The following is a 101,359-nucleotide window of genomic DNA, read 5'->3' as shown; positions in this document are numbered from 1 at the left end:
TTTTTTTTTTTTTTTTTTTTTTTTTTTTTTTTTTTTTTTTTTTTTTTTTTTTTTCTCGGAGTTGGGGACCGAACCCAGTCCTTGCCCTTGCTAGGCAAGTGCTCTACCACTGAGCCAAATCCCCAACCCCAAGAGGATTTCTGAGTCAGTTTTCTCCTGTCAAAATGTGAGTTTAGGGGATCAAACTCAGATTATCAGGCTTCGCCGTGAACACGTTTATCAGCTGAGCTCTCCTACTAACCCTCTTCATTTTATGCGATTGAAGGCCATAGCCTAGAGAATGTTTCCACCCATAGTGGATGGATCTTTCCAACTCAATTAAACTAGTCAAGATATTCCCCCACGGGCAAAAAGCCTGTCTCCGAGTTGATTATAGATTTCATTAAAGCTCTAATTGAGATTAACCATCACACTTTTAACCCTCACAAGTCTAGAAGGGGTTCACTGTGATGAAGAGTCAATTAACTCTGAATTCTTTTCAGAGGAACTTCCCAGGCCTTCCATCAGTGCCTGGCCCAGCTCTGTGGTCAAGTGCAGGAGTAACGTCACTCTCCGATGCGGGACTCATTTCCAGAATGTTACAGTCACTCTGGGGAGGTTGCAGAACTCTCAGTACCAGCAACAGAAGAAGTCACTGGGAAAGGAAGCTGAGTTCCACCTCACTAACCTGCAGCCTGAAGATGCCGGGGGCTATTTCTGTACTTACAGAACAGCAGCCTCCCACACGTGGTCAGGACAGAGTCAGCACTTACAGTTGGTGGTCACAGGTGAGCAGAGCACCCTCAAACCTGCTCCTTGTATGTTTTAAAATTACAGTTACCTGCTTATCATGCGTGTACGTGCGTACACATGCATGCCACAAGCATGTGTGAAGAGGTCAGAGGAGAAAATGTGGTGCCGGATTCTCTCCTTCCTGTGTGGTCTGAGGGGATTAAACTCTGGTTGTTATACTTAGCAGCAAACACCTTCACCACTGAGCCTTGAAGTTTTTAAAAATCTTTTTTGTTGGTGCTCCACACGCCTGCCGTGGAGGCAGGGTCTCCTTACACAATGTTGCTTGCAGCGTACTCCAGGCTGACCCCAGCCATAGGGTTCTTCAGTCTCCGCCTCCCGCCTACAGTAGGAGTATGGGATTACAAAACTCATTTCTTTCATTTTTAGTTGTTTTATTTATTTACATTCCAAATGTTACTCCCTGTTTAGCCACCCCCCAAGAGTTCTTCACCCCTCCCTTTTTGCCTCTGAGAGGGTACTCCCCCCCACCCTTGTCACCCTCTCCCAGTTCCTTCCCACGGTCCCACTTTCCTGGGGCTTCAAGTTGCTACAAGATTAGGTACATCCTCTCCCACAATCCTCTGCTACATATGTGCTGTGGGCCACAGACGAGCGCCTGTATGCTCTTTGGTTGGTGGTTCAGTCTCTAGGAGCTCCCAGTGGTCCAGGTTAGTTGACACTGTTGGTCTTCCTATGGGATTGCAAACCCCTTTAGTTCCTTCAGTCCTTCCCCTAATTCTCCCATAGGGGTCCCCGTCCTCAATCCAATGGTTGGCTGTGAGAATCTGCATCTGTTTCAGTCAGGTGCTGGTAGGGCTTCTCAGGGGATAGCCATGCTAGGCTCCTGTCTTCTGCCATCCTCCTGATTGAATTTATCCTGATGTCCAGCAGTTTCTGCCCTCTAGCTGAACAAGATGAGTCTTTGCAGAACTCGAGTTCTTAATACTTAGTCCTTTATCCACCAAGTCATCTCCCAGCCTTACTTCTTGAGTTTTATAATAATAACAAATATAATTATGTTTTTATTCTTATAATTATATAAACATATATTTGTAACTAACTGTATTTATATCTTCATATTCTTAGTTTTATAATTAGAATTGTTATAATTAATAAATAGATATAATTGATTATATTGATAACTGAAGAAGAAGAAGAAGAAGAAGAAGAAGAAGAAGAAGAAGAAGAAGAAGAAGAAGAAGAAGAAGAAGAAGAAGACGACAACAAAGTTGGTGTTAGCCAGGCTGTCTTTTAACCCACTATGTAGTCAAGAATGGTCTTGGGGGTTGGGGGTAGAGCGCTTGCCTAGCAAGCGCAAGGCCCTGGGTTTGGTCCCCAGCTCCGCAAAAGAAAGAAAAAAAGAAAAAAGAATGGTCTTGAACTCCTGATGCTCTTGTTTCTGCCTTCTGCTGGGATTACAGATCTTCCCAATACCTTGCCCCCTCTTCTAATTAAATTTTTATTATTGTACATTTCTTCTACACGGTGATAGGGCTAATGACATTTTCCTCCAAGTATATAATTGTTTGGCTTTATCGGCCCCTTACTACCTCTGCCCCAATATACACCCTCTTCCCAAATGGTCAGTTTAGTTTCATTTGTGGACACGTTCCATATTCTGTAATAGGACTTGGCTGGAGACTCAGGAAGCAATAAAAGGTGCCGAAGTCCCCTCAGCAGGGACTAGGAAGTGGGACTGAGTGTGGAAATGAGGTCTGTCTGATGATTCCCAAACAGGCCTTGATGCTGTTACTGTTGATGAATGTCTCATAAGTGAATTAAAAATCTGATGTACAGTAAGGTCAGTAGATCAGGAGAGGAATATATGATGTGCCAGAGGACACAGCAGAAACAGAAACTTATCACTGGGGTTTTAGAGCTAAATACGAACACTAGAAGTTCTAATGGCCGTGAGTTAAAATCTATTATGGCTATAACATGCGACTGATGAGCACATGATTGGAGCACCAGTGATTACAGGACTCAGGAAGAGGACAACAGAGGTGAAACCTCAAAAAGGAAATCATAGGTGGTGAAAGTTCACGATTAGCAGGCCATAGCTGCGTGGCAAATAATCACAAATTTGGAAGCTCAAAACATCTATGTTTTTTTAGACAGGATCTCAGGTAGATCAGGCTGGCCTCAAACTCCTAATATAATCAAGGATAACCTTGATCTTCTAATCCATCTGCCTCTACCTCTCAAGAGTGGAGATCATAGGTATGGACAACCTCATCCAGATAAGTGGTGCTGGGGGATCAAACCCAGGGCTTTGTGCACAGCAGGCAAATAATCAGCAACTGAACAGCATACTTAGCCCCAATGGACATCCATTTATTTGTCTTACAGTTTGTGTGGGTCCAGAGGGCAAATGCAGTCTAGTTAAGTTTTCAGCTTTGAGTCGCACAAGGCTGCAATCCAGTTTTCATTCAGGGCTGAGTTTTCATGTGGAAGCTGGATTGGTATAGACTCTTCTCTTTGGTGCTTATTTGGTGGCGGTTCTTCAATAATAGCATACTGTCATTGGGATGACACTCCAATATTCTGCTGTATTTTCGTACTTGTTGGTAAGAAGCAAGGTCTGACTATCTGCTCTCAAAGATGGAGGTGTACACACCTGACTACCAGAAGGAGCTGAGGCTCTTGAGGCTACTTGGAGTCTGTCCATCACAGTCTGGGGGGAACGAGAAACATTCAACCAAAATTACATCTGAAGATGAGCCTTTGGGAGAGAGAACAGGAAAGGCCACTTATCACAGAGTGTTCTGGAATAGAGAAATGATGTAGAAAGGAGGACAGGAAAGAGAAAGAGTAGAATAGAAGATGTTGGAAGATGACCTAGAGCTTAGGCCCTTTCCTAGTTTCATTCCTATTGCTGTGATAATCCCTGACCAAAACAAAACAAAACAAGCAAACAACAACAAAACCCAACACTTTACGGAAGAGCTTACTTGGCTTACAACTTTAGATTACAGCCTATCCTTAAAGGAAATCAAGGCAGGAAGTTAAGACAGCTAGTCACAGCCCCAGCCAAGAACTCAATTCCACAGTCAAGAGCAGAGAGAGAATGAACGCACACAAGGCTACTGCTCAGTTCATTTTCTCTACTCTTATACAATTCAGGACCCAAATGTAGGGAATGGTACCACCCACTTTAGGCTGGCTTGATCTTCCCATATCAGTGACCATAAGAGTCTATCTCCCACCCCATGCTCACAGGCCAACATGGCCTAGAGCAATGGTTCTCAACCTTCCTACTGCACTGACCCTTTAAAACAGTCCCTCATGTTATGATGACCTCCCAACCATAAAATTATTTTTGTCGCTACTTCATAACCATAATTTTGCTACTGTTAGGAATTGTATTGTAAATATGTTTCAAGGTAGATGTTTGCCAAAGTGGTCTGGACCCACGGGTTGAGAACTGCTGTTCTAGCCAGCCCTTCATTTCTCTCTTCCCAGGTTATCCTACACTGTGTCAAATGCCAATTAAAACTAATCATCACAGGTGTTTAAACCGACTGTGGACTTTGTCCAACAGAAAAGGACTCCACTGGTAGCACTGGAACATGAAAATGGAGTGATTTGTTTATATGTGAAGAAATAAAGTTTCATCGTTTCATAGATATGAGAAACAAAGTTATAAAAACAAGGTTTTGAGAAATACATCTGGTGGTCAGGATGCCTATGACAAACTTGTGACCTTTCTGAGAGATACATCTTACATCATGATGCCCAATGATATGATAAGTTTTGGTGATCAAGATTCTGACTAAGCTAATTAAGACAAAACAAAGAAAAACAACTGTTCTCAGAAAGACCCCCCTACCCCTCCCTGTGGTGAATTCCAAGAACAACTGCAAGATGTCATCCTGACCCTGCCTGACCACCCAGTTCACCCCCTCCCTCTAAGGGACATGCCAACTTAGCCCTTTCCCAGTGATTCACCAAGGCCAGGAGTAGGACTAGATGAGGAAAGTGACCAACTGAGCCAAGAACAGCCCCTTGAGCAAGCCAGCCAATACCTGACCAGATCCTTTGTCCTGTGTACCACCAATGAGAATAGGCCAGCTAACTCTGTTGCTGAAGTTTGCCCTCTGCAACGAATAAAAGTTGTGTGCTTTTTGGGTTCGGGGTTGCCTCTCCCTGCATGGATGAGCAACCCCATGTATGTGGATTAAAAACCTTGTATCCTCATGCTATTGCAGCGGTCACTTTGTCAATCTGTGCTCTGTGGGTTGCGCTCCTGAGGTAAGGCCACTGTGGGGTCTTACAACATATGTCTTAAGGGTTCAGGATTTTGGCAAGTAGATTTGGAGGGGACACAAGACGATATTAGTTACTGTGTTTTAGAGAGTGGAGTGCTTTCTCTTTTACTTAAAATCTACTTAATTGACAAAGATTGTACCCTAGATGCACACTGTGTAATGATTATTACAAATGGAATGCATCCCTCAACACCCATACTGTGCATCAGACTCCCACAAACTGATCGCATTATGAATGAAAATTTCCCATCTTTCTGTACTGTACATTCTGGAGAGTGATCTCTGATAGTTGTGTTTTCTGTCTTGAATGAGTGAGTTCATTAAATAATAAATAAGGAGAAGAAGAGGGCAATGAGGAAGATGGAGGGAGGGAAGGAGGATGGGAGGGGGTGGAGAATATTGGATACTCAAAAACATGGTGATGCTGTCTTTAATCACAACATTCAGAGGCAGGTGGATCTTTGTGAGTTTCAGGCCAAGCTAGGGGTACATGGTAAGACTCTGTCTCAAAAAAAAAAAAAAAAAACTCGATATAAAACCTGATACCAAAACATTCAGTGATAAGCCTAGAAGCAGAGAGTTGTCAAGTACAACTGATTATAACTTTCACTGACCCTGCTTCAGCTGATCCGACCCTTGTCCAAAAGATCCCAGACCGCCTAAACAGTGCCACCTGCTTGGTAACTGGGCTTTCTGGCTTTGGCTTTTGTTTTGTTTTTTTTTAGAGCAGGTTTCACTACACACTGAGGCTAGCCTGGAACTATATAGCGAGACTGGGCGTGAACTCAAAATGCTCCCACTTGTGACTGGAATGCTGGGATGCTGGGCATGTGCCGCTGCACCGAGCGTGTCTGGAGCCTCTTAGCCATTCTGTTCAACCGTATCAGTGCGTTTGGGGGAAGCTACAGATTCTGTGACCTGGTTTTTAATAAACGATCATGTTTATGGCTGGGTGTGAGATGCTTCCTTGGAACTTCCCACGTGTGAGACTCTGCTCAGCCTTCCAGCTCTTCTGACATGTGCTCTCAGGGTCATCTCTTGACGCAGCTACCATTGCTGTCTCCACCATGCAGATGGAGTGGGAGGAGGAAATTGCCCCAGACCATCAGACAGCAAACTCATCTTCCTGACCACCTTCAGTTGCCTCTGCATCTCTCTTCTCTTTGTCTGCATCTTCTTTATCTACAGATGCACTCAGCAAGGTGAGTTAAGAGGAGTTATCCATGCCTGGGAGGGAGAGGCAAGAGAAAGATTCAAATAAGATATGGATGTGGTGGTGCCCACCTTTAATCTCAGCACTCGGGAGGCAGAGGCAGGTGGATCTCTGAGTTTAAGGCCAGCCTGGTCCACACAATAAGTTCTTGGTCAGCCAAGGCTACATAGTGACTCTCTCTCTCTCTCTCTCTCTCTCTCTCACACACACACACACACACACACACACACACACACACACACGAGTATACCTATAAATATGTATGTAAATATATGTACATTCTTCTAATTCTTCTTCCTGGTATGTTTTACAGGTTCATCACATGAAGAACCCCCCAAGAGGTAGATGAACGCACAGTCCTTGGCAAGCCTCACACCCCCATTTCCTCAGCCCTACCTCCCTATAGCCTGTTTCTGCCTCCCTTCCCCCAAGTCTTTACCCTCTCCCTCAAGCCTTTCTAACCTATAATTCCATGTTCCATTCATATCTTTCTTCTATCTCCCACTGCCCTTCCCTTCATCCCTCTCTCAAAACTAACTATTCTAATTTACCAAGGCAGGAGAAGGAGGAAGAGGAAGAGGAGGAAGAGGAGGAGGAGGAGGAGGAGAAAGAAGTTATAGGTAAGTGATAAGATACCAGAGAATCATGACATGATATGATGGCTGCCTGTAACTTCAGTTCCAGGGGATCTGATGATTTCTTCTGGCTTCCACAGACTGCTACATACACACACTCAGGCACATACACACACAAACATATATAATATTACACACACACACACGCACACACACACACACACACACACACACTGAAATCTGAACATTTGGAACCTTTGCAGCCCCACAGGCAGAGGGCGAGGGGGTCGCTTTGTCTAATGTCAGCATGAGATAGGTAAACTACCTCTGAGTTTATTATGTGTATGCTGTCAGCTAGAGACCACGATGTGATTGTTTAAATGCATCATTGTAAGGTTTCTCCGGGCTTCTCTGTTTCAGTGACACTGAATGATCACACGTGTAAGCACGAACATGAAACCAGCTGTGGTGAGTGACATCTGGAATCCAACACTCAGGCTGAAGCAGAAGACTGAATTTGAATTTGAGGTCAACCTGAACTGCATAAGGAGAGCATACCAATACACACACGTGTGCACGCACGCGCACACACACACACAGAGATATACACACAGACACAGACACATAGACAGAGTCACAGGTATACACACACAGAAACATACACATACACAGAGAAACAGAGACACACATACATAATATACATAGATACATACATACAGAGATACAAGCTGACATATAGAGACACAGATACATACACAGACATATACAGAAACACACACATATATTTACACATAATTGATATACACACAGAGAGACACATACACAGAGACACTGATACACACAGAGAGAGAGAGAGAGAGAGAGAGAGAGAGAGAGAGAGAGAGACATAGAGATACTGATACACCCAGACAGACACACAGAGACACATATACACACACACAATCTTTGCTCCCAAAGTTTCTGTCGCTCTCGGGTTTGCAAGGCATTGTTTGAATATAGGAAGGCATGAAAGTGTGAACATTTGGATCGTCTATATAAATATCCTTAGCTCATGATCAGATTTGGGATAATTTTCTCTTTGTATGATTTTTGGTGTTTGGGTTTGTTTTTGGTTTTTTTTTTATCTTTGTTGCCTTTTCCTTTCTTGAGATAGAGTGTCACTATGTAGCCCCAGCTGGCCTGGAGTTGATCTCGTAGACTAGGCTGGCCTTGAACTCTCAGAGATCTACCTGCCAAATACTACGATTTTTTTAAAAAAGGCATGTACTATTTTGCTTGGCCCTATTTTAATTCTTTAATTTCAAAATAATTCAATCATAATGAAAAAGTAAATAATAAAAATTGAAATACATAGCCTGACATTGTCTAAACAGTGACATTTTGCTTCCTCTTCCTCCTCTTCCTCTTCTTCCTCTTCTTCCTCTTCTTCCTCTTCCTCCTCCTCCTCCTTCTTCTTCCCCTTCTCTTCCTCCTTCTCCTACTCTTTTTAGTTTTAAAATTTTTTCTTTTTTTTGCAGTATTGAGATTTGAACTCAAGGCTTCACATGTTAGGCAAGCACTCTCCCACTGAAATATATCCTCCATCCACATCTACCCTTAATTTATTTTCCTTCTCCTCACTCTCCCAGGCACCCATAGGCAAACTCTGTGTAAGGCAGTCTATACCTCTCCCACATTTGTTTGTTTTCTTTTTCTGTTCAAGACAGGGTCTCAAGCAGCCCAGGCTACTCTAAAACCAGCCTGATCTTCCTGCCTCCGTCTCCCAAGTGCTAGTACTATAGGCCTGGCTTCATTCCTGTGTATTTTTCCATATTTTTATTAAGTAGACATACTTTTATTAAATAGTCAATGTATGGTAATATTTATGCTATTAAATACATGCATAAATACATACAAAGTCACTTTTTTTTAAACCTTTGCAGTATTTGGTGCATTTGAAACTTTAAGGCGCTTTTAAATTTACTATTATTACTCTTATTTCATGTGTGTGAGTGGGTACATACCTGTGGAGGTCAGAGGATAACTTGTAGAAGTTGGTTCTCTCCTTCCACCGTGTGGGTTCCAGGGATCAAAACTTAATAATCAGGCTTGTCTGCAAGCACTTTTATCCACTGAGCCATCTCCTGGCCCCATCTGAAATGATTTTGCTGTTGTTGTTTTCAAGATAAAGTTTGCTCTGTGTAAGTCTGACTATTGTAGAATTCTCTCTGTAAACCAGGCTGCCTTCAAACTCAGAGATCCCCCTGCCTCTACCTCCCGAGTGCTGGGATTAAAGTGGTAGCCACCAGGTCAGCCTTGGTATTGCTTTAATCTAAGCTGTTGATTCGAGTTTGGGTCTGAGTAGGAGTTCTGATGTTTCTATATGTTAACTTATATTTTAGGTGTACCCTCCTTGACAATTAGCTTAGTTTAGCCTTTTGGATAGAAGTGACAAAAGGAAACATCAAAGTAAAAAACCTTGAAGGAAGGAAGGAAGGAAGGAAAGAAGGAAGGAAGGAAGGTAGGTTATGTAAGCAAACTGAAGTAAAAACTGAGCTGTAGAGACATCCTCAGATGCCTACATCCACATAATGAAAACCATTTCAGCTTCCCTTCCTTTGCCTCTCATCTCCATTTCTATTTTTGTGTTATTATTATTCAGACCAGCTGTTCCTGTGAGTCTATGACTGATAATGACAATTCCAGGCTTACAGACTCACAGACTTTTAGCCAAGGAGAAAGGGGAGGGGTTGGGGGATCTTATTTCCTGGATCTGTTAGGGGAAAAAAAAATTATTGACTCCCTTCAGAAGAGGCTAGAAAACTAACTCATTGAAGTGTTGAATATGGGAGTTTAAAAAAAAAATCAAACATTGAGATTCAGCTGGTAGAGTGCTTGCCTAGCATACCCAAGCCTTGGATTCCATCTCCAATACCACATACACTGAATGTGGTTGTGCAAAGCTGCTATCTCAGCACTCAGGACGTGGGGAAAGGGGGATCCACAAGTTCAGGGTCATCTCTGGTTTCTTACTGAGTTCCAAGCCAACATGGGGCACATGGCATTGCACTGCAAAAGGAGAGAGACTGGAGACGTAGCTCTGCAGTTAAGAGTGCAGAGAACTTGGACTCCCAGCACTTACAATGGTAGGATCCAGTTCCAGGTGCTAGGATGCCTTCTTCCAGTCTCTTTGGACAACTTAACTGATGGGCACACACAAACACACCTGCATACACAGAACAATACTTTTAAAATAAGGCATAAAACCAATCATTTATTGCCTGCTTTATTTTTAGCTTATAACCAGTGCTAAGCAATAGTTATAAGAAAAATTGTTATCTGATTACATTACATTAATGAATTCTTAAGAACACAGTCCAAAGCCTACCTCTGACTAGAGCAAGCCCACATCATCAAGAATAATAACAGATGCCCTGTTTCAGTGTCTACCTTTCCGAAACATCAACGTGGGATTTGAGGCTTGGGAAGATCCAGAGGAAAGGTGGAAGGAATATGATGAGGTAGTCATCATTCTCACTTTCACAGTGGTGAATGAAAGACCCCAAAGTTTTCATAATCAAAAATATTTCTATGTCCACAGGGCAGTGGTGGCACACTCCTTTAATCCCAACACCCTGGAGGCAGAGGCAGGCAGATCTCTGAGTTCAAGGCAGCTTGGTCTACAGAGTGAGTTCCAGAACAGCCAAGGCTACACAGAGAAACCCTGTCTTAAAAAAAAAAAAATTATCTTTCCAAAATCATGAAGACTCTGATCTAAATCCCAGATTTGTGAAGTCCTAGAGCCTTAGAAGACAGACGTTTTTCTGAAAAGGAGCAAGCAACAGTAATTTCAGGTTTGTGGCTATAATATTTCAGCATCCATAACGGATATAAAAACAAGCATGGGTGACTATATTCAAATAAAGCTTTATATACCAAAACGAGTAGAGAGCCATAGCCTGCCAGCTCTCATTCTAGGCCAATGCACTGTGTGAGTCTGAAAGGATTACCAGAATTCGAGAGACAGAATGATGTGTCCTAGGATATCAAGAAAGACTTCTTTTGTGAACCTCAAGGCGGGATGGCTTCTCAGGACCTTCTCATATTTGATAAACTGGGGCTCATCTATCTAATAGTGGGTGTGGTATGTCCCGTAAGAAGGCTAAAGCCCACGATGCTTCGGAAAGAGACTGAGCAAGCTCTGCAACTTGGTTTTGCTCATGCTTTCCCCATTGCGGACTGAGTCATTGCCACTTTAAATGCAGAGGTGGAAGCCAAATGAACGTGCTGTCCTATGCACAGACCCACAGGAACTGCTCCACGCAGTCAACACGGGCAAGCCTACGGTCTTCTACAGAACCACTCGCATATCAGAACCATAGAGCAAAACTACAGTCACACAAGCACAGGACACACACACACACACACACACACACACCCCTTATTGCCTATATTCCCCAACTCAAGGGTTCTGAAATCAGAGGTAATGATTTTTAGCTAAGTCTGAATGCCTAGGCTGTAAGCCCTAGACCATCCCCCTCTCCATGCCTGTACCTGATTACAGTCTAGGGCATGAAAGACAAGGAGCGAATATTTCATGTCATCCAGATTGCTATAGCACAGCACTATAGACTGCAAGACTTATCAATAACAGATGCTCATACTCTGGAGGCTGCAGTCCAAAATGGAGGTCTGACGGATCCATTGTCTGCTGAGGGCTCAGTTGCTTCATAAATGGCTTCTCTGTGCTGATACTTTTTTAGTGGGGGTGGAGCAGGGCCCATGGGACACCTTATAATGTAAAAGGTGTGAAAGGTGCTTACCGCCAAGCCTAATGAGTTATAGCCTCAGGGAGTACAGGTTAAAAGGAGAAAACGTTTAACTTCCGCAACTTGTCCTCTGAGCTTTACATGTGCAGTTACAGGCACACGCTCATATGCATGTGCGCACACACACGAATAAACAAACAAGCAAACAAATGTCATTTTAAAACAATATAAGTGAACCAGTGAGACTGAAGAGACGGCTCAGTGGTCAAGAGCACTTGCTCTTGCAGACAGAAGACCAGAACTTGGTTTCTAACACCCCCATCTGAGGGCTCATAACTCCAGTTCTGATGTCCTATTCCGGCCCCCATGCATATCTACACTCACGTGCGTGCACGCACACAAACACACACACATGAAACATAAACAGAAAATATTCATAATCAAAAATATTTCTATGTCCACAGGGCAGTGGTGGCACACTCCTTTAATCCCAACACTCTGGAGGCAGAGGCAGGCAGATCTCTGAGTTTGGAGGTCAGCTTGGTGTACAGAGTGAGTTCCAGAACAGCCAAGGCTACACAGAGAAACCCTGTCTTAAAAAAAAAAATCTTTCCAAAATCGTGTGTGTGTGTGTGTGTGTGTGTGTGTGTGTGTATGTGTGTGTGTGTGTGTGCAGGTCTTGTACATCCTTTTGGTCAACTTTATCTCTAAGTAACCTTAGATGTTTTTATTTCTAAGTGCTAGTATAAATGGCATTCATTTGGACATTTCAATTATTTCTTCAAGGGATAGAGCATATGAATCAGTCACTGTCATTAGGGTTACTTACAGGAGTATGGATGAGAGGTAATTACAACAGAATGGACAGTTTACCAGAGGCTATGGTGGGATAACATTATTGTGCACCATGTAAAGATTGTCTTTGTATTCAAAGATTTCTGATTTCTGTGCTAACAGAGTTTTGAATGCAGATCGGACTTTGATACTCTTACTGTTCATATGGCTGCACCACATCTTGTAAACACTCCCTCCAACAGCTTCTAATTGGTTTAATAAAAAGCTAAACAGACAATAGAGGGTAGTCAGAACTTTCGGGGAGAGAGAGAATTCTGGGAAAGCGTCAGGTGCTGGAGGATTCATCAGCCAGACTCAGAGGAAGAAGTAGGTGCCAGTACCCAGAACATAGATTAATATAAATGGGTCAATTTAAGGTATAAGATCTAGTTGGGAACAAGCATAAACAAAGGACTTAAGCATTTATAATGAATAAAGTATCCATGTCATTATCTAGGAGCTGGCAAGCCAAGAAAGTCATGCTATGAGGCTACAGTACTGAAGAAAATGTCTATGGGCAACAGTCAGCTCCCTGTAGAGCCTCAGGGAGGGCTGTTCAGCTCTCTCTACTTTGTAGGTCTTGGGAATTAAACACAGGTTGTCAGGCTTGGCAGCAGACACTGAACCTGCTGATACACACACACACACACACACACACACACACACAGATGAGATCTGGAACTCATGACAATCCTCTTGCCTCAGCTTCCCAAAGCTGGGACTACAGAGACGAGCTAGCACCCCTGGCTTCACACCTGTGTCCTTGCAATGTGAAAGAGGTAGCAAGACTCTGGGGCCTCTGATAAGGGTGCTGATCCCGTTGCTTCCCAGGGGTCCCATCTCATGTTGGGAATTGCATTTGCTGTGATAAAATGCCATGACTAAAAACAACGTGGGGGGAAAGGGTTTATTTTGTCTTATTCCTCCATGTTACAGTCCATCACTGGGGGGAATCAGGTCAGGATTTCAAGCAGGAACCTGGAGGCAGGAGCTGAAGCAAGGACCACTAAGGAATGCTACTTACTCTCTTGCTCAGCAGGGTTTCTTTCTTTCATTTTTAAAAAAAGATTTATTTACTCTATGCATGAGAGTACACTGTTGCTGTCTTCAGACACACCAGAAGAGGGCATCAGATCCCACTACAGATGGTTGTGAGCCACCATGTTGTTGCTGGGAATTGGACTCAGGACCTCTGGACGAGCATTCAGTGCTCTTAACCGCTGAGACATTTCTCCAGCTCCCCCCACCCCCTTTTTTAAAGAGTTATTTACTGTATGCATGTGAGTACACTGATGTTTTCTTGTAGACTCAGGACCACCTGTGCAGGGTGGCACCATCCCACATCAACTATCAGTCAAGGAAATGCCCTACAAACATGCTCACAGGCCAGTCTGATGGAGACAATTCATTCCTCTACTGAAGTTTTCCCTTCCCAGGTGACTCCAACCTGCATTAAGCTGACAAAACGCATACATTTGGGATGCAGTACCCTCATGGCCCATGCATGAGTTTCAGAAATATGGCTCTTAAAGGAACCTCTTCCATCCATCCAGGCCTCTCTTCTTACCTCACAGCCTCCCTATGACAGAGGGCCCAAGTTTCCACAGGGGTAGCAGGTGGTGAGGGAAGAGCATCCGCAGTCCTCTCCTTACAGTCAGTCGTGCTCTTTAAAACTTGGGAGCCCTCAGAACCATCTGTCCCCGCCATGTGGAGGAAGCTGGTCTTTAACAAGAAATAAGAAAGATGATTCAAAACATCCAGGAACCGGGGGTGAGTGGTGATGCCTTCAGCTTCGTTTTCGTGATTCTAATTGCTTCCAAACTCAGCATCCCTCTGTTTTCTGAAGCTCCCTCAGTCTATTAATCTCTCTGTCTTTTATCTCTGTCTCTCTGTCTCCTCTCTCTCTCTCTCTCTCTCTCTCTCTCTCTCTCTCTCTCTCTCTCTTGTGTGCTTTGGTGCACATGTGGGTGAGGGTGCTTGTGCAAGTCTAGAAGTCAACCTTGGGTGCTGTCCCTCAGGGGTCATCAACTTTGTTTTTTTGAGACAGCGTCTCTCACTTGGCCTGGAGCTTATTGTTTAGGCAAGGCTTGCTGACCAATAAGCCTCAGGCATCTTCCTGTCTCCGCTTCTGCAACACTGGGTGTGTTAGGGTTTTGCTGCAATGAACAGACACCATGACCAAGGCAACTCTTATAAGGACAGCATTTAATTGGGGCTGGCTTACAGGTTCAGAGGTTCATTATCATCAAGGCAGGAGCATAGCAGCATCTAGGCAGGCATGGCACTAGAGATGGAGCTGAAAGTTCTACATCTTGTTCTGGAGAGAACCAAGAGAAGACTGGCATCCTTAGGTAGCTAGGAGGAAGCTCTCAAAGCCCACAACCACAGTGACACACTTCCTCCAACAAGGCCACATCTCCAAATAGTGCCACGCCCTGGGCCAAGCATACTCAAACCACCACACTGGTATTACATGACATGTTATCATCATGTCTAGTTTTTCCTCCTGCATTCTGGGGGAAAAAATCAGGTCCTGAGGCTGAAAAGATGGCTCAGTGATAAAGAGTATCTGTTATTCTTGCTGAAGACTCCAGTTTGATTCTTAGCACCTACGTGTTGGTTCAAGTACCGTCTGTACTCTCAGTATCAGGATACCCAATATCCCGATATCCAGGAGACCTTCTTGGGCACTAAGCATACATGTGCATGTGGTGTACATTCATATATGTAGGTAAGGTACTCTTACATATACGATAAAGTATTTTTAAAAATTATAAAGACAAAAAAAAAATTGCCAGGCCCTCCTTGTGTTACTGATTGAGCTGCCTTGCTCACCCCAGTCTATATTCTTGACTCAAACAAAAAGAGAAAGAAAGGTCCTTGCAAATCCATGTTTACTGTAATACAAGCCACAGCAGCCAAAGCATGGAATCAGTCTAGTTGTCCATCTAGATGGACAATGGATAAAGAAAATCTGGAATATACACATAAGAGAATTCTGTATCTTTCAGGAAAATGAACTGGGGATCACCGTGTTAAGTGAAATTAAAAAGACTCTCACAGCCAAGTCTCAGTTATTTTCTCTCAAATGTGGAATCAGGAGGTAAGAGGAGGACACAGAGTTAGAGGGAGGGTGACTAGGGATAGAAAAGGAGGGCACTGGCATATGCTGGCTTCTAGCTTGCTGAGAAAGTGCAAGCCCTTCGGTAAAGGGGAGACCCTGCCTTAAAGTAGTAAGCGGTGTTCTACTTCCCTTTCCTTTTTTATATACAGTTTATGTCTTAGTCAGGGTTTTTATTCCTGCACAAAACATCATAACCAAGAAATAAGTTGGGGAGGAAAGGGTTTATTCAGCTTACACTTCCACATTACTGTTCATCACCAAAGGAAGTCAGGAAAGGAACTCACACAGGGTAGGAACTTGGAGGCAGAAGAAGATGCAGAAGCCATGGAGGATGCTGCTTACTGGCTTGCTATGCTTGTTCAAAGTGCTCTTCGTGAGATTTAACCAGAGAACAAAGTCTATGATGGGTGAATCTGAGACTTCTTTTATCAGAGAATAGTCTCTCGGCCACATACTAAAATTCTTCTCTGAAACCTCTAGAACAGTTCACAGTTCAAATGACCCCCAGAAACAAAGTCTGCCTTATTCCTACTAGGATGGCCCATTAAGCGCCACTTAAAGCATTCTACTACTTTCCGAATTCAAAATCCTAAAAATCCTTATTTCTTCCAAACAAAAGCATGGTCAGGCCTATTACAGCAATATCCCAACACCAACTTCCATCTTCGGGTTTTACTGCTGTGAACAGACACCGTGACCAAGACAACTCTTATAAGAACAACATTTAATTGGGGCTGCTTACGGGTGCAGAGGTTCAGTCCATTATCATCAAGGCGGGAACATGGCAGCATCTAAGCAGGCATGGTGCAGTTGGAGCTGAGAGTTCTACATCTTCATCTGAAGGCTGCTAGCAGAATACTAGCTTCTGGGCAGCTAGGATGAGGGTCTTATAGACCACACCCAGTGTCACACCTACTCCAACAAGGCCACACCTTCTAATAGTGGTACTCCCTAGGCCAAGCATATGCAAACCATAACAATTTATTTATTTTTATTTTATGTACATAGTGTTTGATCTGTATCTCAGATCCCTGGAACGGGAGTTAAAAACAGTTGTGAGCTGCCATGTGGGTGCTGGGAATTGAACTGGGGTCCTCTTTAAGAGCAACCAGTGCTCTTAACTGTGGGACATCTCCCCAGCATCCATCTACTTCCCTTTCTGCTGCTGTGATGAAATGTGCTGGCTAAAAGCAACGTGGCTTACACTTCTGGATCACAGTCCATCACCGAGGGAAGTGAAGACAAAAGTTCGAGGCAGGAACCTGAAGGCAGGCGTGTTTGATTTGATGCAGTCAAGGAATTCACTCTGCAGCCAAGGAAGTACAGCAAAAATCACGGATGGTTCCTCTTGCCAGCTCACCAGCCGACCAGTTTTCACTTAGCCAGCTTTCCCATACAGCACAGGCTCATCTTGCCTAGGGAGGGTACCACCTAGAGTGGGCTAGGTGAACCTACATTGATTAGCACAAGACACTTCCTTGTGGAAATGCCCAAGGGCCGATAAGGTCTAGGCGGTCCCTCAATTGAGATATTCTTTTCAGATGGCTCTAGACTGTGTTAAGGTGACAGTTAAAACTAACTGGGACCACCAAAGTGACAAAGGAAGCCACCTGATACCCTCTTCTGACCTCTGCACAGGCACATAGGTGAGTTCACCTGCACACACATACATGCACACCCACACACAAGTACATGCACAAATGTATGCTTGCACATGCATACAATAGGCATGCACGCACACGCACACGCGCACACACACACACACACACACACACAAATCTATCTTACATATATAAAAAATAATGTTAAGAGAAGAAAGAAAGACCTATGAGGCCACAGTGGGAAGGCTGCCATCTGCCAGCCAAGGGCAGCAGCTTTTGTAATTTCATTGTTCTTGAACAACAACAACAAAAACTTCCTTGGAGAACTAGTGACATTTGATCCCCAACTTTCAGCCTCCAGACTGTGAGAAAAACGAATTTGTCCTGTTTTGTTTTATCATCTGCTCTATCCCCGAGGGACATACTGGAGAAGAAGCTGAGAATTATTATGGGACTAAAACTCTTCTGTTTGCAGTTTTGGATAAAAGGTTGGGCTGAGTGAAGATGGATAATTTCCTTTCTCATTGTGATCTCCAGCGAGGTTCCTGTCAGTGGTGAGGCCAGCTGTCCCTGACTTCACAAGAATGTTCTATGGGGGTGAGGGCTGAGGGGCTCTCAATATGTTGGCATCTGTGTTCTTAAAAGAGTAGGGAAGGATTTCTCAGGACACATAGCAGTTGTGGCTGCCTGCACACACACACACACACACACACACACACACACACATGCACACACACACACACACACACACACACACGTTAATGGGGGGTGGATTTGTTCATGATACATTGCATACGTTGAGAAGAGTTGGTCACCCTAGCTGTGGGCACAGAGGTTGTCAAGATGTAGGCAGGCCAAACAATACATCATCCAGTCGGTAAATGGGCCAATGGAAGGAACACGCAGTTCTCAAGAGAAGAAAAAAGCGAAGAGCCAAGAAATACACGAAAAGCATTCCACATCTTTAGTCATCAGGGAAATGCAAATCAAGGCTACATTGAGATTCCATTTCACCCCACTCAACATGGCTGTCATCCAGGAAATCAAAGACGAAATGCTGGAGAAAAGGAGCTGAAATGGACCCTTTATTCATCGCTGCTAGGACTGTAAGCTGATGCAGCCAGTATGGAAATGGGGATAGAGGTTCCTCAAAAAGTAAAAAAGAGACAGAACTAGCCTATGTATTCTGGGACACACGCAAAGGACCCTAAGTCAGTACAACACAGAGACACTAGCAGGTACATGCTTGTTGCAATACTGTTCACAACAGCCAAGATTTGAAACCAACAGTGTTCATCAACCAAGGAATGAATAGAGAAGACACGGTACAAATGCACAGGAGACGAGAACAAGAGACTTGGTAGTACTTAGCCCTAAGAGGGAGATCTATATCCCATCCCATCCTCACAGAGCTCGGAGCTAATAGAGAAAGAGAGGGCAGAGCCTGCATAGTGGTGCACACCTTTGAACCTGGAGGCAGAAGCTAGTGGAACTCTATGAGGTCAAGGCTAGACTGGTTTACACAGTAAATTCCAGGACAGACAACCAGAGCTATGTAAAGAGATAGCGTCTCAAAAAAGAAAACAGAATGCAGGCAGATTGAGGGGTCAGAGGTGGTGAATGGTTATGAGACAGTTCTGTGGACACAGCAGGGAAGCTAGCTGCATATATAAACTCAGAGAAGTTATGGCAGGGTGCACAAGACCTGTGCAAGCTCAAAGTGCCACGCCCTTGCTGAAGAGCTCTTGATAGCTTCTGGGAGAGGAGAGAACCAGTTTTGCTCCGGGGTGTGGCCCCTGGTGGGTTGATCACGATCCGAGGGATGGTCCTACGTCTGAGTATTTAGGCAGCGATGAATTTAAAAAGACGGATTGAAATCGAGTAGGCAGGGAAGGCGGTGGATCTGGGAGGAGTTGAGGGTAGGTGGTAAATACGATCAAAATACATTCTGTGAAATTTTCAAGGAATTAATTAAAATACTATTTTAAAGGGCTGAGGGATGGCTCAGCAGTTAAGAACATTTGCTAGTCCTCCAGAGAACCTGAGTTAGGTTGTCAGAACCTGTACGGAGGTTGGGTGTGTCCACAAGCACCCATAACATCGGCTCCAGGGGATCTGACATGCTCTTGTGCACACGATGAAAAAAAAAAAAAAAAAAAAACCCTTTAAAATACTATCTCAAAATTTAATAAACACGCAAGATAGTTTCATTTAGACTTAAAGAAAAATTGTGTCCTTTTCGGGAAAATAATGGATGGAGCTGGAGATCGGCCAGACTCAGAAAAAAAGATACTGTGTGCTTTCTCTCATGTGCAGAATCTAGATTCACATACACGGAAGTTAAAAAGAGGGGAGGACAAGAAAGAGTCACGGCAGACGGTGACTGTGAACAAGCCACAGTGATAGACACAAATAGGATGCCAAGCTCAGGGCTGGGCTGTATGTAGCACAGCTGGCATCACTCATGAAACCCACGCTCCAGGCCCAAGCACATCTGGATATAGTGGTGTGGGCCTGTCATCCCAGCACTGAGGAGGTGAGGCAAGAGGACCAGAGGTTCAAGGCCATCTTTGGTTACACAGCCAAAAAAAAGGGGGGGCAGCATGGACCCTATCTTTAAGAAAAGAAGAGAAAGAGGAAGGAAGGAAGGAAGGAAGGAAGGAAGGAAGAAAGAAAGAAAGAAAGAAAGAAAGAAAGAAAGGAAGAAAGGAAGAGAGAGAGGGAGGGAGGGAGGGAGGGAGGGAGGGAGGGAGGGAGGAAGGAAGGGAGAGAAAAGAAATCATACTGATACCATCCCATACTGCACACCTCATTTACAAGATGGGATTGGACTAGAAGCTTCTTCCCTGCTGGTTAGACCTCATCTTTCCCAGAAAGCGCTTGGTCTTCAGAGTGATCGGGGAGAATCGCCTTGAACAGCGCATTATTCAGCCGGAGACCCTGTGTGAACACTACCGAACAGCCAAGCATGATGTGCCGTGGTAATGGCAAGTCTGCACTGCGCTTTAATTGCTTTCTGATGGGACCTGAGGCCCGCCACACAGGAGGGCATCCATGTCTGGTACTATAAACACAGCCAAACACCAGTGGCTGGCTGGGTGCTGCCACCTGTAATTTCAGTACCCAGGAGGCAGAGGTAGGTGGGACTCTGTGAGTTTGAGGACAGCCTGGTCTACATTGGGAGCTCCAGGCCAGCCACGGCTACATAGTGAGACCCTGTCTTGAAGCTAAACAAAAAAAAAAAATAAAATAAATAAATAAAACATGGCTCCTCATCCACTTTCCTCTTCCAGTGCTGGGATTTTGTCTGGCTTGAGGCTGTGCGGCAGGTCTTGTGTATGTTGTCAAGGTCTGGGAGTCCATTTGTGTGTCAGGGTTTGGTTTTTTTTTTCCCCTGTCTGGAAGACACTGTGTTAGAGTCAAACAGCACCCTTGGCTTTTGTAGTCTTTCTCCCCTTCTTCCAAATAGGTCCCTGAGCCTTGAGGGATTTGATGAAGTCATCCCATTTAGGCCTGAACGTTCCGAGGTCTCTCACATCAGTACCTTGCAGCTACAAACCTTTCATCCTACAGTGGTTACCTGCCTGTAAGACATACTGGTGCAATCATGACACAGGTATTATGAGAGTAATCAACCACTTTTTAAAAAAAAATTGTATTGAAGGCCCACTCCATGAGACGGTACCCATGTCTGACACTGCTAGCCTGTCATTGCAGAAGACCTGGGCTTGGTTTCCAGCACCAACATTAAGAGGCTCACGGTGGCCTGTAATTCCAGTTTCAGGGGATCTGACACCTCTTGGCCTCTGTGCATATTCATACACCCAGGTGCATGCATGTGGGGACACACACACACACACACACACACACACACACACACACACTACATACCTTTTTAAGTTAATAAAGACATGGGTGAGATCATTCTGTTAATTTCCCTATGGTCCACTCCCTTAGGTACAAATCTTTTTGTTTGGTTGCTTTTGATGCTGTGTGTAGTTCCAGATGTTCTGGAACTCTCTATGTAGAACAGGCTGGCCTCAAACTCACAGAGGTCTGTCCTTCCAAATGCTGAGATTAAAAGCATGGACCACCATGCCCAGCAACTTTGATCTAAATCTTTGCCTGTGACTTAGTGCGACATAGAAGGTTTGGCTAATGACCTTTGTAGGCATCTTAGGTCATGAAGACTTCCAGTCACTGTTTTATATTAGTCAGACGTAAGAGAGAGAGAAAAAAATAGTGTCAGCTCAGTAATTGAAATGCTTTGGCAGGTTTCCTGCAGCTGCAGCGTTAGAACACTCAGCTATTTCTTTATTCCCCACCTGGACCTTCTAATCCTCTCCTGCTCTCTCACAAGGATGCAAGCTTCTCATCTGCAGCTACTGTATTAGAAATGCATCTCCTCCTGTCAGTCACCTAAGGACACCTGAAACCTCAAGGGAGCTTTCTGTGTATTTCCAGGTTCTCTCTGTGATCCCACTACACGCCTCCAGGTGGCGCTCATGCAAAAGTTATACGAAACGGGGGTTCATCTCTCTCTCCCTGTTCTGTGTCCATTCCCCTCCTCCCCGTACCCCATCTCAGTAAGCTGGCCTCAGGTTCTTTATGGAGTTGAGGGTGTTCTTGAACTTCTAATCCTCCTGCTTCCTCCATTTCTTGAGCGATGGAATTCCGGGCTTGCTACTACACTCAGTTTATGTGGTACCGGCTTTGTGTATGCTAAGCAACCGCTCTACTGGGTTACCTCCCAGCCCTCCCCCTTTCTTCCTCCTCCTCCTCTTCCTCTTCCTCTTCTTCCTGTTTGTTTTTCCCCCTCCCCCTTCTCTTCCTGCCTCGACCTCTCTGATAGCTAGTGGCCTGCACCACCAGTGTCAGAGAATGTCCACTACTAATTAAACCCATTTTATCAGAGGTTTTTGTGGGCTACTGGTTTCCTTCACCAGGCCCCCGGACCCAGACCAGACCATAACAGCATCCCTTGTTCTAAGGGCCACATCATCTAACGGAACTTTACAGTGTTTACTTCAAAAAACGAGAAAGTTTCCTGTCGTGGTAAGGTTGATACCGCCTTAACTGGATGATGAGGCTAGTGAACTCCTTGCGGTTTTTCTCTCCGTCTTCACACTTCCGCTGCCTGCAAAGCTCACCTCCCTCTGACCTGCCTCTGAGCGCCTTGCCTTTCTGTTTTATGGGCAAGGGGCTGCTTGATGGCAGACCAGGGATAAAAGCCAGCGACCTCTTTCTGCTAAATCCATTACTTTGCCTTTTTAATTCCACTAAGGAACACAGGCAAACAAACCATTTGTTGTTGTGATCTGGCCTTTGAACACCACAAACAAATCAAAACCCAGGAAGTGCCTGCTTACACCTGGCCGGCCACCTAAACTTGTGAAGTCATCAGAAATTGAGAACTGTGATGTTGGCTCACAGACGCTGGGAAGAGGCAGATCAGAAACAGAAAAGGTTTCCTACCCCCAGTACCCAGGCTCTTGGGTGTGTCTTACTCTTTCTCTGATCACCTCTTTCACTGCTGGGCTTAAATCTGTATAAAATCCCCTTTTAATAGATGTCAATGTTGTTTCTTAAATGAATGAATTAATGAATGAATGAATGAATGAATGAATGAGGTGGGCAGTTCCTAAAGATAGCCTCTAGCCCCCAGTGCATATGTAAACATATACATACATGCCAGCTTATACACACACACACACACACACACACACACACACCACATACATTTAAAGTCATTAAAGCAAGAGCGGTGTTTATCCCCTCACCTGACTGAAGGCCAGAATGTGGGTCATCTCAGTGTGGATTGGCTCAGGAGCTGTGTGATGTCCTGAAAACTGCAGTCAATCAATCGCTTGCATTTATTTCTCCCTTGCCCTGGAATTCTCCACATTTTTTTTGTAATCAGCCCAGTATATACACAAAACCAGAAACTGAGTCTCTAAGCTGCCTTTTATTCAGGATCGTAGGTCGAGCCTTAAAGGTCTGCTTTTCGTGCCATCTTTAACTCGCGGCTTCTACAGGGAAGGGAAATCAAGGCAGCCGGTCATTCCAAAGTTTCCTCTTGCCCCTCTGGTCAAGTCTTGTCTCTGAGATATATGGACTTGGTGCTTTTTTCCTTATCCTTGCCTCTCTGTAGCAGGGGGAGGGTTCACAAACATCAAGGTCCTGAGGCTTTGGGTGACATCTGGATTGAAGGTTAACTCAGAGCAAACAGAGGGGGAAACCAGGGATCCCTCCTGGGGCTCTTTGTCACATTAACAAGAGAATTTAAGAAGCTAGGCAGTGAGTGGTGGTGTGCACTTTTAATCCCAGCTCCCGAGAGGCAGAGGCAGGCCTATCTGTGAGTTCAAGGCCAGCCGGATCTACAGAGCCTGTTTCAGGACAGCCAGAGCTACACAGAGAAACCCTGGAGCAGAAGTGAGGCGGAGGTGGGGGGACCCACGATAAGACAAGAGCTGCTTTTCTCACTTCACACTTCCACTTCCGCTGCCTGCAAAGCTCACCTCCCTCTGACCTGCCTCCCTTTTGCAGCCCAACTGAAATGCTAGGTCTTCACCGGCTTGGCCAGGAGATTTTCCTACTCTAACAAAACCAATGGAGCTCTCCTTCTCTGTCTTCCTCCCCCTCTCCCCTCCCTCTTCCTGTGTGTGTGTTCTTGAGTATGCAGCCAGCGTTCCATTGTCACTGTGACCAGCACCTGCCTGTTAGCCAAGTCCTGATACCAACAGCAGCCTCCGGCTCTCGCTCTCATCCCGGCTTTACAACGACTCACAAGCCCCCCGAGGGTCTGCTAGTCTGCAATATGTGCCCCAGATCTCTGTACTTCTCACTTCTCCAAGTGCGGTTGTTAGAGTCAGACATCAAAGGGGCAGCTGCTCCCCTGCTGCCTGCTGGCGACTCAGAGAAAAAGCTTCTCTGAAGAAGCAACACCCTGAACTCTGCCTCTTAAGCCCAAACTCTCCTCAAAGGCAACTCATCACCACCACCACCCCCGAATTCTGCTATATGTCTGCCCACGGGGTTAATAATTTAATAAACTTAATAAAAAGATGACTCATCTCAGTGTCCCCCACACGCCAAACTTCAAGACTTTGCACCGCCCTGCTCTCAACCCCTACTCCCCGCTTCTTGGAACATCCATTCTACTCTCTGCTACCATGAGTTTGACTTTTTTAGATTCTACATTTGGGTGACATCATGTGGTGTTTCTTTTTCTGTGCCTGCTTCATTTCCCATAACACAACACCATCCAGGGAGCATCTGTGTTGTCGAAGTGACAGGGTTTCCTTCTTTTTAAAAGCTGAATTATATTTCACTGTACAACATAGTGGCTGCGGTTATGATAACAACACCATATTGTACCCTTGAAAATCACTAGCAGCGCTGGGGCAGGAGACTGCACATCTGTAATCTGAGCACTTGAGAGGAGGAGGCAGGAGAATTATAAATTCAGGCCAGCCCAGGGTGGCGTAAGGAAGCGTTTAAGCATGAGCATTCCTCTTACAGAGGACGGATGGATGGAGCTCAGTTCCCAGCACCCAATCAGGGAGTTCACTTCCACCTGTACTGTAACTCTAACTAGGGGATCCCACCTCAGAGCTTATGCCATCCGAGGACACTGTATTCAAATGCTTTAACGTCTGTTAAACACATGCATGCACAATTTTAAGAACCACCCAGGGAACTTTGAAGGGACTTTGGCTAGCTCAAGTGTGGTGAGCATAGTTCTGGCAGACCTTGCTCTTCTCTCTGCCCACTCCCTCTGCTTTGCTAAAAACCATTTGATTACATTCCTCAAGCTAGCCCCCAAGGTCTATTCCAGTTTTTTTTTTTTTCTTTCTCTTTTTTTATTTTTGGCCACGTCCTCCTCCTGAGGCTGACTACCAAGGTCCAGCTATCAAAGTATTGAAGTGCAGCGATCACAAGCCCGCTTTGATTCACCTAATTAACATGCTCAATCAAACAACACCACCTCAACCCAGCCTGTTGAAACACAGCCCTCCCTCTTTTCTTTTCTTAAATTTACACTGCAAGGCTGTTTGCTGCTGTCTTTCCGTCTGAGTCAGAAAGCAGCCACTTAAACTTTTCTTCCCTGCTTAATAAAGAACCTCTCTGAAAACAGGTGTTTGGGTGTGGTGTATGCCTAACCTGCGGTTGGAAAGAGAATCCCCGCGGTGCAGAGGTGGGGTGTCCCTCAAACTTAGTGGAACATAGGGAGGAGAGCTGTGTTTGAACAGACTAGGCTGAGCCCGGTATCATTCATTCATATATATCCCCAGACAGGCAGGGTTTCTTTTTGTAGCCTTGGTTGTCCTGGAACTGAAAGATCCCACGCAGAGAGACCCTTTCTAAAGTCTCAGGAAATCGCGGACCCCAGACACAGAGAGACCATTTTGGATGTAATAAGCAAAGGCGAGGTTTATTACGGAGATCTATTACGGGGATCTCTGGGTCGACACGTATCCTGCGCAGGAGACAGAGGGGTCGACCCCGAGCTTCCAAACTCAGGGGTTTATATAGGGGAGGTTAGGGGCATTCTTGAGGTTACACATGATTGGTCAATTCAAATGGTGCACAGTTACTTTCGGCGCAAAATTACATCAGCAAGGAGTACGTGCTCTCTAGCAGCTCGGCAGGCAGGTAGGGTGGCTCATCTCACTCAGGGGGGTGGCTACAGATGGTCAACGTCCTTGGGGCTGATAGCTGGTTTGGCAAGTCCTATCTCTGGCTCTCCCTCAGGCACGTCCGGCCCTGCACATCCGGACTCTGACAATGAGTAACCTTTTTAAAACTCTAGTTCTACAGAACTAGTGCTTTTTAGACCAGGCTGGCCTTGAACTCACAAAGATCTGCCTGCCTCTGCCTCCATAGTACTGGAATCAAAGCTGTGTGCCACCACTGCTTGGCATTAAAATACAATTTTTAAGGGAAGAGTCATTTTTAGTTTATGGTGAGCATTTTGTCTGAATGCGTGTAAGTGCAACAATGAGTATGGTATTCATAGAAGCCAAAAGCAGATGTCAGATCCCTTGGAACTGGAGCTACAGCTGGTTATGAACTGTCATGTGTGTGCTGGGAATTGTACCTGGGTACTCTGCAAGGACAGCAAGTGCTAATGTGTGTGTGTGTGTGTGTGTGTGTGTGTGTGTGTGTGTGTGTGTGTGTGTGTGTGTATTTTAAGCCTAGCAATGTAGGCCAGTGTGGTAGAGTACCTGTTTAGCATGAATGAGCTCAGCCTTGGAATCATCCCAGCCCAGAACGGCCCCAATGAGCAAAGAAGCTTCCAGATGATTCTAGATAACTCCAGCATCTGAGGCTCTAAACACCTTGAAGCAAGGCAGACGCCATCCACCGTGACATCTGCCCAAATCCCTAATTTACAGAATCTGTATTGATATAAAGGATAGTTGTTGGGAACGAGGTAGTTGTGTGTACGTCCATAAATGACCAGAAGAGAGACTCTGCATCAAAAAGAAACAACAGGCTCAATTAGAAGGGAGGAAGTGGCGATAGCCATTACACCACTCTGAAGCTCCTGCTGTAGGTCTGGGTCGCCGCCGCCTATCCTGCCGCTAGGTGGCGCCAACGATCGTTTTCAGCAAAAGCGGGGTCCCAGAGTCATCCATTGCCTTCTCAGGCAACCCAGCTACAAGGGGCCTTAAAGCTAGTATCAAAAACACATTTCCTTGCAGAAATGCAGCTTTGCTTTGCATCTCTCCGCGCCAGTACTCTCTGAACGCCAAGCCTTGTCTCCAAACCCAGAAAGAACAGGAAGCATGGCGTCCTTTTAACCTTTCGCAACTCTGGATCTGTAGCCTTTACTGGAAGGGGAAATGTGAGGTTCTTACTCTATTTCACTCTAGTGTTCTGTGGAATAGTCTTGTTTTATCCTTTGGGAAAGGATGTAGCTACTAAGGGAGACCCCAAACTTGAAAACTAGGTATGATAACACACACCTGCAATTCCAGTACACGGGAGGTGGAGGCAGTAGGATCAGAAAGTCAAGATCAGGCCAGCAGGATGGCTCGGCTGGCAAAGGCACCTGTCATTATCCTGTCTTTGTTTTGGGCCAACAATATTAAATTGATTTTTTTTTAGAAAAAACATTACTGATTTTGTAATATTCATCTTTCTTTTCTTAGTTCTTCCTTTGGCAGATTTTTTTTTTTTTTTTTTTTTTTTTTTTTTTTTTTTGCCCCAGGCTAGTTTTGAACTAGTTATGTAGCCAAGACCTTAAACTTCTTTTATTTTGAATTTTTATTAAATTTTATTTATTGGAGGCTGAGGGCATCTACCATGGTATTTGTGTGGAAATCAGAGGATAACTTGCAGGAGTTGGTTCTCTCCTGTCGTGTGGGTCATGGAGAGCTGACTGGCTGAGCCACCTTGCTTGCCCAGCCTTGAACCTTCTACCTCCACCTCTCAAGTGCTTGGGTTATAGATATGTACCATATAGATGTGATTATCTATCTATCATCTATCATCTACCTATCATTGATCTATCACCTATCATCTATCTATTGTCTATCTATCATCTATCTATCTATCATCTATTATCTATCTATCAGCTATCTATCTATCAATGATCTATCATCTATTTATTTATCATCTATTGTCTATCATCTACCTATCTATCATCTATCTATCCTATCAACTATTATCTATGTATCATCTATGTATCTTCTATCTAACCTAGCCATCTTTCTATCATCTATACCAATCATCTACCTATCATATATATATATGTGTGTGTGTATATATACCATTTACCTATATATCTATCCTCTATTTATCTATCTAATCTGTCCATCTTTCTATATCTATCATCTGTCCATCTGTTCATCTATATCTATCATTTATCTCTCTATCATCTGTCTTCTATCATCTATTGTCTATCTATCATCTATCTATCCTATCAACTATTATCTATGTATCATCTATCTATCTTCTATCTAATCTAGCCATCTTTCTATCATCTATACCAATAATCTACCTCTCTATCATCTATCTATAAACATAGATATACATATATATCTACCATTTACCTATATATCTATCATCTATTTATCTATCTAACCTGTCCATCTTTCTATCCATCTATATCATCTATCTCTCTATCATCTGTCTTCTGTCAATCATCTATCGTCTATCATCTTATCTATCTACCTATCTTTACATCCATCTACATCTAAAATCTATTTATCATCTAATATCTTTCATTCCATCATCTACCTATTTCTATCTATCCATCTACCAATCACCTATCATCATCTATTCTATTTCAAGACAGTAAGTCGAGATCTTGCTATGTAGTTCTGGCCCAGAACTCACTATGTAGACCAGGCTGGCCCCATGCAGCCCTCTTTCCTCTGCTCCCCAGTGATGGGATTACAGGTGCACACTCCAAGCCCGACTTTAGTCAGCTGATTTTTAATTGACAAATAAAAACCGTATGCTGCGTAACATGACATTTTGAAATACTTGACATTTTGGGAATGACTAAATTGAGCCAATGAGTGTGGAAAACCTCACCTCTTCGTCATTTTCCTGTGAGGAGCACACTTCAAATCTACTCTTCTCAATTTTCGAGAATACAATGCATTGCTCTCCATGGTAGCCAACGTCAGGTTCTTAAAAGCTACTCCCCACTGGGCTTTCCTCAGTGTGAGTCACGGACTGAGTCAGTGAAAGTTCATACTTCAAATTCTAGACCCGAAATAGACCTACCACATGATTCAGCATTTCAAAGTCTGAGTGAAGACCCAAAATAATCGACATGAGGGCTCAGCTATTCCCATTTTTAATTGCATTTATTCAGTGGTGTGTGCACTCACGTGGGTACACGCTTGCCGCGGCCTCTGTGCGGACGGACGTCAGAAGACAACTTAGGGGAATCGGTTCTCTCCTAACAACATGTGGATGCCTGGAACTGAACTCAGGTCATCAGGCTTGACCGCAAGTGACTTTTATCCACTGAGCCATCTTGCTAGTGCTCAAACGCATTCGCGTTCACACTTGAAGCATAATTATTTACAATAACCAAGAGGTTGACGCAACCCAAGCGTCTGTATAGATGAGTAGTGAGACGAAATGTAGCCTGTGTCTGGGGATGTGGCTCCGTGTATAGCGCCCTGGGTCCAGTCCCCAGCGTTGCGTACGCCAGAAATGGTGGCCCACGCTTATCATCCAATCACGTGAGAGACAGTAGCAGGAGGATAAGCAGTTCAGCTGCATGGGGTGTCTGAAGCCATGTGAGATTGTGCCTAAAAACGAAACAAACAAACCAAACTCAAATAGAGTGGAGACGTTAAAGTGTTTATAAATATTGAAAATTGTTTAGCATATGAGGCAGTGATGATGCACGTCTGTATCCCAGCACTTGAGAGGTAGAGGTGGGCAGAGAGAAGTCCACTCAGAGAAGCCCTGTCTCAAATTCCTCCCCTCAAAAAAAGAAGAAAAAGAAGACAGACTGTATCTCAAACTCACAGTCAAAACTTTTAAACATTATATTTCTCTCTCCTTCTCCCCACCCTCCCTCTTTTTCTCTTTCTATTTTACAGGCGAGTGTGCACATGTTTATGCACGTGGAGCATAAGATTGACATGAGGGGTCCTCTCTGTTTCTCTTCTCTTTATTGAGTCAGGGTCTCTCAGTTGAACACAGAGCTCACTGGGGTTAGCTAGACAGGCTGGCCAGCTTGCTCTAGGCACCACCTGTCACATCCTGGAAAGCACTGGCTACACCAGGACCACCCGACAGTTCTTGCTGCTAGGGACTTAACCTCCAGTGCTCGCATTCACACAGTGAGTACTTTACCCACTGAGCTGCCTCCTCAGGTCATTAATCCAGCACTTTAAAATATGGGCGCTGGGACCTGAACTCATATCCTCATGCTACGTGGCCGGCATTTATCTTCTGAGGCATCTCAGGCGGATGCTTGCATCTTTAAGTGAAAATAGAATTCGACATGCCTTCAAAACACTGAAAAAATAGGGAAATAATATGAGCTATTGATTATTATTGAATATATGGGTTATTGCTGGCAAGCCTGCTGACCACCTGAGTTCACCCGGGGCCCATGTGGTGTAAGGTGGAAGCTAGTAGAAGAGAATCAACTCTTATAGCTCATACACACACACCACTCACACACACACACACACACACACACACTAAAATGTGATAATAATTTTATGTGTCTGGATGTTTTTCCTGTGTGTCCGTCTGGGCAATGTGTTTGTCTGTATTCAGTGTCCATGGAGTCCAGATGAGGGCGCTGGGTGCTCTGGAACTGGAATGACAGCTGCTTGTGAGATGCTGTGCAAGTGCTGGGAATGGAACAGTGGTCCTCTGGATGAGCATCCCGTGCTCTTAGTCACTGAGCTGCCTCTCCAGTCCCCAAACGTAATGACAGTTATAATTTTAAAAACACTGATGGGAGAGACCAACGCCTTCCTCTGTCCCCATATCCTGAGGCTTCTCACACCTCACAATTTATCACCTCTTGTTCTCTCCTGCACATGAAATGAGTAACAATGAATCATGTCTGGAACTGATGCTATCAGACTCGGCTAGTCCCTTACTCCTACACCTGGAGAAATAAAGGAAACCGTGCAACTTTGTGAAAGCAAAACCAGGGGCCAGGAGCAGGGCAGGTGAGTCTGCTGCCCCTTGAATTTTTTTTTTTTTTTTTGAGACAGTGTTTCAGTGTATAGGCCTGGTTGTCCCGGACTGGAACTCACTCGGTAGACCATTCTGGCCTTAAACTCAGAGATCTACCCACATCTGCCTCCTGAGTGTTCACATTAAAGGCATGTCTGGCACCAACTCTGAATCTTTTCTTTTTTTTGGAACTGCTTACCTTTATTTTCTGTGCATTGGTGTTTTGCCTGTATGTATGTCTGAAGAGCACTGAGTGCCCTTAACCACTGAGCCATCTCACCAGCCTCTCTGAATCTTTACTATGCAACCACTCTGCATCCATCTTCTCCTTCTCTGGTATCAGTGCAGCAGATGCAGGGAGGCTTTCCGAACCGAATGACCAAACTTCACACGGAACTACAAGATGCCCACCTAAATTACACTTTCAGGGGAAAAAAAAGGTGGGCTATAGCTCAGTTAGGAGAACACTTGTCTAGCATACACAAAGTTCTGGGTTCAGTCCTCAGCACCACATAAACATTGTGTGGTTTGGAAGCCTCTAATCCCAGCATTTTGGAGGTAGAGACCGGAAGACCAGGAGTTCGAGATCATCCTCAACCACATCATGAGTTCAAGCCTAAGCTACATGAGACTCTGCCTCCAAAACAACTGGGCCAGTGGAGTTGCTCAGGGGCTGGAGAAAACTTGCTACCAACCCCAATGACCGGGGTCCAGTCCCCCAAACACACCTGGTGCTGAGAAAGAGCTGCCTGCCCCTAAGTGGCCCCTCCCACCTCACAGGCTCGTCATGGTACATGGACACCACCCCTCCCTCCACCAAAAGAAAATAGTTAAATAAATAAAAATGTAAATTGAAAAAAAACAAGAAAATATTTCAGAAGAACTGCAAATGCATGCGTGTGCCGGTGCGTGTATTTTTAGAATAAGTAAGGGGGAGGGAGGAGGGAGAGTGGAAGAGGAGGGAAGGAGGAAGAGGGTCGGCAGAAGAAGGTTGTGTTTGGAGGATGTGGGGAGCAGGGATGAGGAACTCTCAAGAGTGAAGATCTGAGTGTCCCTCATTCCCTCCTGTCTCCTCTCTGGTCCAGCCCCACACAGGAAATTGGTACTGTGTGTCCTAACACATCTGTTGCCAGGCAACCCACTGCTCCAGCCCCTTACTCTCATCTGGAACTCTGTCTAAACTTGGCCAAAGACAAAACCCTCAAAGGGAAGAGGGAAGATGGAACGGTTAAATGAAAACCGTAACACAAAAATAGCCACCACTTTGTCAAACCGCACTCAGCTCTGTATACCACCATTCAAATGTAATTTCATTGTATTTATAATTTTATGTTTTATTTATAGCATTTAATATGCTAATATATTATATAATATAAAATTATGTTTCATTTATAATATTTTTTCCGAGATGTGGCCTTGGCTGTCCTGGGACTCACTCTGTAGACCAGGCTGGCCTTGAACTCAGAGATCTACCTGCTTCTGCCCCCTGCCTGCTGGGATTAAAGGAATGTGCCACCACTGTCCAGTCAGGCAATATTTATTAGGTATATATGATATGAGAGGTTTCTTTTAAAAAATGTACTCATTAACCCTGCCAACAATCCTCTAGAGCAGATAATATTATTATCCAGAGTTAGGGATAACTGGACACAGACGGAGGACGAAACCGAGACGGAGATTCAACAACTTGAGCGAGATTGCACAGCTAGGAAATGAGGAAGTGGCTGTTGCATGGTGTCAGGTCAGTTCCTCATTTTGCTTCAGCACAAGCTCTAATACTTCTCTTCTTTGCTTTTCAAGTGTTAGACATTCCTCTTCACATTTCCCTGAGGAAGACGCACAAGCCCAGGCACGAGCTTATGTAGCACAGAGACGTCTCACCAGGCCTTCAATTCAGGCCCACGAGCACTAAAAAGGGCACAGTCGACCCAGACAGACACAGATTACAAGATGGAAAAACAAGAGGAGCAGAGGGTACAGATGGCAGGGCAAGAGGGTAAAGTGCTTGCCACACAAGCATGAGGAACTGAGTGCAGTGCCCTGCTCCCACATAAAAATGGTGGCAGGCAATGTTAGGGCACAGTAGTATGTGTTTTTATTCTAGAATGCTGAAGAGGTAGAGAAAGATGGGTTTCGCCAAGCTGGCAAGGCCTAGAAGAAGGAAGTGAAATCATAGGGCATGTCCTTTAGAGCACCATCAGGATCCACCTCGTTGCTTTCTGCTGCCACAGGCTGTGCAGGCCTCCTCTACCACAGCAACAAACCCAAAGTCACAGGGCCTGCTGGCCGTGGGCTGAAACTTGAAATTGTGAGCCAAAATAAAACATCAACCCTTTTAAGTTTTGCACAGTTTTAATTTTTTTTCCCCTCATCCATCCATCCATCTAATCTATTTATATATTTGTCATCTATCTTATCTTTCATCTATATCTATCATCTATTTACCTAATACTCTATCAGCTACCTATCAATTATTTATCTATCTATCCATCTGTCTTAGGGTTTTACTGCTGTGAACAGACACCATGACCAAGGCAACTCTTATAAGAACAACATTTAATTGGGGCTGGCTTACAGGCTCAGAGGTTCAATCCAGTATCATCAAGGCATGACAGCATCCGGGCAGGCACAGTGCAGGAGGAGCTGAGTGTTCTACCTCTTCATCTTAAGGCTACTAGAAGACTGCCTTCCAGGCAGCTAAGAAGGGGGCTTTAAAGCCCACATCCTTAAAGACACACTTCCTCCACCAAGGCCATACCTACTTAACCAAGGCCACACCTACTAATAGTGCCACTCCCTGGGTCAAGCATAGTCAAGCCACCACACCAACTAGATCGATCGATCTATCTATCTATCTATCTATCTATCTATCTATCTATCTATCTATCTATCTATCTATCTTTGTGGTGTTAAGGCTGGAACCCAAAGTCATACACATGTTACATAAACACCTACCATTAACTCACCACCACCAATGCTGCTGCTGCTGCTGCTACTACTACTACTACTACCACTACTACCACTACTACTACTACTACTACTACTACTACTACTACTACTACTACTACTACCACCATGCTCCCAGCCCCTCACTAGTGAATCCTAGGCAAGCACTCCCCTGCTAAGCCACACAACCCTCCTTCCCGTGTACATTAGAGTTCTACTGCTAAGCTCCATGTTTCCTGAGGCAGGGTCTTGCTCTGAAGCCCTGGAAGGCCCTCTTGCCTCAGTCACCCAAGTTCTGAGATGACAGGCGTCCACTACTACACTGGCCTTAAGTTGATCATCTGTCATCAACTATCTTATCACAGTGACAAAAAGTTGCCTACTTCCTGAAAGTCATAGTTGGGGGCTGGGGGAGGGGGGGAACTTGGAGGAAGGTTGCAGGTTCCTTGGTTATCATATCCACAGGGCAGTTCCTTCCTTGTCTTGACCCCAGGTAGGAAGGAGATTTGGGGGCTGGGAGATGGTTCCGTGGGTGCTTGGTGTGTCAGCATGAGGTGATGCCTTAGATTCTCGGCCCCCATTTAAAAGCTGGAGATGGCTGTCGGTGCCTATAACCCTAGCATTGGGGAACAGAGAGAGGCAGGCAGATTCTGGGTGCTTGCTGGCCAGCCAGTCTAGCTTTCAGTTTAGTGCGAGACCTTGTCTTATAGGAAATATGGTAGAGAATGGTGATGAAGATGGGTACCTAATGCTATCTTCTGGCTCAGGCATGCATGTGCTCCAGGTGGAGATTCCACCAGGCATTACCATTTCCCCAAACCCTAGGCTCTCCACCCTGCTAAGTCCCACAGTTACGCAGCTCGCTGGGATTGTCTATGCTGGCACGGCACAAACCCAAAGAGAAAGGGAAATGGTTGGTGATCTTTCTTAGCACTTATCTCAGTTTATAATTACATGGCCATTAGCATGATGGTGGGATTAATATCGGTTTCCATGGGCAGACTGTCGGCTCCTCGGGGGTCTGTCTTCAGTCTCTACTGCATGCCAGGCCCGGAGTGCCGCCTGAGAAACAGTATTAGCTGCAGAGGCAGATGCAGCTATGATCTGGTGCCAGGAGGCCTTCCAGCAGCTTTGCAGGGATTATTACCGCATTTGCTCCTTGAAATGGCCCCGGGGGAAGCCAGTGCTGTCCTGAAGACGACGAAATGATGACTCAGAATTAGCACGTTCCTCCAGCTATGTGGAGGAGCCACACCTTAAAATGGACCTTTTATTTCCTTCCTTTTTAAGATTTTTCTTCGTTTGGCTGGATGGTTTTTTATTTTCGATTTGTTTTGAGACAGATTCGGTCTCGAACTCACAGAGATCCATTTGCATCTGCCTTCCAAGTGCTGGGATTAAAGTGTGCATCACACCCAGCCTCCTTTTATTAAGAGTTTTGTCTCTATTTTTTTTTACCTGTGTGTGTGTGTGTGTGTGTGTGTGTGAGAGAGAGAGAGAGAGAGAGAGAGAGAGAGAGAGAGAGAGAGAGAGAGTGTTACTGAGGAGGGCAGAAGAGGGTGTAGGAGTCCCTGGAGCTGTACAAAATGGGTTCTGTTGCTTTACACAAATATGCTTTAAAGAAAAAAACCTTTTACTATCTTATGTGTGAGAGCATTTTGCCTTGGCTTCACCCGTGGTCGAAAGAGATCAGACACTCTGGAACTGAAGTTACCGATGGTTTTGAGCCACCCAGTAGGTTCTAGGATTCAAACCCAGGTCTTCTGCAAAGCAGCCAGTGCTCTTAACCCACAAATCATCTTTCTAACCCCGTGTACATGCTTTTAACTATAGAGCCATCCCTCCCCCCCCCCAGTGCAGACTTTCCCCCTTTAAAATTAGCACGCAAAGCAATGGGTTTCCTCATAACATACATTTTCATAGATCGTTCTGGTTGGCCCACCCCACCTGGCATTTCGGTGGGGTCTGGGGACTCCAAAGGCTGACCCTCAAGTCAGCAAGTGCTTAGCTGCTAAGCCCGTCTCTCCTGCCCTGCACCAAGTTCTCATTATCCACTCATGATGAGCTCCATTTCCTAGTTAGTGTGAACAAGATTGGCAACAAACAAGGATGTGGACGGATACCGGGGCTTTGCTTATGTGCCCTGAGTGGTATAGCTGGGTAGTTTTATAATGCAATAGTTCTATCTTTAGTTTTTTTTTTTTGTTTTTTTTTTTTGAGATACCTCAAAACTGACTTCCATGGTGTGTACAACAGTGAATAAAGGCTCACTTTCTCCCACATCCTCACCATCATATTTTGTCATTCAGAGTCACCATCCCTTGCCACCACAGACACTCCTCTGCTAGCTAATGAAAGGTCTCTGACTCTCCAGCTCGCCAATCATACTGTCCTTTGCCCATTTCTTTCTTTCTTTTCTTTAAAGAGATTTATTTATTTATTTATTTAATGTACGTGAATACACTGTTGACACAACAGAAGAAGGCATCGGATCCCATTACAGAAGGTTGTGAGCCACCATGTGGTTGCTGGAATTGAACTCAGGACCTCTGGAAGAGCAGTCAGTGCTCTTAATCTCTGAGCCATCTCTCAGCCCCCTTTGCCCATTTCTGACCACCAGCTCAGCCATATTTTTGACTAACTGCCTCAATTAGGTTTGGCTTGGTGTTTTCCTCATAATTACAGCTGGATTATAAGAATCATCCAAAATTTATAGAGAACTCAAGAAGTGGGGGCTGGAGAGAGGGCTCAGTGGTTAAGAGCACTGACTGCTCTTCCAGAGGTCCTGAGTTCAATTCCCAGCAACCACATGGTGGCTCACAACCATCTGTGATGGGATCCAATGCCCTCTTCTGGTGTCTGAAGACAGCTACAGTGTACTCATAGACATAAAATAAATAAGTAAATCTTAAAAATAAAAAAAAAATCATCACAACTAATTATGAATTTATAGACTGCGCAATGAGGGCTTTATTCCTAGGGAGTCTAATGCCTGAGGGGTTTTCTCTTATCATTTTTGAGACAAGGAATCATAAATGGTCCTGGTTGTCCTAGAACTCACAGAGATTTGCTTACTTCTCCTCTGGAGCGCTGAGATTAAAGGTGGATACTACCACAATTGGCATCCCTGTGTTTTGAGCTCACCATTCTTCCGTTTCTCATAATTCTATACTTTGTAGCAGATAGGAGTGTGGTGTGAAGGACCTGAGCTGGAATTCTACCTTCTCCACGCAGTAGCTGTGCCGCTTTGAGAAGGGCCACCGTTAAGTTCTCGGATGGGTTATGTTTCTACTGAGCCCTTGACAGCAGAGCAGCAGGCTTGCGGTTATAAAACACTTGGACCAGTGCCCAGCACACAGTGATGTGTGCACAGGGAACTAAGAGATGACCCCTCGCTTCCTGGTGGCTTTGAGAACATTTTGGATGAGGGAGCAGAAATAATGTTAAGGAGTGCTGTGAGATGCTGTGTTCAGGACATCGTGTGGCCGTCACACTGAAACTCACAGCAGCTAAAGTCGCCTGCCCAAGATCAAGGCAAAAAGAGATCACTCGACATTCCAACAGGAGGCACTAACTGGACTCAGGGGGTTAGCAGGGTGGGGGTGGGGTGTGGAGGTATATGGATATGTGTTGGGGAGCCTTGTGGGAGTGGGTGGGGGTAGATATGATTGACACGAGATGCTTATATGTATTAAATTGTTGCAGAATAAGAGATACTTTTTATTAAAAAAAATAATATAAGGAAATAATCCTTATGTCTCCTTCATGTACCCAGGAAGGTGCAGCTGCTTTCATGACTCTCAAACACTGCCCGAATTCCACCTATCCTCAAAGGCTCCTTCATACAGACCACATATGCATTTGTGCGTGCAGATACAGGCTTGTGTGTGCATTTGTGGAGGCCAGATGTCATCCTCAGGCATCACTGCTCAGACACTGCTCACCTATATTTTTGAGACGGTACCCTTCATATGTGGTCCATGAAGAGTTAAACTACCTGAGGAGTAAGACCTGGGGAGCCTCCCAGCTCCGCCTCCCCAGTGCTGGGAATACGGACTTGGACCACCAGGCCCAGCGTTTGCACATGGGTTCTGGAGTTCCAGCTCTGGTCCTCGTGCTTGCCTGGCGAGCACTTTACTGACTCTCTACCTTCACATGTCTACTAACATTTCATTTGTGTGCATGTGTGCACCTGTCATGATGCATGCGTCCAGGTCAGAGAACATATTTTGTGTGCATGTGTGTGCAACTCAGGGTGCACATGTGGAGGTCAGAGGCCATCTTTCTGAAGCTGGTCCTCTCCTTCCGCCATGTAGGCCCTGGGGATAGAACTGGGGTCCTCAGCCTTAGCAGCAAGTGCCTTTACCCTCTGAGCCATCTTGATGGCCCCTCCTCTTCACAGCTTTCAGTTTCTATTCTAGAAACAACCACATTCCTGGGTGCCAAAGTCTGGATTCACCTGCTGGGGATGTTGTCACAAATCACTGCCAGGTGCTTGGACAACAAACCTGTCGCCTTATGGTTCGGGATGTTGTAAGTATAAAATACAGGTTGAGCATCTCGTTCCTTCCTTCTGAGGCTCGAGGCTGGGAACCACCACGGGGCTTTCTCTTTAGTGTACAGATGGCTGCATTTCCGTGTCCCTCCATGCCGTCTTCCCTCTGTGAGTACCCGTCTCTCCTTTTCACCGGTTGGGCTGAATTAGAGCCAACGGTGGTGACCTTGCGTTGATGTGATTATCTCTGTGACTACGTGAGCCACACACATTCCTGAGGCAGGAAGATCACTCCAAGCGTGCAGCCAGCCTTGGCTACGTCCATTTTAGACAAGGCTGGAATTCAAAGCAGGATCCCGCCTCAAAACGAACAACAAAACCATCTTGGGAGCTGGACGGGGTAGAACATGCCTGTACTCCTAGTACTCAGGGTATCCACCTGGCTACAGAGTGAGACTAGGTCTCAAGTTTTAAAAATAAAATAAAGCAAAAGAGGGACTACTAGGGAATAGGTAGAAGAGTGGGGCCGGGAAGATGGTGGAAAAGTGGTCCAAATATATCTGTATAAAATGTCATATGAGGGATTGGAGACATGGCTCAGCAGTTAAGAAAGCTTGTTATGGGCTGGGGAGATGGCTCAGAGGTTAAGAGCACTGGCTGGTCTTCCAGAGGTCCTGAGTTCAATTGGCAGCAACCGGCTACAAGGTGGCTCACAACCATCTGTAATGGGATCTGATGCTCTCTTCGGGCACACATGTGTAAGTGCAGATAGAGCACTCATATACATAAGATAAATAATACTTTTTTTTAAAAAGAGAATTTGTTACTCTTGCAGAGGACCTGGGTTTGATTCACATTCACGTGGCAGTATTTCAGGGGTTGTGACACCCTCTTCTGACCTCTGATGGCACCAAGCATGCAAAAGGTGCACAGACATGCAGTCAAAATACTCACACATACAATAAAAATCAATAAATCTTAAAAAACATTTGTATGAAACCTAGCTTTTTTATACAGTGAATATGAATGCACTCGTGTGTGTGTGTGTGTGTTACACACACACACACACACACACATACACACACACACACACACACACACACCAAACTGTAACGAAACAAGGTTGCTCTGGGAGTCTGAGAGTCCCTGGTGTGTGTACTTTAGTGAGAAACAAGATTCAAACTGTGGCAATGTCTGTGTTCTGGACCAATCCTTTTTCCAAGTTCCTGTCTGCCACCTGTTGGGGGCATGTGAACAATATCAGGACTGATAGTAGTATGTGGCCAGTGAGTGGAGAGAAGAGGGATTCCCTTCTCCACCCTAGAAAGCATGAGTTCCACCACAGACAGGCTCCAAATCAAGGCTGTCACATCTTCAAACCTTTAATCCCAAGTCTGATGACAGTGAAGTCGGACCCGGGTTCTTCCTTGTTCCATCTGGCAGTTGTAGGACGTCTCTCCATTCCGTGGATCAGCAAGGAATTGGAAAGAAAGCTCCCAAATCCTTCTGGGATCCCAGCCCTTTCACCCATCTCCCATCGGATCCCTAGAAGTTTCCCCAGGGAACTTCCCATCCTACCTCAAGCAACCCAAATTCAACAAAGGTGTGGTGTGGTGTGTGTGTGTGTGTGTGTGTGTGTGTGTGTGTCTGTCTGTCTGTCAGAGTTTAGCATCAGGCATCTTCCTTTGTTGCTTCTGCCTTACTGTTTGAGACAGGGTCTCTCACTGAACCTGACCTCAATAATTGACTAGGCTAGCTGGTCAGTGAGCTCCAAGGTTCCTCTAACCTCTGCCTTCCCAACATTGGAATTATAGACATGGACTACTGTGCTGGCTTTTAAAGTGAGTTCTGGGCGCTCAAACTCCAAGTCCTCAAGCTTGCTCAGCAAGCGATTACTTACTGAGCCATTCCCCACACCCCCAAAAGCATTATTTACAGAGAGAAGATGAGGGACCAAGACATTTTGTGAAATGGGCCCACCAGAGCGGGAAAAACAGTTTCTCTAGAAGAGAGATGAAAAGTCCTGAGGAGAAAGCTGGAAACTGAGGCAGGGTTGGCAGACGCCTTCAGAAAGCAGGCCAGCGCTCTAGGCAGTTGGGCCACCCCGCTTGGGGCACAGTGACCTCCAGGGCCAGGACGGCAGGGTGAGCAGGAGGAAACAGGCTCCCCCCAGCAGCAGGATCAGACCAGCGCCCACACCACAGCCGAGGGACCAGGAATACTCATAGGCCAGGCGTGGAGCTGGAGGGGTCTCAGGGTTGACCCCCTGCAGCAGGGCTCTGACGGAATGCCGGAACACCTCCAGGCTGACAAAGAGCAGCAGGCCTGTGCAGGAAGAAGAGAGAGGCTCTTAGCTCCAGTCCAGGCTTGAGACTGTCACCCTTCCTTCCTTCCTTTATCAACCAAGGAGCTGAGGGTCCTTTCATACTTTACCTCAGCAACTCAAGAGTCATCTTAATTCCACAAATGGGGGGCTGGGAATATTATTATGTCTATACTTAATATGCATACCCCCATTTTCTCTCTCTCTGTATATGTGCATGCCCGTGTGTGTGTGTGCGTGTGCATGTGCGTGTGCGTGTGCGTGTGTGAGCACGAAGGGCATTTCCCAATTTACATATATATATATATATATATATATATATATATATATATATATATATATATATATATGAGGCAGATCCCACAGAGGATCCCCTGGGACTGGAGTTAGATGGCTGTGAGGAATTAAATCAGAGTCCTCTAGAAAAGCAGCCAGCACTCTTAACCACTGAGACATCTCTCCAGCGGTAAACATCAGTATTTTTAAAGGAATTGTTTGCTTCTGGGTTTGAGAAAAAGTCTTGCTATGTAGGCCGGGCTGTTCTCCAACTCACGATTCTCTTGCTTTAACATTCTGGGTGTTAGGATTATAGGTATGTGTCACAATACCTAGCTTTTTATGGGATCTTCTCCAGTCTTCTAAGAGTCACTTCAGAGAAATCCTTAGACACTTCTACCAAACAGAGAATACATACTAGGCACCACTGGCCTGGTGGCTGCCATGTTTCACCTTCTAAAGCAAATACAGGAGGAGGAAAGAGGATTTCAGAATGTGATATGTGGCGGGAAGAAAAAAATTAAAGGGGTGTGTGTGTGTGTGTGTGTGTGTGTGTGTGTGTGTGTGTCTGTGTGTCTGTGTGTCTGTGTGTGTCTGTGTGTGTGTAATCCCCACAGTGGTCAGAAGAGGGCAGCAGATCTTCTGGACTTGGAGTTCCAGGCAGTTAGGAGCAAATGCTTTTAACCATTGGGCGATCTCTCTAGCACCTCCAAAACATTTAAGTAGGGAGCATCAGGAATGATTGTGCATACCTATAATCCCAGTACTAAGGCAGGAGGATTGCCTTAACAAGGCCAACCTGGGGCTAATAAATTCCAGGTCAGTTATAGATATAAGAAAACAAATGACAACAAATGCAGACAAGGATGTGGGGAATGGGGAGCCATGTTCACTGTTGGTGTGAATGTCAAATCTGGTAGCTGCTTTGGAAATCAGCATTCCTGGGTGAGACTTTTTTTAAAAAGTAGGCTGAGCAAGCCAAGGGGAGCAAGCCAGCAAACAGTGTTCCTCCATGGCCATCGGTTCCCGTCTCCTAGTTCCAGCCCCACTTCGGTTCCTGCTTTGACCTTCCTTAGTAATGGACTGTTACTTAGAAGTGTGAGATGAAAGAAAGCTTTCCTCCCCGTGGACGTGGTGTTCACCACAGCAATAGAAACCCTAAGACAACAACATCTATGCTTACGTCATCACTAATGATGCTTGACACCGTCACCATCACAGCTACCACATAGATGTCAAAATCTACCACCATCATCTCTAGAGTCACACCGTTATCATCACCATCGCCATCACAACCTCTCAACACCATGGTTTCCATCCTGACCATCACTACTCCATAACCACCAACACCACCATCATCACTTCTACTGTCATCTCCACCATCTCTATCACCGTCATCTCCACCTACCACCACCATCACAGCATCTTTACCATCCACCCCATCATAATCACAGTCATCACCACCACCACAACATCACTACCACCGATCTACCTAATCACCATCATCACCACCATCACCATCAATTCTATCATAATCACCATCATTTCACCAATCCCGTCATAGTCACCATCATCACCACCTGCCACCATCATCATCATCACCATCAATCCATCATCATCACCACCATCACCACCATCACAATCAATTCTATCATAATCACCATCGCCACTATCACCTACCTCATTACCCACATCATCACTCTCAGCACATAGTTTTTCTAATTACTGCATCTGGCTCGACAATGAAACACTAGGTAATAAAAGGAATTTCCCAATGACATGCCACGATTCAGCACATACCTAGCACCCTAGGTAGAACATAAAACACATGGTCCCCGGTTAAGCATTCATTCTACCCTAGCAGCTCTAACCCTACAAAGACCTCACAGGAACAAAGGTCCTAAAATTCATTGATGCACTTCAGTGAATAAGAGGTCAAGAAAGCTTAGTATCAACCCTTGCCTCTGGGTGGCTACCTGCACAAGACATACAGGAGACTGGTCCACCAACAATCCATCATGGAAGGGGGAGATAGAGACAATTAATGGTTTCTGGCCAAGGGGAGATATATTCCTCAGTGATGTTGAGGCCACCAGCGAGTTGCCTTTGGTTAAGTAAATAGCCCTCAGAGCTGGAGAGATGGCTCAGTGATTAAGAGCACTGACTGCTCTTCCAGAGGTCCTGAGTTCAAATCCCAGCAACCACATGGTGGCTCACAGCCATCTGTAATGGAATCCAATGTCCTCTACTGGTATGTCTGAAGACATCTACAGTAAAATAAATAAATCTTAAAAAAAAATAACCCTTTACCCATGTGGTCAACCCTAATTAAATGCAGCAGGAAACAAAAAGCAGTCATAAATGGGGACTTGTTGGAAAGAAGGGGTTTGGCAGGAGAGGGATAAGAGAGGATACTTGGGGTGGGGATATGAACACAGTATCACATGGATATGTATTTGTGTATATATGCATGACTGTAAATCTGTGAAGAAATTAAAAAAAAAAACACCACTGAATTGCGTGGCTATGAAAAGTCCTTGACTTTCCTGAACCTTAGTACTCTTATCAACAAAATGATAACTCGTAACCTTTGGGGCTGGAGAGGAGGCTTGGTGGTTAAGAGCACTTGTTGCTCATGCAGAGAACTCAGGCTGGGCTCCCAGCATTCACATGGCAGCTCAGAACCATCTGTAACTCCAGTTCCTGGGAATCCAATGCCCTTTTCTGAACTCAGGAATGGACACACATGCAAAAAAAAAAAAAAAAAGCATTCATTCATACAAACAAACAAACAAACAAACAAATAAAGGGTTTGGAGAGATGGTTCAGCCATTAAGTGCACTGGCTGTTCTTCCAGAGAACCAGGGTTCAAATCCCATCATCAACACTCCAAGATCTGATACCCTCATGCAGACACACATGCAGGCAAAACAGCAATACACACAAAATAAAAATTGAAAATAATAAAAAAAAAAAACGATGACCTTTAGCTAGTCCACTCGCTGTAATGCTTTGAGCTAGATGTCGACTAAACTGAAGTCTTTGTTATTAGTGGTGGCTACATTTCACAAGATGTGGCATTGTTTTTTCTTCCGGATCCTCACTTACAAGAATACAACACAGTCCCTGCACACTCCAAGTCTAAAACTCAAAGACTAGAAACCTTCTGTGCTGGTTTGAATAGGTTTGCCCCCGCTCCCCACCCGCTCCCCTGTAGGCTCATGAGTTTGAATGCTTGGCCACAGGGAGTTGCACTTTCAGGAGATGTGGTCTTATCTTGTTAGAGGAAGTGTGTCATTGTGGGGGTGGGCTTTGAAGTCTCCTATGCTCAGGCCCCACCCACTTCAGGACAGTCTCCTCCTGGCTGCCTTCAGATCAAGACGTAGAACTCTTGGCTCCTCCAGCACAATGTCTGCCTGGAGGCTGCCATGCTTCCTGCCACGATGACAATGAATTGAGAGCCTTCGAATTAAATATTTTCTTTGTAAGAGTTGCCTTGGTTATGGTGTCTCTTCACAGCAATAAAACCCTAAGACACCTTCTGAATGGCTTGAGACTCTCATCTTCAGACCTACTCAGCCCATGAGCTTCTTTGACCTCCAGCATGCCATAGCGCTCAAAGTCCTGCCTGGAGCTCCTACTATACAACAGTGTTGGAGATTCCGGGCCAAATTTAAAAGAACACGTGGAAAGAATGCAAATGCCATTGCAACAACAGGCTTAGAATGTTCCTAGCTTTTAGATTTTACATGAACTCGTTCCAACTCCTGGCATGCAACAGTACCTGGAGATCACCCCCTCCCCCTTGAAACAGTCCTTGGCACTCCCATGTCCAAACCTAAATAGTATTTGGAGACAGCCTACTCCTCGGCCAACAACAGGATTTGGAATTCCATCTTTGAGCCTACCACAGCCCTTGAACTGTCCTCTCCTCTACTCCCAGCATAGTGGAGATCCCATTCTCAATGTGTAATGATTCTTGGCGCTCCCAGCTCCAAATCTAAAATAGCATTTAAATCTAAATAAACTTCGCCAGAAAAGTCCTTGGAATTCTTCCACCTTTGAATATACTAGAACCCTTGGGCTTCTCCTCATTCCCAACATGCTTGGAGATTCTACTTCCCTTCATGCAACATTATGTGAAGTTCCCTCTGCTCAACACTCAAATATGTGTGAGGAATCCTAACTTCTGGCATGCAACAGTTGGTAGAGATCCCTGCAACAGTGTGCAGAGATCCACCTCCCAGCATGCGATAGGGTCTTTCCACCTCCAAGCAAACCGTGTGTGGAATCCCACCTCCCAGCATGCAGCAGTGTGTGGAATCCCACCTCCCAGCATGCAGCAGTGTGTGGAATCCCACCTCCCAGCATGCAGCAGTGTGTGGAATCCCACCTCCCAGCATGCAGCAGTGTATAGAGATCCCACCTCCCAGCATGCAATGGCCTTGGCCTCCTCACACTCAGCCCTCACCTGAGAGGCCAAAGCAGACAGCTCCCAAGCGGAGCAGGAACTCTGCACCTTTACTGAGTACCATGATGACACAGAGGCAGCCCAAGGCCATGGCTGTCAGGCCCAGCACAGCTATCACAGCAGCTGCCAGGTTTACCTCTGCAAGGAGGGCCAAGGGAGAGGTAGAGAACATGGGAATAGGAGAATAGACAGCACTCCTTCATAAGAACCAGAACCAGAAGACGGAAGACTTCAAAGTCCTCCTGAGAGTGTGTTACAAGGAAGGAACGAAGACCTGGATGGGTCAGTTAGTTACTTGGCTCAGGCTAGAGAAAAAGGGGACAAGGCCAAGTCAGGGATATTGGGACAACCAGCTGCTACTTATCCTTTGGTCATCACTGTGTTACAGATGATGAAGTTGAGGGAACAGAAATAAAGGTGATTCATTATCTTACAACCATCTCAGTTGTTTTTCTCCCCAACTACTCCCCAGCTGGAAAATCCTGGTAAGGTCCTACACCACTCTGGAAAGTCTCTGGAACATCAGGATTAGAAGTGCCCAGTGTCGTGCTCAGCTCATAGTAGGTGGTCCATACAATTTTACTAAAGGTACACAGTGACCCGACCCAGCTCATATGAGAAAAGAATGTAAAAGGTAAGGGACACTAGTATGCACCAGGACTCATATGTCTAGTGCTCCACTTCATTAAATCCTCATTTAAAAACAAAACAGACAGACAGACAGACAGACAGACAAAAAAGAATAAGAGACATGGAATTATCCCAGTTCTTTTGTGGAGACACTGAAGTGATGGTCCAGAAGCTAGATTTAGGGTAGGAAGGACAAAGTCAGGGGGCTGGAGAGATGGCTCAGTGGTTAAGAGCACCGACTGCTCTTCCAGAGGTCCTGAGTTCAAATCCCAGCAACCACATGGTGGCTCACAACCGTCTGTAATGGGATCTGATGCCCTCTTCTGGTGTGTCTGAAGACAGCTACAGTGTACTCATATACATAAAATAAATAAATCTTGAAGAAGAGGAAGAAGAAGAAGAAGGACGAAGAAGAAGGACGAAGTCCTCAGAGTTGCACTAATGAGTACAGTAGTATCTACCAGACACCATTTTTTTTTTTTTTTTTTTTTTTTTGGTTCTTTTTTTTGAGCTGGGGACCCGAACCCAGGGCCTTATGCTTCCTAGGCAAGCGCTCTACCACTGAGCTAAATCCCCAACCCTACCAGACACCATTTTAAGTTCGCTTAAGTTAAAGTTAAAAATACATTTCCTCTCATTACACCAGCCATCTTCTGTGTACTAGGCTATCACATGGAGGCCATCATACGGATCAGTGTATACATGTAGCATTTTCATTTTTCATGTACCATTTTGTAGGTTCAGACTTATTTGGATTGGGATCTTGCCTCTGTTCTTTTGTGGGAAAAGGAAAGTAATTCTCTCAACCACTTCTGATTTCTTCTCTCCCCTGAATGGTAAAGCTGAAGCCCAAGCCTTGCAGGCTTGTAGCAAGGGCTAGAACTGTGCTAACAAACTTTGGGTGCTGAGCTTAGCACACAGAATGTCTTTATAATGCTCGCAACAGAGAGGAAGTATGATTTGCCTAAGCCACACAGCACAGGCAGAGTTAATGGCCAGTGGGCTAGACACCAGCTCTGATGATCACTGTTCACACTCTTAACCCACCATCACCTCCCAAATATGGGACATCCAGAGAAGCTGAGCCCATCCTGAGCACAGTGCTGTCAGTCACTCCTTCAGAGCAGCCATCCTACCCCCAGCCCTCCCTTGTCACAATCCTTGTCCTCACCTTTCTTGGTGGTTCTCTGGAAGATGTGCGCATTTTCCCCCGTGGTGAAGAATTTGAAGTAGGTGCAGTTTGCTTCTGTGGGGTGCAAGGAGAAAACGGGAAGGTGATGAAGTTTTGTGTAAGATCAAGGCTGGGTATTCCCCAGACACTACAGGAAACTAAAAATAAAGTATTAGTGTGGCTGACCCACAGAGGAGAGGAGAAAAATCAGGCTGGCAAGGTGGTTTGGCGTATCAAGATGCTGATTGCTAAGCCTGATGACCTGGGTTCAATCCTTAGAATCCACACGGTAGAAGACTCCTGTGGATTGTCCTCTGACACACGGGCACGCGCACGCACATGCACATGCACACATGCATGCACACACACGTTATGAGGGGGGAATAAATTAAGTGTACAAAGGTGGGACATGACACTGAGGTACAGATCCACTTGCCATATCACTCAAGTCTGGAGGTTGAGGTTTTTACCTCAAGCCCTTCGGTCTAAGTCTCTGACACAAGGGAACCATTAACCTCTCTGGCCCTCCAATTCTTCCTCTTTAAATGAGTAGATAATCTCTCTCCTGGCTCTTTCTCGGGCATCGGAGGAGCAAGTGGGTTGAAAATAAGTTATCACTTTATTCCACAAAGGACACCAAGATGTGGTACCAGGAGGCTAAGAGACTCAGAAAAGATTCCTCTCCTATGCGACATATACAAAGCCCTCCTGCAGGTTAGCAAGGGGGGAAGAGAAGTAACCCTATTGAAACACAGGCAACGGCTATGAATAGTTATTCACAGGAGGGCAAGTCCGGATAGTTCACAAGTACATGAAGAGAGACTCTGCTGCAGCAGGAGTCAGGGGAACGCAACTTGAACCAGCAGGGAGATGCCACTTCAGATCAATTAGATGGGAAAATATTGAAAGGGCAGTATCAAGCCTTGGAGGGATAAGAGGAAGCAGCTGGGACTGTAAACTGTCACTCGTCTATTTGTGAGGGACTCTGACGTACTTAGAAAATGAAGTACAGGTGTACAGCAGGCAGGGACGGTTCAGTCAGCAGTCGGCTGTGTGTACGACTTAGGCACAGTAAGAATATGTCATCTTGCAGCTGGGGAGAGGGCTCGGTGGTTAAGAGCATGTGCCTCCCCTGCTGTGGACCCAAGTTAGGGTCCTGGTGCCCATGTGAGGTGGCTTAAAACAGCAGCTCGGTACTTCAGAATCTAACGCCCTTTTCTGGACTCTGGATACCTGCACACACAGGCACACATCGTCCCCACACAGTCGCATAATTCAAAAGTAGAAATCAAATAAGCCAAGGCTTTGTCACATAACAGCCATCATAATCTATCTACATGTAGCACGCACTTTGGTTCTCAAGATGAATTGTCCTTAGCATGCATCTCTCAGAACACATCTCTACCACTGACACATGCCTGTGTGTCTATGCCCTGTGACATTCCAAGAAGAAAAAAAACACACATAAGACTGTAAATATGGCTGTTCTCTGTGGCATTGTTTACTGAGCTGAAGTAGGAATTAATCTTGTATTCATCTTTGGGCAATAGACAGTTGAGACAGATACTCTAATGGACATCTTTACAGCATAAAGCCACCACGAACTACGAAAGCATAAAGCAAATGAAAGAGGTTTGGAAATCACAGTATTGAGCAAGAAAAATTACATTGAAAATAGCACAAGATCGCATACCTTTTTTTTTTTTTTCAAATCAAAACATACGTGTATATAAACTCAAACTCTCTCTAAGTATTTCCAAGTCAAAACATTTGTGCATGGATACAATGTCAAACACACTAGAGAACTGAATTAGGAAAGGGTTTTATTGTTTTTGCTTTTTGTTTGTTTGTTTTGAGACAGGGTCTCCCCAAGTATCCCTGGCTATCCTGGGACTGGCCTCAAATTCAGAGAGATCCTCTGGCTTCTGCTTCCCAAGTGGTGGTACTAAAAGTATGTACCACCATGCATAAATTGGGAAATAATTTTTAAAATAGGGAGGTGTGGTGCCAGTAGGGGCTACAATGAGACCTTGTTTTTAAAAAGAAAAAATTTTAAAGACAGCATAAGAAGGACCTTGCAGAAACAGACAATATTCTTTATGTAAACATATGTAAGATTCACTAAATAGCTTTGTTAATTTAGATATGAAAAGGCTTAAATAAATAAGAAATACCAATTTAATAAAGATGGAAAAATGCAAAAAAGAAAAAAGAAAAGAAAAGGCTTAAAGTTAACAAACAGAATGTTCTAACTTCCTAAGACAGGGTTTTACGTATCCTAAGCTGACTTTGAACTTGCTATGAAGCTAAGGATAGCCTTGAACTTCTGACTCTCCTGCCTCCACCTCTCAAGTGCTAGGTCTACAGGTGTGCACTGCCATGTTTGCTTTATGTGGTGCTGGAAGCAGACTCGGGGCAACCACTCTGCCAATTACATACATCCTAGATCCTAAAGTGTATTCTTGCACTGACCTATTTTATTCTGTGTACGGGGAAACTGAGATACCAAGGGGGAGTGCGGAACTACAGAGGGTAGAGAACATTGGGAAGGGAGCGGGACAGTATGGAGAAGCAGGAATGGCTAAATCTATGCCAAGGGGTGGTATGGGGCGTGACAGAGAAGAAGGGTTTGCGGTTTCTAGGCCAGAGCAGCTGCAAGTGTACAGAGCAGTCTGTCCTACGGCACCAAGAAGGAAAGGGCACTTCCTGTGGAAGAAAGATGCTTTTTGCAGCCACTAGTAGGGGATACAGTCTATACCCATGAGAGAACTATGGAGTCCCTTCTGGGGCTGGGTGTGGTGTCTGCCATCTCATTTGGCTGCTAGTAACAGGATTTTATGCCCATGTGCCCCAGAGAATAGGACAAACTCCCTCGAGAAACCACAGGGTGAGTCTCTCTCTGACAGCCGAGGGACATAACAGCTTTCTTTTAATTTTTAAAAGGAGTGATTTTTTTTTGAGACAGTCCAGTCCAGGATAGGTCCTCTGATAACGCAGAATTATGGGGAGCTGGTAATGGCCTTGGAAGAAAGGTGAAGTCCTCTTGTTTCTGAGACAAGGTATTATGTAGCCTAGGCTGGCTGACAACTCACTCTGTAGCAGAGCTGGCTTTGTACTCCTGGTCTTCCTGCTTCTGCCTCCTGAGTGCAAATGTGGTGCCACCATGCTCAGTGGCAAAGCCCTTTCTGACAAGTAGAGGGAACAGAAAGGGAAGGACGCAGTAAGGTGGCAGGGGGCAGTCTCCTCCAAAGAGCGAGGGCCTCTGAGACCTTCTGAAGCACTAGTGACATACAGTACAGTGTAGCTCTAGGAACAGAGTCAGAGCCAAGGGGCTAGCTTGAGGCATAGATTGGGAGTTAAGAGTTCTTGCTCCTTATTTCTCTCCCCTGTATAAGCTGTGCTCCAGTCCCTCACTAGGGAACCCTAGACGGGTGCTCTGAGCCACACTCCCAGACCCTTAATGGGAGTCTCTAGGCAGGTGCTCTACCAGGGAGCCACAGCCCAGCCCCTTTCTGAGGGGTTTTAGGCAGGCGCTCTACTCCTGAGATATGCCCCCCAGCTCTGGCTTTGATTTTTGAGAAAGGATCTCACAGAGTTGCCTAGGCTATCTATGAACTCCCACTGCATCCAAGGCTGTCCTCGAACTCACGACCCTTCTACCTCAGCCTCCTGAGTACCTGTGGTTAGTGAACTGTGCCACCAGGCCCAACTAGCATCATTATCCCATTTTGCAAAGGTTTGGGACCATCTTGATTGAAGTCCCAAACAGTGAGAAACAGCAGAAGGGAACTGTTTAAGATGGCTGATCAGGACGGACAGGTAGGCCAAGCCACAGACATTCCACTTGGCTATCAAAGTCTTAGAACATCCATTTTGTGTTCTGTCATATCTGGAAAAGGAGGTGTTGAGGAATGAGGAAATTCATGCAGAGCCCAGAGAGGGTAAAGGGTATTCCCTGAGGGGTCCTGAGAGAACTGAGTACATGCTGGGGAGCAGCATGGCAGAGATCTCATCAAGCAGATACTGACCAAAGTGGGTTGGACGGGTGTCAGATATTGTCCTTGAATCAAAAGAGGCAAACACATATCCAGTTGCCAGGGGAGTGTAGAATATCCCACTAAGCAAAGAGCATAGCATGTTTTGTCAGAGAGTGAGAGGCACAGCTGAGAGCAAAGGAACCACCATGTGGGGAGACGAAGGTTGTGGAGTGTCTGTAGAGCAAGGAAGAGGGGTTGTAATGTCTGCCCTGACCATGTCGAGGCGAGAGGGACTGGAAATAAACATTTCTAAGGAGGTACAAAGTTCACCCAGAATTGTTAGAGAGACAGAGAGAGGAGAGAGGAGAGAGAGAGAGAGAGAGAGAGAGAGAGAGAGAGAGAGAGAGACCCCTGCTAAGAACTTCATTTGATTGTATCAGAAAACAAGAGGATCAGCACAGATCATTTTTTTTTTACTTCCGGGTGGGCGTAGGGTGGTCTGCTTCCACAGAGGCACACAGAGTGGTAATGTGGGATGTATCCAGGCTTCTAGTTAAGGGCACAGGCTGTCTGTGGGTGCATGACTGTCTGGTGGGGAATTCAGGCAGTTCTAGGGGATACGGGCTGGCGGGGGTGTACTCAGGCTGTTCTGAGGGTACCAGCTGGGTCTGGAAGCACAGGCTGTCTGTCACTAGGGGTACAGGCTGGTCTGGGGCACAGGCCATAGCTGACAAACTTTAAGAAACAAGTTTCTTTAACGGATATGCTAATTAGTTATATGAGCTATGAGCATCTCTCATTCTCCCCATCCCCTTCCTCTCCAGTTTCTGTGAGCACAGGTTGGTTTTGACACAAACATCCTTGGGGATAAGACTTTCTTTTTCCTAGAACAAGGTTTTCCCAGACAAAAGTTTCTTTCTCCCTGACTGTGGGACACAGGCCTGGGCTCAGAACACAGTCTCTCACCTCCTGGCAGCTCAGCTGGGCCACAGGTCTCCCTGCCCGCGGGTACATCCGCCTGCCACAGTCGCTTGATGCACACCTTCCACAGCCCCAAATGGGCGGCCTCACAGACGGCGCTGCCGTTGGTCTTGTACGTATTGAGTTCCACCCAGAACTCGGTGCCCACAGCTAGCACAGCCAGCGTGGCACCCACGATAGCCACCAGCAACCCCAGCTTGATCTTGCCCTCTCGCTCCGGAGTCAAGCCGAGATTCTGCTGTTCTTGGGCACGACGCCGGCCCACAGCCGTCCGACGACGGTCTTCCTCTTGCATGAAGAAGTTAGACCACATCATGATGATGGGATCGGCTGGGGCTCAGGAGAGCTTCAAGGAGTCAGAAAGACCCGTGCAGAGGGGTCTTAAGGGGCAGGGAGCAGGGCCTGCACTTTCAAAGGAAGTAGTGGGCTCAGTGTCAACCAGATTGGGAATGAGAAAAAGCTGAACCCCAAATGGGAGAGTGGAGGCCTCTGCCCCTGAGAAACGAAACTAACTATAGTCTTGGCCTAAGGATGCCGCCAGGGCTTGTGCACATGAAGTTGGCACAGGTGAGGCCTAGGAAAAAAGCTAGGCTACTCTGAAGTTTACGGACCCAAGAGGAAGACTGAAGAACCCAGGGGGAAAACTTGCCCAGTCTCTCTGGGCTGCTGATGGGGTCTCCAGTAAGCCTCAGAGTTTTCCCAAAGAGGGAAGCTGAGGTCTTTCATGTGTTTGAGGAGAGAGTTTAAGTTTCTTCAGGCTCAGACTTTGAGAAAGGAGGAATCAGAACACTTTTGGGCAATACAAGAGTTAGAATTGGGATTTCACAGGTAAAGTTTGATATCTCTCCAAGTCTGAAAGGCAAGGAGAATCCTCCAGTATTCACAGTTAATTTGGGGCCCCAATGGAATTCGAGGGAGTATAGGCAAGCCAGGGACTGCTCAGAAAAGAGTCCAGGTCTCCCACAGTGGCTGAGAATCACAGTAAGGTCCAGAAAAAGAGCCTGGGGGACACTCTGAGGGCCCAGGAGGAAAACCTGTAGTCAGGACAGGGCTTAGATCAAGGCACTGTGGTCCACACTCAGGTTCAGAAAACCAGGGCAAAATAAATACCCTGGGGGACACAGGGCTTGGAAAGGGACTCTCAGTCAGTCTGTCTGCAGTCACTCGGCTCCCCCTCCCCCAGGTTCCCAAGGCCTGCTCGGCCAGGATCGCTCCAGACTCAGCTCGGGGTCCCGCGCTCCCTTTGGGCTTCCCACCCGGGTCTCCCGGGCACGGGTCCCTTGAGCTCTCCTGCCTCTGCGCCGCGACGGCCCCAGCTCCGCGATGCCTCCGAAGCGTCCGGCTTTGCTCGCCACTACCCAGTCAGCCCTCCGGACCTGCTGCGCTCGCTCCCTGCCTCGCCCCATCCGCCCACCCCCTCACCCCACCGGCTATTTTGGGCTCGACCCGTAAATAACACTCGCACCTGTCGCAGGCGCCTGTTGCCATAGGGATCTGGGTATTTTAAGGGGACAAGGGGCGGGGGAGGGAGGCCTCTAGGAAGGAGGGGTTGGGGACCGGGTCTTCAACAGGCTGAACGTACGAAGATTTGTTTCCCCACGGGTCTGAGACCGAGCTGCAAAGTCCATACTCCAAACTCTGGATCTCATAGCCAGCGAAGTACAGAGAACTTGTGTTTCTGTCCTGAGCGGTCCACGCTGGAAGCACCCTAGCTGGATTGCTGGATTCTGAGGTTCAGAGGCTTGGGAAAAAAAACTGGAGGTGGGGGCGGGGTGGACTCAGGTCTGAAGAAGGAGGGCTTGAATATGGGCTTCTGGGCTTGGAGGATGTGGACCTGGTCTGAGTCTGAGGGAGGAGAGCCTGGGTATGTAGTTTCAGGATTTCAGGGAGAAGGGCTGAACTCCTAGATATATGGGAGGAGAGCTTCAGTATAGGTTTCTGGCCCTGAGGGAAGAGGACTAGGGTCTGGACTCCTAGGTCTGAGGGAGGAGGCTGGTGCCTGGACTCCATGTTTGAGAGAGGAGGACTGGAACCTGACCCTTCAGTTTAGACAGGGGAGTGGGAGTGAGGGTGGGGTGGGGGTGGGGTGGAGTGGGGCTCCAGAGTCTGAGAAAGGAGAACTAGGGTTTGTATCCTAGAGTTGTCTTAATCCAATACTCCAAGGCCTGGAAGAGGCCCCGGTGGCCAGAATCCTCCATGTCAATAGATCAGTTTCAGTGTTCAAGTTCTCAGTCCCTCAGAAAGTAGAAAAGACAGACAGACTCTAGGGAATTAGGGGGATTGGGACACATGAAGCAGAGCAACTATCCTTATTGGATTTATTAGACTAGGTGCCCCTCGGGACCTGTCATACAGTTTCAGCTCCCCAAAGGGCACAGACCCAGACAGGGGACAGCCATGTGGCATGGCATGGCAGCAGGGCCTGATTCTTAACCCCTCACTCCCTCTCTCAGCCCTTGTGTGGACCACCCAGGTGGGAACCACCTTTTACCAACTCCTTCCTTCCCCAGGTGGCTCCTCCAGGTGCATCAGGAGCCATGACCAGGCCCCTAGAACACCCATGCCACCTCTGCTGTTTCTGCTCTGGACTTTCTGGTTGGAGCCCATACTGCCATCGGAGGTCACTGCCTGTATGTGACTCTCCTATCAGACTGGGCCAACTGTTCATGTCCTCTCCAGTATCCATTTCAAGGCCGGGTATAGAAGAAGCAGCCTGGGTAACGTGAATGAAGTATGGCTGAATGAATGAGATGGTATACACAGCTCCCTCCCCTAGACTAGGAAAATATGTGGCCTTTCCCTCTTCAATGTCTGTGAAGCCCACCACAACACTTAGCTCTGTTTCTACTTGGCTAAACCTACTTCTCTCCCTCATTCCATGACAAGGTGGACACAGTTCTGAAATGACAGGGGACTGGCATCTCCGAGTCCCCAGAAGACATTCCTGAGCACTGAGTTGTCATTACCGAATGAAGGAAATGTCACTGGATCTGCTTAGGGCTTGATGAGCTCCCAAAGCAAGATACACACTGTCGTCAGCAGGCTCTGGAAGGCGGGCAGCACAGCCTCATTTTGGGAGTCCTCCCGAGCCCCTCTTTGCTGCCTGCTATTGAACTGGTCCCCCCCCTTCCCCTGGCCCCTGGATCTCCCCATATTTCTGAGTCCCATCTGCTTTAGTAGCTGTGGAAATTCCATGTGTATTTGCTGTCTTCTTGTCTGTATGTTTTTCTGTCACTTTCCTTTTTAATTTTAAATGAAGAAAAAAGTATCTATTTTGTGGGGGGTGTAAGGGCATGTGTGTCGTGGTGCATATGTGGAAGTCAGAAGCAACTTGCAGGGATCAGTTCTTTCCTTCTCCTATGTGGGTCCCAGGGTGGAGATTGAACTCGGGTTGTCAAACCTGACAGCAAGTGCTAGCTCACTGACCCTCTTTAAGTTTTTTTTTTTTTTTTTAAATTGCTTTAAGAAAATGTCTCTCTCTGAAGATCAAGCATGCCTTGAACTGTGATGATCCCCCTGCCTCAGCCTCTTTAGTCCTGGGATTACAGGCGTGGGCCACTGCACTCAGCTCTCTATCATTTTCATAGGAAAATAATAGCCGCTTGGATTCTGTCTCCCCCTTCTTCCCACACAGCCCTCCCCCCAATGCTGGATCAAGACTTCTATCTGCAGTCACCTCTGTTGAGCTTGTCACCCCTGCTCACATTAATAAACCTTCTAGTCTCCCAGATCTTTTCCCAGCTCTGAGCAGCACTGGGCACAGATGGTGGACTTCCTCCTTAAAACATTACGTACTTTTCACCCTTCCTCCTTCCTTTTGTGCTAGGGATTGAACCTAGGGCAAAAGTTCAATCCCTGAGCCATACCCCAGCCCCTCGCTGGGAGATTCTAAGCAGGTACTATAGACTGAGCCATACACCCCACCAACACTTTTTTGCCTTGCAAGAGGGTCTGCCCTTCTGCCTACCCCCAAGCCACTCCTTCTCATAGAGAAGTCCCCAAATTTCTGACTGGAGTCATAACTCTATCCACATTACCCTTCAAAGTTCTCCCATTCCATGGCATTAAATGTCTTCTGAATGCTGATGTTACTAAAACTTGTATTTCTAGCCCTGACCTCTTCACCACTCTCATCATAGTCAACCTGATACCCTGACTTGGATTTCCAGAGGCATCACCAACTGGGCATGTGCAGAAAAGAGCCCTTGATCCCTCCCTCCTATCTAAAGTCTTCTATTCAGTATACAACCGTACAACTTCAACTCAGATTCCTAGCTCACACACAGTCTGTAAAATTCCACATTCCCAATGCTGGACACACACACACACACCCTTTTTTTCCCCTTGTTTTTGATAAAGGGTCTCACGAGCTTCGTAATCCTCTTGCCTTCATCTCACAAATACTGATTATAGGCATGAGCCACCATGCCTTTTCTGCAGTGGTGGCGATCCAGACAGGGTCTCCTGCATACTGGGAAAGTACTCTACCCACTGAGCTACGTTCCTAGGTCCTCTAGTCTTGTTTGGGAGAGTCTCGTGTAGCCAAGGATACCCTTGAACTCCTCATCCTCTTGTCTCCATCTCCTGAGTGCTGGATTATAGACATTCACCACTCTCTGCCCAGCCCACTTTCACAGCAATAAGATTCCGTTACTTTTCTTTTTTTTTAAATAAAACTATGACCCCAGCATACTTGAGCTTAAAGCTCACACACACACAAGGTTCCAAGGGCTCATCAGTCTTTTGTTCCCTACTCTTTGGAATTTGTAACTTAATTCACCCTTGTTCATACCCCTCACCTCGGCCAGCTTGAATGGCTCTGACCTGTCACATGGTTACTGTATCCTCCATAGCTTTTGTGGTCAGCTGAGAAAGTGAGGAAGTCTCATTGTACAGCCACGGTGGCCTGGAACTACACATTATTCCTATGTCAGCTTATGGAGGGCTGGGGTGTTTTAGGTATGCACCAGCAACTCCTAACTCCTGCTTTTCTTTTTTGTTTTGTTTTCCTGTGTTTTATTTTCTAAAATATCGCACGAATCCCAGACTCACTTCAAATTTCTTGTGGCCAAAAATGACCTTGAATTTTTGATCCTCCTGCCTCCAGCTCCCAACTGCTGGGTTCCCACATGGGCAGGCGCTACCACACGGAGTTTATGCAGTGGACTGAATCCAGGACCTTGTGAATGCTAAAAGAACAAGCGCTCTGAGGTGTGAGCCACGCCCCCGGGATCCTGCTTAGCCCTCCTTTACAGATCCTAACATTTACTGCTTGCCTCTCCCGCAGAGGCAGAGGTCGCAGAGCTGGCAAACCCTTGTCTGTCTTCTCACCACTTGCTGTGGTTTGAATATGAAATATCCCCCACAGGATGTAAATGTGGTTTTGGACTGTTGGGCTTTGGAGAGGTGATTAGATCCTGAAGGCTCAATCAATGGGTTAATCCTTTCGTGAGTTCATACTGTGGGATTATCAGCGGGTAGAGGTGAAAACAGGGTGGGACTAACTAAGGACGTGACTTGGTGTGCCTTGGAGCTGTCTAGTCCCAAACCTTTCTCTGCTGCCTGTATACCGTGAGGTTAGGAGTCTCTTCGGTTCAGATGATCTAGGACAAACTGTGCTGCTTTTCTTTTCTTCCTTTTTGTTCCAGGGATTGAATCTAGCCCCTCACACATGGTAGGCAACTGCTCTTATCACTGAGCCACGCCCCCAGCCCTTCATTGGGGGAATTCTAGGCAACTGTTCTACCACTGATTTATATCGTCAACCCTCATGTTACTTTTTCTTTGGAAATGTAGTCTCACCAAGCCAGCCTTGACCTCAGTAAGCAGGCGATCCTCCCTCCTCAGCTTCCTGAGGTCGGCACCACCAGAGCTAGGTTAGAAACATTTTCTCTTTTTGTAATGTTACCTGTATGTGTACATGCCCCATGGCTGTGTGAGAGAGGGGTGAGGATGGGAGGGGAGGGAAAGCACATGCACTTGTATGGAGATCATGACAGTGTTGGATCCCCTGCCTCTGGAGTTTTAGGCCACTGGATGTGGCCACTGGGATCTGAACTCTGGTCCACTGACAGAGCTGTAAGCATCCTTAACCACTGAGCCACCTCTCCAGCCCAATTATTTAATATTTAAAAAAAAGATTAGGTGTGGTGGTACACCTTTGATCCCAGTTCTCAGGAAGTAGAGGCAGACCTATGTGAGTTCCAGGTCAGTCTGACCTACACAAGAGATACCCTGTCCCAAAAACAGAAAAAGACAATAGACCATTCCGCCATACCTCACAATCTTACCTGCCTCTTGTCTCTGTGAAGTTTAGGTTTTCTGTTCCTGTTTTGTGTCTTCACATCATCTTACCTTTGATTGACAAGCTTTCCAGCCACTGTTTTGTTTTTTTTTTCTCTCCTCCCCTCTCAGGATTACCTTTGTCTTTGCTGTTTCTGAAGCACACCTGATTTTGATCTCTTCTGCCCTCCCTCCTCACCCCCCCCACCTCACTCTTCCTCCTGCCCACCCCCTACCTCTTTGTTTTGGGTTTGACCTTTGGACTACAGATCCCATCATGCCTGAGAACCCTTCACCCTCCCTGTACCAAGCCCTCCCCACGCCACTAATTTATATTCCTTTCCCCACATCTCAGCATCTCTTCCTGAACTGCCCTCACAGATTTCCTCCACGGTTCCTGACTCAGCCTCTCCACCTTCCAGTTCCCTCCCTCCTCCCGGCAGTGTTGAACGTAAGCTGGCTTCAGTCTCCCTGTATAGCTGAGGATGTCTCAGACTTCGGTCCTCCAGCCTGCACCTCCCAAATGCACTCATCACCATGCCTAGTTTATACAGTGCTAAGGATTGAGCCCAGGGCCTTGTGAATGCTGGACAAACACTCTCCCAGCTAAGCTGCATTCCCAGCGTTCACCCTGCATTTTGTGGTGCCAGCTTGATAGCTGGGGTTAGCCTCAAGTTTACAGCTCCCCTGCCTCAGCCTCACAAATACTAAGATTGTTAAGTATGCACCATTCATGTGGTCTCCTAAAAGCACATTTTTTTTTCATACCCAGGCTCATGCTTTCTTTCTCAGTCTATTTCTGCTGTCCTGCACTGCCACTACTGATACAGTACTAATAATCACTTCTTCCCTCTTGTCCTCTGAGATGGTTTTGCCTCCCTCTTAGAAGCCGTTTGAGGCAGGGCAGATAGAAGAGCATGTTTAACCTCCACCATCACTGGTGTGCAGACCTCGGGAACATTTGCAGAACAAATGAATAGGGTAAGGACCACTCTTTGCCTCCTGTGTCTAGCCTAAAACCCCTACCCTGTTCAGTTCTGCTGTCCTCTCTTACTCACTCGCCTTAGAAGAAAGCCCAGGCCTCTCAGCCTAGAACTCAGGGCACTGCTGAAACTGGTGTGCAGATCCACTACCTCACCCCTCAACTTTGCACTCGGACGGCAGCATCCGAGAGTCGTCGTCTTCCACCCCCTACCCCAGGCGCGTCTTGCTGCTTTGCTTCTCTGGGTTTTTGACTAAGTTGCCTTCATCTCCATCAGCACATACCAGACTGGTCCTTTAAGTCCCGATGTCACATACTCTAGGGTTTTTCCATTCCTCCTGCGGAGTATTTGGCAGTTGTGTCCTCAGGTGACCACTGTGACCCTGAGTGGCCTGGGTTGCATGGTTTTGACACTGAGAGCAGAGCGGTGATCTGTCACCCCAGATCCCAACCCACACACCACATGATGCCAGTAGTTCCTTAGGAGTTGGTGGGTGAGTAGTTGAATTAATGGCCCCAACTGCCTGAGCCTCCTAAACTACCAGTTGCCATACCCAAGACCCAGAGTTTCTATAAGGGCATTTTGCCTCCCAACAATGGACCTTTGCCACTTAACTCTTACCTCAAAGTCTCTGTCTTTATGCGCCATCCCCTCTCTTTTTTTTTCTTCTTTTCTTTTCTTTTCTTTTTTTCGGAGATGGGGACCGAACCTAGGGCCTTGCGCTTGTTAGGCAAGCGCTCTACCACTGAGCTAAATCCCCAACCCCTCGCCCTCCCCTCTTAAAGTCAATTCATGGCCCTTTTTGCTGACCTTATAATGTAAGTCCTCACTTAACTCTTGAACCAGTTTGTCTCCATGCTCTTTTCCCAACCTAACCTGACCCTTCACAGCCTGGAAGTGTCTTTCTCTCCCTTTGTATGTTAAATTTTCTCTCTCACCCCAGATCTGACTGGCTAGTACAAAAACTAATTATCCCCTAAAAAAAAAAAAAAACCAACTACCCCTTCTTGGAACACTTTGTAGCATCTCAGACTCCCATCCCATAAATTGTACCTTCTTTTTTAAAATGCAAAAGTCTCATAGTTGAGGCTGGCCTCAACTTCAATATACAAATATACAGCACAGGATGGCCTTGAACTCTGGACTATCCTTTCGCCTTCCAAGTGCTGGATTCACAGGTGTTTACCACAATGCCTAGTTTATGCAATGCTGGGAGTGTAACCCAGGGCTTGTGATAGGCAAGCACTTTAGAAACTGAACTACAGCCCTAGCGGGCCTCCTCATTTCTAAGAGTCATTTACCGGGTATGTACGTGATTCTGTGATTAATGGTCTCAAGTACAAGATGGGAACTCTCTGAAGACGCCAGAGACCCTATTTTCTTCCCATCTGTGTGTTCAATGGTGGGTACAATGCCTAGAGGTTATACGCGCACACACATAAAATTTCCAAGAATGAATGAACGGATGCGCCTTGCGTTTATGTCCCCTCCTCCCTAGCACCACCTTCGATACCATCACCTGGTACACAATAGGTGCTTAATAAGCCCTTGTCGAAAGATGAGTGAAAAAGTGAACTAAATGTCAGCGCGTCCCTCCCTTGGCCTTTGCCTTCTGCTGGTCTGTCTCTTTATACAGAACATGTGTATATATAGTTGTAGATGTAACTCTATATTCTTGTGTTATGAGCCCCTCTCCAGGAGTTGGGCTGGGCTGGGCTGGGCTGGGCTGGGCTGGGCTGGGCTGGGCTGGGAGTCCCTCCCTCCCCTCCCCCCGCCCCGCCCCCACATGCACACAGCAAAACATTTAAAAAGAAAACATCTCAAAACTGCAAAAAACACCACGGGCCCTCCCTCCCTCCCCTGAAATCTTCCCAACACAAAAATAAAACACAGCGCTCCCACGCTGGAGCCCCTTTTCCCGTCCCGTCCCCCTCCCCAAGGTCCCTGCTTCGGAGCGTGAAGGGGTTCCCCACGTTCCGGGTTAGAGGGTGAGGAGAGGGGCTAGAAGGCCCAGCGGTGTCCAGCGCGCTCGCGGGAATAGACCTGGGGGGCACCCCGATCCGGCGGCCTCGTTGCACGCGCGCCCGCGCACGCGCCCCGGACACGCCCCCCCGGCTCCCCGCGAGGGCGCACTCCCCTACACGGGCGTGGTTTTCCTGTTGAGCGTGTTGGTGTTGGACGCGGCGGCCTCTTTGGACAGCGTCCCGGGCGCGGGCGCTGCAGGAGCGGGCGGCGCGGGCGCCGGCGCAGCGGGCGGTCCGGTGACCGTGACCGTGACGCCGGACGCCGCCTCCTTGGGGAAGGCGTTGTGCAGCGTGAGGAAGCCCGCTGAGCTCCCTCGGTCCCGCTCCGAGCCCGTCCCGCCGCCCCCCGCTGCCCCGGCCGCCCCGCCGTAGGCACCCACGCCGGCACCGCCGCCTCCACCCCCGGCGCTCGCCAGCCCCGCAGCCACGCTGCCCTTGGACGGGTCGCGACTGAGCGTGTACATGGAGATGTCCGTGGAGGCGAAGCCCGGGCCCCCGGGGCCGCCGGGAGACGCATCCCGCGATGGCGAGGCCTCGCTGGAGCCTCGGGAGCTGGAGCGGGAGCGGCGGCGGTAGCGGAAGCGGTAACTGGGCAGACGGAGGATGGCCGAGGGGCCGCTCCCGCCACTGCCGCCCGCGCCGCCGCCGGCCTTGAGTAGGTCCGAGCGTGATTGGCAGTGTGCCTCGCGGCTGCGCTCGATGTAGATGTTGACGGCTAGCACGCCGATCACCTCGGCCAGGATGAATGACAGCCCGCCGAAGTAGAAGGACCAGCCATACGAATAGTGGTTTTTCTTCTCCTCGTCCCTCTTGGGGCCTGGCTCGCCCGCGTTTGCCGATATGTACACGATCACCCCGATGATGTTGCTCAGGCCTGGATGGAGACGGTCATGTGGGAGCCTCGAGGCCTCTAGGGCCTGAGGACTTCCGACTGTCTTAAATCCCCAAGACTCTAAGCCAGGTAGGTACCCCACTGGCTAAACTGTATCCCAGGAGTCTAACCCCTAGACCCAATGGACTAAAAACTATTCAAAGTGTCTAAGCCTTGATCCCACTGGATTAAACTCTACCTCAAGAGTCTTAAGTCCACGGGGTTGGGGATTTAGCTCAGTGGTAGAGCGCTTGCCCAGGAAGCGCAAGGCCCTGGGTTCGGCCCCCAGCTCCAAAAAAAAAAACCAAAAAAAAAAAAAAAAAAGAGTCTTAAGTCCTGCCTACCTGGTCTAAGCTCCACCCCCATTGGGGGTCTAAGCTCCACCCCCATTGGGCGTCTAAGTACTCCACTAGTCTAAGAGGCTAGAAGCCATTTCTACTGGACTAAATTCCACGCAGGAGTCTTAAATCCTATATCCATTAATTTAACTCCACTCCTATTTTTGCTGGGCTAAATTCTACTTCAGCAATCTGAGCCCTGCCTCATTGGCCCAAACCCTACCCAGCAATATAAAGCCTGTTTGCTAAACTCCACCCAAGAGCTTAAGCTCCACCTTTACTAAACTAAATTCCACCCTAAGAGTCTAAGCCCCGTTGTCATTGGTTTGAACTTCACCCCTACGAAGCTTAAGTACCCCTCCAATGAGCTAACTCTGCCTCAGGAATCTAAGTCCGCCTTCAAGAGTCAAAACTCTTCCAGAGAAGTCCAAGGTCTGTTCCCATCAGCCTAAGCCATCTTCAGAAATCTAAGTTTGGGACTTAGATTCAGAAATCTAAGCCCCTCCTGCATTAGCCTAAAGTACTTCCCTTGGAGATCTGGCCTCTGCCCTCTGTGTTAGCTCCATTCCCTAGTTAACATTGGCCCTACTTTTACCTGGCCCAGCCCCCCTCCTCCCCGGTTCATTTCGTAAGTCTCGACTATATGGTTCGAAATTGCACCCATATGTGGTCAAGGCCTTGACTCAGATCTTACCTTCTGAGGAGATTTCTGGCAATGGCTGACAATGGCTTATCTCTGTCCTAATAATCTTAACTCTTTTCCACGGTCTAGGTATCACCCCCAGGTAGTCCATGTTCTGCCCCTTCTTGTCTAGCCTCCACTGGCCTAAACTCTGCCCCAGCACATCTAGGCTCAACCCTGACTGGTCTTAAATCTACCCTTCCGGGGTTGGGGATTTAGCTCAGCGGTAGAGCGCTTGCCTAGGAAGCGCAAGGCCCTGGGTTCGGTCCCCAGCTCCAAAAAAAAAAAAAAAAAATCTACCCTTCCTGAGGTAGTCTCAGGCCAGGCTCGGTTTCCAGCTCCTGTCCAAAGTATAAACCCGTGTCTTCCTCGGGTTCCTCCCTCTTCTCCTTTCGCTGCTAATGATGTAATTCTACTTTAAGTCTCTAGGCTCGGTCCATTGCTGACCTAACTCCCTGCACTAGAGTCCTAGCCTAGCTGTGTAGCCTAATTCGCTCTGGCTAGCCTCAAGTCCATCCTTATTAGAATAGATCGCCTTTGTACTCCAGGCCCAACCTCCAGTTTTCTAAACCCCAGGCCTTGTAGATGCAGGCTAGATTTCCACCCTGCCACGTACCCCTCCCAGACCTAAGTGGCCCTGCCCCCTGCAGATCTAGACCACCCCTCTCTCCAACACATACCCTGCCATTTAAATGTGTTAAAACTCCCTTCTAGGAGTCTAAGCCCCATCTTCATTAATTTAATCTCCACAGGGGTGAGGGAGTCCAAATGCTGTGGAATCTCAGCTCAGTTTCCACTGAGCCTAAAGTACAGCCCTTGTGTACAAGGGAGACTGTTCTGCATTTTACCCCACTTTCTAGCCCAAATCTTACCATTAATGAGTGGGTCTCCTAAAGATTTATTATCCTGGGTGTCTGCTACCCTAGACCCAGTTTGGTTTTTTTTGTTTTGTTTTGTTTTGTTTTTTTTTTGTTTTGTTTTTTTTTTTTTTTGAGGGGGGGGGGGTTGAGATTTCCCACAATGCCTACCCAGCCTTCAAACTCTGTGTAGTCAAAGCCGATCCTTGAATTTCTGGTCCTCCTGGATTACAGGCAGGCATCGCTACATTAACTTATGCTTTGCTGAGGATGGAACCCAGGGCTTTGTGCACTCTGTCATATTTACAACCCAAGGCCCTACCTAACTCTTGAAGTAACTGACTCCACATTCTGGCCTGGGTCTAGCTTCTTGTATAACCTCTCTCCTCTTAAAATTTCCAGAAAATGCCCTTCCTCCTCAAACAGGCAAAGCCCAGACTTTCCCACGCAGAGCCTCTGTTTCCTTTCCCTGGGCTTAGAACAGTGGCTCTCAACGTTCCAAATGCTAAGACCCTTTAATGCAGTTCCTTATGTCGTGGTGACCCCCAACCATAAAATTATTTTCATTGCTATTTCATAACTGTAATTTTCCTACCTTTATGAACTGTAATGTAAATATCTGATATGCAGAATATCTGATATGGGACCCCTGTGAAAAAGCCATTCAGTGCCCCCCCCAAGGGTATTGTGACCCACAGGTTGGGAGCCTCGAGTTTAGAAGGTTTTAGGACCAGCCCCTTTTAGTATTTACCCAGGTAATTTTCTTCTTCTTCAGTCCCTGTCTTCCTAAGGCCAGTCCCATCTCCCTATTCTTAGACTCCAAATGTCTCAGGTTCCCTCCCCCTTCCCAGACGCCTCCCGTTATGTCTCTAGGACAGCTAGGGAAACTCCCCTTCTTGCCTCCCACTTTACTCACAGTCTGAGCAGGCTAAAAGCCTAAACCTAAATCTACCTTACCCAGGCGGAGGTGGCACAGCTTGGGAGGCGCCTAGGAAAGCTCGGGTCCCCAGGGGGCGCTTGAGGCAGACTAGCTTTGCATTAGCACGCGCCCATGCACCCGCAGACACGCACGCGCGTTCGTGGGTGGGCCCCGCCGCCCCTTCCCTCTGCCTCTCACCTGCTGCCACGAACAGGATCCCTGCGCCCAGGATGATGTTCCTTTTGGATTTGTAGACGCGAGAGGCAGCTACGCACACGCCCCCGAGCAGCAGCAGGATGGCGCTCAGGATAGGAAAGATGCTGGAGGCCCGGACTACTCCTAGGGGAAAAGAAAGAAAAGAGAGGGGACCAGAGGAGAGAGCGAGGGCGGTCAGGCGGACCACTGCGCCCCGGGCCCACCGCGCCTCCTGCCTGCTTCCCTCTCCGCTTTGCTAAATTTAGTTCGCCAATTCTGCTACTCCGGTTCTTTTTGTCTCATTTCCCCCTCCTTTTAAAAAAGTTTTTCTTTGATTTTCTTCATCTCTCCTCCTTTCTCTCTGCATCTTTATCACGTTTCTCGCTCCCACCCCTTCTGTCTTCATCCTCTCCTGCCTATATCTCCATTTTCATCCCTGTCTCCCTCCCTGCGTGTTCATCCTCTACCCCCCCACCCCTTGCTCTTTTTTTCTTTATCTCTCACTCTCCCTTTCCACTCGTTCTTTTCTACTCTTTCCTGAAACCCTTGACAATCGAATTCTGCGGTTTCTGAGCCCGGTTAAAGCAACCAATCATAATTAAGGCTTTGCCACGTTCTCATGATAACCACTTAATCACACCACAGAATTCCCCGGGGGAGTATCAGTCCAGGCTGCAAATTGCCGGACCGCCACAACAATCAGTCTACAACCCTTTACTATACATAGTTGTCAGGCCAAGACTTCTAACTGACCAATCACCACCCTAGGCCCCTCTGGCCCGGGGAGATAAGCATCTGGACCCGGATTGGCTGGGAAACTAATCTAGGTTTGAGGTTCAAGCTCCGCCCAGTCCCTTCCTCCGCCCCTCTTCTTCCACGCATCCGCAGCACCCTTAGTCATCCCACCCAGATCCTTGACACCCCACGTACGGAGCAGGTACTCCGCGCTGTCGTGGTCGTAGTCCGTGTCCTCCGGGAAGTGGTTGATCTTCACGCAGACACCTCTTTTCAACCCTGGAGAGGGGATGGGGACGGTGGGGAGGGGCGGTCTTCAGAGTTAGGGGAGGGGTGACCCTGTGTTCTGAGAGACCCTCCCCTACTCAAATGCACGCTCCCAGGTCCCTATCTTTGTCCTTAATCTCTCGCTGGTTGAGAGGTAAGAATCCACGTCCCCAACTAGTGTCGGGTCAAACTTTGCACCCCTCAGATCTGTTTCCCATCTGTATTAAGGATGTTTTTTTTTTCTTTAAAGAAAAAGAAAGGGGGTGGGGTGGAAAAAGGAAAGGATAAATACCTGTAATCCAGCCCTATGCCAGAGGTAGAGGAAAGAGGATGGGAAGTTCAAGGTCACTGGGCCACAGAGTTTTGAGGCCAGTCTGGGATATTTGAGGTAGGAGTGAAAATAGGAGAAAGGGGGAGGGGGAACGAAGAAATACCGCTTAGTTTGTGTGGCTTCCCATTTCCCCTGCAAGTAAGTCAGTGTTGGCCACTGCCACCTCGAGGCACTGCCATGCCTAAGCTTGTTAAGAAGGGTGAAAATGCGTGGAAAAGCCAGGGACTTCGAAAACATCGCACTTCCTGAGAACCCAAAGATCATCTTGCAGCTTTCCCCTTCCCTCTCTGTTCTTCATCCTCCACCCAGCGAACCCGTCTATCTCATCTGTGGGAACAGAGTCTGTTTTCTGCTTGTGGCGCATAGCTGGAGAAAAACAAATTGCATAAATACGTTTATTCTCAACTCCCAGCTACCTCCAACCTGTGGGTCTTTGCAGATGTAAGAGTTATTCTGCAGAAACAACTCAAGGGCGTGTGTGCCCGCGTGCACACACAAGTTGAACCAGTTCGGCTTTCTAGGGCTAACAGTTCCCTGAGCTGCCCCTTGTAGTAAGTACATGCATCAGGTAGACTTTTTGATAATTCATTTTTTGCAAGCTGCCAGTTCCTAAAGGGGGAGAGGCTAAGGTTTGACTTCCGTCCTGACCATTGCATTGCACAGAGTCTGGCTCCCAGGATGCCTCAAGGAAGGGATGGACGGATGGATGGAATAATTAATGACTATAAAGACAGCAGAAAGAAGTTGGAACAAGTCAGGCAAAGGAACATAGGTGAAGAAATGAGAATAAAGGAAAGAATGAGTCTGAGGCGGTAAGCTGGGAAGACCTACATGTTTAAATGCTTCCTGTGTTGATTAACATACTTGACAAGCAGTGACAGAGAACCTTAGGGGTTTGGGAGGTGGTTCAGTGGTAAAATGACTTGCTCTATAAGCATGAGGGCCTGAGTTCAAATCCAAGCACCCACTTAAAAAAAACAGACACTATCACATATGCCTATTACTCCAGTGCTAGTGGCAAAAGATCAGAACAGGAGGATCCTTGGATTAGCTGCCTGCCAGTCTAACTTCAGGTTCAGCGAGAGAGTCTGTCTCAAGGAAGTAAGGCCCGAGAGTGGATACATCAGGACATCCTCTTCTGCCTTTTACCTGCACGCCTGCACGTTCATGTGCGCACACACACACACACACACACACTATATACACACATACACACTACACACACACGCACACACACACACTATATACACACACGCACACACACACACATACACACACACACACAAGAAGTAATGGAGATGGTAAGGTGGTCCAATGGACAAAGGTACTTGCCACCGAGCTTGACAAACTGACTTTGATCCCTGGGACTCACACCATAGATGGAAAGAACATGTCTGGCCCATTAATTAATTAAATTAAAATGAAAAATGAAGAGATAAGGTTGGTGTCATGTACAGACCAGATGTTTGATACTAAGGATTCCACCTTTTGAGCTGGAGAGATGGTACAGTGGTTAAGAGCAGTATTGCAGAGGACCCAGATTGAGCTCCTAAGACCATCTAACAACTGTCTCTCACTTTGGTTCCAGGGGATCCAATGCCCTTTTCTGGTTTCTGTGTGCACCAAGCACATACACAGTGTATATATGAATATCAAGGCAGACTACATACACAGAAAATAAAAATAATATTTAAAAAATCCCACTGTTTTCTGTTGGGTTATACCATCCTTGTTCTGTAACCTTGTTAACATATATGCTAACTGCATCTGTGCCTTCACATATAAAAAAAAAAATACAAAGTATAGGACCTGACTCACGTTGATGTGAAAACAGGATCCAGGTATAGGATCCTATTAGTAAATGCATGAATGTTCTGTTATCTATTGTAACCTGTGCCGGTCACTTTTATGTCCATTTGGCACAAGCGAGAGTAATTTTGAAAGAGAAACGTTCAACTGAGAAAAAATGCTCCCACCAGATTTGCCTATGGGAGAGCTGATGGTGCATTTTCTTGACTGGCGATTGGTACGAGAGGGCCCAGATCACTGTTGGTGGCACCACCCCCAGGCTGGTGCAAGTCATGAGGAGCAAGCCATAGGCAGTGTTCCTCCATGGTCTCTGCTTCATTTTTGGCCTCCTGGTTCCTGCCTCAAGTTCCTGTTCTGACTTCCCTGGGTGATCGACTACAAACTGTAGGATGAAATACTTTCTCCTCCCCAAGTTACTTCTGGTCGTGGTGTTTCAGCACAGCAACGGAAGCCTCAGCTAGGACCCTTTGTGCAGATGTGGAAAACAAGGCACAGAAAGTCTCAGCAGTTCAGCACTGATGGATGAAGGAAGCAGAACTCACACAAAAGGGTTCAAACACACACCACTGGATGGCCAGCATCTGGGATGTTCATCAGTGCATTTCCAATATCCCAAACATAGCCTCACCCATAGTAAATGCTTACTATATACATGTAGTGAGGGCTGGGTATGGAGCCCTGTTGGTAGAATGTTTGACTGACATGCACAAGGCCAGAGGTTCTATCCCCAGCACTACATAAGCAGGACATGGTGGTGCACCTGGAGATAGACGCAGGGAATTCAGAAGTTCGCAGTTATTCTTGGTCACATAGCAAGTTAGTGATTGACCTGGGTTACAAGACAGGACAAGGAAGGGGGCATGGAGCTTGTAATGAGAGAATGAATGAACAGGCTAAGATGCAAATAAAATATTTTGGGGGGCCAGCAGGTAGGCTTGGTGGATAGAGGAGCTTGCTACCAAGCCTGATGATCTGAGTTCCATCCCCAAAACCCACCTGGTGGAAGGAAAAAAATCTACTCCCCAGAGTTATCCTCTAACCTCCAGATGTTCACTGTGGTGCACATTCTCCACAGTGAACATGCACATGAAAGCATGCATACACACAATAAGTAAATAAACAAGTAAATAAATGAATGAATAAATAATGTGATGCAAATTTGGTTTAAAAGATGTTAGGGGCTGGAAATATGGCTCAGCAGTTAAAATATGTCTTATTTTTGCAGAGGACCCGAGTTCTATCATCAGCACCCACATTTAGGACCACCTGTAACTCCAGCTCCAGGGTAATATGACCATCATGACCCTCTTCTGGCCATCATGAGCACTGCACTTACATGTGCGCGCATGCGCGGATACACACACACACACACACACACACACACACACACACACACACACACCCCTATCTAAAATTTCAGAGTCACTAATCGTTTTGGTCTGGTGAAGAATGGTCTCACTGTGTAGCCGAGGCCAGCCTCAAACTCGCCATCCTCTCTCCTCATCCTCCTGGTTGGTGAGATGGTTAAGTGTGCAGCACCACACTCAGCCCACTCTACCACCTTGCATCCACTGGGATGACAAATGACAGAAAAGTAGGTAACAAGTGTTGACAAAATGTGCAGAAACTGGAGTCTGTGTGCACCAGTGTCAGGAATAAAGTGTAGTTAGGCTACTGTGGGACATGGTATGGTTTGTAGGGTCCTCAAAAAGTTAAAGGTAGTGGGGCTGGAGAGGTGACAGCTCGGTGGTTAAGAGCACTCAGTGCTCTTGCAAGTGACCTGAGTTCAGTTCCTGGCACCCAACTGGCAGTTCATAACCATCTCTAACTCTAGTTCCAGCAGCTCTGATGCCCTCTTTGAACCACCAATTCATGGTACCCAAAAAGTGGGAACAGAAAACACTGACTGCACTTGTTATCGAGGAGGATGCAGGAGGGCCAGCAGTTCAAGGTCATCCTAGGCTGTATATTGAATTAAAGGCCAGTCTCAGCTATGCACTACCTTGTTAGAAAGTGACAATAATCTGAATCCTCTCCTAAAATGAAGTAGCTAGACAAACCGAATGTAATGTGTGCATGCAGTGGTGTATTATTCAACCGTTAAAAAGGAATTATGCTGATGATACAGCTCAGTGCACAGAGTGTTGGCCCTACTGCACCAGAGGAGCTGGGTTTGATTCCCCAGAACCTCCTAAACCTGGCTGATGGCAAAGAAGCATGTCATCCCATCAGGAGCTCAAGGTCATGAGTTCAAGGTCATCCAGGCAGCTCCTGGGTTCCCCCAGGCTACTTAATATTGTGTTCAAAACCAGTCCAAACTGGGCATGGTGGTACACACCTTTAATCGTAGTACTGGGGGGGGGGTGCAGAGGCAGGAGGATTTCTATAATATGGAGGCCAGTCTGCTATACATAATGAGTTCTAGGACAGCCAGGGCTACACAGAGAAACCATGTCTCAAAAAAACTTTTAACAAAGGAAAAACCTCAAGCCAAAATAAATAAATAAATAAATAATCACTACAAGAGGGAATTTCCAGAACAAAAATAGAATGTATAAAATGTATAAAACCTTCACAATGAAACCGTTGTTGAGTATCCTTAGTGTATGCTAATAAAGGACTTTTGGACTATGAAACTCGCTGTAACATGCTTGAGCTTTGAGGCTGTGATGCTAAGTGAAATAAACCAGCCACACGACAAAAACTGTATCATTTGGTGTCAAGATGGCTCAGCCTGTAAGGGTGACTGCCACCAAGCCCTAAGGTCTGAGTTCAATCCCTGAGACCCACGTGGTAGAAAGAGAAAAAAAAACTAAAGAAAGTTGTCCTCCTGACTCATGCTCATGCCTTGATACAGGCATACTCATCCACCTACATATACACACACGCATCTACACGCACGCATATACACATACGCATACACACCCACCCACATACACACCCACCCACATACACACACGAATATACAGGGACATTAGGAAAAAGTTTGAAATGTAATAAAAAATAAAAAAAATGTATAGGGGGACCAGGGGAACCAAATTCAGAAATACGGGGAGTAGAACCGTGGGGACCAAGGTGAGGGAATGGGGAAAGGTTCGATGGTTTTCCCGAGGGTTGGAGGCACTCTGGAGACTAGTTCTAGAACACCAAGAATGCAGTCAGCGTGACCGAGCTGCGTGCTTAACAGTGAGTTAAGGTGGCGCTACGGTGTAACTCGGGGTAGAGGGCCAGTCTAGCACAGGACCCAGAGCACCGGGAGGGAACCAGTGCCCCGGGGTGAGGGCACACAGGACAGTAATCAGGAAGGCGAGGCATTCAAGGTCATCCAGGGCCTCAACCTGCTCCCTGCTCGCCTGTAAGAACAAAAAACCACCATAATAGAAAACTAGATCACTGTTCTCTCTGAATACACAGCGCGAGAGAAGATGCTGGGTAAACCTGACAGGCCATGTTCGAGACCCAGAACCCATGTAAGAAGGCAGATGTGGTGGTGCACAGTTGCAATCCCTGCACGATAAAGAGAGGACATGGAAATGACAAACCCGCCCGGAAGTTCACTGGCTAGCTAGCCTAGACTGCACCATGACAGCAGCAAGAAAGAGAAAGTTGTTCTCTGGCCTCCACACATGTGCCGTGGTATGGCTCCTGTATGTGAGCAAGCAAGAACACACCACACACACACACACACACACACACACACACACACACACACACACAAATATGTAAAAGAGTTTTTTTGTTTTTTTGTTTTTTAAGATAGGGTTTCTCTGTATAGTCCTGATTCCCTCGAACTCACTCTGTAGACCAGGCTGGTCTTGAACTCATAGAGATCCACCTGCCTCTGCCTCCCAAGTGCTGGGATTAAATGTGTGTGCCACTACATCCCTAAGTAAATGTTTTTTAAATTAGTAAGATGATAAATGAATTTATAATGTGTATATTTTGTTACAATTTTAAAAAAGGAAAAAAAATCCTATGAATGTAAACTTTCATATCTCTCTCTCTCTCTCTCTCTCTCTCTCTCTCTCTCTCTCTCTCTCTGTCTCTCTGTGTGTGTGTGTGTGTGTGTGTGTGTGTGTGTGTGAAGGAAGGTAAAAGGTCAACTTTGCAATTTTGGGTGTCTTCCCCAATCATTCTCCATCATTTTCTTTGAGACAGGGCCTTCAACTGAACCTGGAACTCATCAATTCAGCTAAGCTGTCTGGCCAACAAACTCCTGGACCCTCCTATCTCTATCTTCCCAGCTACATTCCCTGAATTCTATCTGTCAGCGCACTCACAGTGGTGTGATGAGTTAGGATGATGGTCTCAGGTTTCCACCTCAGAGTGTTTCAGAGTCACGTTAAGACCGATCGCTAAAACACACAGAGGGCTCAGCCAACTTGGACAAAGCCCTGAGTCCCATCCCCATCGCTGCATAAACCAGGTATATTAACCCACGCCAGCACTCAGGATGTACAGAAGGAGGATCGAGAGTTCAATCCATCGTTGGCTACACACCAAGTTCAAGGCCAGCCTGGGATACTGTGACTGTAATTATCAATTCTGCACCTAGGACCCAAGCTTCTGGATACACCTGTGAAGGATTGTCTAGATTAAGGTTAGCTTTCGGTGAAGAGGTTTTTAATTAAATTAGTTGATGCAAGAATATTTAATTGTAAGTTATGACCACCACCACTATATAGAGTGGAGAAGGTAGGACACTGAGATGTCCCAGTAGATAAAAAGGTGCCCTTCTGTGGAGACTGGTGAGCTGGCTTTGATACCAGGAACCCATTTGGGGCGGAGGGTAAATTCCCCTCCACCCAAATCAGGCAGACAGACAGACAGACATGCAATTAAAGTGACAGAGCATACTGAGCACTAGCATGCATGCATTAGTCCATCACTCTACTTCTGAACGCGCCGGTAATGTGAATAGCTGCTTCGAGTTCTTGCTGCCTCGACTTCCCCACAATGATGGGCTGTAGCCTGGAATTGAGAGTCAAACGAGCAAACCTTGCTCCCCTTAAGTTGACTCTTTTGAGTATTTTTGCCACAGCAAATGGGAAGCAAACCTAACAGAAAGGGGAGACTCTGCCTCAAAATAGAGGGTCAGGCAAGAGTGAGCAAGATGGCTTGCCGTAAAGACACTTTCTTCCAAGCCTGATGACCCGAGTTTGAAACTCAGGTCTCACGTGGTAAAAGGAGGGGACTGGCTCCTATAACAAGCTACCCTGATTCGTACACTCATGCAAACACACACAAAAAAATAGATAGAGAGATAGATAGATAGATAGATAGATAGATAGATAGATAGATGGATGGATGGATGGATGGATGGATGGATGGATGGATGGATGGATGGATGGATAGATGGATGTAAAGATAAGATAAAAGTAAAGAATCTAACGAGTTATCAGTAACAATACCCTCTTGGCTAACTGTGTACCTGCCACTGCTAATGATTTGACAGGGAGATCATTAAATTACTCAGGTCTTTGCACAACCTTCTAACAGAGACAGTAACAGGATCCCTGAAGGGGTTGCCCTGCTTCACACAGATGCTGCATCCTACGGAGGTTTAACCACGGCCAGGCTGGGGGTGGGGGTGGGGGGTGTCACAGAGCTTGGACTCTGAGCCAACTTCTCTGGACTCCCATCCCAGACTTGCCAAGTCCCAGCAGTGCAGCTCTTAGGAAACAGAATGCCCCCTAAGTTTCAGTCTCTTCACTGAGAAATGAGGGTGATATTGTGGCTTTAGAGGGTTCTGGTGAGGGTCCAATGAACTGAAATACAGATCCTGTGATGGTTACAGCAGGCACCACCTTCTAGGATCTGAGCTCACGAGGCTAGAAACTTTTACTTTTAAAAATCTTACTTCTCCCCCCTTCTCCTCCCCCTCCCCCTCCTTTTTGAGACAGGATCTTTCTATGTAGCCCTGGCTGTCTTGAAACTCACTATGTAAACCAGAGGAATCTGCCTGCCTACGTTTCCCGAGTGCTGGGATTAAAGGTATGTACCACTACACCCAGCTCAGGTTTATTTTATTTTAAATTGGGGACTGGTGGGTTCATGCGTACATGAGTACTGGTGTCCCTGAAGCCCAGCAGAGGGTGTCAGATCCCTTCCCCACTGCAGTTACAGTTAGTCCTGAGCCACCTGACGTGCATCCTGGGAACTGAATGCTCATCTCCCAGAAGAGTACTCCCAGCAAGTACTCTTAACTGCTGAGCCATCCGTCCAACACTGGCCTACATAGGAGCTTTTCATGTCCAGAGATGGTAGTGAAATGGCCCTGAGTCTCTGTAACCCCGACCCCCCATGCCCTAGACCAGCCCAACATACAGCGCACAGCTGTGGACAGGACACATGAAAAACAGGTCCAGCATGCTGTGTCCCTCACATGCCTCACACTGTGGGTGTCCCAGCCTGAGTCACTTTCCCTTCTCAGGCCTCCAGCTTCCTGCTCTGACAAACAGGAGCCATAATAATACCTTCCCTGTGGCACAATTGCAAAGACTCAATGAGATAATAAGGCAGGCAAAGTGCTGAACACGGGGGTTTGCAGAGTCAGCGGCAATAAATGGGACTGTAGGTCCAGACTGTTGGGTCCCCAGAGAGGTGCGGGGAGCAGAGCTGAGAGTTCTCAGAAAGGCTGGAATACAGCTGTCTGGTGTGGGCACCACCACCACAATGCAGCCATGGGCATGGGCTGAGAGGGGAAAAGACAGTGGACTTCCTAAGAGGAAGTGAAGAAGCAAAAAGGGAGAGGAGTAATGTTTCACATTGATTATATGCGATCTTTTGGTCACACTCACTTAAATATTAAGCTCACCTCATTTTGGCTGGACTGGAGCCCAAGTACAATACCAGAGTGCTTCACCCTACCATCAAGCTCCACCCCTAGCCTCTCACTGGAAGATCCTAGGGAGACACCTTACCATTGAACCATACCACCAGACCCCTCACTAGTAATTCTAGGCAAGTGCTCTACCACTGAACCACCCGACCAAGCCCTTTTTGGTGGAGTCTGCGTAGGTGTTTTACTACTGAACCGTGCCTCCAAGCCCTCTCACAGGGTGGGAGTAGGGAATTCTAGGCAGGTGCTATATACTGAGCCACACTCCCAGCCTCTCTATGGGGAATTCTAGGCAAGTGCTTTACCACTGCACACCCTCAGACCTGCCTTTTGTTTTAATGTAGGTATTAGGAAAAATTAATTAAATATACAATTGATCTTTCTGTTGGAAAGAAGCAGAGAGAGTGCTTAGGGAGGAAGGAGTCTGGTTTTAATCCCTCGAAATCCCAATAAGAAGAAAACTAGTAATATATAAACAGTACCAAGATGTGCAGCGCCTGCCAGCCTGCAAGGCCTTTTACTCATATCAACAGACCCCCCTTAATCTTGTGAGTAAGGCATTATTGTGATCCTCCTTTCCCAATAATGAAAATAAAACTGGGAATGTTGAAATAGACATACAGCCCAAGGTCACACTGCTCTACATGGTGGACAAAAGGCAAGCCCCCTCTGTCTTACTTTAGGGTTTAAGTCTCAGTGGCAACATTCTATCCCATTTCAGATACCACAAAGGAAGCTAGAGACTGAGCCTCGGAATTCCAAGACCCACCTTCCACACAATTGAATCTCCAAGCGGGCTGAAAGCTGGTGTTTTCCTTGCCTTGTTCCAGACCTAAATTTCAATCCAGATGCTACAGTACGTTAGCCGTGTGACTTTCTGGGCAAGACACTGGCTTGACACTGGCAAGACACGAGCTCTCTGCCTTTCTCTGAGCCTTTGCTTTCTCTTGCGGGTGGTAACAGTAGCTTTTAGCAGGGTTATCTGAGGGACACATGAACATAGTTACAGTGACAGACAAGTCAGCCCTCACCAGCTAGCTCTTTGACACACTAACCTCCTTTGGCTTACAGCAAACCCACTTAACAGTTTTAACTAAACATCTAATCCTTTCTCAACTCTCCCATGATGCCTTTCTCTATCTCCCTTCATACTTTAACCCTTTGTGGTGGCCAGTTTAATTTTGCTAACTGGACACAATCTAGTCACCTGAGAAGAGAGTCTCAAAGAGGGATCTCAATAAGGGACAGTGAAATCAGGTTGGACTGTGAGCATCTTTGTGAAGGACTGTCTTGATTGCCTTAATAGAGATGGAAACACATGCCCACTGTGGGTGGCTCCATTCCCAGGGCTTCGGGGTCCTGGATCGTTTATGAGAGAAAGCTGAACACAAGCATACAAGCAAGCAGTGTGCATGCATTATCTCGCTCTGTGGAGTGATGTGACAAACTTTTTGAAGTGTCTGCCTTGATTTCCCCACAAAAATCTACTGCCACCTAAAATTAAACTTTAAAAAGTCCCTTTCTCTTTTATTTTTCGACAGTGTCTTATCATAACAACAGAAATGAAAATAGAATACCTTTTGACCATCTGGATTTTGTTTGTTTTGAGGCACGGTCTTGCTTTGTAGCTCAGGTCCATCTTGGAACATGGATCCTGCCCTCAGAAATCATGCCTTGGCTTCCAGAGTGCTTGGATTATAGGAGTGGCCCACCATGCCTGGCTTTAAAGCTTTGTTTGTTTGACTTGTGTGTGTGTGTGTGTGTGTGTGTGTGTGTGTGTGTGTGTGTGTGTGTGTTTCTAATGACAATTTTGTTTGAGGCAGGGTCTTTTGCGAGAGGCTAGGCTGCTGGCAGGCCCTAGTGACGCTCTGTTCTCTACCTCCCCAAAGCTAGGATTACAAGCATGTGCCACCCTGTCTGGCTTTTTATGTGTGTTCTGGGAATTGAACTCAGGTCCTTGTGTTGACGGATCAGGCGCTTTATGAAGTGACTCAGTTGTGCTGCTCTTTTCCTCTTAGATGACCCTGGTCCACTCTTGCACTAATGCTCATCACATTGACCCCTCCAGGTTGTCTTCCCTACTATGTCTCCAGGAGTCTAGAACAGGGGGAAGGAAGAATGACAAATGGGCCAAGCCTGATTTGTAAAGGATAGAGAGAACGTCAAGGAAGAGTGGAATTTCCTGGTGTGTGAAAAACAGCATGAAATTAAGCCAGACCTTTTGACACAGTTCAAGGCCAGCCTGGAAAACTTAGTAAGACTCTGTCTCAAAACAAACAAACAAACAAACAAACAAACGAACAGTGGAGGACAGAATCCCTTCCTAGCATCCATGAGGCCTGGTGTTCGGTCTATTAGGGCTTGGGGGTAAGCCAGTATGGTGGCTCATGCCTGTGGTCTCAAATCTAAGGCTGCTAAGGCAAGATTGCTATGAATTCAGGGCTGGCCTGATCTACATTACTAGCCCTGCCTTTAAAAACAGAAGCAATAAACCATGTGTAGGAATTCATGTTGTAGTTCCAGTACTTAAGAGACAGAGAAGCGAGGGGATCTTGTCTGGGCCAATGAAATGGCTCATTGGGTTAAGGTGCTTGCTGCCAAATCTGATGACCTGGGTTCCACTCTGGAACTCATGCAGTAGGAAGAGAAGGGAAATTAACTGCTATGACATTATCTGCTGACTTCAACACGTGTGGCCATGGCATATTCATCATGCATGCACACATGTGTCTAACACACACACACACACACACACACACACACACACACACAGAGCATACAAACAAGTAAACAAAATAAAGATAAGAGAGTCTACATAAACTTCCTACTTTAAAAAAAAAAAACAAAGTTAAAAGGCCAGCCTTGGCTACACAGAAAATTAGAAGTCAGCCTAGGCTACATGACACCCTTTCTCAAAAACCCAGACCACACAGAAAGGAGAGACAGAGATGAAGGAGGGGGAAGAGAGAAAGAAAAGAAGGAGAGAGGGAGGAAGTACAGGGAGGAGAAAGGGAAAAGCAGAGGGCAGGAATTCAAACGCCGCCGGTGTCCATGAATGGTGCTCAGCTGGACTGCAGCCACACTCACGTGTAGTAGGGCTGTTTTCACTGGCAGCGGTAACTGTCCGTGTGCTCCATAAAGCCTGGAATAATTACCCTACTGCAGGCTGTAAGCCCTTCGGTACCCGGCCTCCTCCTGTCACAGGTATTGTTTCTTACCAGGCGCTCTAAATCAGACCCGCTCACAACTGAGCCTGTGCTACCCCTCCTTGTAATGAGCTAAATAAGAGAAAATAAAGAAATCTAAGCAAAACGCTTGCGCTTTCATCTCGAGAGCAAAGCCCCTACCGTCGGGCAAGCGTGCTCTGGCCAAAGCTTCATCACCACCTGGGAGTTCTCACCTGAGGTGATATTTAATCCCCCCTCTCCGGGAGAATGTAAATAATGTATGGAGACAATTTACGATCTTGGTTGTCACAACTGTTGGGGGGTGGGCGGGACTAGACAGAGAAGAGAGAAGCAAGCCATCAACATCCTACGATGCACAGCTCAGCCCCCGCCACGCAGGATTCTCAGTTCCAAAATGTCACCAGGGCTGAGGTTCAGAAGCCCCACCTCCGAGACACCCCTCACCCTGCTCTCCTTCTCAGATCTCATAATTGCTCCATCAGCAATGCCTTCCCACGGGGAGCTTTGGAATATACTATGCATTCAAACCATGGCTCCCACATTCTCCCTTTCCACCCTCCCCGTAGCCATTTCTGAGCACAGCACCGAGAGCCGTCCCGGTGGAACTTAAGCCGGCTCACAGGGCTCCTCTGCTCCGGAACCTTCAGTGGCTCCCATCTCTAAGCAAAAGCTGAATCTTCTGTGGCATATATTTGAACCTGTGGGATCAAGAGCCTATTATCTCTTTGATGGCACATCCCTTCCTCACTGTGTCCCAGTCACACTGGCCTCCAACTGCTGGCCAAACACAGATTCACGCCCACTCAGGGCCTCTGCAATGACTGCTTCTACAACACAACCCCCTTTTGTCTCCAACCTCACTTCTTCCAGGCCACCAACCAAAGTCAACTGCCATGTGAAACTCCTCCCAGCCAGCCAGTCAGTCAGTCAGCCTGACTGTCTTTCTTTCTTTCTCTTTCTTCTTTTTTGTTTGGTTTGTTTGTTTGTTTGTTTTGAAGACAGGGTTTCTCTGTGTAGTCCCGGCTGTTCTGAAACTCATTCTATAGACCAGGCTGGCCTCGAACTCAGAGACCCATCCGCTTCTGCTGGTATTAAGGCATCTTCCACCACCATCTGACTCCTCTCAGGCTTCTTGATTAACTCACGAGCATAGCCCTGATGCTTCCCTCTCTCCATTTCTGCTTTTTCCCTATTTGTTTATCTCCATTACTTTCCCCCTCCCTTGATAGCAGAAGATACTTAAAGTCGGAGATCTGTATGTTTTTACCCCTCATTGTTCTTGAATCAACCAGGAGAACCTGGGGGGCCATGTTGAGGGCTCAGTGGATAGGGGTTCCTGCTTCCAAGCCTGACAACCTAAATTCAGTTCCACAAACTTCCATGGTGGAAAGAGAGAAATGACTCCCACAAGTTCTCCTCAGACCTCTACATTCACACCAAGACACACACACTCAGCTCATACTGATACTCACACACACATAAATTTAAAAGGTTCAGAGCCTTGCCGCACAGTTTAAAGCCAATAAAAACTGATGGGTGCATGAGCATATGGATAAATGAGCGAGCGGATGAATGAATGGAGGGTTCAGGTGCAAACTCCCATATTTGGCTCTGTGCCCCGTGCCTGGCCAGGCCAGAGTAGGCATGTGAGTGACACAGCCTCCGGGGATATGGTGGAGCATAACAGAGGAGGGGTAGGGGATGACAGCGAGCAGTCTTGACTATGATATCTGAGTGACTCGATAACCAGATCCAGAAAAGTACACACTACTCAATCAGGGACAGTGGGGGTCAATTCAGTACCCCCGGGCCCTTTGGGGTCAGATCTTCTGGGATGGCTGGCCAGGAGCCAGCAGTAGGACCTTAAGGAAGCAGTTTCCCTGCGTTGAGACATTGGGAACTGACTATGGGTTTCCGTATGCAACACCCCACAGACTTCAAAGCCCAACCATTCCTCACGTGAGGCGAGTGCTTTGTCAGGCAATGGAAAGACAGATGATAAAGCAAAGCCAGAGGTGGGGGGATAAAAACTTCAGCCTATTGGTGCTACTGGGAGATGCTTCGAGGTCCCTGGTGCACTCCTTAAAGCCACTGATAAAGGTGCTGAGGCTCAGAGAGGTGGAAGGATGGTGGTCACATAATGAGGCGCCCGGAGTCTCGCTTCCCATTCTAACGCCTCTCTATGCACGGTGGCACACCTGAAATGTGTATGAAAAAATTGATGGGGGGGTTGGGGATTTAGCTCAGTGGTAGAGCGCTTGCCTAGCAAGCGCAAGGCCCTGGGTTCGATCCCCAGCTCCGGAAAAAAAAAAAAAAAAACAATTGATGACATGGAAAGTGGGTTAGAGGAGGAGTTGAACAGGAAGACAGCAGGCGTCTTGGGGAATGAGGGGACTGGAAAGGAAAGGGGTTTGAGCCAGGAAGCATTACAAAGAGAAGAAAACTGTTGGAGGGGGAGCAGAGACAAGAAAGAAAGTGTCCTAGGAGCCTGCTGAGGAAGGCATGAGGCTGGGGAGATGCCATTATAAATGGGGACAAGAAAGACCAGGTTGTGAGCTTGGGAGGAATCCTGATGGAAGAGAGGCTGAGGGTTACAGCAAAGACCCACAAGAAGAAGAGCGACCGAGAGAGACCAGAGGAGGCCATAAAGCATTGCTCTGTTTCAATTCTGGGAACCCACGGAGCCAAACAGGAGAGGGAAGACGTGGGGAAGGAGCAAGGCGAGCATGGTACGTGTGGTGAGATGGCTCATGGGTGAAGGTCACGCACATGGCTGAGTGCAACAACCTGAGTTCCTTCCCTGGGATCCACATGGTGGAAGAAGATTATCAACTCCTGCGAGTTGCCTGCTGCCTTCCGCTTGCACGCACTAAATAAATAAGTAGTATGAGAAACATTTTTAAGGGGGCTGGAGAGACGGCTCAGCAGTGAAGAACACTCCCTGCTCTTCCACGGGACCAGAGTCCAGTTCCCAGCACCATACCAGGCAGCTAACAACATTTTATTACTAACTCCGTGTGTATCAGAGGCCCTGTGCAAGATTCCATGGGCACTTGAACACATGCAAGTGTGCAAAGCACAGACACATACAATACGCATATGGTAATTCCACCTGGCTCGCAGCCATCTGTAACTCCAGTTCCAGAGGCTCTGGCACCTTCTTCTGACCTCAAAGGGCACCAGGCATGCATGTGGTGCATAGTTGACCATGCTGGCAAAACATTCACACACATCATCAAATCCAATATAAAATAAAAATAAAAAGAGACTCCCAGAAGAGGGCTGGGACAGAGGGATGCATGGACTCATAGCTCCTCCAGCAGTGAAGCACACCCCTCAAGACCTTGGGATGAGATTCAGAACACTAGCAGTCGCTTTGCTGGAGGCACAGGCTTCAGCGGAGGTGGCCAGCCTGGGCCTTCCTGCACCCTACCTTCCAGGCAGCATATCCGCCAGAGGCCTGAATGTGTGAGGCCCCCAGGGTCCTTCTTCTCTGAGGAGCCACTGCCCCCACGATGGGGTGGTCCATCATCACCTGCTGTGAGGTTGGTGGTGTTGCAGATGAGAGCTCTTGTGTAGAGCCAGTAGTCAGTGCTGATGGCGATGGTCATGAGGCCAAAAGCTGCAAAGGCGCCTATGGTGGTCAGTAGTACCTGAACGCCCTTTTCGCACCACAAACCCCTCTCTTCATTCCAGCGTTTCAATGATTCCAGTTTGACCACGGGCAACCGGGGGGCCGTGGGCCACCACCGGGGCAGCGGAGGCGGGGCCGTGCCGGCGGCTGGGGGGGTCACAGCACAGGCAGAAGCTGGGGGGCCTCGAGGGGCCAGAGGGGATGGGGGCAGCGAGCAGGTGGCTGCAGAGGCGGAGGTCAGAGTGAAGTCATGGTCTTCAGCTGGTGGAGGCAAAAGAGAGAGGGAGTTAGTTCTCCGAGGTCGGCATTTTTTTTTTTAAACCCAAAACTGCTTGCCTGCTAAATTCTGAGAGATTACTCCCTCATCAGCCATATACTCAGAGGTCCTAACCCAGTCCCCTCAGTTCGTCCCCTGTGATCACCTCTGTCCTCTTGTGAAGCCAACCCTTGGTTCAAATCCTACTGCTATCTCCTAAGGATGCTCCTGCCTCTGTTCACTCCTTAGACCCCTTTCTCCCCATTGCCAGCCCTCGCACATATAGCACTCCATACACACACACACATATTCCTGCACCTCATACTTCCACTGCTCAAGAAAAGCTGGTCCGTGTATCTCCAGCTTTGCCTCTAGTATGTTTTCAACTTAGGAGCAGCGACTGTCAGCAACTAAGTCGGGATATGATACAGTTGGTAGGTGTTGGCCTAGCATGCACGAAAGCCCTGGGTTTGATCCCAACCACGGTGTGCATGGGACACGGTGGTGTACGCCTGTAATGCCAGCACTCAGTGGGTAGAGGCGGAAGGATCAGTTCAAGGACATCCTTGGCTACGTAGCAAATTGGAGGCCAGTCTGGGCTACTTGAGAGCCCATCTAAAGAAAAAAAAAAAATGCTCTCTAAGTCCATTTTTCCCCCTCCTCCTTAGCAGGATACTGATCTCCCCCAAAGTTTGTTTTGTCACTCAGTGACACCTGCATTTCCCCCTTATAATTTTTCTCTACCCCTTAACTTAAAAAAGAAATCTTCCCAAGTGACCCTTGATATTCGCAGGAGTTCAACGTGTGCTCAGTGATCCTAACGCTTCCACAGTTTCATCTGTGGACGCTTAGGCCTCTCTTCCTCTCTCCTCCCGTAGCCTCTGTGTCTCAGGACCCAGCCTTGCACCTCGGATACACCTTCCAAGTGCCAGAGGATTAAGTGAAAATCCTGATGCCTGAACTCCTGAGAAATCCCAATTTAATGGGTCTGAGAAGTGGTCAGAGCACCTAAGGTTTTTAGAAAGCTCTCTGGGCAATTTCCAAGTCCCCTAGGTTTGGGAGGCTATACCCCCTACCTCCATCATTCGGACTCTCACAGTCCCTCCTGTACCTTCGCCCATCTCCCTTCCAACCCCAGCAACCTACTATGATTTTGACTCAAAGGAAACTCCGGACTGTCTTGCTTCACAGCATTTGGAACCTGGCCTCCGTTCTCCCTACAACTTACACAAACTCATCTTTTCCACTGCTTTCTTCTCCTCCATTAAGAAAATTTTGCTGTATGAGCTTCACAAGGTTTCCTACTCACAGCAATGACGTCCTCCAGACCCCATTTCCTTCCATTCAGAAATGTCCTAATATCTAACCCATCCAAAAATATAATCGCCCTCTCCCGTTCTGCCCAGCATGTCTTGGTTCTTGCCCTCCACAGAGACTCCTCGGGACAGCTTCTGTAACCCCTCAATTCTAGATGCTCTTGGGTGACTCTGCAGCTACATTCTCTTCAACACATTAGAACCTGCCCTCCCAACTTTTTTTTAACATCATAGAGAATCCCCTTCCCTTTTGCCCACTTCTTCCACCCACCACAGCCTCCAGCACCTCCTTCACGCAGGAAACTTCCCTCTGCAGGCCTGACTGACTTCTCTGGAACAACTCCAGCCCTTCCCCATATCAATTTCACCTGTGCAGAAACTTAGCCCCCACCATCTCGAAAGAAAGCTACAAAACTACAACTCTCGGGATAACTCATTCCTGTGCATTCATTTCTATCTTCTATAAGATCCCACCATAGCGCCTCTTCCTCTCTGTTTCCCTTACCTGTCTAACCTCTTCCCTTGACTTCTTTCCCAAATCCCCCTGTAGAAAAGTCTGGGAGCTCTGAGGATGAGAGGCAGCAACCAGAAACCCCGGGTCCTGGTACAGGGTGACCTTGGCCTCCCAGTTTCCTCCCTCTGGTTCCACCGCCCCCACCAGCTGGCCCTGGACTGGGTCTGCTCCCAGGAGGGGATGTAAAGAAAGGTTGTCTATGGGGGGGGTGTCTCCATGGCAACGGGGCCTAGTGCCCCACACGTGTGCTCCTGCCCACACACACACACACACACACACTCCCCCTCTCCTCTCCCTCCTCTCTCTCTCTCTCTCTCTCCCCTCCTCTCTCTCTCCTCTCTTTCCCCGGTCTGCCCCTTCCTGGGCCCATTCCCAGCTTTCCGTTTTCCATGCTGGCCCCGGACCCAGACTGAGTTTCTCTCTTCTTGCCTCTGGACATGCCTTTGCCCCTCACCACAACCTAGCAGCTACGTCCACTCTCTTAACAAATTGCTTCTTCCACAGACATGAGCGCTGACCCCGAGATGTACCTCTTTCCCATGCCTGGTGGGCCCTATAACCTGGAAGCGAAGGAAAAGGGACCAGGAGGGACTTTCTTCATCAATTAAGATTTTTAAGAGCTTTTCATTTTTGTCAAATTGAGAGGCAATCTGTTTGGCTTTGGAGACTCTTCATTGAGTCTATCTGCAAAGAAGAAAGGAATAGGGGACCCCCAATTCTAAAGCTTCTGGATAGAAGAAGGGATCACAGTCCTTCGTTTGAGAGCCTAGCATTTCTCAGAATCAGGGGGATACACAGAACCTTAATTCTACGCCCACCCACCTCCGATTAATAAAAAGATCTCTCACCTCAGTTAACGATAGGTCAACTCTCCGATGCACTGGGAGGGACGTCCAGCCCCTGCTGCCAGCACCCTCCCCAGAAACACCTCTGGGCTCCCAATTCTCGCTGCTTCCCCCTCCCCCAGCAGCAAGGGACCCAGGCGTCCGACCTGGTTGAGAGGGGATGGAGATGAGGAGGCGTATGAAGAATGGGGGTGTAGAGTGAGGGGGAGGGGAGCTGGGGGTAGCTCGGAGCTTGGGCGGTCAGGATGTGAGGGTCGGGATTTGAAAAAAGGTGAGGAGACAATTTGGTTTTCGTGTCGCTGGGTAAAGTGCGGAGCTGGAAGAGAGAAGAAGGGAGGAGGGAGGGAGGGGGAGGGGAGCTGCTGAGGGATGGGGGAGCCTCCGAGAGGAGAGGGATTGGGGGGAAGGGAAGTGGTTGGGGAGCAGGGTCTGAGTGGCAGAAGGAAGCTGAGGAAGAAGAGAAACAGATCCAGAGAGGGAGGGAGACGGAGAGAGACAAGGAGAATCGGAAAGACAGAGAGACCCAGAGACTGAGAACAGAGGTGGGGGAGGGAAGAATTTGGGGGAGGCAGTGACTGGTAGCAGAAGGAAGTTGAAGAGACACACACAGAGAGAAATATCCAGAGAGAGAAGGGGACAGAAGCAGGAAGAGATGCAAAGAGAGAACAGCAAGAGATGAGGGAGAAATAGAAGGGTAGGGGGAAGCTGGGGAGGGTTGGGGAGATGAGAGGAAGAGGGATGGGGTCTGGGCAACGGAAGGGAACAGGAGTAAGAGACAGTCATCCAGAGAAAAGGGAGGAGAAACAGATGGGAAGAGAGAGACTGAAAGGATGGGAAGAGGGAAAGAAATAGAGGAAGGGGTGATAAAGAAATTGGGGATGGGGGCAAGGGAGAGAGTAAGGGGGGAGAGCAAGACAGAGACCGAAAAAGAGACAGGGAGAGACGGAAAGAGGCTGATTGTGGGGAAGGGGACCATCTCAAATGCACTGAGGAAGTCAGAGATAGAGGACACCTCTGCTCCCTCCCACCTGCACCCCTATCCCCTTGATCCCTACCCCCACCCCCATTTCAAAGCCACCACCCCCACCCCCACTAGCCTCCATCTCTTCAGCATGGCTTGCCGCCGCCACCGCCTCTTCCTGTTGTCATAGCAACAGGATCCAGGCGCCCAGCCAAGGTTGGCAGCGGCGGCCGGAAATGAGGGGAGGGCCTTTTAAAAAAGACCCCAGGAATGCTCTCCCCCATCTCCCTCCCCCCCCCAAAAAAAAATCAAGGGAAAGATCAACTTCTCAGGGTCTTTTCTCCTCTTTCCTCAAGTAGCGGGGCCAAAGATTTCTTCCAAATGAACCATAATTCATTTACAAGCATAGCAAGCATTTTGAGTTTTACCAACAATTTTCCTTTTCTTGGTACCTTCTGCTTCTACCGTAGCTTATTTAACCCTGACGGAAAAGGAGGATGTCGTTCGGTTCTCATCAAGACAAGAATCAGGCTGGGGAACAAAGAGGATAGATAAACGTATCCAGGACTGGGCTGGAGAACTAGGCAACAGTTGTGAATATTGCTGTCACTTCTAGAACTAATCAGTGAGTATGGGATGGGCCAAGTTGATGTAGAAAAACAGACGATTTTAACTTTGTTCTTGGTCTGAGTTTCAGGAATGTCCCCTGGCTTCTGGGTGACCTTGGACCAAATATTTCCTGTCCTTCTAAACTCAGCCTTTCGGAGGACCAGAGTTACCTTGATTTGATGAGAACAACCTGGGAAGTCCCCTCACACATTTTTTTAAGAACGATGTAAATTGAGCCAGGTATGGTGGTGCACATTTGTGATCCCAGAGGGGTAAAGACAGGAACATCAGAGTTCAAGGTTGTCCTTGTCTATATAGGGAGTTTGAGGTCAGCCTAAGCTACGTGGGCATGGGGGTTGGGGGTGAAGGAAAACAACACCATAAAAACCTTAAGAACTAGCCAAGGTTTGTCTCTCTCTTCGGCTAGACAGCCCACAAACCACTTTATCTCAAGAAATTCTTACAAAATATTTGCCAAGTGGTCAGGCAGAGACTCTGAGATGGGAGGCCATTCACCCAAGATCACCCAGAGAATACAAGGCAGAGCTGGGTTGAAGCAGCCTTTTTGTGGAGAAAGACCAGCAATGGGTGAGTTTCAGAGACTTTTTTTAAGCGTGTGTGTGTGTGTGTGTGTGTGTGTGTGTGTGTGTGTGTGTGTGTTATATGATGTGTATGTGATCGGGGAAGTATTCGTGCCACGGCATGCACATAAAGGTCACAGGGTAATTTGCAAGAGTTGGTTCTCTCCTTTCATCATATGGGTCCTGGAGATGGACCTCGGGTCATCAGGCTTGCAGGGCAAATGCTTATATGTTAACAGAGCACAACCTATGTTCCTCTTTATGTCATTGACCAGATATATATTTTTGTATCTCTTGGTACCTAGTTTCTCAAAAATCCCATTAGTCTTTCTTCCGTCCCTCCTTATTTGTTTGTTTGTTTTGTTGTTATTGTTGTTGTTTCTTTTTATCTTTTTGAGTCAGCATCTCAGTTTGTAGCCCAGGCTGACTCAGGACTCCTTCTGTAGGTCAGACTGGGCAATTCTCTTGTCTCAGTTTGGACAGGTATGTATCAGGACACCGGAGTTTTTCATCAGCACTGCTTTATCTCAGTTCATTTCATCCCCGCCATGCCACCCGCCATGCCACCCGAGGGGCTGGATTATGAAAAACATCCTAACACCTCTGGCTTAGAAGCAAATTAACACAACTTGTAAGGGAAGGAGAGGGGCCTGGAATGCACTTGTCGGTTCTGGGTATATTCATCATCTTTTGCCAGGGAGAGGAATATAACAGATGCCACCATAACAACCAACATAAACTGAACTTTTACTTTGCAGACTCAGTACCTTGTAAGCATCGTCTCAGTCTTTGAGAGAAGCAGCTTGAGGTTAGCTCCATAGTGTTTTATTTCTAATTACTTATTTCTTTGCTTGCTGTTTATATGTATGCACACATCTTTGCATGTGTGTTCAGGCGTGTGTGTGTGTGTGTGTGTGTGTGTGTGTGTGTGTGTGTATCTGTAGAACGGAAGTCAATGTTGATTATCTTTCTCAAATGCTCTCTACCTTATATTTTGAGACAGGGTCTCTCACTGAGCTTGAGGAATCTGTTGGACTGATTGGCCAGCAGAACCCAGGCATCCTCCTGTTTCCTCTTCCCTAGCACTGAGATTATAGGCTCTGCCATGCTCAGATGCTTCCATAGGTGCTGGGAATTTGAACTCAAATCTTCATGCTTTTGCTGCAAACCTCTCACTGGCTGAGCCACCTGTACAACTACTAGTAGTTATTTGTTTTGTTTTTAAAGATGGGTTCTCCTGTGTCCCAAGCTGGCCAGGAGTTCACTATGCAGCCAAAGATGAGCCTGAACTTCTGATTTTCTGGTCTCTATCTCCCAGACTTTGGGATTATGGGTATACAACACCATACTTAGTTTTTTTTTTTTTTTAAGTAATTTTTTTTTTTTCGGGGCTGGGGATCGAACCCAGGACCTTGCGCTTCCTAGGCAAGCGCTCTACCACTGAGCCAAATCCCCAACCCCCATACTTAGTTTTTAATTGCTTAATTAATTATATTGTATTTATTTTACTTATATCAGCTTTCCTTCTTGAGCCTCTCAAGTGCTGGGATTTCAGGCATGCATCCTCATGTCTAGCATAGCTCCCATTTTATAGATGTAAAAACTGAAGGCGAGAAAGAGAAGCGTGTCACATAGCTAGGAAGTGATGTCAGATCAGCAACATCTCTCTAATTGTAATAACCAAAGTCTTCAGACACTACCCGGAACCCCTTTCAAGATAAAAATCAGCTACAGTCAAGAAATACTCACATAAAATAGCCACTAGGGGTAGGAGTACCAACATTTTTTTTATTTTAAATTAAAATTAATTTTCTAAATAAAACAATATTGCTAGTAACTACTTTTTAAAGGGAAAAAAAAGAACTAAATAGTACATGAGGGGTTTCAAGAAAAACAATTTGCCAATTCTACCCTAAGCCCTCACCAGCGTGTGTTATTACTTGATGTTTTTGATCTTAGCCATTCTGATCTTAGCCTGTTCCTTATGGAAAAGAGCTACTAGTGGGGATTTGTTGTGGTTATTGTTTTAGAGTTATATACTAAGTTATACATAAGAATGTTTGACTTGCATCTATGTATGCACACCATATGTTTGCCTGGTGCTGGAAGAGGTCAGAAGAGGGAGTCTGCCCTTGGGAATTTGAGGTACAGATGGTTGTGAGTCACTATGTGGGTGCTGGGGATTGAACCTGGATTCTCTGCAGAAGCACCAATTACTCTAAACCACTGAGCCATTTCTCCAACTCCATTGTGTGTGTGTGTGTGTGTGTGTGTGTGTGTGTGTGTGTGTGTTGCAACTATGTACATGCCTGTGCAAGAGCGAACATCAAAAAGGGGTATTAGGTGTCATCTATCACTATCTATTCCTTTGAGGCAGGGTCTCTCCCTCCCTGTACCTAAACCGAGGCTTACCTTTTCTCCGGAAGCAAAGCTTTAGAGACCCTCCAGTCTCTACTCATCTTGGAGCTGAGATTACAGAAGTTTGCAGGATGCCCAACTGGATGAGACATCAAGCTGTGGTGGTTAGGATTGTGTAGCAGGCACTCTTAAGCACAGAACCGTCTCTCTGTCTTTGTCATTGTTTTAAATCATGTCTTCGCCTGGGGCCTGTAGCACTCAGAAGGCAGAGGCAGGAAGAATCTGTGTGTGAGAAATCCTGGCCAGTCAGGACTACATAGTGAGACCCTGTCTCAAGAGAAAACCATTTTCTGACTTTTCCTTTTCCTGACATTTCTAAGTAATAACTATCTTTGGATACGTCTACATGATGCATTATCTATATAGGTTATATGTTAAATAATATGTAATTAAATCATTTGTTATTCTAATGACTAAAGACAGCACATTTCATATTCGTTATTTATTTTCATTTCTTTATGTATTTACAGATTTACAGAAGCTGGTTTTGTTTGGCTGGATTTTTTATTAAATAGCTATATATCTTTTATTATTCACTTTACATCCTGCTCATTGCCCCCTCCTGGCCACACCTTCCCACAATCCTTCCTCTCATCCCCCCTTCCCTTCTCCTCTAAGCGGGTGGGGTAGCACCCCTGGGTTTCCCACCACCCTGGCACATCAAGTCTGTGCAAGGCTAGGCTAGGTGCATCCTCTCCCACGGAGGCCAGACATGGCAGCCCAGCTAGAACATATCCCACAGACAGGCCACAGCTTTGGGCATAGCCCCACCTCTAGTTTTCAGGACCCACATGAAGACCAAGCTGCACATCTGCTACATATGTGAGGGGAGGCCTAGGTCCAGCCATGTATGCTTTTTGGTTGGTGGTTCAGACTCCAAGAGCCCCAACAGTCCAGGTTAGTTGATTCTGCTGGTTTTCCTGTGGAGTTCCTATCCCCTTCAGGGCCCATGGTCCTTCCTCCTATTCTTCCATAAGATTCCCCAAGCTCCATCCACTGTTTGACTGTGGGTGTCTGCATCAGTCTGAGTCAGCTGCTGGGTGGAACCTCTCAGAGGACAACACGCTCCTGTCTACAGGCACAACAGATATCGTCAATAGTGTTAGGCAATGGTGCTTGACCAAGAGATGGGTCTCAAGTTGTTCTGGTTATTGGTTAGCCATTCTCTCTGTCTCTGCTCTATCCCCTGTCCCTGCATTTCTTTCAGGTATAGGATACATTGTAGCTGTCTTCAGACACACCAGAAGAGGGGCATGGAATCCCATTACAGATGGTTGTGAGCCACCATGTGGTTGCTGGGAATTGAACTCAGGACCTCTGGAAGAGCAGCCAGTGCTCTTAACCGCTGAGCCATCTCTCCAGCGTCCCTGCATTTCTTGTAGCCAAAATAAATTTTGGGTGTGGTTCCTGCCTGGCTACAGGAGGTGGCCTCTTTGGGTTCCATGTCCCCAGTGCTGTGTGATTTACAGCTGAGGTCTCCTCCATTAATTCTTGGGTGCCTCCCTTATCCCAGGCCTCTGTCATATCCTGGAGATGTCACCTACCTTCCCACTCCCTAACCCCCGTCAGTTGCAGATTTCCATTCATTCTCATGGCCATCTGGCCCTCTCTCCTGTCCCTCTTTACTCCTGATCCCAAACCCTCCATCCCCATCCTCATCCCCATCCCCCTCCCCATCCAGCTCTCTCCCTCCATCTGCCTCTTATGACTATTTTATTCTTCCTTCCAGTGAGAGTCAAGCCTTGTTTGTGCCTTCCTTCTTATTTAGCTTCTTTGTATCTATGTAGTGCAGCATGGGTATCCTGTATCTTGTTAATATTCACTTATAAACAAGTACATGTCATTTTGGGTCTGGGTTACCTCACTCAAGATGATATTCTCAAGTTCCATCCATTCGCCTGCAAAATTCATGATTTCTTTGTTTTTCATAACTGAATAGTAGTACTCCATTGTGTAGATGTAACACATTTTCTTTATCCATTCTTCAGTTGACATATGGGTTGCTTCCAGTTTCTAGCTATTATAAATAAGGCTGCTGTGAACAGAGTTGACCAAGTATCTTTGTGAGATGTTGGAGCATCTTTTGGGTATATGCCCAGGAGTCGTAAGCTGGGTCTTGAAGTAGAACTATTCCCAGTTTTCTGAGACACCACCAAATTGATTGCCAAAGTAGTTGTACAAGTCTGCACTCCCACCATCAATGGAGGAGTGTGTCCTTGGCCCCACACCCTCGCCAGCGTGTGTTATTACTTGATGTTTTTGATCTTAGCCATTCTGATGGGTGTGAGATGGAATCTCAGAGTTGTTTTGATTTGCATTTCCTTGATGACTATGGACTTTGAACAGTTTTTAAAATGTTTCTCAGCCTCTATTGAGAATCGTCTGTTTAGCTCTGTACCCCATTTTTAATTGGGTTATTTGGGGTTTGGGGGTTTCTTGACTTCTTTCTTAAAGATTTATTTATTTATTGTGAGTACACAGTAGCTGTCTTCAGACACAACAGAAGAGGGCATCGGATTTCATTACAGATGGTTGTGAGCCACCATGTGGTTGCTGGGAATTGAACTCAGGACCTCTGGAAGAGCAGTCAATGTTCTTTTTAGTTTTATTTGTGTATGTATTCATGTTCGGGTTCAGGCAATTTTTTTTTCTTTTTTCGGAGCTGGGGACCGAACCCAGGGCCTTGCACTTGCTAGGCAAGCGCTCTACCACTGAGCTAAATCCCCAACCCCGCAGTCAATGTTCTTAACCACTGAGCCATCTCTCCAGCCCCCACTTCTTGAGTTCTTTATAAATTTTGGATATTTTCCTTCTGTCAGATGTAAGGTTGGAGAAGATCCTTTCCCAATCTGTATGTTGCAATTTTGTCCTATTGATTTATTTTGTCATATATAGGTATAGATATAGATAAGATATAGATATATAGAGAGGGACTCTCTGTAGTTCTGGCTGTCCTGGAACTTGCTCTGTAGACTAGGCTGGGATTAAAGGCCTACACCACCACCACTTGGCTTATTTTTTTTCTAAAGACAGGGTCTCATATAGGCTAAGCTTCCCTTGAACTTTCTGTGTAGGGAAGGCAAGCCTTGAACTCATGATCCTCCTGCCTCTACCTCTTGAATGTTGCCCTTACTGGTGTGCACCATCATACACCTATGATGCCCTGGATCGAACTCACGATTTTGTGCACACACACTCCACAAATACTCTACCTACTGAACCACATCCCCAGTCCCTCTAATATTTTTGAAAAAGCAAATGAAAAGGGCCAAAGTTTACCAGGTAAACACATTTGCTATGACCTCAGTTCACTCCTCAGAACCCAGGGAAAAAGTCAGATGTGTCGACTCACACCTGTAATCCCAGCACTCCTGTGCTGAAACAGAAGCACTAGTCAGACATTCACAGACCAGTTAACCTGGAATACACAACAAGAGAGATCCTGTCTCAACAAGAAGGTGGATGGACTGTCAAAATGACTCAGCTTGTAAAAGCACTTGCTGTAAAAGCCTGACCACATGATGAGTCCAGGGACTCACAGCAGAGAGAAAGAAACAGCTCCTTAGAGTTGCCTTCTGATCTCTGCATGCACACCCACATTCTCTCTCCCTCTCCCCTCTCCCTCTCTCCCTCTTCTCCCCTCCCCCTTCTCTCCCCCCCCCTCTCTCTCACACACACACACACACACACACACACACACACACACCATACATCATACTGTAGAGAAAGCTATGATACTGAGCATTTTGATTGGCAGCAAGAGAACAAGGAACTTCTTCTGACTACAGGACAGTGAATTCTGTACAGCTTTCAGGCATTTGTCAATCTCTCCCAGCCTAAGCTCCAGATAAGAACAAGCCAATCCATGGTTTCAGGTCTCAGAGACTTTGGGCAGATTCAGATACATCCTGCTCGACCCTGATCCACAGAAGTTACAAGCTGATCATTATATGTTGTTTTAAGCCATAGACCTTCTGCTATCTTGATGGATGACTAATATACCCTGTAAAGCATCCCTGCTATGAAGGTCACACATGCTGCTCATCTGCTGCTACATTAATGCTGCCTTGAAGTTTCCTATCTTGGCAGTCAGGCCACAGGTCAGTCCTATCTGGTCTCCTGTGTAGATACCCTTTCCTTTCCACTCTGTTCCCTCTGCCCAGCCTTCCTTAGCCTTTCCTGCCAGCCCATCCCACTCACCTCTCACCTTTCCCTTCCATAATCCCCAAAGACTCTGAGCAGTATCACAGCTGGCCCTGTCCTTGTCCCTCTCCCTCTTAAACTTCTCCATGGCTCCCTGTCATCCTCCTTAGCTGAGTCTGTGTCACAAGACCGTCAGCCTCCATGACAGATATTCCCTCTGCTGCGTCCCTACACTGCAGTTGCCCACCTACCCTGCTCAGCTACAAGCCTCTGTGCACTCCTTTTGTTGTTTCATTTTCAAATAGTGATTAATTAATTAATTAATTAATGGCATGCGTGTTGTCTGTGCATGCCCTGTTACCACTGTGGAGGTCAGAGGACAAATTTCAGGAGCCCGTGTTCCCCACTGTGTGAGTTCCAAGGAGCAAATTCGGGTCAGGAGTTTCAGGGATAAGCACCTTGACACGCTGAGCCATGGCTTTGACCCTTCCATCAGTCTTTCAAAAAGTATTGTGTTTGTAAATGTATACATAGGTGTTTATAGGGGTGGGGTAAGTGCAGTCGCCTCTGAGTGCAGTTTCCTTCAGAGGCCAGAAGATGGCATTGGATCTCTTGGATCTGAAGGCAATCTTGAACCAAACTCAGGTCCTAGGAAGAGCAGAAAGTGCTCTTAACCACTGATTTATCTCTCTGGCCTCCCTTCCATCAGCTCTTAAAAGATTCGACCTTAGCTAAGTGTGGTTGCCCTTGCCTTTAATCCCAGCACTCAGAAGGCAGGGATAGGTGGATGTCTGAGTTCGAGGCCAGCCTGGTCTACAGAGTGAGTTCCAGGACAGCCAGGGCCACAGAGAGAAACTCTGTCTCAAAACAAACGAACAAACAAACGAAGGAGCAAATGAAAGAAAGGAAAATGGACAGATTCAGCCTCCTGTTGCTATGGTGGTACACACCGTTAATCCCAGAACTTTGGAAGGTGAGGCATAAGGAAAAGGAATTTAAGGCTAGCATTGATTGAGTAGTAAATTCAATGAGTTATATAAGACCACGTCTCAAAAACGTACAGGAGATGGAGAGATTTCTCAGTGGTTAAGAGCACCTATTGCCTTTGTAGTGGACATAGGTTCAATTCTCAGCACCCACATGGTGGTTCACAACCGTCTGTAATTGCATTTCTGAGGGAGTCGATACTCTCTTCTGACCTCCATGGCAACAAAGCACACCCGTGGTACACAGTATACTTACATGCAGGCACAATGTTCAGACATAAAATACAATGGCCAAGTCTAACTTTAAATTTTTAAACAAACAGGAGCCAGTGAGATGGTCTGGCCAATAAAAGCAATTGTCGCCTGATGATACAAATGCCAGAAGCCTGAGTTGGATCCCCAGAGCCCATGGAGAGCTGGAGGGAGAGAAAGGACTCCACAAAGTTGTCCTTTGACATATGCACTTTGGTAAAAGCACCCCTCCCGACACACACACACACACACACACACACACACACACACACAAACACACACACACACACCATACACACACCATACACACAACGATAAGTTTTTTTTTTTTTTAAACCAGGGCTGGCAAATAAGCTCATTTGGTTAGAGAGCTTGCCTAGCATGGATGAAGTCTTGGGTTCAATCCCCAGCACCGAATAAAACAGGGTGTAGGGGTGATTGCCTGAAATTCAGTCTAGAGACAGGAGCAGGAGGGTCAAGAATTCAAAGTCATTCTTGACTACACATGGGTTCAAGGCCTGCCTGGTACATGAGTCCTTGTCTCAAGAACAAAATAAGGTCCAGTGAGGTGACTTAGCAGGGAGTTATTCTTGGCGCCAAGCCTGACAATCTGAGTTCAAGCCCCAAGCATGCACATAAGGGAAAGAAGAGAACTGACTCTCACAAGTTGTTCACCTCTGATCTCCACAGGCATGTGGTGGCATATGCACTTCCCCTCAGGTAGATAGATGGATGGATGGATGGATGGATAGATAGATAGATAGATAGATTAGATAGATAGATAGATAGATAGATAGATAGATAGATAGATAGATAGAACTTTTAAAATATGAGAGAAAGAGAGATTAATTCACCAGGCTGGAGGGATGGCTCAGAGGTTAAGAGTACTGGGTATTTTCCCAGAGGTTCTGAGTTCAATTCCCAGCAATAACATAGTGGCTCACAACCGTCTACAATGAGATTTGGTGCCCTCTTCTGATGTGCAGGCATACATGCAGACAGAACACTATATACGTAGTAAGTAAAATAAGTAAGTCAAGAGAGAGATACATCTTCAATGCTCTTCCTTCCAGGAAACCTCTGACCTCTGCAGCCTGTATGTAGGCTGTCTATGCTTCCAACTTGTCCTATACCGTCTCTACTATTAGTGGTTGCTCTCTCTCTCTCTCTCTCTCTCTCTCTCTCTCTCTCTCTCTCTCTCTTTCTGTGTGTGTGTGTCGGGGGGCGCATCTATCTTGCTGTCAGTGCTGACCAAAGCTGACCAAAGACTGGAATAGATTTGGTTCACTTTGGCCCACCTCTACAGCCAGTAGATGGGAGACCTCTGTCCAGCGATATTGAATAGGTGGGCAAATGAATGAATCAAGGAATGAATGGAGTTGGTGAGTGAGTGGGTCTGCTCTCTGTAGTCTCTACCCTGTGGTGTCAGCTCTATCCTCCCATCACCCGAAGCCTCCAGTCGCTTGCATCCTCTCCCCAGGTGTTTGTCATCAGCCACAGCTGGGGCCTTTGTGTTTTTGGAGAGGAACAGAAAATGGCTACGCGGCTCTCCTTCCTACTGCGTAGGGAAAGGGTGATGATCAGCGCTTCTAGAATGTCCTCATTCAGGGTGAAGTGGAAATGTCCCAGCTCTGGGGAGTCAGGTGGTCTGCATTTTACATGCTGTTTCTCCTGGTCTCCAAGGCAACAGAGCCAATGCCTCACTCCCTACCCACTGGACCTCTTGATCTATACAAGGGACTGGTTGCCTGAGCGAGCCTTCTCTGAATGGGACACTGTGCAACCGAGATTCAAAGCCACATATGCAGAGAGTTTTGGAAGAGCTGGGAGAATGTCCATGAAGCTCCCGAAATTCTGTACTGAATTTTGTGAGGATGGGTATTCCCCCCACACACTAGATGTTCGTAGCTTTTAACTGATTCTCAGAGGGATCTGCTGTACCTGTATTAACAAAAACAAATAAATAAAACCAAGGACTAGAGTGTGGTAAAGAGTGACTGTCTTGCATGATGGAGCCCTGGGTTTGATCCCCAACACAGAATAAACTAGGCATGGGGGTGACCCCCCACAATCCTAGCACTTGGCAGGTAAAAGTGAGAGCGTTAGGCGTTCAAAACCACCCTTCCGATCATGATGAGTGCGGGACCAGTTTAGGTTGCAAGAGTCTTGTTTAGAAATTATTAGATAATTGATTAGTAGATGATAGATATAATAGATGATAGGTAGACAGAAGACAGGTAGATTGATGAGTGCATGATAGATGTATCACTAGGAAGTAATGGGAAAGGCAGTGGGACATTGCAGGTAAATGAGTCCTGCCTGGAGCCAGTAACCGGAACTTCACCCTGACGGCGTGTTAAGCCAGAAGAGTATCTGCTCTTTATGCTGGGTAATGCCTTCCAACACTTCTGCTGGACCCCTGTCGATGCCTGGCAGCCATCTTACCTTGTACAGAAACCACTTTTTATGCCCTGGAGGCAAAAACCATTAAAAGTGAGAGCCACTTGCCTAAAAGAAGAAACCGCTTAACGGTCACGTCATCTGGAGATGAGGCTGAGAGTAAAAAGAATAAAAAGTCAGAAAGTCATGCGGCTGATCCTCCTTATCTTTTCTTAGTTCTTTTCATTTTTGGTGCCAGAAATCAGATCCATAACCTGGTGCACGCCTGGTGGTTGCCCTACCACTGAGCCACATGCGGAGCCCTGGTTCGGCGGCCTCTCCGCAAGCTCTCAGTCCCTCACTAGCAGGTTCTAGGCACTTTAACAACAATAATGATAATTATATAAATAGTTCTTTATCGATACAGTAAAATAAATATAATTAATAAATAACTGTTGTATTATAAATAATATTAATGTAACAATCTATCGTTATTTATCATTATACTATTATAGTAACTATTATTATTTAAGTATATGCTTGTCTGTCTAGGTTAAGTGTAGTGTTCTCGGAGGCCAGAAGAGGGCGCCAGATCCCCTGGAGTTGAAGTTACAGGAAAGGGTTAAGTGGTCACCCAAAGTGGTGAAGTGAGTCATCTAATATGGGTGCCAGGAACCCAACTCAGTCTTCTGGAAGAGCAGTGTGCACTCTTAACTGCTGAACTCTCTCAAGCCCCGAAAACTTCAATATATTTTTTATTTTGGTTTTGGTTTTTCGACACAGGGTTTCTCTGTGTAGCCTTGGCCTTGCTGGAATTCACTTCTGTAGTCCAGGCTGGCTTTGAACTCACAGATTTACCTGCCTCTGCCTCCCAAGCACTAGGATTACAGATGTGTCCCACTACACCCTGTGTGTGTGTGTGTGTGTGTGTGTGTGTGTGTGTGTGTGTACACGCGCATGTGCACACATGCATTGGTATTCAGCCTGCATATATGTTTGTGTGACGGTGTCGGATCCACTGGAACATGAGTTCTTGGTTGTGAGCTGTCAGGTGGGTGCTGGAAATGAAACCCCGGGTCCTCTGAAAGAGCAGCCAATGCTCTCTTAACACTGAGCCATCTCTCTAGTCTCCTTTTGAGTATTTTTAAATATTTACTTTTATTCAATGTACATGTATGAGTGTACATTCACATCTAAGTGTATTTTCATGTTTAATTTATGTGCCAGTGTCCACAGAAGCCAGAAGAGGTGTCAGATCCCTCAGAGGATTGTGAGCTGCTCAATGTAGGTGCTGAGGATGCAACTCTGGCCCTTATAACCAAGCGGTAAGCACTCATAACCACAGAGCCATTTCTCAAGCCCCAGAGAATTTGTGTGTGTGTGTGTGTGTGTACGCATGCACACACATGTGCTCACATGTTTGTAGAGGTCAGAGGACAATCTCAGGTGTTCTTCCTCAGGTAGTGTCTACCAGTTTTTACTTTTTGAATTTATTTATTTTATATGTATGAGTGTTTTGCCTTATAAATGCCATATATGTATACCATGTATGTGCCTAGTGCACCCAAGTTAGAAGAGCAGGCCAAATCTCGCTGGAACTTATGAGCTACTGTGTTCGTGCTAGGAAGCAAACCTTGGTCTCTTGCAAAAGCAGCAGGTACTCTTTTTTTTTTTTTGGTTCTTTTTTTCGGAGCTGGGGACCGAACCCAGGGCCTTGCGCTTCCTAGGCAAGCGCTCTACCACTGAGCTAAATCCCCAACCCTGCAGCAGGTACTCTTAACCGCCGAGCTGTCTCTCCAGTCTCAGGATTTCAAGTTTGAAGCTAGACCAGCTAGACTATTCCACAAGTTTCGGTGCAGCCTACACTCCACAGTGAGATACTGTCTTGGTAAATAGTTAGACCACAGCATGCTTACATAAGCAACTTACTTTAGTGAAAAATCTCTAGGGGCTTTCAAAACAAAAGCAGCATATGCAGATGCATTATAAAATCTATGCAACCTTTGTCCTCATAGAAGAAAGGCAAGGGCCGGTGTGGTAGTGCAGGTGCATCAGCCCAGCTGCTTGGACGACTGTGTAGAGCCATAGTGCATTTGAGACCAGCCTGGGCTACTGCGTGAGTTCAAGGAAAGCCTGCTCAGTTCTTTTTTAAGGATGTATTTATTTTATGTATGTGAGTACATTGCCGCTGTCTTCAGACACACCAGAAGAGGGCATCAGAACCTATTACAGATGGTTGTGAGCCACCATGTGGTTGCTGGGAATTGAACTCAGGACCTCTGGAAGAACAGTCAGTGCTCTTAACTGCTGAGCCATCTCTCCAGCTCCAAACCTGCTCAGATTAGTGAGACTGTGTCTCCAAATAAAATTTTTTAAAGGACTAAAGATCTAATTCAGATGTAGAGACTTTGCCTAGTATGTGTGAGGTCTGAGTTCAGTTGGACTCCCATTTCTTTGTTCTTTCTATCACTTCTTACTGATCTACTCTATGTTCCATAAAGGAATAATAGTATAAGGGGGAAATAAATCGATTCAGACCCTATTTAATTTTGTCTATCTGTCATACTTCCTTAAAATTTTAGAAAAGATTTGTGTGTGTGTATGTGTGTGTATATATGTGTGTGCGTGTATATGTGTGTGTGTGTGCATGTGTGCACATGCACACGCGCTATGTTTGTTTGCTTGCTTGCTTGTTTAGATACAGTATCTATCTCAAACTAGCCTCAAACTCCAAGTGCAGCTCTGGCCTTGAACTCCTTGATCCTTCAGCATCTACTTCCTGAGTGCTGGGGTTATGGATGCGTGCTACCAGGCTCAGCTCCTGTCTTTACTTCTCTTTGAACCCATAATCCCATCCCCTTGCCTCCAGATTCTGAATCCTAGAGTTTTTTAAACAAGTCCCAGAGAGCACCACTAATTTGAGCACCGCTAATGTGTGAGCCTCCTCTGTAAATAACACAAGATGCAGGACACTGTGTGAAAACCCGTCACAGAGAGATGGGTGAATTCCCTGTACATGAAGGCATACCCAGTCATGGGTGAGTAGTACAGGCTCAGGGACTCCGAGGATTCCATTTTAGCTCAGCGATTTTCTAGCTGCGTGACGAGGAGAAGGTTAATTAATGTCCCCATGCCCTCGGATCTCATTTACAAAATGAGATGATAATAAGTGCCAACCTCCTCGGCTTGCACAACATAAACGACTTAAAGCAAAGTGGCCAGTGACAGGAAGCACTTGCTAAATTATGCAACTGATTTATGCAAACTATTGTTATTAAGTGGCCTTGGAAAACAGTCAAGAAGGGTTATATAACTGATATGAAACTGGCTCCATGCCACATGTGTAGTTGGAAGGTGGAGAACTCTGTGCCTTCTGTGATGGCTGTTACATAAATTGCACACATACTTGCTTTGTGCCCACCTGTGCGTGCATTTAAATACATGCCTGCGCCGACCAAGACTCACAGCGCACTTCTCAATTGATCTGTTTGAAGGTCATAGTACCTGTTGGCGATGGATTGCAGTTGGTAAAGTGATTGCATAGTATGCACAAAGACCTGGGTTCAATCCCCCACATCATATAAGCATACGTGGAAGGGCATGGAACCCTTGGGAGGTGAAGAAAAGAGGATTGGTTCAAAGTCAGCCTTGGCTACTTGATGAGTTAGAGGCCAGACGAAATGCATGGGACTATCACACACACACACACACACACACACACACACACACACACACACACACACACAATCAACAACAAACAGAACTCTGGTAGTACCTTGAGGGCAGAGGTTTCTGAATAGCAGCATGTCTTAGTTTACTTTTGATGAGAAACCTCACAGCATTCCTCTGAAAAACCTGGCTAGGGAGGAAGATAGCTTGACTGGTAAAGGTCCTTGCTAATGGTAGGTGTGCTGGCTGGTTTTATGTCAACTTGACACAAGCTAAAGTCATCTGGGAGGAAGGAACCTTGATTAAGAAAATGCTTTATGGGCTGGAGAGGTGGCTCAGCAGTTAAGAGCACAGACTGCTCTTCCAGAGCTCCTGAGTTCAATTCCCAGCAAC

At 46.6% G+C, this 101,359-nt stretch overlaps 3 protein-coding genes and 1 long non-coding RNA gene across 7 annotated transcripts; 1 reads left to right on the top strand and 3 right to left on the bottom strand.

The window, feature by feature from the left end:
* Positions 1-39,616: 39,616 nt before the first annotated feature.
* On the bottom strand, positions 39,617-52,410 carry Cacng6 (calcium voltage-gated channel auxiliary subunit gamma 6). Of its 2 annotated transcripts, XM_032896266.1 has the most exons (4): positions 52,067-52,410; positions 47,124-47,198; positions 45,323-45,460; positions 39,617-40,577 (listed from the first exon to the last, which is right to left on the bottom strand). In XM_032896266.1, the coding sequence occupies exons 1-4, from the start codon at positions 52,395-52,397 to the stop codon at positions 40,339-40,341; spliced, it is 783 nt and encodes a 260-aa protein (XP_032752157.1). In that variant the 5' UTR covers positions 52,398-52,410; the 3' UTR covers positions 39,617-40,338. The 2 variants fall into 2 exon arrangements, with proteins under 2 accessions (XP_032752157.1, XP_032752159.1); XM_032896268.1 differs by lacking the exon at positions 45,323-45,460.
* Positions 52,411-61,359: 8,949 nt separating this feature from the next.
* Cacng8 (calcium voltage-gated channel auxiliary subunit gamma 8) lies at positions 61,360-83,414 on the bottom strand. Its single transcript, XM_032895216.1, has 5 exons — positions 83,405-83,414; positions 81,837-82,298; positions 66,163-66,246; positions 65,236-65,376; positions 61,360-62,244 (listed from the first exon to the last, which is right to left on the bottom strand). Exons 1-5 carry the CDS (start codon positions 83,412-83,414, stop codon positions 61,484-61,486), a joined length of 1,458 nt encoding a protein of 485 aa, XP_032751107.1. The 3' UTR covers positions 61,360-61,483.
* LOC116892692 (proline-rich protein 36-like) lies at positions 82,188-85,987 on the bottom strand. The gene is made up of 2 exons (XM_032894550.1): positions 84,972-85,987; positions 82,188-82,298 (listed from the first exon to the last, which is right to left on the bottom strand). The coding sequence occupies exon 1, from the start codon at positions 85,942-85,944 to the stop codon at positions 84,988-84,990; it is 957 nt and encodes a 318-aa protein (XP_032750441.1). The 5' UTR covers positions 85,945-85,987; the 3' UTR covers positions 82,188-82,298; positions 84,972-84,987.
* On the top strand, positions 85,459-98,683 carry LOC116892695. 3 transcript variants are annotated; one of them, XR_004386965.1, is made up of 4 exons: positions 85,530-85,662; positions 86,400-86,778; positions 86,966-87,126; positions 98,525-98,683. It is a non-coding gene; the product is annotated as an uncharacterized LOC116892695 (long non-coding RNA). The 3 variants fall into 3 exon arrangements; XR_004386964.1 differs by lacking the exon at positions 85,530-85,662 and adding an exon at positions 85,459-85,510 and having other exon boundaries at positions 86,400-87,126; XR_004386963.1 differs by having other exon boundaries at positions 85,524-85,662; positions 86,400-87,126.
* The last annotated feature ends 2,676 nt before the right edge of the window (positions 98,684-101,359 follow it).

This window comes from Rattus rattus, chromosome 2 (genome assembly GCF_011064425.1).
Source record: "Rattus rattus isolate New Zealand chromosome 2, Rrattus_CSIRO_v1, whole genome shotgun sequence".
In the NCBI taxonomy this organism is placed as follows: domain Eukaryota; kingdom Metazoa; phylum Chordata; class Mammalia; order Rodentia; family Muridae; genus Rattus; species Rattus rattus.
This window is presented reverse-complemented; position numbering and strand designations above follow the sequence as displayed.

Bases quoted from the DNA above. Each gene is read 5' to 3' on its own strand.
- Cacng6 (XM_032896266.1), bottom strand. From the start codon at position 52,397: ATGATGTGGTCTAACTTCTTCATGCAAGAGGAAGACCGTCGTCGGACG. The intron at 47,199-52,066 runs GTGAGAGACTGT...TGCACCCCACAG, and splicing joins CCCAGCTGAGCTGCCAGGAG to AAGCAAACTGCACCTACTTC. The intron at 40,578-45,322 runs GTGAGGGCTGAG...CTTCCTGCACAG, and splicing joins TGTCTGCTTTGGCCTCTCAG to GCCTGCTGCTCTTTGTCAGC.
- Cacng8 (XM_032895216.1), bottom strand. The intron at 65,377-66,162 runs GTACGTGGGGTG...CTTTTCCCCTAG, and splicing joins CAGCGCGGAGTACCTGCTCC to GAGTAGTCCGGGCCTCCAGC. The intron at 62,245-65,235 runs GTGAGAGGCAGA...GTCTCCATCCAG, and splicing joins GATCCTGTTCGTGGCAGCAG to GCCTGAGCAACATCATCGGG.
- LOC116892692 (XM_032894550.1), bottom strand. From the start codon at position 85,944: ATGGTCCCCTTCCCCACAATCAGCCTCTTTCCGTCTCTCCCTGTCTCT.